Below are 144,179 nucleotides of genomic sequence, written 5' to 3' on the forward strand. Positions count from 1 at the left end.
CGCCCCCTCTTTCTCTCTCTGTCTCGCCCGTCCACCACTCGCTCTCGCCCCCCACTCTCTCTCTGACACCCCGCCTCTCTCTCTTTCCCCACCTGTGTTTCTCTCGCCCCTCGCGCTCTCGCTCTCTCACCCCCTTCCCTGTCTCTCTCGCCCCCTCCATCTCTCTCTCGCCCCTTCCCTCCCTCTTTCTCTCTTGCCCCCTCCCTCTCTCTCTATCACACCCTCTTTCTTTATCTTGCCCCCGTTCTTCTCTCTCATGCCCACCTCTCTCACGCCCCCTCCCTCTCTCTCTCCTTCCCCTCCCTCTGCCTCTCGTCCCCCTCTCTCTCTCGTCCCTTACCTCTCTCTATCTCACCCGCTCCCTCCCTCTCTCTCTCGCCCCCTCCCTCCCTCTCTCTCTTGCCCCCTCCCACCATCTCTCTTGCCCCCTCTCACTCGCTCTCGACATGCCTTTGTCTTTCTCTCTCGCCCCTCCCTCACTCTCTCTCGCCCCCTTCCCTCTCTCTCGCCCCACCTCTCGCCCCCTCTCTCTCGCCCCCTCCCTCTCTCGCCCCTCTTTCTCTCTCTCGCCCCCAACCCCACTCGTTCTCGCCCCCCACACCCTCTCTCACCCCCTCCCTCTCTCTTAACACCCCTGCGTCTCTCTCGCCCCCTCCCCCTCTCTCTCTCACCCCACTCCCTCTCACTCTCGCCCCCTCCATCACTCTCTCGCACCCCTCCCTCTCTCTCTCGCCCCCTCCGTCTGTCTCTCGACCTCTCCCTCTCACTCTGTCGCATCCCCCTTCTCTCTCTCTCTCTCTCTCTCTCTCTGACCCCCATCCCTCTCTATCTTGCCCCCTCCCTCCCTCTCTCTCTCACCCCCTCCGTTTCTCTCTCGCCCCCTCTCTCTCTCACACACCCCTCCTCCGTCTCTTTCCTGACCACCTCCTTCTCTCTCTCGCCCCTTTCCTCTCTCTCTCTCTCTCTCTCTCTCGCTCCCTCCCTCTCTCACATTTCCCTCCCTCTCTCTCATCCCCTCCCTCTCTTTATTCCCCCTCGCCCTCCCTCTCGACCCCTCCCGCTATCTCTCTTGCCCACCCTCCCCCTCTCTCTGTCGTCCACCTCCCTCTCTCTCTTGTTCCCCTCCCTCTACCTCACACACCTCTCTCTCTCGCTCTTACCCCCCCTACTCTCTCACCATCCTCCCTCTCTCTCACACCCCCCTCTCATCCCGCTCCCTCTCTATCTCTCGCCCCTGTCCCTCTCTCTCTTGCCCCCTCCCTCTCTCTCACCCCCTCCCTCTCTCTCTCGTCCCCTCCCTCTCCCTCGTCCCCTACCTCTCTCTATCTTGCCCACCTCCCTCTCTCTTGCCCCCTCCCACCCTCCCTCTTGCCCCCTTGCACTCTCCCTCACCCCCTTCTCTTTCTCTCTCACCATCCTCCCTCTCTCTCACACCCCCTCCCTCTCTCTCTCATCCCACTCCCTCTCTATCTCTCGCCCCTCTCCCTCTCTCTCTTGCCCCTTCCCTCTCTCTCGCCCCCTCTCTCTCGCCCCCTCTCTTTCTCTCTCGGTCCCCTCCCTCTCTTTTGAACCCCTCGCACTCCCTCTCGACCCCTCCCCCTCTCTCTCGCCCCCTCCCCCTCTCTCTTGTCCCACTCCCTCTCTCTCGTCCCATTCCCTCTCTCTCTATCTCTCTCACACACCCCCTCCCTCTGTGTCTCTCACCATTCTCCCTCTCTCTCACTCCCCCCTCCCTTTCTCTCCCTCTCGTCACCCTCCCTCACTCTCACACACACCCTCCCTCTCTCTCTCGTCCCTCTCCACCTCTCTCGCCCAACTCCCTCTCTCTCTCTCGCCCCTCCCTCTCTCTCACCCCCTCCCTCTGTCTCTCGTCCCCTCCCTGTCCCTCGTGCCTCTCCTTCTTTGTTGTGCCCCTCCATCTCTCGTCCCCCCCTCACGCCCCTCCCTCTCTCTATCTCCCCACCCTCCCTCTCTCTCTTGCCCCCTCCCACTGTCTCTCTCACCCCCTCCCACTCTCTCTCTGGCCCCCTTCCCTCTTTCTCTCCCTCTCTCACTCGCTACCTCCCTCTCTCTCTCGCTCTCCTCTTTCTCTCTCTCTCTCGCCCACACTTTCTCTCTCTCTCTCGCCCCCTCCCCACTCACTCTCACCCTCCACTCTCTCTCTCGCCATCCTCCCTCTCTCTCGCCCCCTGCATCTCTCTCACCCCTACCTCTGTCTGTCTGTCTCTCTCTCTCGCCCTTTCCCTCTCTGTCTCTCTCTCGCCCCCTCCCTCTCTCTGTCTCGCTACCCTCCCTCTCTCTCTTGCCTCCTCCCAACGTATCTCTCGTCCCCTCCCACTCTCTCTCTGCCCACCTTCCCTCTCTCTCGCCCCCACTCACTCGCTATCTCCCTCTCTCTCTCAACCCCCTCCCATCTCTCTCGCCCTCTCCCTCTCTCTCGCCCCCTTCCTCTCTCATTCTCGCCCTCTCTGTCTCTCTCGACTCCTCCATATCTCTCTCTCGCCCCCTCCCTCTCTCTCTCGCTCCCTCCCTCTCTATCTCTCGTCCCCTCTTTCTCGGTCTCTCTTGCCCGCTCCCCACTCGCTCTCACCCCCCACTCTCTCTCTCGCCACCCTCCCTCTCTCTCGCCCCCTGCATCTCTCTCGCCCCCTCCCTCTGTCTCTCTCTCTCAACCCCCTCCCTGTCTCTCTCGCCCTCTCCCTCACTCTCGCCCCCACCCTCTCTCTATCTCGCTACCCTCCCACTCTCTCTTGCCTCCTCCCACTGCATCTCTCGTCCCCTCCCACTCTCTCTCTGCCCACCTTCCCTCTCTCTCGCCCCCACTCACTCGCTATCTCCCTCTCTCTCTCGGTCCCCCTTTTCTCTCTCTCTCGCTCTCCCTCCCTCTCTCGCCCCTCGACCTCTCTCGCCCCCTCTTTCTCTCTCTCTCTTGCCCCCTCCCCACTCGCTCTCACCTCCCACTCTCTCTCTCGCCACCCTCCCTCTCTCTCGCCCCTGCATCTCTCTCGTCCCCTCCCTCTGTCTCTTTCTCTCAACCCCGTCCCTGTCTCTCTCACCCTCTCCCTCTCTCTCGCCCCCTTCCTCTCTCATTCTCGCCCTCTCTGTCTCTCTCGACTCCTCCATATCTCTCTCTCGCCCCCCTCCCTCTCTCTCTCGCTCCCTCCCTCTCTCTCTCTCACCCCCTCTTTCTCTCTCTCTCTTGCCCCCTCCCCACTCGCTCTCACCCCCCACTCTCTCTCTCGCCACCCTCCCTCTCTCTCGCCCCCTGCATCTCTCTCGCCCCCTCCCTCTGTCTCTCTCTCTCCCCCTCCCTCTCTCTCTCGCTCCCTCCCTCTCTCTCTCTCGCCCCCTCCCTCCCTCTCTCTCTCGCCCCCTCGGTCCCTCTCTCTTGCCCCCCTCCCTCGGTGCCTTGCCCCCTCCATCTCTCTCTCACCACCTCCCTCTCTCTCTCGCCCCCTAGGTCCCTCTCTCTTGCCCCACTCCCTCTGTCTCTCGCTCCCTCCCTCTCTCTCTCTTGCCTCCCCTCCCTCTCTCTCGGACCCCTCCCTCTCTCTCTCTCTTGCCTCTTCCCTCCCTCTCTCACTCTCGCCCTCTCTGTCTCTCTCTCGACCCCTCCCTATCTCTCTCTCGCCTCCTCTCCCTCTCTCTCTTTCGCCCCCTCCCTCTCTCTCTCTCGCCCCCTCCCTTTCTCTCTCTCTCGCCCCCTCCCTTTCTCTCTCTCTCGCCCCCTACCTTTCTCTCTCTCTCGCCCCCGTCTCTCTCTCTCTCTTTCTCCCCTCCCTTTCTCTCTCACCTCCTCCATCTTTCTCCCTCGTCCCCTCCCTCTCTCTCTCTCTTGCCCCTCCCTCTCTCTCGCCCCCTCCATGTTACTCTCTCGTCACCTCCCTCTATCTCTCTCGTCACCTCCCTCTCTCTCTCTCGTCACCTCCCCCTCTCTCCCTCTCTCTATCTCTCGCACCTTCTCTACCTCACTCTCTTTCTCGCACCCTCCCTCTCTCTCGACCCCCTCCCTCTCTCTCTCCCCTCCCTCTCTCTCTCACTCCCTCCCTCTCTCTCTCGCCCCCTCCCTCTGTCTCCTCGCCCCATCCCTCTCTCTCTCACCCCCTTTCCCCTCTCCCTCTCGCCCATCCCTCTCTCTCTCTCGACTTCTCCCTCTTTCTCTCTCGACCCCTCCCTCCCTCTCTCTCTGTCTCTCGCCCCCTCCATCTCTTTCTTGAACCCCTCCCTCTCTCTTTCACCCCTCCCTCTCTCTCTCGCCCATTCCCTCTATCTTTCTCCCCCTCCCTTACTCTCTCTTTTGCCCCTCCCTCTTTCTCTCGCCCAGCCCACTCCCTCTCTCTCTCTCGCCCACCGCCTCCCTGTCTCTCTCTCGCTCCTCTCCCTCCCTCTCACACTTCCTCTCTCTCAACCCCTCCCTCCCTCTCTCTCGCCCCTCCCTCGCTCTCTCGCCCTCTCACACACCCCTCTCTCATTTGTGCCCTTCCTCTCTCTAACCATCTCACTCTTCTCCCTCTCCCTCACCTCCCTCTCTCGCCCTCTCTTTCTTCGCACCTCTATCTCTCTCTCTTCACTCCTCTATCTCACTCTAGTCATCCCGCTTTCTCTTGCCTCCTCCTCCCTACCCCTGTTTCTCTCTCGCCCCCTGATTCTCGCTCTCTGCCCTGTCTTTTTCTCTCTCTCTCGCCTCCCCATTTCTCTTGCCCCCTTTCTCTCTCTCGTCGCCCCTCTCTCTTTCTCTCTCTTGCTCCCTCCCTTGCCCCTCTCTCAGTCTCACTCTCTCTCTCTCTCTCGCCCCTCTCTCTCATTGTATCATCCCGTGTGTGTGTGTGTCTCTCTCTTTCTCCCTCACCCTATTGCTCTCTCTCTCTCTCTCTATCTCTCTCTCTCCCCCTTCCCCTTTTCGTCCTCCACCTCCTTCGGTGTCTCTCTGTTCCCACCTCCCTCTCTTTTCCTCTGACTGAATCTCTCTCCCTCCTGTCCTTCCCTCCCTCCCTCTCTCTGACATAGTCTCCCTGGTCCTTCCCTCTCCCTCTGACCCAGAGACTGGGGTGTTTGGGGCTGAAGCTGCGTGTGGGTGGTGGGAGTGAGATGTGGGAGGTGGGGAAAATGGCTTAGAGATGGAATTGTGGGAGGGAGACAGAGATGGCATGAGAGAGAGAGAGAGAGAGAGAGAGAGAGAGAGAGAGAGAGGGGGTAGAGGGAAGGGTGGAGGCAGGTGGAGAAACCGGAGTTGGGGAGATGTGTGTGTGAGAGGGGGGATGAGGGAGAGGTTTGAGAAAGACAGGGTGTGCTGAGAGACAGAGAGAGAGAGAAAACTAACGAGAAAGAGTAGGGGAGAGGTAATGGGGAGGCCAGGTTGGAGTCGGGGGGACAGAGGAAGTTAAACCCAGCTCCTGAGCTCAGGGTGCGGTGCCCTCCCCTTCCCTGAGGACCAGGACTTGGTGCTGAGTCTGTCTCTCAAGCTCAGTTTCTCCAACACAAAGACACACAACAACATCGGTCACTCTGCTGCTCGGCACGCTTTAATCAGCATTTTTATTGGTTACAGATGGAAGTGATGGATACAGTCAGTGGGATGGTGCCTGTTCTCACGGGCCCCTGGGTTGTGAGAAACATTGAAATGTTTCCCTGTAACCCCCCTGTGGGATAAGGAGGGACAAACCAGCGCTACCCTCAGTCTGTTACCATAGCGACAGGCTGCTCCATCGCTGAAACACTGAACTGAAATGAGAAAATCCCGGATGGATTGATTAATGAGGGAATTTGATTGATGAATGGATTTGGGTGAAGGGATATTTCAGCACATTCTTCAGCTGCTGCCTGAACTTAGTCTGGGTCACGGCATAAATCGCGGTGTTTGTGCAGCAACTGAGGAGCTGCAGCATGAAGCCCAATTCCTTCACAAAGTGATGGAGATACACAGGGGAATACATTATATCTATCATGCGGTACCATATAGAATACAGCATTAATGTTGACCATAACAGGATGAAATTGGCCGAGATCACAAACAGTAAAATGATGGATTTTTTTCGGTTTCTCATTTCTGTGTCAGACTGAGCGTCCCCATTGGTGTGAGCGCGGAGTCTCCTGCGGGCTCTGCTGGTCACTAAAATGTGTCTGACGGTGAGAACATTAAGCAACAGAATCAGGAGAAATGGGACACACGGGGTTAGAATGTGGTGGAGGAACTCGATTGTGACCCAGACACTGGAGAATTGAACAGCCTCTGTTACCTCACAAAACCAGGGGATGTTCATCAGCCAATACCGAGCCGTGAGCATAAAATACCAGGAAATGTTCTTTGAACAGCTCAGCACAGTCACTGCTCCCAGAACCACAGCCGCCGTTTTCTCACTGCAATATTTACTTTGCAGCTTCTGGCAACAAATGGCCACAAACCGATCAAAGGTGAAAGTGACAGTGAACCAGACAGAGCAGTCAGTGGCTGCATAAAGCAGGACGGCGTGGATATTACACACGGGGATGGAGTCATTCAGGAAATAAAACTGTTCCCGATAAACAATGGGAATGTGTCTCAGGATCAGGTCGAGGATAATGACCAGGAGATCTGCTGCTGCCATGGCCTCCAGGTAACGTCTGACACATGGAGATAATCCACAATCTTTATAAAGCAGGACGTAGATGGTCATTACGTTAACTGTGAGGAAGGAAAACAAACCCATTATCCATCAGCCTGGAGGCAAAGGGACCCGTTTGATCGGGGACCCAGTGAGATTTTCTAATGTGTCCCTGTATTCAGGTATTTATTAAAATAATTGGAGCGGGAATAACAAATGGGAAGGTCTGAATTACTGACAAAAATTTGACATAAACCACAAGAAACCCTCCCTCCCCAAACACACAGAGACACATCCATAAGGACAGATGGTTTCTAGAAAATTCCCAGACACTCAATCACTCGAGAGCAGACACAGGTCACTCCTTCCCAGTTCCTAATACAGAGGGTGGAAACGTTGCTGTCCAGAAGGATTCTATCCCAGTTTCCTGAAGACAAACGGCGTTTGGGAATTTCTGTATTTTGGTCTAAACTTTGGTCGATCCTGTGTCGTGAAGAAATGTAAACACAGGGAAAATGCATTCACCAATTAAACTGCCCGAGGGGCCTTCGGAACAGTGTCTCCTTCTCCCTGGAACGGGATCTCTTCCCTCGGGATCATATCACTTGTTCAATTCACTGACGTCCGGCCGTTCACAAACAATGTCAGAGACAGAACGTTCCGGGGAATGTCGTTATAGAATGTCAGGGACAGAACGTTATTGGGAATGTCAGTTATAGAACGTCAAGGACAGAACTTTCCGGGGAATGTCAGTTGTAGAATGTCAGGGACAGAACGTTCCGGGGAGTATCAGTTATAGAATGTCAGGGACAGAATGTTTCGGGGATCTCCTTGACCTGTCCATCACCTTTCCCCCCTCCCCACCCCACCAAAATGATGTACTGTGCATAGGTTACATATCTGTCCATCACCAGGACCTGCACTGACCACAGTACTGCACTATCTATAAATCTTAACCAGATAATCTGACCAGCACAGAGACAGTGATTACCCATGAATTAATCTGTAAACCAGGAGCAGTTACCGCCCCAGCATGTAGGGCTGTGTACACCACCCCAGTGCATTGATCTGTAACACTATGTTAGATCAATGCAGAGCGCGGGGAAACTTGCAGCCCGTGCTGGAAGTCACAGGATGTGCAGCTCCTATCCATTTACAGCTCCATATCCCATTGTGCCATGACAAGGGAGTGCTGTGGGTGTGAACATCACTGCCAGAGAGAGATGGCAGGGGGAATCAGTTTAAATGTCACCACATGGGAGGAGTTTGGGAAATAGACAGAGAGGGGGAGACTGAGAGACAGTGTCATGGACGGATGTGTTCCCAGGTTTCAGAATGCTGAAGTGTAGACACTTCGATAATATCCTGTAACATGAGCCAGGCTTCCCAGCAAAGATGGAAAAAAAGATCTTGGTGTGAGGTCAGATGAGCATTCGTTCTGCATTTTTGTAACTGGAATTAGTTTCAACAGAATCTATGACTCATTGGTTAGATTCTAACAATAATTTATCTTTGAGTTTCCTTGAGTGTGACAGAGTGATTATCTGTACGAGACTGAGCTAGTTCCCTGGTGCTATCGTATCGAACTCATCTCATTAACTACGCACCACATAATGTCCCTCTCATTCAATGCCAACCTGATTCTCCCACCCATCATGGCTGGAGGTACTCACCATCGCCCAGATGCCCCTGGATATTCCGTGACCCCTGGCACTGGTGTCATCTTTAACAAGCCAATGGGCACATGTTTGAGCTTTCTCCATTAGGAGCTGCCCTGAACAGTTTACCCTGAGCATGGCAGATAAGGGGCAATTACACTACGGTTTATCGACAGGAGCATGGAGGTCCTGGTGGATGGGCTAGTACAGAGGGGGACCATTCTCTTCCCAGAGGGAGCCAAACCACCAGGTCTGAGCTCCCCATGGTCTGAGCTCCCCACCCAGATCCGTGCAGTATCTGTGATCTGAAGAAGTGTCCAACGATACAGGACAAGCATCAATAACCTTCCCTGCTCTGTCAGGATAAGGGTCACTGTATTCTCTCTGCTCCCTCACACTCACTGTATATCTGTTATAGCTCTGACCCCTGAACAAGGCTCATGCTTCACCACTCTCACTGCGGCATGCAGCACTTTCCTCTCCACCCCCATTTCTGTCTCTCTCTCTTTTCCCTCTACTTTACCAAACCCCACCCCCCCCCCGCCCCACCACCACCAATAACACTGCATGGATTCAACATTGTGGACTGACTCCCTCCAGTCACCTCACTATGTCCCCCACCTACATCAGCACTAACAGCTGGGCCACCCAGTCCCACCCTCCCTCCCTCCCTTTCTCCCATTCCAGGAGAAACTGCCTGGAATCGGACAGAAAGGGACAAGCCGGGTGGTGCAGTGCCCGATATCCGTTTGCTCATCCCCCTCCCCCCCGCTATGTGGGGAGGACCCTGGTAGGAGCTGGAGAGGACCGGGACACCTTGTGTGGGGATTCTGAAACATCCACATCCCACTGACCGAGTAAGGAGCAATGCTCACTAAAGGACAATTCTCACTTTAAACCCCCTGGCAGTTCCGTTTCCTCTAGGCACAACTTAGAAGCCGTGGCTCTAATGCCATCTCCCTTTTGTGTCGAGCTGGTACAAATGGAATCCCCACAGTCTCGGTGGGCAGGAGGGTGAGCTCACATCACATCATCACCACCACCTCCCAGGAAGGGAGCACGGAGGCTCCCTCCTACACCTCCCCCTGTAAACAGCTCAGATTCTGAAACTAATCTGTGATAGTTACTGCTCTCCCCACTTGTCCTGACATCTTCAACAATCTGTGCTCATATAGACACAGCGCCCTCTCCTCCTGCAGCCCCTTTATAATGGTACAGCCTGTTTTAAACTGTCTTTCCTTGCCTTTCCTACCAAAGTGCATCACCTCACACAGCTCTGCACTGATCCCCATCTACCATAAACCTGAACACTACACCAACGTGGTTTGGTACCATCTACAAACATTGACATTTTCATAGCATAACCATCCACATGAAACAACTGAAATCCTGCGACACTCACTAGTGTGAGCAAGTGAAATACTGATATATTCCCATGGATGGTGTCAAATAAAGACATACTGTCAATGGAGCAACAAAAATCCTGACACATACGAGACAGAGTGGATGAAATATTGACAAACCACAGAGCAAGAGAAATCCAGATAGGTTCCACTTATCTATATTTATCAGGGTATGATATGATGAAGTTGAAATCATATACTGTACCTTTAAGAGAGAGTGAATGCTGTTCTGAACTGAGAGCTTGCAACCACCTGTGATATGAGAGTATGGCAGACCCAGAAAGAGTATATTGCTATAGAGCTGGAATCGGTAATAAGCAGTTAAGAGAAAGGGGATCTCAGAGTTGTGAATAGTTGATTTAAAATGCTCATTTTCAGAGTTAAGAAATAAATAGATGTTTTTATTTAAACAGTGGAATTTGGGAGTTCTGTGTCACTCAGATTTTAACAATTTATGAGGCGAATTGAGTATTCCTTTATTTTTAGTTTAAATTACCAGATGAGCTCAATGTTGTGTCCTAACAATTGCTGTGTGTGTATCTGTGTGTCTATGTGTGGGGCAGGTCTGGCAGTCTCTGTGGTGCTTAAAGTGATGCAATGCCCCCTCTGCTGGCCTCCACACGCCACTGCACAGGCATTGGCAAAGGGTGAAAACCAACAGGGATTCATTCAGAGAGGGCGAGGGGGAGGGAGAGGGCAGCTGCTCACAGTACCATCCAAACTGATGTCTCATCCATGTACTGATCAAAATGTCCTTTAAACGTTGTAACTGTCTCTGCTTTCACCACTTCCTCTGGAAGTTCATTTCACACATAAGCCAGATTCTGTCTAACATAATTACCTCTCATGACTTTTGTAAATCATTTTCCTCGCACCTTAAAATATCCCTCAGTTTTGAATCCCCAACTCTAGGGAAAAGACAGCAACCCTTCAGTTTATCTGTACCATTCCTTATTTTATAAACCTCTGTAAAGTTACTGCTTAATCTCATGTTCTTCAGTGAAAAAAGTCCCAGCCTACCCAGCCTCTCGTTTTAGCTCAATCCCTCCTTTCTCAGCAACATCCAGGTTAATATCTTCTGAACCCTCTCCAGCTTAATAATATCAAGGTCAATAATATTAAACTGAAGAGTCAAAGTATTTTCTTATGGTACAGGGAGTCCAAACCTAGAGGACATGGTCTTAAGGTGAGAGAGGAAACATTTAAAAGTGACCTAAGGGGCTGCTGTTTCACCCAGAAGGTGGTGTGCCTATGGAATGAGCGAGGAAAAAGTGAGATGCTGGAGATCAGAGCTGAAAATGTGTTGCTGGTGAAAGCACAGCAAGTCAGCCAGCATCCTTTTAGGACAGGAAATTCGACGTTTCGGGCATAAGCCCAAAAGGATGCTGCCTGACCTGCTGCGCTTTAACCAGCAATACATTTTCGTCTATGGAATGAGCGGGCAGGGTGACCAGACTGGACACAGTATTCCAGAAGGGGCCTCAACAATACCCTATACAACCACAACATGACGTCCCAATTCCAATATTCAAAGGTCTGACCTATGAAGACAAGTGTGTTAAACACCTTCTTAACCACAATATCTATATGAGATTCGCATTTTAAAGAATTAAACCTGACGGCCTTGATCTCTGTTCTACAACACTGCCAAAGGCTCTACTTTTAATTGTATAGCTCCTGTTCTTGTTTGATTTACCAAATTCAATGCCTCGCATTAATCCAAACTAAACTCTATCTGCCACCCCTCAGCCCAGTGGGTGATATTACTGCCACCTCACCCTCCCCCTTCAATTTTAAAATGCTCATCCCTCTCCTGGATGCCTGCACACTCCGGCCTTGAGTTTCACAAAGACTCTGAGCTTGGTTTGCCTTGTGTGGTTAGGGGGAGGAGGGACAAATTGCAGACACAGTCAGTGGGGCGGAGAGGCTGGACAATAATCAGCGGCTTGGTATCATTTCATGGTTTTAGGAAGAGGGCAGTCGCCATTAGAGGTGGGTAAGAGTGAATGGTGTTTCGGAGTCAGAAATTAAGCTCTTCCTTCGTCTCTGGTGTTCAGTAATAAATATCTATTTCAGACCCTTCATTGGGCAGAGTGTGTCTGCAGGGTTTCTTTCCTTAATCTTGCAGACTACAGATAATAACAATTAAAGATAGTCATAGTTAATTTCGATAGCACAGCACGTACACTCAATATTCAACAGTAGAGACAAATACCTTGCATTTGTTTAATAATACAAAGTGTTGTTTGTAATTCAGTAATGGTAACCTGATTATAATAAATCCACACCAAGCTGAACGTGGGCACTAAAACATGACCCAAATTCTGGGTATGGTAATTGTCGTGGGTAGTGTCCCTGTCTCTGATCCAGAGCTCTCGATTTTATTCCAATTCCTGAATTTGTGTGGTAGTGTTCCTAGCCCTGGACTAGAAGGCCTGGATTCATGTCCTGCCTGTTGCAGAGGTATGTCACAGAATGTCAGGACAGTCTGATGAACAAACACACAGGAGAATACTGTTACAGCTTTATGGGTATTGCTGAGTGATCCTCGTGTCCCGACTTCTGGGCACAAAGGTCTAGGTGTAAAGCCCACAGAGGTGTCTCATGACACATTTGAACAAATTGATTAAAATGGATTTAGAATTGTGACTTGTTGGAGAAGGAAGAGGTGTCAGTATTGCATTTCAGAATTTAGGCCCAGGATGATTGAAAGTACAGCCATTCGTGTTGATTGGAGTCACATTTCTTAGCAGTAAAGGTTTATAAAATCAGAATGCTCATGGATAGTTTGAGTAGTCAGGTTTTTTCCCCAGGTTAGGGACTTCCAAAACTAGAGGGCATTGGTGGAAAGTGAGTAGGGAAATGTTTTGATGAGGCCAAAAGGGCACTTTTTCACACAGAGAGTGGTGTGTGTGTGGAATGAGCTGCCAGAGGAAGTGGTGGAGGCTGGTACAACTACAGCATGTAAAAGGCATCTGGATGCTGACAGACCTGCCGAGCTTTTCCAGCAATTTCTGTATTTCTTTAAAAAATGCATTCATTTTAACACAGATATTCTGAATAAATTAGGCATTTTTATTTTTTTAATGATGCAGGGACATATAAACGTATCTTCAAATCGACCAAGACCATTTTCTGCTGAGGGTATGGCTCTGTATATGTTAGCAGCAATGATGCACCTATATGGAACAGGGAATGTGACGGAGACATAGTTTGGACAATGTACAAGGAGACCTCACATGGTCCAGTTTGGGAGAGAATGACATTCCTGTATGATTCAGCTCAGAGAGGGGGAAAATGTAATCTGCTTGAGAAGGAACGGCCTATTGCACTCTCTCTCCTTCATTATTCCTCATTTCAACAATGTGTGCGAGCTAAAAAAAACTCTAAAGTCATCATTACCATTCTTATTTTTATGGAATCCCTGCAGTGTTGAAACAGGCCCTTCAGCCCAACAAGTCCATACCAATCTTCCCAATCCTATATTTAATCCTGACTAATGCATCTAACCTAGAAATCCCTGAACACAACAGAAAATTTAGCATGATCAATCCACCGAACCTACACATTTGGAGCTGTGGTAGGAAACTCGATCATCCATTTAGAAGCTCACACAGACAAGGGGAGAGTGTGCAAACTCCACACAGACAGTCACCCAAGGCTGGAATCGAACCCAAGTCCCTGGTGCTGTGAGGCAGCAGTGCTAAACACCGTGCTACCCTTCGGGTGATCCCTGACCAGAATTCACTGGAATCTCCTCACTGCCTAAAACAAAGGGAATTCAGCCAAATCCAGCTCTCCCAGGATGAAATCCCATTGCTAGCAGCTGTGTGAGTACAATATCTTCAGAAGCCGGTTAACGTTTTGAACAATCTTGCAATTTTCTTTGTCATGAGTTCCAATAATATCTGGACAATGTTCTTTCAAGTTACAATTGCAGAGAGAGAAAGAGAGAGAGAGAGAGAGAGAGAGAGAGAGAGGAGTGTGTGTGTGTGTGTGTGTGTGCGTGCGTGTGTGTGCGTGTGTGTGTGTGTGTGTTTAGAAAGGGAAATATTGATTATATATTTGCAATACCCAAACAGTTTGCCATTCATATTTCCATCATAGTTTGAGTAACATTGCTCGGAATCATAAACGTGTTGTTTTAGCAGATTAAAGAAACTAGCCTGACTTGTTCCTAAAACTGACCCTGACCCAGTCTGACACCGATTTCATCGGCCACATCACCAACCTGGTTACATTTAACATTTTTTGTGAGCAGTGGAGGAGTGGGACTAGAAAGGAAACAATGGCCCAAAAAGCCAGGGAACTATAGACCGGTGAGCCTGATGTCAGTGGTGGGTAAGTTGTTGGAGGGGATTCTGAGGGATAGCATTTACATACATTTGGGAAGGCAAGGGCTGATCGGGGTAGACAACGTATCTTTCTGCATGGGAAATCATGTCTCATTAATTTGATTGATTTTTTGAAGAGGTGACAAAGAAGATTGTTGAAGGCAGTTTGATAGACATTGTCTATCTGGACTTCAGCAAGATGTTCATTTAAAGAACAAAGAGCAAAGAAAATTTCCAGCCCTGGAACAGGCCCTTCGCCGTCCAAGCCTGAGCCGTCCAAATGTGTCTAAATCTGTCAGTAAATTTCTCAGCATCTGTCTCCTTCTGCTCCCCATCTCCTCATGCATCTGTCCGGATGCATCTTAAATGAATCTACAGTGCCTGCCTCTACCACTTCTGCTAGCAACGCGTTCCAAACGCCCACCCTCTGTGTGAAGTTCTTACCGTGTGTATCCCCCTTTAACGTTCCACCTCTCACCTTGAAAGCACGATCTCTCGTTTTTGAATTTTTCACCCTGGGAAAAAGCTTGTCTCCATCCACCCTGCCTATACCCTTCATGATTTTGAAAACCTCAATCAGGTTCCCCCTCAATGTCCTCTTTTCTAGTGAAAATAAACCTAACCTACCCAGCCTCTCTTCATAGCTAGTATTTCATTCTGATTGGTAGACAAATTAGTAAGTTTGGCTCACATGGGATACAGAAGAAGCTAGTCACAATTGGCTTGAAGGAAAAGGGGTATTTTTCAGACTGGAGGCTTGTGAGCAGCAGTGTGCTGTAAGAATCAGGACTGAGTTCACTGCATTTCATCATTTATAAAAAGGAGTTAGATGTGAATATCAGGACCATAGTTAGTAAGTTTTATTGCAATACACAAACAGTTTGCCATCCATCTTTTCATCATAGTTTGAGTAACATTGCTGTGGATCATAAACGTGTTGTTTTAGCAGATTAAAGAAACTAGCCTGACTTTTTCCTAAAACTGACGCTGACCCAGTCTGAGGCCGATATCACCAACCTGGTTACATTTAACATTTGTTGTGAGCAGTACAACTAGAACGCAATTAGATGGGATAAAGGGGCAAGGAGTGACAGATGAAGTTTAATTTAGATATATACGAGATCTTACATTTTGGGAAGGCAAATCAGGGCAGGAATTATACACTTAATTGGGGAGTGTTGTGAAACAAAGGGACCTAGGGCTGCAGACACATTGTTCCTTGAAAGTGGAGTCGCAGGTAGACAGAATGGTGCTGAACACATTTGGCACATTTGCCTTAGTCAAAGCATTGAGTATAGGAGTTGTGGTGGCATGTTGCATCTGTACAGGATGTTAGGGAGGCTACTTTAAGAATACTGCGTACAACTCGGTTGTCTGCAGAAACGACTTACACGGATGTTCCAGGACTGGAAGTTTGAGCTTTAGGGAGAGGTTAATTAGGTTTAGGTGCTTCCCCCCCCCCCCCCCCCCCCCCCGGAGTGTCAGAGGTTGAGGGATCACATTATAGAGGTTTATAAAACCAGCAGGGGCATGGATATTCTGAACAGCCATGTTCTGCTCCCCAGGATAGGGGAGTCCTGAACAATACAGCATAGGCTGAAGGCAAGAGGACGAATGATTTAGAAGGGACCTGAAGAGAAATGTTTCACACAGAGAGTGGTGTGTGTACGGAAAGTGCTGTCACAGGAAGTGCTGAAGTTGGTTACAATCGCACATTTAAAAACGAATCTGAAAGAGGAGGGATATTGGCCAAATGCTGGCAAATGGGACTAGATCAGATTTGATATCTGATCGGAGTGAACAGATTAGACAAACGGGTCTGTTTCCGTTCTGCATGAATCGCTGATTCTATAAGAAGGATGACGAATAATTCTGAAGGGACCTTTCAAGTGGGAATTTTCTTCACTGGAAGTTTATCATACTTCGATGTTCACATTGATTGAAAGCTGCATTAGTTAAATATTTGACAAAGAAGTGACTCATGCAAAATGGGATACAGATAGGAAAGTGCAGCTGAGACCCCAACCTGATCAGCCACAATCTTAGTACCTGGTGGAGAAGGCACAAAGTATCTAATGACCCACTCCTGCTCTTCAGTCCCATGTTTCTGTGTTCCATTCAGCCCCTAAAACCTGCTAGACAGTAGCAGTTGGAGGCTACTTACACCTATAACCTGGTGCACAGAAACAGAGGAGACCACTCAGTCCCTCAAGACTGTCACACACGGTTTGAAGTGATTTGGGAAATGTAATTGGAAAATCCAGGCACGGGTATGAAAGAGGCCTCTGATCTCTTTTTACAGAGCTTCCCCTCTCTGCAACTTGTGCTTCATTTGTTGGTCATATTGTAGACCCAGATTCACTGTGAATTCAGCCCATATACCTCACCCAGAGATGGCTCACAAAATCATCTGGTCTTCCTCACTGCAATATTCAAGAACATAACATTCATGAAAATAACACCCACTAACTTTCCAATAACAGATTGTGAGAACATCAGAAACAGGGGCAGGTCGTTCTCTCCCCAAGCCTGCCTTGCCCTTCACTAGATCGTGGCTGATCTGCTCTCGGTCTGAAATCCTCTTTAATACCCAATTCCTCATAGCCCTCACCTCTCTGACAGATCAATATCCATCGACCTCCTCTTCAAATACTTTCAGTCATCTAGCTCCCTGAACACCCTTGAGAAGAGAAATCCTGACATTCAATCCCACCTGTTTGAAGAAAACTCTTGCTGCTCCTATACCATGGCCTATTGATATGAATCAAAGAGATTGACACAAGGGGTCGGGTAATAATGACTGGCCCTGATATCAAGGCTTCTATTGACTTCTGTTGACATCAAGGAGCTGAACAAAACTGGACTTAATGGGAATCAGAGTAAACTCTCCAGTGTTTGGAGTCAAACATGGCACAAGGGAAGATGTTCATCATCTCAGTCCTGGGTAACCTCTGTGGGAGATCCTTAGGGTAGAGTTCTCTTCGCAAACATCTTCAGCTGCTTCATCAATGTCTCTGCGCCTTCACCCTCCGCAACATAAGATCAGATGTGGGGATGGTCACTGAAGATTCCACAATTCAGAACATTTTGTCCCCCCGTCAGCTCCTGAACTGGTCTGTGTCCATGTGCAGCAAGACCCAGACTCCATTGAGGCTTGTGCTGTTAAAGTGTCTGTAACATTCATGTAACAGCACTGCCTGGCACTGCACATTGCCACAGTAAAATAAGAATTCATTCAGCACCTCACACTGGTTTCACAGGAATATGAGGAAGTCATCCAACCCATTGACACTATTGGAGAAGAACAGGGACAGCCCATTCAGTGCCTCCAGACGATTACTCAGGAAGAGAAGGAGTCTAGTGTGATGGGCTACACCAGAGCGCCTTGAAAATATTTGAAGGCGGAAGTGTAGATTGTAATGTTTTCTTATTTTAAAGGAAATGTAAAGTGTCTGTCCCAGATGCAATGTGACTGGTCAAACTACTCAGTGTGAAGCAAAACGCCATCTATTTAAACACGGAAGATAAAATGAAACCAAAGAAAGAGGAATCTAGAATAACTTAATTCTATTGGACAAGTTAATAAAATAATAGATCTAGGTACTATTACTAATGAACTGTTCCAATGTAAAAATTCCCATAAACACAGCCCTTGGCAAAAAGAAATATTCAGGCACAGAATGTCAGAAACATTTCTCCAATCCAGGAATTAAAATCAGCATCAAGAGAAATTTCAGAGATGGTTGCAGCCAGGAGATAGTCACTGAAGCTTCCAACTCTGTGGAAACCCCAATAGTTTCTGATGTCACTGAGAAACCAAAACCCAGAGATCCTAATCTGTGAGAGCTGGCCACGCCCATTCAGTCTGCATTAAAATAAACCCAAGGTCTTCCTAGCTGTTACTCATGTAGTCTTAACTAGCCAGATTGGTAATTATCGTTCAATCTCTGAAAAGAAATCGGGACAAAATAACCTCTTAACGCTACAGCATTATCACACTTGTCAGTACATCGAGCTGTCAAACAGGAAGCAGGGGTAACCCAGTCAAGCCCTTGGCACTGTCCAATCAGACGAGGAAGAAGCCAGTCAGTCCCTTGAGTCACTTACATGGCAACAGGATGAGGCCATTCGGCCCCTTGCGTCACTTCCACAGGAACAATGGGAGGCCATTCATCCCCTTGAGCTACTTAGGCAGGAACAGGAGTAGGTCATTCCCTCCTGAATGCACTTACACAGGGACAGAATGTGGTAGTTGATGCTGATTCCTGATGAACTGCTTATGACCAAAACGTTGAATCTCCTGCTGCTCGGATGTTGCCTGACCTGCATTGCTTTTCCAGCAATTGACTGTCTTCTCTGGTCTCCAGCATTTGTAGTCTTAAGTGTCTCCTAACTGATGCTCTAACATGATGACCAAGTGGAGCAGAGGCTGCACAGACAGACTGCTCCACGTTGTTCCTCATTGCTCCATTGCTCATGATACACACGTGGGACTTTAACGTAGTTTTCCAACGGTGAGGAGGGAAGCCATATGTCTTGTGTGAAGTCTCAAAAAGGCATTCTTCATCTCCGAGAAGACAGCCTAGTGTTCTCTATGTAGGGCAGAAGTGGGTGGGACTGGCTACCTGTTTCAGATGGAACGTATTGTGGTGTGTATTGTGGATTGTGAGCAACATGACGTTCAGTACGGGTTCACACGCCGACTGCCCAATTATGTGGGGAGAGTTAATTTAGGCATATAAACTATTAGGACGGCCACGTTAGACTGATGAATGGACTCTCTAAGGTCAAATAATGCTGATCATGCTCATGTTGATCTTGTCTAGTGCACGTCCTGTTCAGTGGAACCTGTATGCCTTACTCTGTCCAAGTCTATTTCCACCCGATGATCTATCTGGCCATGCTTACTAAGATCTGCCTCCACTGCTCATAAATAAAGTGCTACTCTGTACTGAGGTACACGTGGCAATAAATCAAACCAATCAATCCTGGGTAAAGTATGGAATTTCTCACCCTATCAATGTCTCTTTTGGAAATAAAAGAGACATTGCTGCCACTCCTCGTGTTTCAGTGTCACCATTTCTTCGCCTCTCACAGCTCTACAGATTAAACACGCAGCTACTTTACTCTGTCCACATGTTACCATCACCCGTGTCTGTGTTAAGGAGATAATTCCTTACGAAGGAGATCAAATCTGTACAGAGTGCTCCGAATGTTCTCTCAACAAGGCTCTACAACAGCAGGAAGATGGCTTTACTTATGTACTCGAATCATCTTACACTGAAGGACAGCATACCATTGACTGCACCCATTACTTATGCAGCGTTTCATTCCGAGCAGTCAGCATAGACTTGTGAGTGGGAGATCATGCTTCCCAAATTTGTTAAGAGTTCTTTGATGAAGTGACCAGGAAGGTTGATGAAGGCCGAGCGGTAACAATAGTCTCCATGGATATCAGTAAGGCCTTTGACAAGGTCCCACATGGCAGGCTGCTCTGGAAGGCTACACCACGTGGAATGCTGGAGGAACTCGCCAATTGGATACATAGTTGGCTTGTTGGTAGGAAGCAGAGGGTTTAGTGGAAGGATACTTGTCAGACTGGAGCATGGGTCCATTGCTGTTTGTTATCTATGATTTGGTTGAGAATTACAAGGCATAATTAGTAAGTTTACAGATGACACTAAAGTAAGTGGGAGCGTGACCAGTGAGGAAGTTTATCAGAAATTGCAGCAGGACCTTAAGCAGGTGGTGAAGTTGACTGAGAAATGGCAAATGGAATTTAATATAGAAGTGTGAGATCTTGCATTTTGGAAACTCAAATCAAAGTAGGAGTTTCATGGTGAATGGTAGGGCCTTATGGTTTGCATTGGGCAGAGAGACCTTGGCATTCACGTGCACAGTTCTGTAAGAGTGGAGTCATAATTAGACAGGGCAGTGAAGAAGGCTTTTGGCACACTGGCCTTCATCAATCATGGCATTGAATATAGAAGTTGGGAATTTATGTTGCAGTTACACAGGACTTTGGTAAGGCCGCACTTGGAGTATTGTGTTCAGTTTTGTCACCTTTTCATAGGGAGGATGTTATTAAATTAGAAAGAATGCAGAAGAAATTTACAAGGACATTGCCAGGACCCAATGGTCTGAGTTATAGGGAGAGGGTGGAAAAGCTAGGACCTTTTCTTTAGCGTGTAAGAGACTGAGGGGGGTGAGGTGGGGTGCCATTATAGAGCTGTATAAGTTCATGAGGGGTATGGATAAGGTGAATGCGCTCAATTGGATTCCAAGGTGTAGAGAATCGAGGACTAGAGGGGACCAGTTTAAGTTTAGAGGGGAAGGAATAAAAGGGAAACTGAGGGGCCATTTCTTTACACAGAGGGATGGTACATGGATGAGCTGCCAGCAGACGTGGTTGAGGGGGATACATTAACAGCATTTCAAACGCATTTCAATAAATATGTGATAGGAAAGGACTTGAAGGATATGGGCCAACTGCAGGGAAATGGGGTTAGCGCGGACGGACATTTACAAAGTGTAGTAGAACCAAACAGGCAGAAAAGCTCGCCTCACCTCATAATCTGTTAAAATATGAGTGACACAGATCTCCTACATTCTACTATTTAAACAAAAATAACAAGTTAGCTTCTTAACTTTAATAGTGAACACTAAACAACAACTATTCACAAATACAAGTCCCTCTTTTCTTAATTATTTACTTACTGACTGCAACTCTGTCAAAATATGCTGTTCCACAACCCATATAATAAATATTACAATATCAAGACCACACAGTCTCCATCTTCCCCGCTGTATTCACTCTTCCAGCTGCTAATCTCCCTGGGTCATGTTTTGTTTACTGCAAGTAGGTTTGTCATGAACATCTATCTTTGATAGAAAGTGTTTGAGAAAGCCAGTTAGCACTTCTGCTCTACAGCAGTTACTCTGCTGTTGATGGTAGTGGCTCTCCCTCTAGTGTTCAAAATGCTGGGTTTATATACTTCCCATGATGCAATAATTCTCACAATGTGATTGATTTCCAGGTTTCCAAACAATAATATTCAAATTCCGTTGGCTTCTGGTATCCTAAGCGTTATTTAAACTCCTTGATTGCATTTAAATTGCTCTCAAAACAGCAACCAAAACTCACGTATCCATTTCCTAGCTAATTGTCGCATTTGGAACAGTCTGACATTTAGCTGGCATCTGTGGCTGTACTTTCTATTCAGCAAAACCCGTTCTGTCTTAAAGTGACCAGACATGCTTTCGGCTTCATAATATCTCCCCCCTTCAGGGAAAAAAATATGAACGATCAGAATGAAAAGATGGCTTTATTTCTTTTCCTCTAATTCTTAATCCCATTTTTATAAAATACAAACGCATTAATCTCAGTTATACCATTCATATTAATTCTGCACACATATATAACACTGGAATAAGTCAAATTTTATCTGCACTTCTTCCTTTAAATTCACGATAACACATCTGCTATAACATTTTTACGAACCACAGCATACGCATTTTGTAATTTTAAAATCGGTAACATCAGACTCCCATGAAAGAGTCTCATATTTTCTTCTTTAAATAACCCCAAAAATTACGTGAGCATTGTCGTTGTTGTCCACAACTGTCTCCGACAATTTGTCATGTAAACATTAAAATACTGTCAGGCCAGTACGAAACTCAATCATTCTTTTTCAATAATGGGGATGTTGTATTTATTTCTGGTGGATATTGAGCTTTTTAGACAAGTAGCCAATTAGCCATTCAATTCCATCATCATCTTTCTGTATCAATACATCTCCGACCCCTATATCCCGAGCATCAGACACAATGTTCAAAGGATTTCAAGCTATTTGGTGCAGCTAAAACTGATGCAGTGATTAAATCTGCTTTAAAATTCTCAAATGCCTTGTGTCATTGATCTGTCCACCACAATTCTGTATTCTTATTTAATAAATCAATCAGTGGTGCCAATACACTGCTGAAGTTTGCAACAAACTTCCGATTGAATCCACTCAGTTCAAATAACTGAAGCACCTTTTTCTTCGGGGATGGTCGTGGAAATTCCTCAGAGCCCTTCGTCCTTGTGTTCAATGGGGTCAACCTTCCATGTCCAATATAATGTCACAAGAACATCACCTCTGCCTTCGCGAATTCTGTTTTCTTTAAGATTATTACCAGGTTTGCTTCTTGTAATCGTTCAACATGCTCTGACAGCTGTAACATAGGAGCTTTCAAACACTTGCTAAATATCACTACATCATACAGATAAACTGCACAATTTGTTCATCTGGCCACAACTCTTCCTGAGTCTTAAATGTGGCTGGAGCATTATTCATTCACATCACATACTCGATAACGTTTTTGTCATATCTGGTATTTTTACCAAATAGTTTAATTGACTCAACATTTTTTTTAACTTGAAAGGGGCCACTAAACCTGGCTTTAAAGGGATTTCCTACCACTGCTGGCAATACTAATACGTCATCCCCACCTGCTTTACTCTATGCTGTGCCCTCTTCTGGTGCTGTTTAGCTAACTGACCTACTCAATTTAATCTCTCCCTCACCTGCAAAATGTGTTGCTGGAAAAGCGCAGCAGGCCAGGCAGCATCCAGGGAGCAGGAGAATTGACGTTTTAGGCATAAGCCCTACTTCTGAAGTCTTTCCTGAAGAAAGGCTTATGCCTGAAAAGTCGATTCTCCTGCTCCTTGGATGCTGCCTGACCTGCTGCGCTTTTCCAGCAACACATTTTTCAGCTCTGATTTCCAGCATCTGCAGTCCTCGCTTTCTCTCTCCCTCAACTCACATACATAATCCAAGTGTGAATCTCCGACTTTGGTCATGTCGGTTAAAATTTAATAAATTTCAAAAAACCTCTCACTTCATGTATGAATATTAACTGAAAGGAAGTAAACAGAGTAGATTTATTTGTGGCATCCTCGATGGTAAGCAATTTAATGGGACACCTTTATCCCAACCATTTGGCCAACCCTGACAGTACGCTGTTAACATCGTCTTCAGTGTCTGATGCTAACTTTTCAATGGTCCCTGGGATTCAGGATGGGACACCCTTGATTTGAAGTGCTGTATGCCTAAGCTGTCCATGACTTCCTTAAACCGCTGAGCGGTAAAATGAGACCCTTGGTCTGACTGAATCTCTCTGGGTAGGAAACAGCGAATAAAGAAAGCTACCAACCCCTCCACCTCCCGTTTTGCCTTAACACTCCATAATGGAATTGCCTCTGGAAACCTGGGAGCCACATACATTATGGTCAGCAAATGTTGGTTTCCACTTTTATTTTAGAAAGGGGAGCTACACAATTAATCATAACCTACGGGAAAGGTTCTTCGAATGCAGGAATTGGCAACAAAGTTGCGGTTTTATTACTGCCTATGACTTACCTACCCCTTGGCATGTATGACATGTACAACAAAAATTAACCACGTACTTGTGCACTCTAGGCCATTAGAAATGGTTCTGTACCTTAGCCTGAGTCTTCCGTACACCTAGGTGACCACCTGCAGTTAGTTCGTGTGCTACCTGTAACACTATCTGCTACCGGTAACACGATCTAGTGCACTTCGGCACATTTCCCTTCTGAACTAACCGACCGTTTCTCTCCACGTTCAGGTGTTTTCCTAGACCATTACATCAAACAGGGTGTCATGTCAGTTACCTGAACATCAACTCCTTTGTCTTTATTTTTTTTTTCACTACCTGCTGTAACTTATGACAGTGGCATCATGTTAGTACACAGTGTGGAAAAATTCCTGGATATATTTCTTTTAACTCCTCAGTTCCCTGGTTTTCATTTGACTTCTCCTCCACAAGGGGTGTCTCTGCCACCTTGGATCCTGCTAAACCATTCCCATGAATAAAGCGTATTCCTGGAACTGACAGTCTGTCACTCACTCTCACTTTTACTTCCCCAATCTTGATTTGGAACTCCACCTGATGCTTCTGTCCTCCAACTTTAATTTCTGTCCCCATTCCACAGATTATCACGCTCTTGAGTGACATGTCAGAAAGAGTGAAATTACTTCCATCTCTTACTATTAGGGGCTGCGAGAAAGTGGGGACCGCAGATGCTGGAGATCAGAGTTGAAAACTGTGGGGCTGGAAAAACACAGCAGGTCAGGCAGTGTCCCGGAGGCAGGAGGGTTGACGTTTCAGGCATAAGTCCTTCATCAGGAAAGTGGGGAGTAAGGGAGGGGGAAGGGGGCTGAGAAATAAATAAGAGGGTGAGGGTTGAGCTGGGTGGAAGGTAACATGGAAGGTGATGGGTAGATGCAGATGGGGTATGGTGATGATAGGTCGGAGACGGGAGTGAAGTGGATAGGTGGTAGGATAGCTGGACCCCTCAAACTATACAGCATCAACATCAACTTCACCAAATTCCAAATCTCCCCTCCTCAACCTCATCCCCTATCCAACCATTCAAATTAGCACCACCCTCTTGAACTGTCTTAATTGCCCACCTTCCTTCCCACCTACTCCTCCACACTCCCCTCCGACACATCACTATCACTCCCACCTACATCTTCCTATACACTTCCCAGTGACCCTCCAGCCAGTCCAGCCGCTACCCTCCTATTTATATTTCAGCTCCCTTGTCCCCAAGCCACATTCTTGACAATGGGTTTACGCCTGGTATGTCGATTGCCCTGCTCTTCAGATGCTGCCTGATCTGTTGTGTTTCTCTGGCACCTCACTTCTCAACTATTAGAGACTGAGCAGATCTCGTATCTCACAAAATTATAATTTATTGTCCTTCCCCTTTACCCGCACCCCCCCCCCCCTTTCTGAGTAAAGTTTATCCACAGAGGCAAATTCTTTACAGAGATCAGGTACAAACTCCCTACTCAGCCCTTGCCTCGGCTGTTCACTCTCCTGCATCTCCTTGGCTCCACTTGGGGTCTCCTTTACCAGTTTCACTAATGCCACTGGCTTAACCTCTTCTTCCACTTCTTTTCCCAGAATGTCTCCCTTCAATGCCCAGCACTGTGTCCCCCAGCTTACAGCAGTGAAAACACCTTTTTTCCCAGTACCCTTCTTAAACATTCTGCACTCTAATTTTAGGTGCTCCACTCCCTTATATTAAGAACACCTGAGACTTTTCACCTCCTTTCAACCCCCTTGGGCTTTCTTGTTTCATTTGTGCTAAACTATTGTTAGTGTGCTCTACTGTTCACTTTGCAGTGCAGGATCTTACCTTCTCCCAATTTCTATCCCTCACCGGATGAAAATCCTCCCAGAAACTACACTTCATCTCATGCGCCAATGCATTTTTACCTGCCATTTCTGCCGTACTTCTCACTTCTTGAACTTTCTCTTCATTCACATGAATGCTTACCATCTCTGGAAGTGAAACTTTAACCTCCTCCAGCAGAATAATCTCCCTTCGAGCCTCACATGTCTTATCCATTTTTAAGGCCAGCATCCATCTATCAAAATGATTGTGGTTAATTCTTTCAAACCAACAAAAGTCTGGCCTGGTTTATGTCTCTATATTTCTGAACCTCTGTCTATATTCTTCTAGTACCAATGCATAACCACACAAAATAGCCAGTTTGATATCAGTATCTCTTGACACTTCATCTGACAGCGCTGCACATAGCTCACGAGCTGTGCCCATCCGCTAAGTCTGAACTAGCATTACCCATAAGCTCACTGGACAGACCATCAGTCGAGCCAATTTTTTCAAACGAAATAAAAACAGATTTTGACATTTTTCTCACCGATGTATGGCAATGTAGTAACATAACTGTATACATCCCGATGTTCTCCCTTCATCACTATACTGTTAATTTAACTTCTTTATCTAATCCCCAATTTCTGAATTTCAAATTCTCTCTCTCTTTTTCCTCTCTTTCCCTTTCCCTCTGTTCTCTCTCTGTTTCCGTCCCTATTTTCACCTTCTAACTCCAGTTGCCAAATTTGCAATTTAAGTTTTTTCTAACTCTACTGCAGTTGCCTGTTTCTCTGACACACCAAAGTGCTTGACCAACTCCGTTACAAATTCAGCTTTCCTTTTATCCCTGGTTAAACTCAATTCCAACCTATTTGCTAATTCGAAAAAAAAAATGCCCTTCTGTTTTTCTAATCTTCCTTGGCAAATTTGACAACCTCTTTAGTATTGATAAAAGCCATTTCTCTCAGTTTTAATTAAACCAATCACAAGTTAACAGAATTAAATGAATTTTCCCAACGGTTTTATTTGAAGATCTAAATCACTAATTGCCACGTGTTGGAATCTGCTGGGATCTTTTGTACCACAAATCTGTTCAAGTCTGTCCAAATCCCATACGGCAAGGCCCCAACTTGTTATGGCATCAATGTCGAACCGCTCTGTTAATTAAAATCACACAACCAGAAAAGCTCACCTCACATCATAATCTGTTAAAACGTGGGTGACAAAGAACTCCCAAATTCCACTAATTAATGAAAAATAACAATTTATATGTATGTAAGTTAGCTCGCTGAGCTTGAAGGTTTGTTTTCAGACGTTTCGTCACCATGACTAAGTGACATCATCAGTGAGAGTTTTACTGAAGTGCTGGTGGTATGTTCTGCCTTTCTATTTATAGGCTTTGGTTTCTTAAGGTGGGTGATGTCATTTCCGTTTTTTCTATTACAAGAGAAGTTAGATGGGATGTAAATTGATGTGTTTATTGATGGACGTCTGGTTAGAATACCATTCCTCGAAGAACATCCTTGCGTGTCTTCACATGTGGGTGTGTTGTTCCAATCAAAGTGGTGCTCTTCTTTGTCTGTATTATGGAACGTAGTGATAGTGGGTCATGTCTTTTGGTGGCCAGTTGGTGTTCATGTACCCTGGTGACACGACAACAGGACCATTTCAATCACGTAAAAAATGATTTTATATACACTGTTTAATAAATGTGTGTGTGCAAATAAGTAACATTTTTCATGTGTGCACAACATATTCTAAATAAACAACGGAGACATAGTTAACGAAAAATAATGCATATGTTCTGTATAATTTATAAAAGATTAAAACATTATTCGATCCTCATCTAAAGTGATATGTTCCCCTTCTCTCAATGTTCTCTCCCTTTCTGGATTTCTCTATTCTTGTCTCTCATTCTTATCAGGATGTGTGTTATAAATTCTTGCTTCTGGTGTCCAACTTATTTCAGTTAATCCCCTTTCTACCAAGAATGAAATATATTGGCCTGTTGGGTTCTTTCTAAACCTAGTGTCTGTCATATTATTGGAGATAAAATTTCTGGCATCAGACCCAACATTTGAACATATTATTCTGTTGTACATGTACTGTACAAAGGACCACAGCACACAGGAGTTTCCAAAACATTGAGGGATATGCATCTACTTCTTTCAATCATCTAGTTTTCGCATTTTCACATTTCCTCATCTATATCCTCTCTCTCTCTTTCTCTCCTTGCAGCGAGTTAAGAAATTTACCAATTATTCTTCACATGCCTTCTCTTAATACATCTTCTTTCAGTTTATATCAATTGCTCTCTTCTCGATGTAATGCGATTATAATTGAGCAATTTAACTCCAAAGACATTCGGGAGGAGCTGGCCAGAGTTAATTGGTAGGGGGGCCGAGCAGGGCAGACCATGGAGCAGCAAAAGCAGTAGTTTCTGTGGAAAATTCAGAGGATATCAGAAATTTATCCCAAAGGAGATGAAGCATACTCATGGGAGGACAAGGCAGCCTTGAGTGATAAGGCAAGTCAGGGACAGCATCAAACCAAAAGAAGAAACATACAATGTGGTGAAGGTGATTGGGAATCCAGAGAATTCATTGACTCTGAAACTACATAAGGCTGGCACCACTGACACTACAGAGCTCTAGATCATGGTCAGGGAGAGAAACAGAGAAACACATTCACTTCAAACACAGAAGTTCGTATTGCTCAAGGAAGAAAAGATTCAGATGAATTAAACAATTGAATTAAAATTAGTTAATTGGTTCTGCGGAATGTGTCAGATTGGAAGCATGACCTGGGGAGAGACCCTCAGCAGAGTGAGAGTATGAAAATGGAAGTATTTCCATATTAGAAACCAGAGTAGGTCACTGAGGGCAGGGCTAATGGGTGAATGGGTCTCGATTTGAACTAAGGGACAGACAGCAGAATTGCATTGCAGATATTGCAGCTCAAAACTGCGTATTTATGTAGTGCTGTAGACCACAGCAGCAGGAGGAGCAGACCTGCATTCAACCACAGTCTGTAACATTTTGCACGGGATAAGCTCCTCAGTCTGCCATTACCATCAACACTATCTATGGCTCAGCGACGAGTGTGGGTGAACATGTCAGGTTCACAACCACGGGAGCCTAAACCTGATGCTAACACATTAAAGCTACCGCACTTGACCAACAGATCTGATTAAAGCTCTGCAGTCCTGCCACATTCCGTTATAAATGGTGATGGGCGATTAAACAAATGACTGGAGGAAAGGGCCTCACAAATATCCCCAACATAAATAATTGAACAGCCCTGCATCCTCAGTGTAAAAGACACGGGTGCACTCTCTGCACCATCCTCAGCCAGAAGTGTCGAGTTGATGATCCATCTCACCCTCGTCGTAATGCCCACAAAATCACAGATTCCCGTGTTCAAACAATTTGATTCGCTGCACGTGACATGAAGAAACAGTTGAACACAGTAGATACGACACAGACAATGGGTCCTGACCCCATTCCTGTAATAGTACTGAAGACTTGTGCTGCACAACAGGCCGAGTCGCTGGGGAAGCTGTTACATTCCAGCTCCCTGGCAATGTGGAAAATTACTCAGCTATGTCCCGTTCCCTAAGAGGGGAATAATTACAAAACTGACCAATTACCACGCCCTCAGTCCCATCACGATAGTCACGTTGGTAGGAGTTCTTTTTGACAGAGCTGTCAAGCAGCAAAGAAATAACCTGCTCAGTGTGGTTTCCGTTAGGTCCCCATGTGCAGATGGTGCTGCTGTGGAAATGGCACTGGATTGTATGGAATATAAAGAACATGAAAGCATGGGAAGAGTTAAAGCATGAAGGCCACTGACAATCTGTGGCGTGTGGAAGGCGACGTGCAATAAGAGTAGTGGAATGTTCTTTCACAAATTAGCAAAGTAAGGTTAAGGATGAAACGTCAATATGGCGAGATGAGATAACACAAGTAAAAAAGCAAGTTTCTCTATTACGTATTATTATGACAATATTGGGACAATAAATATTTGGGACATGACATTAAATATCTAATTACTAGTTTGTAGAATCAGCTTGAGACAGGAGACTATTGTAACAGATGGAATAGCAAAATATCTATTATGACAGGTTAGTCTGGAATTGAAGATCACTGTAGCAGAATTAGCAATAAATATCTAACCGTGACATGAGAATAACATTAAGTAGAATGTACAACTGAAGAGATAATGGGAACTAACATCACTGGTTTATTGTATAGCTAGAGTGAGGTACTTTGATTAATATAGCTGGACATGCTGATAAGCGAGCAGAAACATGATAAAACAAAGATATAAAAATCCACGGACGCTGAGGTTCGGGGGGCATTCGAGAATCTGCTTTCTCAGTATCACGGATTTTTGTTTGAAAATAAAAGACCTACTTCTTGAAGAACTCTCTGCGTCCCTGATGATTCTCTATATTTTCTCCACAACAATTGCCAATCCAGACCAGGCTAATGCTCTGGCAGATGGTGGAAGTTAAAAACAATTAATAAACTATCGAGATGTAAAAATCTGGTGTCAGTAACATTGACCTTGAACAAATGTCGATTTTAAACATCGATCTCCTTCTGCAATGCACGTTCAGGAAGTGAATCTCCGGTGCTTTCCTGATCTAGCCTAAAAGTGACTCCAGACACACGGGCATGTGATCAACTCTTCAATGGTCTGGGAAACGGCCAAGCAAGACACCCTATTGTATCAAACTGCTCCGAGGTCTTAAATAATAAAACTGGAAGAACGCCCGGCCCCAGCCTCGGTACGGAAAAAAGGGAAATGGAAACGCAGTCCTGTTGACCCAGCAGAGATCTCCTTCCTAACATCTCATAACTTGTGCCAATATTTACAGAGCTTTCCCACAGACTGCACATGAACATCGGGAAAGGAGGAGGTCATGCAATACATTACGCCTTCCCCATTCTAGTTCATGTTCAAATATCTCCTCAATTTACTTATCCCACACAATAAATATATCGGTTAATGTGATTAACCTTGGTAAGCTATGAAATAGGAAGTGCAGTAGTCCCTTTGATCCATCGAGTTTGCTACCCAATTCAATATAATGAAGGTTGGTCCTTTATGTCTACCCAATACTCCTGCTCTCCCATTATCCCTTTAGTGTCTCAAAATCCTTATTTATATTCTTGCTTTCCAGGTACGGAGACCAAAACTGCACACAATACTGCACAATGTTCGAGATGGGGTCTCATCAAAATCCTGTGCAGCTGCAATGAGACACCTTTACTCCTGGACTCAAATCCTCCTGAAATGAAGGTCAACACATCATTTACCTTCCTAACTCTTTCTGTTCCTGCAATATTGTTTTCAGTGACTGGTGTACAGGGCGATCCAGATCCTTTTCAATGTTACAGCTCCCCATTTGGGGGTCATGTGTACACTGGTCTGTGTGCCAATTCCATACCCAGTATTGACTTCTGGTTTCAGAACTCACTGTGGTGCAGGGACCTCTGAGGTTTTTGCGGAAGGAAACAACAAAAAGGAGCATACGTCGTTTTTTAGATCAACAGGTTTCAGCCAATCCCTTTTCAAACAATAGGCTGCCAATCTATTGTTCCCACCAAAGTACACACCGTCACCTCTACCCACCTTGCTCTCCATCTGCAACGTATTTGCCCATTCACTTCACTTGTCTCAGTCACCTTAGAGCTTTTTTACAACCTCCTCACCCACTCACAATCCCACAGCCTTTAGTGCTGTCAGCAGGTTGGGATAGATTGTACCTGATTCTCGCATATGTTATGGGTATTGTGAACAGCTGAGGCCCAAGCATCAATCCCTGCGTTATCAGCAACCTTCCTCTGTTAAAAAAAGTTTATTTTAAAATTATTTATTTCTTGAATCTGGGTGTCACTGGCTGGGCCAGCATTTGTTGCCTGTCCCTAGTTGCCCTTGAGAAGGTGGTGATGAGCTGCCTTGTTGCACCACTGTAGTCCACCTGCTATGGTTGACCCACAATACTATTAGGGAGGGAATTCCAGGATTCTGACCCAGTGACTGGAAAGGAACGGTGATATATTTCCAACTCAGGATGGTGAACGGCTTGAAGGGGAACTTGAAGACGATGGTGTTCCCATACATCTGCTGCCCTTGTCTTTCCAGATAGACGTGATCGTGAGTTAGGAAGATGGTGTCTGAGGATCTTTGGTGAATTATTTCAGTGCAGCTTGTAGATAGTAAGAAACTGCTGCTGCTGAGAGTTGAACGTGGTGGAGCGTTGAATGTGGAGCATTGTGGATGAAGTGACAGTCAAACCTGCTGCTTTCTCCTGGATGGTATTAAGCATCTGGATTGGATTTGTTCTGCTTTCTATGTATAGGAGATACTTGGGGTAATTTTCCACATAATCGGGTAAATGTTGGTGTAACTGTATTGGAACAACTTGGTTCAGGCAGTGGAAAGTTCTGGAGCACAAGTTTTCAGTACTTTTGCCAGAATATTGTCAGCATGTGTACCCTTTGGAGGATCCAGTGTCTCCAAATGTTTCTGGATATCGCATGGACTGAATCAAACTGGTTGATGACTGGTAACTGAATTACTGAGGGTCACTGGAGGAGGCTGAGATGGATCTTACCATCAGCACTTCTGACTGAAGATAGTTGCGAATGTATGAAACTTATCTTTAACACTGAAGTACTGGGACCTTCCATCATTAAGGATGGGGGTACTTGTGGAATCTCCTCCTCCAACGACCTGTTTAATTATCTATAACTATTCTCAATGGAAGTGGAAGGACTGCAGAGTCAAGATCTGACCTGTTCCTTAGGGGATCAATAAGCTCTATCACTTAGTGCTTATGCTGTTCAGCACACACGTGGTCCTGTTTGGTGGCTTCACCAGGCTGACACCGCATTTTCAGGTATGCCCAGTGCTGCTTCTGCCATCCTGCACACTCCATTGAACCAAGGTTGATCTTCTGGCTTGATGGTAATTGTTGCAAGGGGGATATGTCAGGCCATAAGTCTGCATTGGTGTATAATTCTGCTGCTATTTCTGAGCCACGGTACCTTATGGAAACCCAGACTTGAACTGCTAGATCTGTTTAAAGTCCGTTTTATTTAGCACGGTGGTAGTACCACCCAATATGATGGAGGTTATTCTCAATGTGAAGGTGGGATGCCAACAGATACTGGCATGGGTAGATATTTCAGCAACTGGTTGATTAGTAAGGGTGTGATCAAGTACGTTCTTTTCCTCTTGTTGCTTCCTTCACCACCTGCCGTGGACCCAGTCAAACAGTTATATCCTTTAGGATCAGACCAGCTCGATCAGTAATGCTGCAGCTGAGCTACTCTTGGTGGTGGACATTGAAATCCCCCACCCAGGGTATATCTTGCATCCTTGCCACCCTCAGTGCTTCCTCCAAGTGTTGGTCAGCATGGAGGAGTACTGATCCATCAGTTGAGAGAGGCTGGTACATGGTAATCAGCAGGAGGTTTCCTTTCCCATGAGTAAACTAACGCCATGAGACTTCATGAGATACGGAGCCACTGTTGAGGACTCCCAGAACAATTCCCTTCCATTTGTATCCCACTGTCTCACCACATCTGCTGTGCCCATCCTGTTAGTGAGACAGGAGATATCCAGGGATGATAATGGCGGTGTCTGGGAGATAGTCATATTCACAGAATCAAACCTTGCAGACAATGTCAGGCTCTTGCTTGACGAGTCTGTTTATTTCTATTCACTCTTTCATGCCAACTGTGCCATTCTAGAAACATGTCCATATATTCGCACCAATTCACTCAGAATTAATTTTGCAAACGAGGCTTGGAGCTTTACCAAAATGTTTATGAAAATCCAAATACATCTATTGTTTCTCTTTCATTTGTCTCCCAGTCTGTTTGTCAAACAGAATTCCCATTTCATAAATCTATGTTAGTGTTGTCTATGACCATTACTGCCATTCCCAATAATTTCTCCTCAACCATTTACTTATTATGTTCGACAATCCATTAACTAGATCCTTTTCCCACACCAGACTTGGTTTTCCTGGTATTGTTAGTACGTTCTGTGAAGACAGAGCTGAAGTAGCAGCTTCATAGTTCTGCCAGTTTCCTGTTCTCCATTCTCTGGTTTCATATTGTAAGGAAGCTGCACTTGTTTTCTCATATTTCTCTCATTGCCATGATATAACAAGCGATGATAATTCATTCTTATAACCCTTGTGAATATACTCTTCAGAAACCCATCAATTCCTGCCTTAAGCTGTCCTTTCACAGCCATACACTCAGGGGAGAATAGATTCTTTACTGTCAGAAATACAGCACCGTCTATATTAGTCCCACTTTTATACACCAGGCCCATAGTCAGGAATGTTATGACACTTCCAATTACTTGTCCAAGAAATTTTTAACGGTTGTGAGGTTAGCCATGATAAATCCCCTCTTGGGAAGATCCCATTACCCTCTGGGTGAAAAAAAATCTTTAAATCCTCTCAAAACCTTCGCTTTAAAAGTGTGATCCCCCTTGTTCTTGTCCCTCTGACTAAAAGGAACAGCTGCTGTCTATCTACCCTGACAATACTCCTTGTAATCTTATCCTTCTGAATCATATCCCCCTCAGCCTCCTCTGCTCCAAAGTAAACAACTGGAGCTTATCCAGCCTCTCTCCATAGCTCATATGATCCATCCCAGGTAATATCCTGGTAAATCTCCTCTCACACCATCCAGTATCATTATGTCTTTCTTGTAATGTGGCTCCCAGAAATACACACAGTACTCAAGGTTTGTGCGAAGATTTGTAGCTCGGGTGCTCGTTGTTGTTGTTCTGTTCGCCGAGCTGGAAGTTTTTGTTGCAAACGTTTCGTCCCCTGGCTAGGAGACATCATCAGATGATGTCTCCTAGCCAAGGGACGAAACGTTTGCAACAAAAACTTCCAGCTCGGCGAACAGAACTACACACAGTACTCCATCTTGGCCTAACCAAAGCCCTGTACAGCACTTATAATCTACGTCCGAATTAATAAATGCTATAGCCTTGTTTATATTTTTGTTTCATACATTCATAGAAGCTTTTTAGCAGGTTTTTTTTGTTGTATTTTGTTTGCATGCTTTTTTCTCTTCATGAATTTTTTCTCAGTTTCTTTGTTCTCCTTTGCTGGGTCCTACATTACTCTGAATCCACTGGATTACTACAATACTTGGCATTTTTCTACGCTGCTTCCTTTGATCCATTCGGTAGATGAGGGGTGTGTGTGTGTGAAAGTGATAGGTCGGAGAGGAGGGTGGAGAGAATAGGTGGGAAGGAAGATGGATACATCGGAACATTCAAGAGGGCGGTGCCGAGTTGGAAGGTTGGACAGGGATATGGTGGGAGGAGGGGAAATGGGGAAAATGGTGAAATCCACATTGATCCCCTGTGATTGGAGGGTCCCATGGCGGTCAATGATGTATTCTTTCTCCATTATTCAGGTGGTTAGGGTTTGACGATGGAGGAGGCCCAGGACCTGCATGGCCTTGGTGGAGTGGGAGGAGGAGTTAAAGTGTTCAGCCACAAGGCAGTGAGGTTGGCCAGTGTGGCTGCACCAGAGATGGCTTCTGAAATGATCCAGAAGTTGACGTCCTGTCTCGCCAATGTTGACTGGACCACATCGGGTTGAATGGATGCAGTAGATGAGTTGTTCTGTCTCCCTTCATCATCAATCACTTTCAACCCAATCTTCATCTACCTCTCACAGTCCAGGCTTCCTTCCCCGCCACATCCCCGTCACATTTGTCTCTCAGCCCTCTTGGCTCACAACACTCATTGCTGATGAAGGGCTTATGACTGAAACGTCGATTCTTGTGCTACTAATGTGCTGCCCGATCGGCTGTGCTTTTCCAGCACCGCATTCTTCGACTCTGAACTCCAACTTCTGCAGTCCTTACTTTCTTCTCACACTTTCATGGCTTGCATGCCTCAGATTCGTAATGGTTACTTCAAATAAAACATAAACTGTCACGTACGCAAACATCAGAAAACCAATAGAGGCAGCACAGTGTTTCATTGTCGAGCAGTGCAGCCTAACAACAGGGACCCCTATTTGATTCCAGTCTCGGTTGACTGCCTGTGTGGTGTTTGCAGATTCTCCCCGTGTCTGTGTGGGTTTCCTCCAGGTACTCTGGTTCCCTCCCACAGTCAAAAGATGTGCAGAACAAGTGAATTGGCCATATTGAACTGCAATAGCGGTAGGTGCATTAATCAGAGGGAATCTGGTCTCGGTGGATTACTCTTTGAAGGGCTGATGTGGACTTTCTGGCCCGAAGGGCCTGTGTCCATACTGTAGGGAATCAAATCTCAAATAAAAAGTTGCTGTCACTGTTCCCAAAAGGTCATTTACAGCAAAGTTTTTAATTCGCTCTTCTGATTATCCAACACCAATTCCTAAATAACCTGATCTTGACCTCAGTGCTCGAAATAATGGTAATGCAAGCCATCTCACGCAGGCTCATGAAATCCATTTTTCCCAGCATTAGCATTCAGTTGGGTTAACACAGCTTAGATATAATTTAAACAGTACGTTATTACTGCAGTACCCACAAACGTGTATATCCCACTTCCTGCTTTATAACACACCCAACATTTGGATTGCAGCTTTCACTTTAATGTATAACTACTATCAATGTTTGCTTCTCATTGCTGTTTCTGAGGTCCACCTTTCAGGATTCAGTGAAATCTCAGTGAAGTTGATTCTGGGGAGACTAATGGTAGAAATCATCTCACCACATCATTTATGATCTTTTCAAGCTTTATTCTGCGATTTTCTCCAGATATCCCATTATGCTAGTGGAGTAGAGAAGGACAATGATATTTCAACAATGATGTATATTCCCCGCAAGACACAGCTGAGATCGCTGTAACCTAGGTGGGAACCATACAGCAGGTTCGTAAAGTGTTGCTGCTGCTATTCAGTGTCTTAGTGAGATCACATCTGGAGTAGTGTGTACAGATTTAATCTCCTCACTGAGGAAAGATATTGTTACATTGGAACCAGTTCTGAGATAGTTCCCTCAACTGATTTGTGTAATGAAGCTGTTAGTTTATAAGCAAAGGATGGTCAGGTTGACCCAATACGCATTGGACTTTACAAGAATGAAAGATGATCTTATGTCAACAGAGATGACAAAAAGGAGTCAGCAATAGAAGCCAAATGCACAGATAATGGAGGAATGCATGCTATTCTCCAGCCTGTTACACAGGAACAACAGAAGAATATTCAGGCCTTCAACACTGTTACACCAGAACAGGACGAGTCTATTCAGCCCTTGGAGCCTGATATGCAGTTACAGGAGGAGGCCAATCAGCCCCTCGAGCCTGTAACACTGGATCCAGAGTAGACCACAACGGACCAGTATCCTATTACATTGCAACAGGATCAATCCATTCAGCCCTGTCAAAGTCTGTTACACAGGAACTGGAAGAGGCCACACAGTGACTGGAGATTGTTACACTGGGATAACAGGAGGCTATTCAGCCCCACTGAGCCTGTTGCAAGTGAATTGGATAAGGATACAATCTACCTGAGACATTATTTATGAGAAAGGAGGAGGTAATTCAGACGCATGTTTGTTGTAAGGGCACAGGAAAAGACCAATTCTCCCTCGGTCCCATCTCAGAGATGCATGAGGAGACCGTTCAGTTTCTCCAGCCTGTTACGGAGGAATATGAGAAGACCCATCATCCCTTCGAGTTGTTACACAGCAACAGGAAGCTTCCATAATCTCCAATCCTCTTACACTTCAAAAGGAGAAGGTCATTCTGGCCTTGGAGATGACAACATGGAACACCAAATAGACGTCAGTCGATCGAATTTGTACACCAGCAGGATGATGCGTCCATTCAGTCACACATGGCCCTTACACAGCAATTGGAGCAGATCTCTTAAAGCCTTGTGCCCATTAAAAAGGAATTCAAAGAAAACGTAAAGGTTTTCGAAAGGGAAGAACTTATAATAATAGTATACGTTAGGAACTAAATTGTAATAATAAACTATAGTAATTTAAGGCAAATTGTTAGAATCCATTGTTCAGGACATTTGCAAAGTTAAACCACAATCCATCAGAGTCAATGTGGTTTTACAAAGGATAAATCATGATTGAAGTGTTTGCATCAGTTACTTAAAGATGTGACAAACGAGATGAATAGTAGGATTCCTGGAGATGGAATGTATCTGGTCTTCGTGAAGGCACTGGATGTATCGCTTCTCCAAAGAGTAAGTGGTAAAATCAGACAACATCGATTTAGGAGTAATTTATTAGCTTGGATGGAGGATTGGTTAACCAACAAAATGCAGTCAGATGAATTAAATGTGTCATTTCCTTTTGGAAAATGCAATTTGTTGGGTGCCATAAATTTCAGTTCTCATGCCTCAACTATTTGCGGTCGATATTATTACTTGGTTGACGGGACAGAAAATACAACAGCTACATTTTCAGATGACACTAACATTGGTGGGAAATTACGTCGGAAGGATTATGCAAGAGATTTAAAAATGATATGGATAGGTTAGGGAATGGGCCAACATTTTGCAATGAAAATTAAAGTGGATAAATATGGCCAGCGTAACAGAAAGGCTAATTATTATCAAAATGAGAGAAACTTAAAAGTCCTTAGGTGCAGAGGGATCTGGGTGTCTGCTTGCATATCACAGAAAACTTGCATGCAGGTACTACAAGTATTGAGAAACGCAAGCATAATTTCAGTGTTTATTTGTAAATTAATAGAGTGGAAAGGTAGGGAGTGTTGGTGTAGCTATGCAAGGTATTAGTGAGGCTGCAACTGGAGTACAGTTTGGGTGTCCTGCAGAATGAGGTATTTCCATTGGAGGCAATTCAGAAGAGCTTCATTAGATTGATTCCATATTTGAAGTGTTTGTCTTGTGAAGAGTAATTGAGCAGTTTTGGCCTATACTGTCAAGTTTATAAGAATGAAAGGAGATCTCATTGAGGTCTGTAAAATGCTAAACATAATTGAAAGTGTAGATATGGAGTGGATATTTTTTTCATGTGGCGCAATCTACAACAAAAGACCAGAGTTTGAGGATGGACAGATGGCAAGAATGCAGAACAGAGGCCACGATGACATCAGCCATGATTTTATTCAATGGCGAAGCAGGTTTGAGGGGTTGGATTCCTGACTGATGCTTCTCGTTCTTATTCAGCCTTTTGACTGTGTTACACAGTAATGGGACTGGACTGTGTATCAAACGGGATAAAACAGTCTTAATCAGTTTGACAGAACGTCACCAGTGGAGTAACACAGTGACCAGTGCTGGGTCCTCAACTATTTACAATCGATATCAGTGATCAGGAGGATGGAACAGATATACAGATACTGAGTTTGGTGATGTCGCTGTGATAAGCAAGAGGTTAAATTATCAAGAGAGGGTGGAGAATCTTCAAATAGATGCAGAGAGGTAAAAGCAATGGATAATATTTTGGCAGGTACAATATAACATGATATAACCTGTCATTTCATTTACATGCTCCATCCTCAGGTCTCCCTGAATGTCTGAAGCAGCTCACAGCCCAACCTCCAGCAAACCATCCCCAGCCCCTCCACTAAACTTTCAAAATTAGGAGCCAGTCGGAAACCCCTCGGCTACAAGTGTTGTGGACCAGACCAGATCCCCCAAAGTATTTTAAGAAGGCTGCTTAGACCCAAACCTTTCCTTATTTTGAATATAGATGGGAAGTGTGTGTTCCAGATATTAGATTAGATTAGATTAGACTTACAGTGTGGAAACAGGCCCTTCGGCCCAACAAGTCCACACCGACCCGCCGAAGCGGCGGCTCACCCATACCCCTACATTTACCCCTTACCTAACACTACGGGCAATTTAGCTTGGTCAATTCACCTGACCCGCACATCTTTGGACTGTGGGAGGAAACCGGAGCACCCGGAGGAAACCCACGCAGACACGGGGAGAACGTGCAAACTCCACACAGTCAGTCGCCTGAGTCGGGAATTGAACCCGGGTCTACAGGCGCTGTGAGGCAGCAGTGCTAACCACTGTGCCACCGTGCCGCTATGTTGTGAATCGACAAACCACTCGACATTAAGCAAAATATAATCTATTCAAGTGCTTTAGATAAAATACAATCAAAGAGAAGAACATTTTGGGATAGCTTATATGTTGGAACACTTACACATACAATAGATTCCTACCTTCTTGGTATACACTGCTTGGCAAAAAGATATATTCAAATATAGATTCTTACATGCAATTTTATTATCCAGGAGGAAACAACATCAACAGAGATCTCAGAGAGAAAAGCAGCTCGGGAACATGGATTGAAACTTTCAACCCTTCTGGGATCCCCAGCAGCTTCTAATGCTGCTGCTAAAAACAAAACGAGAAAACCTGGTTTAGGAGAGCTGGCCACTGCCTTTCCGTTGTTACCACCGTTTTAATAAAACATAAAGGTCTCCTCAGTTATTTACTTAAACTGTTTTCAGAAAGCAGTTCTGCATCCCTGCCTTTAAAACGTCTCTTCAAAAAAACTAAGCGAAAATAACCTCTTTACAGTGATAGTATCCTCACAACTCCACCTTTAATATTATGATCCATCAATATGCAAAGATGGATTCATTTTAAACCTGTTAATCTTCCTCTGTTAATAGACTGAAATGTATATATATATATTACACTGACACTGAGCATAGAAATGTTCACAACTCGATTCGATTTCAGTCATTTTACTCCTGCCACGGAATGCCTTTGTCTTTCTTCATCCAAGTCTTCACAATGTGTCAAAACTTAAGTTTTCTCGCCCTGTCACCCGTATAGTTTCAAATTTAATGCCAGCAATAATAAGTTCAATCGAAACAGGCTGGTATTTCTCTCCCTAAATTTCTCCAAAAACTTTAAGGGGTCACGATACGTGATAAGGATTTGTCTCAGGTATGTTATTCGCAATTTAAATGCTGAAATGTTGTAACACCAACACCAAGCTCAATGCCTCCTTCCCCACTGTGAAATAAATCTTTTGAATGGAGCACTTCTCATCTCCCCAATAGTCCCTCTGAATGACATCTCCTCATGTCTCAACATAAACGAATTAATGCTTCTGTACCTCTCAATGCTGTAAGTTCTTTACCAGCTACTCCTAGCCTATGCTAATGAATCTTACTTTCACAGTTATATGCTTTAAGAAGATCTCGCACATTCTTCTCAGTCCCTCACAAAAACCAAACATTGATTTCTGAACCAAATCATCATCATCAGCCATTTCAGCTTCTAATCTTGCCATTGTGACTCTCTGCTCTTCCACACGAGTTCTCACGACTGCCAGAAGTGAATTGTTGAACTACTCCAAAGTAAGAATCTCTCTAAGAGTGTCATAGGTTTGCTCTGATTTTATTACCCTTACCCACCTTTCAAAATTACTTTGTTTTATTCTGTCAATTTCAATGCGATTTTACCCAGCAACACTATTTTAGATTCCTGAAACACTGGCTGTAGGCTTCTGGCACAAGCTCATATGCACTTCAGATGGCTTTCTGCACCTCCTCATACTGGCCAGATACCTCCTCGATAGGGATGCAAATACCTACCAGCTTTGTTTGGGTCAAGAAAATCCACGTGGTCACTAGGCACTGCATTTGTTTAGCCACTTTCTGAAATGAAATTAAAAAGTCTTCCCCATCCTTCTTATCAAATTTAGATAATGCCTAGGTGTATTTAAACAGAACCCCATCAGGCCATTGGCTACTATACGGTTGCTCATCCTCACTATCCTCCTCATCCAGCCTACCGTCTACCTTCATCTCTGCCTTCTATGTCAACTTTCCTCTCTAATTGCTAACTTTTGAAGTTGAAACTGTCTGCTTTTCTTCTCTCTTTTTCTCTCTTTCTTCTTCATTTCTTTTTCTTTTATTTCTACTTTTCATCATAATTCAAACTGTTTCAATTCTATCTCATGTTCAAAGTGCCTCATTTGAAATTGAATTCCAGCCCTTTCCAAAGAGTCTGATGGCGGTTCCACCAAATCTAATTGCCGAGCTATAGCTGTAATTATCTACCATTTTCTCACAGGCAATCGCAAACCCAAGTCCAGCTTGTCTGCCAATTCCTACAGCTTTGCCTTCATTACCTTTTGTAAAACCCCCAACTTTACTTCTTCCACGCCCAGAGAACACTTAATGAATGAAAGAATCTTTATACACAAAACACGGTTTAAACCAACCGAATTCAACACCCAGAACAAAAGACAGTAACAACTACCATACGTGACCTTTGAACCCAAAAGTCTCCCGGTGCATACTCTCCAGTGTCTGCATGAGCCGATTCTGAATGCTCTGGTTTCCTCCCACAATCCAAAGATGTGCATGTCAGGTGAATTGGCCATGCTAAATTGTTCATAGTTTTCAGGGATGTGTGGGTTAGGTGCCTTAGTCGGGGGAAATGTGTAAGAATTGGGTAGAGGAATGGGTCTGGGTAGGTTACTCCTCGGAGGGTGGGTGTGGACTTGTTGGGTCGAATAGCCTGTTTGCACACTGTAGGGATTGTAATTCTAAACCCCAATTTAGTATTATTGATTTAGAACCAGACAAGAGAACCCAGTTTGCTATAGACCAATCAGACTGTCTCAAACTATTTTCAGAACGTAGCTTGGATGCCAACCTTTCCTTATTTTAAAGGTAGATGTGAAGTGGGAGTTCCAGATGTGATACTACTAGTCAAACCACTCACCATTAAGCAAAACACACTATATTTAAACACTCTAATGATAATCCATGCAAAATGAAGAAAAATTTAGAATAACTTAACTATTGGAAACCTTAAGTGAATGATGTATATTTACCTTCTAAAAATGAACTGTTTCAATATACTCACATCACCTAAACACAAGGTGGCACCGTGGGCAACACGGTGGCACAGTGGTTAGCACTGCTGCCTCAAAGTTTCAGAGACCAAGGTTCAATTCCCACCTCAGTCGACTGACTGTGTGGAGTTTGCACATTCTCCCCATGTTCGCGTGGGTTTCCTCTGGGTGCTCCGGGTTCCTCCCACAGTCAAAAGATGTGCAGATTAGGTGAATTGGCCATGCTAAATTGCCCGTAGTGTTAGGTGAAGGGGTAAATGTGGGGGAATAGGCCTGGGTGGGTTGCGCTTCGGCGGGTTGGTGTGGACTTGTTGGGCCGAAGGGCTTGTTTCCACACTGTAAGTAATCTAATCTAAGTATCCCTTGGCAAAAAGGATCATTCAGACATGCATTCTTGCATACAGTTCTCCAATCCAGGAGGAAACATTATCAAATGAGGTTTCAGAGAGAATAGCATCGAGGGATAATTTACTAAAACTTCCAAACCTTCTGGGACCCCATGCAAGTTGACCGTTGTTACTACTATTTATTATAAAGCCTCATAAGTTATTTACTTGAGCCGTTTTCAGTAGGCAATTTTGTCTTTAAGATCTCTAACTATAAAAGAGGAGAAAATAATCATTTTTTAAAGAAAAGGTGACAGCATTGTCACACAATTTACATGCCTGGTCCTTTACTCAAGGGGCTTCCTCGTGTTACTGATAGCAAGATAACCTGAGAGGGGCAAACACAGGCACAGACCAAGTTACAACTTCTGAAACACGCCTGTCCATGGACCATCACATGGGACATACCGGGAAGTGAACAACAGCCTGACACACCCCATTTCATTATTTCTGAGCTACACAATGCCAGCACTCGATGCACGAGGGAGCTAACATCCAAGGCCAGGGAAAGATACAGACGGACAGGGAGATTCACGGCAAAGACACAAACAGATAATTAATTAATGGAAAAGATATTGTGGAAATATGGGAAAAAAGACAGAGCAGTGGCACTAACTGGAGAAGTGTGACCATCGAGAGTAAAATGACAAGAATGAGAACATTCAATAAAGGCACAGTCAGATCAGCTAAAATGGTTTGTTACATCAAAAGCTCAATCTGCTTCACAGAACAACACAAACAACATAAACTGGGACAAGATGACAGCCCAACATGGAGACCATGCTAGTGTGTTGCTCAGTAAACTGCACTATCTGCCCAGCATCGAGAGTATTGCAAACTTTACTCTTATATGCTAACTATACTTGCATCAGATTACTGCCTACAATGGGAAGGTTTGCTGTCTCTGCGTGTTTGTGTGTGTTCATGAGAGACCGAGAGAGAGACTGCGTGCACAATTGGCGTGTTTGAATGCGAAACTCATTGTTTGAGAAGGAACGCACATGGAGGAACCTATTTTAAATTCGAACAACTGGCAGGCTTTTTGTTAATCAACAGAGAGAGATTGAGGGAAGTTTCATGGACAGATACGGTAAAGTGTTTGAGAATGTTAAAATAAAGTCATTGCCAGACACAATAGCAATATACATCGACGTGCAAATGAAAGACAGATAGATGGGAGTTTTGTGTGAGTTCGAATCAGATTTGCTTCGGCAGGTTTGAAGCTAGGAGCGTCAGCAGCAGATTATTGGCTTCATTAAGACTGTACCTCACAGCTCAAGATTCAAACAGCAGATGGAATAAACCAGTGCAATATATTCTGGAGAGGTGAGTATTTCAAGTTTGAAATGGTCAGGGAATGGTGTCAAGAGTCAATGCATGGTCAAAGGGATCGCCCACAGATGTGAGTTGTGTGCTTCAGCCGCAGATATTGGCCAGGGATGGGATGGAAACAGTGGAAGGAAGTGAAATTTATAAACAGAACAGTAGAGAGTGACCTCCGTGCTCTTAATGTTTAATTAACAAAGGCAATGATACAATGCATTGTGGTCTCCGCTGAAACTGAGTAGGTCAACATAGAGACCCGTGAATAACACTGCCAGAGCAGAGAGGGAGACTGTAATTGAATACCTTCATTGATGTAGTTAGTAGTGGTCTGGAGAGTAAATACCTGGATTCAGAGTTACAACAGGAACAATAATAGTGGCAAAAGTGTAGACTATATGAAAGAACAATAGTACAGTCATAATTGGTTTAAACAAAACAAAATCTGGACAGTGACGCTTCCCAAGAACACCAACGATAGCCAGGAAAAGATAATAAAAATATTGAATAATGAGAAGAGCGTAATCAATCTGCAATGATAAGGACAACCAATCAAATGCAGAGAGATACCCAACATAATTGGTTAAGCGCCTGTCTATTGTTGGAATATTCCAGTCTAATATTCTCAGATTCTGATCCATTGCTGAAACATTCCAGTCTAATGTTCGCATATTCTGATCCATTGTTGGAATATTCTAGCCTACTCTTCTCAGATTCTGATCCATTGTTGGAACATTCCAGTCAAATGTTCTCAGATTCTGATCCATTGCTGGAATTTTCCAGTCTAATGTCCTCACATTTTGATCCATTGTTGGAACATTACACTCTAATGTTCTCAGATTCTGATCTCTCCTCCCTCTTTCTCTGGAGCTGGTGATCCCTGTCAGTGCTGTCTATGATACTCCCGCTCATGTTTGGGATAACACATTGAACGGAGACCATTTATCATTAAAAGATGGAGACCCTCCACTGGGATAATTAGAATCCATGGATACTGGCATTATTCACAGTCACTGAACAAATAGGCTCAGTTAACCAGTTACAGACATCACTTTCATAACCGTATAAAAGGGAACATTTACTGGGTTTGGATGGAATGAATGAGGGTTGCTGAGGGTTGGACGATAAACCTTTCAATCGTTTTAATCTTTTGTGCCTTGTATATGAGAGTATTAACAGAACATTGCAGGGGTCTATATATGTTCCACTCTGTTTATGAAAGGAAGCAGTTTTAAAATAACAGATCGGCTGCATAAAAAAAGTCGGGTGGGCAAGTTTCTAGATACCTTAACGCAAAGTACGGTACTTATTGACCAGTGTGAGGCTACTCCTGGTTTTAATGCCCTGTTATCAAATCATTTCATAACCTTGAGACAGAGCATTGTGACTGCTGCACAGGAACAGGCCGAAGCAATTCTGTCCCTCTGGACCCATTACAGAGGGATAAGAGAAGACAATTCAGCCCGTATTAGCCTGTTGCTACTTGAAAGGTGGTAAGCTGGAATATTGGCGCATTTTGTCAACAGAATCATTCAGAACAACGGGATGTGTCGGTGCAGCTATATGAAGTGTTACTGAGAGGGAACCTGGAGTACATTGTGTTGTTTCTGTTTCTGTAACTGAGACGGAATAGGCCGCCATTAGATACAGTTTACTGGCTGCTCATTATCCACGGGTTGCTGTGTCATTCAATGTCTCGGGTCTGTTTCACCAGGACAGGAGAAGACCATGAAGCTCTCGAGTGTGTTATAGAAGAACAGGAGGAGATAATTAAGCCTCTTGAGTCTATTACAGAGGGACAGGAGGAGGTCATTCAGCCTCCCCAGTCTATTAAAGAGGGGCAGGAAGTATCTAGTTAACATTTCAAGTCTGTTACACATAAATATTAGTTTTACACTAGTTGTGGAATTAGGAAAGAACTGATGTAAACATTAAAGTTCTAACTTTGAATAAGGGCAAATTTTGAAAGTGTTAGGCGAGCCCTGTAAAAGGCCGATTGGGATACCCTATTCACACGTAAAGAGATGGTTGGAAAATGCAAGGCCATCAAAACTTGGTTTCAGAGTGTCCAGAGCCAACGTGTTCCCATTCGTGAGATGGGCAAGGCTGGTGGGTGCAGGGAGTGCTGGATTGCTAGATATATTGATGCTCTGGTCAAGGTAGGGAAGGAGGCATATGTCAGGAAAACAGAGCTGAGATCAAGTGAATCCCGAGAAGAGTATAAAGGCAGTAAGTGTATGGTCAACAGGGAAATCGGGCCAGAATAATGTGGACATGAGATGGCTTTAGAAATAGGATTAACAAGGCATTGAAGAAATTCTCCAAATCCTTTAATGGCAAAATATTAACTAGTGAGAGAATAGGGCCCCTTAAAGATCAGTAAGGCTATCTATGTGTGGAAACACATGAGACTGGAGGGATACGAAACAAGTATTTCTCCTCAGTATTTAATGTCAAGGAGATTACAAGAGGGAGAGAATGAAGAAATATACTGATACCTTGAAAAGTATCGATATTAAAAGGGAATATAGGACATTTTAAAAATACAAATGTTAGCAAATTCCTGGGACCTGTTCAGTTGCATCCCAGAAGTATGTGGGAAGCTAGGAAAGAGGTTGCTCAGCATTTTGCTGGTATATCTGTATCGTTGATTTCCATCGGTGATGTGTCAAAAGACTTGGAAGGCTGCTAACATGGTGCCATTGTTTAAAAAAGTGAGGGAAAAAACAGGTAACTATAGATCGGTGAGCATGACGTCAATGGTGACTAAATTGATGGAGGGGGTTTTGAGGGAAAGGATGTATATGCATTTGGAAAGTCAAGGACTGAAGAGGGCTTTGTACATTGGAGATCACGTCTCACTGACTCGGTGGAATTTTTTGAGGAAGTGATGAAGATTATTGATGAAGGCAGGACAGTGTATTTTGTCTTTATAGAATTCAGTAAGAAATCCAAAGTGTTCTACATGGTAGACTGGTTAGCAAGGTCAGACTGCCTGGGATCCAGGGAGAGCTCACCATTTAGGTTCAAAGTTTTCTTGAATATTCGAGACAGGCCGTGACAGTGGATATTTGTTCATTAAACGTGGAGACCTGTGACTAGTGGCGTGCCGCAAAGATCAATAGTGAGTCCACTGCCTCTTGTCACTTATACAAATCATTTGCATTCGAGTATATGAAGTATTTCAGTAAATTTGTAGATAATTCCAAATTTGCTGGTGTAGTCGACAGCGAAGAATGATCTCTCAGAATATAATGGGACATTGATTAGGTGAGCCGAGGGGTGGCAGATGGAGTTTATTTTAGATAAATGTAAGGTGTTGCATTTTGGCAAGACAAATCAAGGCAAGACATATAGGTAGCATCCTTTCGAAAGTTGCTAATCATGGCGAACTCCATAGAAATGATCGAATCCCTACAGTTAGTCAACAGGCTTTTCGGCCCATCGAGGCCACACCGACCCTCTGAACAGTATCCCACTGGACCAATCCCTACCCTATCCCTCTGAGTCTGCATTTCCCATGGCTAATCCACCTCCCCTACACATCCCTGGGTAGGGTGCGCAATTTAGCATGGCCAATCTACCCTTACCTGTATATCCTTATACTGTCGGAGTAAAACATAGCATCCGCAGGAAACCCAAGCAGACACGGGGAGAATGTACAAACCCCACACAGCCAATCATTCAAGGATAGAATTAAACCCAAGTCGCTGCCCTGTGAGGCAGCAAAGCTAGCCTTGTGGTGCAGGTTCTCCGTTCCTTGAAAGTGCTATCACAGGTAGACAGCACAGTGAAGAATGCACTTGGTGATCTTCCCTTTGTTAGTGCGTGCTTTGAGTCGAAGCATTTGCATGACATGTTAAATCTGTACAGGACATTGGTTTGCCCACTTTTGTAATATTGCCTTTAATTCTGGTCTCCCTGCTGTCGGAAAGGCGTTGTCAAACTTGAAAGGGTGCAGAAGAGATTTAAAAGAATGTTGCAGGTGTTGGAGGGTCAGAGTTACAGTGACAGTTTGAATAGGCTGGAGCTATTTTCAAGTTGAAGCTGAGGGGGACCTTAAAGGGGTTTATAAAATCATGAGGGGCATAGATAAGGTAAACAGTCAATGTCTTTTCCCAGGATAGATGAGTCCAAAATTAGAAGACAAAGTTTTAAGGTGAGAGGAGAAAGATTTGAAAAGGGACATGAGGGACAACATTTTCACACAGAGACTGCTGTGTGTATGGATTGAACAGCCAAAAGAGGTGGTAGGGTCAGGTAAAGTCACACGATTTTAAAAAAAAACATTTGGATGGATATATGCATGGGACATGTGCAGAGGGAGATGGGCCAGTTGTTGGCTAGGGGAATGAGATTAATTTAAGATATTTGGCATTATGGTTGAACAGACGAAGGAACTTTTTCTGTGCTGTATATCTCTGAGAGTCTATTGACACTTGAGTGTTTAACATGGGAACAGGAGGAGGCTATTCAGCTTCTGAATTCTGTCAGTCAGCTTGTTTGCTCAATTACTGACAGTCAAATACAAAAATAAATCATTCAGATTTTGCTGGTGTTTTACAGAAACAGGCTTTTAGTCAAGAAAGCTGAAAATGTGTTGATGGAAAAGCTCAGCAGGTCAGGCAGCATCCAAGGAACAGAAGATTCGACGTTTCGGGCATAAGCCCTTCTTCAGGAGTCAAGAAAAGCTGTAAAGAATGTGAAGAGGCCATTCAATCCCTCAACTCCATTGCACAGGAGCAGCAGGTGAGCACAGAACTATTGGAGCCTGTTACTCTGGAGCAGGAGGAGGACATCTACTTTCACAAAACTTCGATTAGGAGGCAGTCACCCAGCTGCTGAAGACTGGGACACAGGAATAGGAGGCAGTCACTCAACTGCTCGAGACTAGGTCACAGGAACAGGAGGCAGTCACTCAACTGCTCGAGACTGGGACACAGGGACAGGAGGGAGTCAATCAACTGCTCGAGACTGGGTCACAGGAACAGGAAGCAGTCACTCAACTGCTCGGTACTGTCACAGGAACAGGAAGCAGTCACTCAACGGCTGGAGACTGGGACACAGGAATAGGAGGGAGTCATTGAACTACTCGAGACTGGGACGCAGGGACAGGAGAGAGTCATTCAACTGCTCGAGAGTGGGGACATAGGAACAGGAGGCAGTCACTCAACTGCTCTAGACTGTGACATAGGAACAGAAGGCGGTCATTCAACGGCTAAAGACTGGGACACAGGAACAGGAAGATCTGGAGGCTAGTGAGGCCCGAAGATCCTGCTGTGCAGGAACAGGAGGAGGTGCCTCACTTCCCACCAGTATGGGACACTGGAAGAGAAGGAGAGTTTGCTTGGAACAAACAGAAATATATGAATAAGTTGCATTAGTGGTCCATTCAATTCTGCCCCACCATTCACTAAGACCACGGCTGATCTGATTATGATTCCCTCATTCCATTTCTACGGAGACTCCCATCTCTGCAGCCTGTGCTCCATTTGTTGGTCATGTTGCAGACCCTGATGCTGTAACAACAGTCACCATGACTTACCCAGAGGGTTGGGTCTAACCGGATGAGTCAAGATTTGAAGGGTCCAATCACAAGAATGAAAACAAAAAATAAAGGTATTGCCAGTTGCTTAGTTCTCTCACATTCGCAATCCAACTCACATAACCTCCCCATCCATTATATATTCAGGATGGAGCACTGTTTAGATCCAGCTACTGTACTGCTGAATGCAACCCAGCAATATCCAGAATGGAACTCTGTGCAGCCCACACCAATGCTCGATCTATAGTCATGGGCTAAATATTCAGCATGGGGAGCTGTGCAGACCACACTGGTTCATTCATATATAAACCCAGGCTGTTGCATTGTTCAGTAACACTGTGTTAGATCACTGCTCAGTGTGGGGAAACATATAACCAATGCTGGAAGTGAGAGGATGTGCAGCTCCCATCCATTTACAGCTCCATATCTCGATTGAACCTTGACAACAGGTGCCATGATGTGAAAATCACTGCGATGGAGAGATGTAAATGGAAACAGTTTAAATACCAATAGTTCTGATTAAGGCGAGTATCACACCGGTATTTAAAGTTGAAATAACTGTGAAAATATCCAATGACATATCATGAATGGTGCAAAATAGTTAGAGGGGGATGGTAATGTTATAGTGGTTGCAGTATAAGCCTCCAAATCATCAATGGGATTAGAGGAGGAAATATGCAGGGAGACTGGGGAGACTTGCAGGAGCAATAGGGTTGTTATAATAAGTGATTTCAATTTTCCTAACATAGACTGGGACTTCCAGATGGTTAAGAACTTAGATGCAAATTAATTTGTTAAGTGTGTTCAGGAAAATTTCCACAATCAATATAAAGAATATCCTACTCGGGAAGGGAAAAACTCGACCTACTGTTGGTAAATAGGGCAGAATAGGTGAAGGAGATAAAGTGGGGGAGAATTGTGGGAAAAGTGATAAGAGTTGTATTAATTTTAAAATAGTTATGGGAGGGACAAAATTGGTCCACAGATTCAAGTTCTAAATTGGGGCAAGGCGTATGTTGTTGGAATTAGACAGGGGATTGCAGGGGATGATTGGAGGTGTTTGTTTCGAAGTAAAAGGATTTTGGGCAAGTGGGAGGGCTTTAAAAGTGAGAGAGCTCGAGTTCAAGGTTTCAATTTTCCTGTGAGGGTGAAGGCAAAGTGAGACTGGAAGAGAGAACCCTGGATGTCAAGAGATATTAAGGCTCTGACCAGGAAAAAGAGGAGGCGTGGTTCAGGTTCAGGCAGCTCGTATCAAGGGAATCCCTGGAGGTATACAGGGGATAGAGGAGTTTACTGAAGAAGGAAATCAGCAAGGCGAAAAGGGGGTATGGGATAGTCTTGGCTGAGAAATTTAGAGAGAATCCAAATTCAGTACAGTAAAGATAAAGAACAACTAGGGAAAGAATAGAATGCTTTAAAATCCAAAATAGGCATGCATGTGTAAAAACTCAAGAGATTGGTGAATTCCTCAATTTCCCCTCTATGTTTACCATGAAGAAACACATGAAGACCTGTGACCTTTAGGAAGTTAGTTGTCAAATCTTTGTACTGTCCATATCACAGTAGAGTTGCTGTTGGATATATTAGAATGCACAAAGTCAGACAAATCTCTTGGTCCTGACCAGATACATCCAAGTGCACTGCAAGAAGCGAGAGATAAAGCTTACACACCAAGATCCTGGAAGATTGGGCGGTAGCAAAAGTTGTGCCCTTTTTGAAGAATGGCTGCAAAGAAATGCCCAGGAAATATAGACCAGTAAGCTTCACACCTGTTTTCCCTAAACCACTTGAGAAGCTTCTGAAAGAAAAATGTGCATACATTTGGAAATACAGGGTTTGATTTGAAGCAGTCAGCATGGTTTTGTGCGTGGCGGATCATACCTTACAAAGTTTGTTAGAGATTTTTGAGCAAGTGACCAGGAACGTTGACGTGGGCAGGGTGGTAGACATCTTCTATTTGGATTTCAGTCAGACCTTTGATAAGGAACCACATAGTAGGCCTCTCTAGAAGATTATATCACATGGAATCCAAGGTGAACGGGCAAACTGGCGACAAAATTGGCTTAACATTATGAAGCAAACGGCTATGGTGGAGGTATGCTTGCCGGACTGGAAGCCTGTGACAATTGGCGTGCCTCAGCGGTCGGTCCTGTGCCCATTGCTGTTTGTTATCTATATCAATGATTTGGATCAGAGTGCACAACGCAAGGTTAGTAAGTTTGTGAGAAGATTTGTAGCTCGGGTGCTCGTTGTTGTGCACGACCAGCTATCCCTAGTAGCCATACACTCGGATGACAAACAACATGAATTCAATTGGGACAACACCACTATTATAGGGCAGGCCAAACAGAAAACAGCCAGGGAATTCCTAGAAGCATGGCACTCATCCACGAATTCTATCAACAGGCACATCGACCTAGACCCTATATACAGGCCACTGCAACGGACAACAACTGACAACCGGAAGCGGCAGATTCAAACCAGTATAAATGCCGGAGGAATCAGCACAGAAGCGCTTCACAGGAGGCTCCCAAGCACTGAAGATGTCACCTAAAAAGTGGACGAAACATTTGCAAGAAAAACTCCCAGCTCGGAGAACAGAACCACAACAAGGTTAGTAAGTTTGCAGATGACCCTAAAATTAGAGGCATTGTTTATAGCGAGGAACGTTATCAGAAATTGCAGCAGTACCTTGACCAGCTGGAAAAGTGGGCTGAGAATTATCAAATGGAGTTTAATATAGATAAGTGTGATGTCTTGAATTTTGGAAAGTCAAATCCAGGTAGGAGTTTAATGATGAATGAGAGGGACTTAGGGAGTGTAGTGGAACAAAACGACGTTGGAGATCAGATGCACGGTTATCTGAAATTTGGGTCACCGGTACACAGGACCATGAGGAAGGCTGTTGGCACACTGGCCTACATCAGGGCATTGAGTATAGAAGTTGGAACATTATGTTGCAGTTGTACAGAATATTGGTAAGGCTGCAGTTGGAGTATTGTGTTCAGTTTTGTTCACCTTGCTCTAGAAAGGATATTATTGAACAAAAAAGAATGTAGAAGGAATTTACAAAGATGTTTCCTGGGCTAAAGGGTTGAGTTATAGGGAAAGTTTAGACAGTTTAGAACTTATTTCTTTACAGAGTAGGAAACTGACGAGGTTCTTATGGAAGTATACATTTTATCAAATCATGAGAGGCGTGCATAGGGGTGAATACTTCAATTTTTTTGCAAGGTTGGGGAATAGAAGACGAGAGGACATCCATTCATGTTTGGAGAGGACAAAAATAAATCAGGAACCTGAGGGCCATCTTTTTTACACAGAGTGTGGAATGCATATGGACTGAGCTGCCAGAGGAAGTGATTGAAGTGGGTACAATAACAACATTGAAAAGACATTTGGACAAATACACAGACAGGAAAGGATTAGATGGATATAGAGCAAAGGCAGGGAAATGGCAGATTGGCAGATAAGGGGCAATTACAGCATGGTTTGTTGACAGAGCATGGCGGGTGTATTAGATGGGCTAGTACAGAGGGAGAACATTCTCTTCCCAGAAGGAGCCACACCACTAGACACACCGAGCATGTTCTGAGTTCACCCGCCAGCTCAGTGCAGGATCTGAGGTCTGAAGAAATACAGGACAAGCATCAATAACCTTTCCTGCTCTGTTCAGGATGAGTGTCACCATATTCTCTCTGCTCCCTCACACTCACTGTATATCTGTGATTGCACCTACCCCGGAACAAGGCCCATGGTCCCTCACTCTCACTTCTGCATGCAATGCTTAATCTCTCTCTCTCTCTCTCTCTCTCTCCATCTGTCTCTCCCCTTTGCAAAACATCCCACACAGTTATAGAATATTCTGGAGAATGCCGATTATGGAATGTTCCAGATAATGTTCCAAATAATTCCCAGTTTCAGGAAAATGGCAGTGTCCCAGTGTGTAACACATAAGAGGAAGGAGTAGAGAATTTTTTTTTTTCAAATCACACACAATTCAAACCATGCTGAGACCATTCAGCCCTTCAAACGTGGTCTAGCATTTAATACGGTCCCCGCTGAACTGATGGTCTTCTCAGCTCCATGTTACGTGCACTTTCAGTCATTCAACCCCCTGGGTCCTGTCCATGGCCAGGCAGCACTCCAGCACTTTTATTCCTGGTTTTTTCAAGCGCCTGTTTGAGGGCATTTCCCATGGGGAGAGCCACTCCTAACAATATATTCCATCATCTTTATACTTTCATGCAACGGTCAGCATGCTGTACACAGACCAAACAAAAATATACACTTATATTATGGTTATAGATATCCAATCACACTTAGTAATTCTGGTTAATTCACTTGACTCACCTGAATGATATTAAACCAAAAACAGCTTCTAAACAAGTCTTGTTATAAAACACATTTTCGAGTACAGAACGTTTTTATCCTCAGCCTTTATCTTGACCGTTATCTGAATTGTACAACCTGCCTTGTTATGAATGTTTCTCTTAGCCTTTGTCTGTAACTGTTTCTGTCTCTAACAGCTACATAGTTCTCCCACTCAGTTGGCTGGACGGCTGGTTTGTGATGCAGAGGGAGGCCAACAGTGCAGGTTCAGTTCCTCACACTGACAGAGGTTACAATAAACGGGACGCTCTCTCACCATCACCCCATCACCCGAGGTGTGGTGACCCTCAGGATAAACAACCATGAGTGGTCTCTATAACAAGCTTCCTTTGGGACACTATTCTATCAATGTTAGCATTTTAAATTAAAAATATTTTTATTGATAAAGAAATTTTTAATATTATAATAAACCAATAACAACACAACTCAAATAACTGAAAAATCGTCCAATTGCATTTACATACAAAACAAGTTAAAACACTACACAGACTGAAGAAATAAACAAAACTAAACAATAAATAATGAATTAATAATACAGCTCAGCATAACATAACGATAGCTCTCGTTCATCAAGAGCATTAATTGGTACATACTTTTATGTTCATAGTTCTTCATCTCTGGATACTAGATTCATTACACAATATCATCATGGCTGTATAAATGCCCTTCTTAGAGTGGCAGATAAGCCTGTATCACAGTAATCCAAAAAAGGCTGTCATGTCTTATATAAAGCTATGTTTTTTGGTGCACCATACTGGTGAGAAAGTCCAAAGGGATATTCTGCATGGAGAGCTTACGACAAACCAACAGGCACGGTTGGGTGGTTGAGTGGGTGGGTGGGGGCGGTGGGGGTTCAGACATTCAACACAACACATATTTTTCCTAGCACGGAAAGTAAATATATGATTTTTTTCACATGGGCATCTGTGTAAAGTACCCTGGGCAGGCCCAGGAAAGGAGAACGCAGGTCCATCTCCAATTGAGTCCCCAAGACCCATTCTATCACACCTGACACAGTGCTCCAATATAGATGAAGCCTGCAACAGGACCACAAGCAATGAGTAAGAGTGCCTGTAGTCATTCTGCATTTGGACATGATGAAGATAATCCTACTTTGCATTTTGAGAGACAATCTGGACTTAGATAGACCCTATGAAGAATTTTCAACTGCATGGAATAGGTTCTATTACAGATCAAAATCCTTCCAGCATTTTCACAAATATCCTCCCATCTCTCCGAGGTGTTCTGGACCCACAATTCTCTCTTGCAGACATCACAAAGCTGCAAAGTCTCGTCTGAGGGGACACTATCCAACCAATGATAAAGGGTACTGACAGTGAGTATATTCTAAGCAATAGGCATTCTCATCTCTCAATCGGATCTGTAAGAGTCTGTTAAAAGTGTGTGTTTTTTTTAAAAAAAAGCAATTCTCTGATCTGGAACAAAATACAGAAGAGGACTCTACTAGGTAGTCCATACTTACGAGTTATTTGATCAAATGGTATCATTCTTTCTCCCTCAAATAAAACGGGGTGGCTCAATAAATAGTACTGCGGCTTCGCAGCACCAGGATTCAAAGATGTGCTGGTTAAATGAATTGGCTATTGATAAATCACCCATAGTGTTTAGGGATGTGAAGGTTGGGGCATTAGTCAGGGTAAATATAGGATGGTAGGGGAGTGGTTCTGAGTGGGCTACTCTTCAAAGGGTCGAAGTGGACTTGCTGGACCCAAGGGCTTGTATCCACACTGTAGGGATTCTACTAATTCTAAATCACTCAAGCAAGGCACACCCCTGGCTGTCCACAGTTTAAACATGAAATCCATTATCCCCAGTTGACACTCGGTATACCAATCGTACGGGTAAGAAACATCGTTTTGGCTGTAGTGCCCTCGAACTGACGCATTGCCATTCATGCTTTAACTTTATTGATAATTATTGGGTTATGACAATACTCCGTAACTGTTGTCATTTTGTCTAAGAACAACAGATAATAAGGGTTCACTTTGTCTGAGAGGGTTCAATATCTAACCGTATTGATGCCGGGTCCTCAGCGGCCCAGCCACTAACATAGCATAATAAAAAGCTTAATTGATAGCTTTTAATCTGGGACATCTACTCCCCACAATCTGTGGGGTCGTTGCAATTTGGTTAGCTTGACAAAGAGTCGCTTGTGATGCCAAATAAAAGAGCTAAACTGGCCATTAATTCTCCTAAATATCTGCCTGGGAAACATCAAAGGAAGCATTCACACGGGGCATAGCAAATAAGGAAGGACATTCATTTTAAGAACAGCTATCTGACCTAGCCAGGATATTTGAAGTGCCTTCCAGCTTTGAAGTTCTTGTATAATTTTGTCAAACAAATGGACATAGTTCACGTTAAATAAATTTTCAAAAACAGATGTAATCAATATACTGAAATAGAGAAACCCTCCACTCCCGAGACCATTTAAAAGGAAACCAGGATTCGCCTTCAATATCAGATATTTCCCTAAGACCTCCCATAGGCATGGCCACAAATTTGGTAAAATTAATCTTATAGCCAGAAAAGGCGACAAGCAAATTAATGTTTTACATCACGTGAGCTGCCGAAATTGTGGGATTTGACAAAAACATAAAACCCTCATCTGCATAGAACATAATCTTATGTGACTTCTATCCCACTTATGGGGCAGGTAGGTTGGGGTAATATTCCCAATTGTAGCAGGATCCACCGTGTCGAAGATTGTTTCAGGGATGGGGAAGAGAAACCCTCGTGTGGCATTTGTGCGGGTTAAAGAAGAAAGTAAAATTGCTACTTGTGAGGTAGATCTGCCTCCAGACATCCCCCAGCTCTGGTTCTGCACACAAATCCACTAATTGCTTACATTATAACAAGGGTATTGGGGGATCTTTGGACACCCTGTCCACCGTGGGGCCATAAGACAGTTGAAATCTCCTTCGACAATATGTGCCACGATGCAAGATATCTTACTTTGGAAAATACATCGACCAGGATTTTAAGAGGGTGCGCTGGGAGTTGGGGAGGGGTGGGGGGCAAGAGTCATTCAAAATACAGTATTATTTCCCATAGTTCATGGAAGATTCCTCCTAACTAGCATGGCTTCTCCCCTACTCCTAATATTAAAAGATGAAAAATAAACCCTATCAAACATGCCCTGTTGTAACGTCAAATGTTCCTTGTCATCAAAGTGCATCTCCTGAAATAGGACAACATCTACCCTCTCTGTTTTAAGACTAGAAAGTATATTTTTCCTCTTGACTGGCAGATAGCTCTCCTTAATGTTCCAGGTACACCATTTAAGCACATCATTATCCATAACACATTGCAGCAACATTTCAACTCTAGAGTTGAATTACACATTTCAATTACACATCGCTGAACATTAGTGTAGAAGACTCATAGAGCCTAAAAACTGTACAAACTAAAACTACTACAACTAACAAGCTCTCAAAACTTTCCAAAGCTAAACACATAAAAAAAAAAACCAAAGAACAAAATAAAATCCAAAGTTCCAATAACACCTGAAAGGGGAATTTACCTCCCCCGCCAACTGGGGATGCTTACATATCTTAAAGCTTTATCTTCTGCCCGCTACCAATATGGAATCCAGGGCAATTATCACCAAAGATCGGGCTTGAACTGCCCTTCGGTCAGCACTTAGTCATCACAACTACCGTTATAACTCCCTCCAGTTTGAGCTGCACACCAGACACAAACAAAGAAAGAGAGAAAAAGTAGTCATTCTAATGAAGAAGTTAAAAATGAGTACTCAACCCAGTCCCGGCTATAATTTAATACTGGTTAATACCAGAAAAATCCAACAACATTTCTTTAAGAGAGAAACATGATTATCTAAATATCCAGCTTCCTTTAAAATGTCCATAAAGTTTTCGTTTTCTCTGGAGAGTCAGACGAGTTCGTGGATCCATTGAAAGCAGTACGGAACACCGCTGGGTACTGTAAGGAATACTGAATCCAGAGTTCCCTTGCTCTTCTCTTGATGTCATCAAAATATTTTCTTTCCTGAATCACTGCCGCTCAAAAATGTCCTGAAAGAACATAATCCTGGAGCTCTCGTGAATTAAACCCATCGGATCTTTCCCCTGGGTTACATAGAACATAGAACATAGAAGGATACAGCGCAGTACAGGCCCTTCGGCCCTCGATGTTGCGCCGACCGAATCCTACCTAACCTATACTAGCCCAATAACTTCCAAATGCCTATCCAGTGCCCGCTTAAATGACCATAAAGAAGGAGAGTTCACCACTGATACGGGCAGGGCATTCCATGAACTCACAACCCGCTGTGTGAAGAATCTACCCCTAACATCTGTCCTATACCTACCACCCCTTAATTTAAAGCTATGTCCCCTAGTAACACCTGACTCCATTAGCGGTAAAAGGTTCTTAGTATCTACCCTATCTAAACCCCTAATCATCTTATACACTTCTATCAGATCTCCCCTAAACCTTCTCTTCTCCAATGAGAACAGCCCCAAGTGCCTCAGCCTTTCCTCATAAGATTTTCCTACCATTCCAGGCAACATCCTGGTAAACCTCCTCTGCACTCGTTCTAAAGCTTCCACATCCTTCCTATAGTATGGTGACCAAAACTGCACACAATACTCCAGATGAGGCCGCACCAGAGTCTTATACAACTGCAACATGACCTCAGGACTCCGGAACTCAATTCCTCTGCCAATAAAGCCCAGTACACCATATGCCTTCCTCACAGCACTATTTACCTGGGTGGCAACTTTCAGAGATCTGTGTACATGGACACCAAGATCCCTCTGCTCATCCACACTACCAAGTAGCCTACCATTAGCCCAGTAATCCATCATCTTGTTATTCCTACCAAAGTGAACGACTTCGCACTTAGCTACATTGAATTCCATTTGCCACATTTCCGCCCAGCTCTGCAACTTATCTATATCCCGCTGTAACCTACCACTTCCTTCCTCACTATCCACAACTCCACCGACTTTTGTGTCATCCGCAAACTTGCTTACCCAGCTTTCAAGTCCTTCCTCTAGATCATTTATAAAGATAACAAAAAGCAATGGTCCCAAAACAGATCCTTGTGGTACACCGCTAGTAACTGCGCTCCAAGATGAACATAATCCATCAACTACTACCCTCTGTCTCCTTCCAGCCAGCCAATTCCTAATCCAAACCTCTAATGTATCCTCAATGCCATACCTCCGAAGTTTTAGCATTAGCCTACCATGGGGAACCTTATCGAACGCCTTACTAAAATCCATATACACAACATCTACTGCTTTACCCTCATCCACTTCCTTGGTCACCTTCTCAAAGAACTCAATAAGGTTTGTGAGGCACGACCTGCCCTTCACAAAACCATGCTGGCTATCCCTGATCACGTTATTCCTACCCAGATGTTCATAAATCTTATCCCTTACCATTCTCTCTAAGACTTTGCCCACCACTGAAGTCAGACTCACTGGCCTATAGTTGCTAGGTTCTGACAGCTTCCATCAGTCTTTGTTTGTCCCCATAACTACGTAATCGTGCAAGGACAGGATGAAGGCGTTGGTCTGAGTCTGACTTCCGCGCTGTAATCTGATGAACTATCTCAGCCTTCACCCGTCCCTCCTCAGTTTCGAAGTGAAATGATCACTGTGGCCAGTTCTTGAACAAACTCACCGGCTGACCACCTTCTGTCCGCTCCAGCAAACCGACGATGTGAATATTCTTCATCTTACCCCTGTTCTCGAGGTCGTCATCTTGTTCAGTGAAGGTGCAGACCTGTTTTTCAAGGACGAGGATCCTCTCCCAAGAGGAATCGATCACGGTCTCTGCCGCTGCAGTTCGGCCCTTGGCATCTTCTGTTCTGTTTCCAAGGCTGTCAAGTTGCTGCTCATGTTTCTGGAGCACGGCTGAGAGCGGCTCTTGCCATTGCTGAACTGTTCTTCAATCGTGCCTTCAATCATTTCACGTAACTTGGTGAACTCAGTGACCAAGGCCTGTTGAGTAACTGGGTCCATCGAACGAGCAGAGTGGAGTGTAGCTATGGCCTCAGGCATGCTCGATGCTTCTGACGGGTGCACCCACTTTTGGGACTTACTCGATCCTTTCCTGTGTTTTGTCATTGCCCTTTGACAAATCGGGATTAGTAAAGATTCTGTTGCTCTTTTAATGTTGAATTTTAAGTAAATGGCTGGGATGGGGTAGGTTAGAGAACTACTTGCCCGTGTGTTGATGCAGAGCCCAGCAAAGCAGACCTTCTGGATCGCCGCCATCTTGTATTCGCCCTTAACATTTTATCGTTATTATTATTTGATTTTGCATTATATTCCTGGAGGTTCTGAAGCCATGTTATTTGATATCACTGTTTACATTTCCCCTCACCCTGCACATGGCTGCCCATTCCTCGATAATTCTTAACTCTGTTGCTATTTATGAACCCTCCGTCTGTGCCTCAAAAATATTCAGTATCTCTGCCTCCAATGCTCTGTAGGGAAGAGTGTTTCAAAGCCTCACAGCACTTTGAGATAACAATTATAAACATTATGATCTGAGTGTGACATTAGTTTTTTGGATCTCCTTATATGAGACAGGATATAATTACATTGGAACCAGGTCAGAGATATTTCAATTCACGTAGTTCTGTGGTGAAGGGCTTTTATTATGAAGGCTTTAGAAGGTTACTCTTGGAATGAGAATGAAACAGAGAAGGCGTTGATAAGACTGGATTAGGTATGTATCCACTGGGTGTTTGTTTCGTCCAAATTTATTGTCATTGTCATAGAATCTCTACTGTGTGGAGGCAGGGCATTGCGTCCATTAAGTCCACACTAACCCACCAAACAGCACCCCACCTGGACGTGCCCTCTCCCCCGGCTTATCCATGTAACCCTGCATTTCCCATAACTAACTCACCTAACTTTCGCATCCCTGTGCACTATGGGCAATTCACTTTAAACTGCACATATTTGGACTGTGGCAGGAAACTGGAGCACTGGGAGGAAACCCACACAGGCATGGGGAGAATGTTCAAACTCCACATAGAGGGTCGCCCGAGGTTGGAATTGGACCTAGCTCCTTGGTGATGTGAGACAGCAGTGCTACCCATAGATCCAACACACTCCCCCATTAATTCTGTTAGTAACTTGTGGCTGATTAAAGAAATCTGCCTGACTTCTTCTTATCACTGAACCTAACCCAGTCTGAGACCTTTACCATCGGCAATATCACCAACCTGGTTATATTTAACATTTGTTGCGAGCAGTGGAGGAGTGGGACTAGAAAAGGAAAGAGTGACAACCTCCATCCTCAGTCACAACTGTAGTGAGAAAAAACAATCACAAAGTGGGAATTCATTCAAGTGCGAATTCTCTTTCCCAGAAGTATGGGATGGCTGAATCTTTATATTATAACGAGGCTGGCTTTGTCTGATTTGCCATAGACAGGTGAATCAGGGATAATGGCACATGGAGAGAAAAGTGCAGCTGGGACCACAATGAGATGAGCCATGACCTCATTTGCTGGTGGAGTAGTGTCAAAGGGCCGAAGAGCCCACTCGTGTCCCTCAACCTTATGTTCTGATGTTCCTTTCAGCCCTTCGGACCTGCTACACAGGGGCAGATCAAGGCCACTCCGATGGTTAGGTGTAGTTTTGGAAATATACTTGGAAAATCCAGGCTGCGTCAGGAAGTGACACTCACCCTCAATTTCTGTTTCCAGGCTTCCCCTCTCTGCAAAGTCTGCTCCAGATGTGGGTCGTGTTACAGACCCAGATTTACTGTGAATACAGCCCTCATACCCCATCCAGCGTTAACTCAAATAAATCATCTGCTCACCCGTATGTAGCATTACGCAACACAACCTCCGGGATAATAACCTATTACTTTTCAAAAGCATAACATGGGAAATTACTAAGTAGGAATAAGATTAGGCTATTCGGCCCCTCAAGCTAGCCCTGTCATTTAATACGAACACGGCTGATCTACTTCAGGTCTAATTCCACTTTCTTGCCGACTCCTTGTATCCCTCCACACCTCTCTTGGTTAAGAAAATTCCAGACATTAACTACCTTCTGAGAGAAGACATCACTTTGCATCTCAGATAGAAATCGATGTTCCATATTCGGTATCTATGTCCTCGAGTTCGAGACTCTACTCAGGAATGGTAACAACATCTCAGCATCTACCGTCTCAAGTCCCTTCTGTGTCTTGTAATTTTCAGCAGTATCATTCCTCATTTATTTAAACCCCAATGAATAATCGTCTCACCATTTTAGAGATTCTCAATAACACAGCCCTTTCATCCGTGGAAGCCGGCTAATGAACCAACCTAGCTATTTGCTGCATCAGCATGCTAACTTTATGTTTCATACATAGGAACACTCCAATCTCTTTGTACTGTTCAATTTCTGGAAGTTCTCTCCATTAAATAACAGCCTGCCTTTTGACTCTCAGTGTCATCCTCAAACTCAGATATATTTTGCACTCAGTTCCCTCCTTCAGACTATCAGTATAGAATGTAAATAACTGATGCCATCGGACTGATGGCTGTGGTCCTCCAGCCGATATACCTTTATCATGAAGATCCATTAATCCTGACTCTCCGATTTCTATATGTTATGCAATCATCATCCCATGTTAATACATTCTCCATCATCCTTCGAGCTTCTGTCTTGTGTAAGAACTTTTATTTTGCAATACCTTATGGAAAAACTCTGAAAAGCCTTGCGTCTAACAGATCACCTTTATCAAGTCCGCTTGTTACATTTTCAGGCATCTCCAGATATACTTTGCATGATTTTACAGGGCAAAGTATAATTTCCCTTTCACAAAACCATTGTGAACCTGCGTGAAGCTTTTCTAAATGTCCATGTAAGCCAGGTTTTCAAAATTAAGCTCATCCCATCTGCTTTCATTTGGCTCATATGCCTCTAAATGTTTACCATCCATATGTTTGTCCAAATGAGTTTTAAATGTTTTAGCTGTACATGCATCTACCACTCTTCCTCTGGCAGTTCATTCCATACCCACACCATCCTCTGTGTTAAAACACTGTCCCTGATTCCTTTGTAAATTTTCCCTCTTTCACGTTAAACCTATGCCTACTATGACTGAACTCCCCCATCCTGTGTAAAAGACCTTAGCAACTCACCCTATCCATACCTCTCATGATTTTAGAAACTTCTATAATGTCATCCCTCAACCTTCTACATCCATCAAATAATAACTTCAAGAACAAGCCTATAAAGATAAATACTGCAAATTTGAAGCTAGGGTAAACATGACAGGTAAGCAATACTCAGCCCAAACTTCATACTGTGATTTGTTTCTTTCCCCCTATTACAAAACTAAGGCAGCATGAAACTCTCACTGGTGCCAATAAGGGGTCAAGCACCTGATATCCTTTGGCTGAAGGAGATGATGATCTCGACAGTGAAAACGTATTTATGGCCAGATCTTCATAATGCCACATAGTCAACATTCTCCCTCCTCGCCTCCCTATGACCTTGTGTGATTGTGTCTTCTTTATCTTCAACTCAATAGACAGAACCCCTTTCCCCATTCACACTTTAATTTAAACCCACTTTATATCATCTTCTCGTTCACCATTGCTAAAAGCCTGTTTATCTTTGCCAAGCCCTCTTTTCCCTGTCACCTTCTCCCACCTTGGCAAGGTATTAAAAAGCCGAGTTTACAATGCTTTTCAGTCGTGAAGAAGTGTCATACTGGGCTTGAAATGCTGACGCTGTTTCTCTGTTTCTGCAGATGCTGAAAGACCTGCTAAGCTTCTCCCGACATGAATAAGCACAGAACAAATTTTCACAAAACAAATAACTATGGATACTGATAATAAAAATACCAAAATTGCTTGAGAAACTGAGAGTTTTGTAGAGGGTCACTGGACCTGAAAGTTTAACACTGCATTCATTCCAGAAGTTGCTGCAACATCTTCAGCAATTTCTTCAGTAATTTCTGTTTTTGGACAATTTCCAAAGAAGTATGTCAAAGATGCTCAAACATCCTGTCCAACATGGAGTGCCGTACACTGGGAACTGAACAATAACGCATGGTGCGCAAGTTCATTGACTCTGAAACTACATAAGCCTGGCATCACTGACACGACAGTGCTCTAAATAATCGTCAGGAAGAAAAACAGAGGGAAACACATTCACTTCAAATACAGAAGTTGACATTGTGGAAAAGAAACGATTTAGATTATTACTTTAAATGGATAGAGTTAAAGTATCAAATTAGAGGCGTGACACCAGGGAGAGGCCTTCAGCAGAATGAGAATATGAAAATGCAAGTGTTACTGCATCAGAAATCAGGTTAGGTAGAGAATACAGGGCTTTTGGGTGAATGGGTCTCGGTGTGAACTGGGGGACAGTCAGTAGAATTGAATTGTAGATATTGTAACTCAAACTGGGTTATCATTTGATGCTGTAGACCTCAGCAGCAACAGAAACAGAATTGTATTCAATGACAATCTGTAACATTTTCCCGAAGAAAATTCATCAGCCTACCATTACCATCAAGCCGATCCATGTTTCAGTGATGAATGTGGGTGAACATGCCAGGGTCGGAATCACGTGGACCTAAACCTGTTGACAACCCATTAAAGCTACCACACTTAACTGGTTACATTCCGACCAGCAGAACTAATGTCTGATGGAGAGGGGAAATGATCCCAAGACTATCAGATGAGATCTAAGTTCTGTCGCCCTGCCAAATGCAAACAAAAATGTCGATGGACTATTAAACAATTTACTGTAGCAGAGTACTCCACAAATATCCTCATCCTTAATATCGGAACAGCTCTGTACGCCAGTGAAAAAAGTCAAGGATGTGGTGTCTGCACTATCCTCAGCCAGACGTGTTGCGTGGATGATCCACCTCACATTCATCATGATTCCCACAGAATCGCAGATGGTAGTGTTCAAACAATTTGATTTTCTGCCCATGACATGAAGAAACAGCTGAACACAGCAGATACGACATAGTCAATTGGCCCTGACCCCATTCCTGCAATAGGACTGAAGACTTGTGCTGCACAACAAGCAGTATCCCTGTTGGAGCTGTTTCATTCCAGCTCCAACTCTGACATCTCCCTGGCAATGTGGAAAATTACTCAGCTATGTCCCGTCCCTGAAGAGGAGAATAATCACAATCTGACCAATTACCACACCCTCAGTCCAATCATGACAGCCAAATTGGTGGGAATGCTTTTTGACAGAGCTGTTAATTAGCAGCGAAGTAATCAGGTCAGTGTTGTTTCTGATAGGTCCCATGTGGGGATGGTGCTGTAGTGGACGTATCATTGGATTACAAGCCCAGACCAGGCCAATGCTCTGGCAGCTGGTGGAAGTTAAATATAATTAATAAAATATTGACACCTAAAATCTGGTGTCAGTAATACTGATCTTGTGTCCAATGTTGATTGTAAACATCGATTTCCTTCACCAATATACTTTCAGGAAGTGAATCTCCCGTGCTTTACTGGTCTGGCCTAAAAGTGATTCCAGACGCACAGACATGGTCTCTGAATCGGCCAAGTGAGACACTCAATTGTATCAACCTACTCTGAGGTCTTAAAGGATAAAACCTGACAGAACACCCGGCATCAACCTCGTTATCAGAAAAGGGAACGGGAAACACAGTCCTGTTGACCCTGCATAGACATCTTTCCTAACATCTGAGAGCTTGTGCCAACATTTACCGAGCTTTCCCACAGACTGCACAGAAACATCAGGAGAGGAGGAGGTTATTCAGCACATTGAGCTTACCCCATGCTATTTCTTGGCCGAGCATCTCCTCAATGCAGTTTTCCCCACACAATGTTCATATCCCAAAATATGTTTAAACATTATGAAATAATGCCTTCGGCCCATCAATATATAGGGAGTTCTCTGATAATGCGTGTTTATTAAGTGCGATTTGACTGCAATGCGATTCGTGAACCATTTTCTATAAAGTGAACTATCATCCCTGCTTCCAATCTGTCACACCCTGTCAGAGTTTTACATATCTCACTGAGATCTCCACTCATTTCCCAAAACCCATGGAATACAGGCCCAGTCACCTCAAACTCTGCTCCCACAACCAACTGTCATCACAGAGATCAGTCTGTCATCCTTCACTGCACTCCCTCAATGTCAGGTGCCCTTTATTAGGTAAGGACACTAAAACTGCATGCAATATTGCACAATGTTGGAGATGGGGTCCCACCAAGGCCCTGTATATTTGCAGTAAATGACGCTTACTCCTGTATTCTAAATCCCCCTGAAGTGAAGGTGAATAAACCATTTATCTTCCTATCTGCTTTCTGCTCAAGCAATATTGCTTTCAGTGACTGGTGTACAGGGAGATCCAGATTCCGTTCTATGTTACAGCTCCCACTTGCTGGGTCTATGTAGACTGTATACAGCATGCCAATGCCATTCCCAGCATTGACTTCCGTATTCAGAACTCACTGCCCTACATGGATTCGGAAGGCTGCGTAGAAATAAACAAAAATGCAGCTTAAGTTCATTTATAGATCAACAATTTTCAACCGATCCATTTTCAAATGATAGCCTGCCATTCAATTGATCCCATCAATGTACACAACCTCTCATTTCTGCCATTGCTCTCCATCTTCCAGGTATTTGCCCAATCACTCCACTTGTCTCAATCACCTTGGAGCCTTTTTTTACATTTTCCTCATCTACTCACACGCTAACATCATTTAGAGCTGTCAACAGTTTTGGGAATATTGCAATTGAGCCCCTCAACCAAAGATATGATGTGTATTGGGATTAACTGGATCCCAAAACCCGATCCTTGTTATATCCTCCAAGCCTTCCATTCAAAAATCATATTTTTGTTCATACTCACTGTTTCCTGCCAGCTCTCCCATTCTAAAACCATGACCATATATTAGCCCCAGTCCCATAGGATTTGAATTTGCACAATAGGCTTGGGGCTTTATCAAAAATCTTTCTGAAAATCCAATCGCATTGCGTTGATACCTTATCCATAATTTTGCTAAAAGTCATTTTCTCAGACATGATTCCTATTTCATAAACCTCTGTTGACTTTGTCTATGCCCATTAATTTCAGTCCAATATTTTCTCTAAAACGTTTTAGTTAATAATTTCATTCTATTCCCTTTTTCTCATCAGACTGAAGTTCCCTAGTATTGCGAGGAAATTTTATTCTTGTTTTTTTCTTCTTCTGTGAAGACATAACCAAAGTATTTGCTCCATTGATCTGTTATTTCCCTGTCCTCAATTGTCTGGTATCAGACTGTAAGAAAGCTGCACCTTTTTCTCTTAATTTTGCCATTGACGTATTTTCAGAAGATATTACAAGTTCACTCATATACACTGTGATAAGATATTCTTCAGAAACCCATCAGTTCCTATCTTGAGCTACTGAATGATTGACCTTTCACAGCCATACAATCACAGAAGCACAGACTCTGTGCTATCAGAAATACAGCACGGTCTACATTAGCCCCACTTTCTAACACAAAACTTGTCGCTGTGAATTTTATGGCGTTTCAAGTGCACAACCATGTATTTTCTAATGGTTTTGAGGTTACCATGACAATTGACCTCTCACGAAGTGCATCCCAGACCCAAACACACTTTGCTTGAAAAACAGTCCTCAAGTCCTCACTAAGCCTCAAACTGTTCACTTTAAAAGTGTGTCCCTTTGATTAAAAGGACCAGCTGCTGTCTATCCACTCCATCCATATCCCTCGTAATCTTATCCTCCTGATCCACCTCCCCCTTAGCCTTCTCTGCTCCAAACTAAACAACCCGAGCTTATCCAGTCTCTCTCCATAGCTGATATGCTCCATCCCAGGGAACATCCTGGTGAATCTCCTCTGCACCCCCTCCAGTACAATCACATCCTTCCTGTCATGTAGCTCCCAGAACTACACACAGTATTCCATCTTGGCTAATGAAAGTTCCACATAGCTCTTATAATCTATGCCTCGATGTGTGAAGGCTGTGTTTACACTCCCGTACTCTTTCTCAAATTGTGTGTTACCCTGTCCAGCCACATTCAGGGATGTGTGGAGAAGCACCCTCTCAGCTTCCTAGTGTACTGCCATTCATTGAGTCCTCCCCTGCCTGTTTCCTTCTTCCAAAGTGCATCACCTCATATTTATCAGGGTTACTTTCCATCTGCCATTGATCCACCCATCTGCCCATTTTCTCTGTATTGATGTGACCATCTGACCATTCCACCTGTATTTTCCTGTAACATAAGGCCTTCCTCCTCACTGTCATCTACCCGGCCAATCTTTGTATCAAACACAAACTTACTTATGACACTCCCCACCCCTCGTCTATAATCACTGCTGCATCCTTTATGATAAGGTTTAAAATCACAAAACATCAGCTTGTTGTCCAACAGGTTTATTCGGATGCACAAGCTTTCAAAACGCTGCTTCTTCACCAGGTTGTTGTGCGCTTTGATGAAGCAGTTTGAAAGCTAGTGCCGCCGAATAAACCTTTTGGAGTATAACCTGGTGTTATGCAATTTTTAGCTTTGTCCACCCCAGCCCAACACCAACATCTCCGAATCACAAATATTAAGAGACACAGCACTGATCCCTGTGGTACACCATTGGACACCAGCCGCTAATCACACGAACAGCCTTATAACACCATCCTCTGTCTCCTACAACTAAAGTTGATTTGGTTGCAACTTGGCAAGTCGCAAATGATTCCTACCTGTTTCCTGGTTATTCTGTTCTGCTGGAGACACTTGTAGATTATCTGGAGAATCTCCTGCATCTTGTCTGCCAGTAGGTTTCCTTGCCCCTGTGTTAGTCAGTCCCCTCCAAGTGAAGAATTTCCGTCTTACTGCAGTCTTAACTGGCCTGTCCCAGATTCTGTCATTATTTGCCTTAAATGTGGAATAGACAGCGAGGGAAGCATTCTGTTAATTTCCAACTTGTCATATGTTTTGTGAATTTTCTAAATTTCACTGTGACCCACCTCTCATTCTTTGAAACTCTGGAGAACACAGGCCGAGTTTCCTCATCACGCAATCTCACCATCTGAGGGATTAATCTGGAGAATGTCCATTGCACTTCCTCTGTGGTCAGTATATTCTTTCTGAGATTCGGTCACCAAAACTGTACACAATACTCCAGGTACAGTCCCATCAACACGCGTTGAAACTGCTTCAACATTCTTTACATCAATGTTCTGACTCTCTTAAATGAAGGCGAATCAAACTTTAAGTTTCCACTTACATATATCCCTCCAAATACCATTCACATTCATTGCATTTCCGAACTCCCTGAGATCTTATAGAAACCCTTCCGAAAATCCAATATATGCCACTTCTACTGTTTCCCCATTATCTGTGCTGTAAGAAACAACTTCAAACAATTCCAATGTTTGTCAAGTATGATGTCTCTTTCAGAAATGCATGCCGAATCTCTCCATTGTTGCTGCTAATTTCTAAATAGCAAAAATGTCACCCTGCGTAATAGATTCCAACAGTTTCCCGACATATGTCAAGTTAACTGGTCTACAGTTCTCCACATTATGTCTTTTTCCCTTTGTAGCTGTTTGGATCCCTTCCATTCATCTATAGTTTATCCACAATAGTTTCAGGTCTCTGCAGAATGTACAGGAAAATAAAACACAGTCATTGACAGTGCAATTGATACTACTATTGTTGGTTAATTTCCGACATTTTGATAGGAACTACATCTGTTTCGGCAGACTTAGCAATGCTCAATCCAGCTCCATGTTTAAGTACTACCTTGTTACTGATATGAATTGACTTTGTCTTTAGCTCCAGGAGTCCGATATGATCACTTGGTATTACTGGATGATTTTCTGGATCTTCCTCCATGAAGACAGATGCAAAGTAACTGGTTGTTTTCTTGGCCATTTCCCTGTTCTCCACAATGACCTCTCCTCTCCCGATTACAAATTTCCACATTTGACCTTGCTTTTATTTTGTTTCCTTTGAAATATAGATCGCAAATTGATGCAGTCTTTGTGGTCTTGTTTGTTAGCATGCATGTTCTCTTTTTGATTTCCTTTTCAGTTTCATGGCCTTTCTTTTCTGGATCATTAATTTCTGAGAATTCTCAGGTTTCCACAATAGGTGGAATTCTTCTGAAGTCACTTCCTACGATTAACATATTTTTAAATTTGTTATGTTAACCATCACTGAGTCACTTTCTCACTCTTTGGTGTTTTCACCTGAAATAAATAGATGTATGTTTCAGACTTTGCAGTATCTCTAAAAACTCCTGGCCCGGACCAGTTATATTCAGGAACACCGCAGGAGGCTAGGAGGATAGAGAAAAAAAGGCGGGAGCACTGCTTGGCGCTTTTCTATCATCACTAGCCAACGAGTGAGGTCCCGGACAACTGGAGTGTAGCGAAAACTGAGCCTGTGTTCAAGAAATGCTACAAAGATAAACCTGGGAACTAAAGACCAGTAAACCTAAAATCTACTGGGTAGTTACTTTAGAAGATTCGGAGAGATTGGATATACATGCATTTGGAAAGACAGGGCATGGTTCGGAGTAAGATTAGAATGGTGCTGGAAAAGCAGAGCAGGTCAGGCAGCATCCGAGGAGCAGGAAAATCGATGTTTCGGGTATAAACCCTTCATCAAATTCAGCACAGGAGTTTGTGCAAGGGAGATCATGACTCACAATTTTGGTGGAGTTCTTTGAGAAAGTGACCAGCAACGTTGAGGAGGTCCGGGTGGTATACGTAGTCTAGGTTGATTACAGTAAGGCCTTCAATAAGGTTCCACATGGTACGTTGCTCTGGAAAGTTAGATCGCATGCCTTAATTGTAGGAAGGAGAGATTAATACTGGAAACATGCTGGTCAGACTGGAGGCCTGTGAATAGTGGAAGGCTTCAGGGGTTGATGCTGGGATCACTACATCTTACATATATCTATGATTTGCATGAGAATGTACAGGCATGATTTGTAAGTTTAAAGACGGTACTAAAACAAGTGGCATCATGGAGACTGAGGAAGGTTATCAGAAATTACAGCAGTACTTTGATCAGCTGGAGAGGTGGGCTGAGAAATGACAAATGGATTTTAATATTGATCCGTGTAAGTTCTTGCATTTTAGAAAGTCAAATCAAGTTTGGAGTTTCATGGTGAATGGTTGGGTCTTAAGGAGTGTAGGGGAACAGAGGGACCTTGGAATTCAGGTACATGGTTCACTGAAAGTTGATTCTGAGGATGACAGTGAAGAAAGCTTTTGGAACACTGGCCTTAATTGGTTTATATCACTGAGTATCGAAATTAGAGAGTTATGATGCAGTTATACAGGATGCTAGTGAGGCCGTATTGGTAGCGTTATGTTCAGTTTTGTTCACTTTGTTATAGGAAGGATGTTATTAAACTGGAAAGAGTGCAGAAAACATTTACAAGGATGTTGCCAAGGTCTCAATGGTCTGAGTTACAGAAAGAGGTTGGACAAGCTAGGACTTTTTACTTTTGTGTGTATGAGGCTGAGAGAGGATCATTTTGAAGTTTATAAGATCATGTCAGGCATGGATAGAGTGAACGCACCTAGTCTTTTTTTCCCAGGGCTGGGCAATCACAGATTAGAGGGCATCAGTTTAAGGTCAGAGGGGACAGATTTAAAGGGAACTTGAGGAACAACTTTTTAACACAGGGGCTGATATGCATATGGAATGAGAAGTGGTTGAGGCGGATACATTAGCAAACTTTAAGAGGCATTTGAACAAAGACGTGGATAGTAAAGGATTAGAAAGATACCGGCAATGGCAGGGAAATGGGTTTCGCATGGATGGGAGTTTTGGTCGGAATGGACCAGTTTGGGCTGAAGGGCCTGTCTCCGTGCTGTCGGACTCTATGACTCGAACACCCATTGCTTATTTCCCACTGAATGGTATATTGTACTTTCCAAATTCACAGAAGATATCTTGACACTCTAGTCTCCAGTCTTCCATGATGTTTGTCTAGAATATTCAAGCATTCTATATTGTATGCAGACACTTTGTAAAATACACGTTAGAAATGCCATTATTCCTTAAAAGCTGCTTCAGACCAAGGTTATAATTCGTCCTTCTGACCACACAACATCAAATCCGAAATAACCTGCTCTCTAGTTTGCTTCACAACATACTCTTCAACCCACTTCATATACACTTACGGAACTTATTTTTCACAGCTTCATCAGTCACTTAGTTAACGCAGTTTAGCTACAACTTGAGAGCACCCAATAAGACTGCGGTATCCACAATACTTGCCTATCTAATTTCCAAAGCATGTGATGCTCAGATTTTCTGCTACGATTTTCGTTTCGATATATAACACACCAATATTTGCTTCTCCTTGCTATCTGTAAGCTCTAACTAAACTGATTCTGTGGAAGCTGAGGGACAGGTCCCTGTCATTATTAGTGATAGATGTGGACAAAACGTTCAGGAGGCTCACCTCGACGCTGAGATAATCTGAAGAAATGTCCCACAATACTGGACAACCAGCAATATCCTCCTCGCTCTGTTAGGATAAGAGTTACCGTATACTCTCTGCTCCCTCACACTCACTGTGTATCTGTTATGGCACCTAACCTCGAACAAGGTTCACACTCTGTCTCCAAATAAGGCCCAGGCAGTGCCATTCTCACTATTGATTTCAGCAACTAATAATACTATATGGATTCAAAACTTTCGACTTAGTCATTCCAGACACCTCACATCTCCTCCACCTACACCAGCACAAACAGCAGGGTCACCCATTCCAACTCTTCCTCCATCCCTTTCTCCCATTCCAGGAGAAACAGCCTGGAATAGGATCGAAAGGGCCAAGCTGGGTAGTGGAGTACCCGATATCCGTTCCCTCACTCCCTTGCCACCGCCATGAGGGAAGGATTCTTAAAGAGCTGGAGAGGACCAGGACGCCTCCTGTGGAATATCTGAAACATCCACGTCCTACTGACCAGTTAAGGAGCAATGTTCAGTGAAAGACAATTTTCAGTTTAAAACCACTGGCAGTTCCAACAACAGTCCTTTCACTTCCAAAAAAAAAACTCACAGATACCTCATTGCACAGAGACGCAGACACAGAAATACACAGATGAACAAACACAATACTTACAAGGAGATAGGTATACATACACGTATAAACACACAAATACATATACAGTCACATATAAATCGACATAGATACAGACAGAAACACAAGCCGAAACACAGACAGACGTAGACACGCAAACACACAGATAATAAGCACATGAACACACACACACACACACACACACACACACACACACACACACACACACACACACAGGCAAATGAACATGTACAGACACACACAGACACACGCACAAGCACTTAACTCGCATATAAATACACAGAGGCACAGACACTAGTGTCATTAAGACACAAATCGGTATGATTTTGATTTGTAAGGAGATCAAGGATTCTAGGGAGAAGGCAGAGGTACATATAAGAAATTACTGAACGGAATTTCAGACTCGATCGGCTGACTAGCCTCAATCTGGTAATTTCCTTAATGTTCCTGCGGTATTATGCTGTCAGGCATTCTCTTCCTGAGACAGCAGCAGAGACTGGGTGCGATACATATTTGAATGGAAAGGGTCAGTGGGAATGTGGTTATAGGTTTGGAGTCCGGAATGGATTATGTTCCTAGTTATTCCTAATTATTCTGTTCTTATGTCTGAAAAGAGGTGGTGGTTTGATGTTCAGTTAACGCAGTTTTAAAATAAGTCCCACAATGAAATAAGGACGTCCATTTCACTTTAGTGTTGTGCTACCTGTGGTGTCCTCATCCTCAGCGAACAGTGAAGACTCGGTTATTGAAGATATTCAAGGCTGAGCTCGACTGATCTTTACTGAACAAAAGGGTCAGTGTTTATTGGGAACAGACAGGAAATGGATGGTCAGGCACACACAGATCAGCCATGAACGTTCTGTATGGTGCAGCCGAATGGCCAACTTCTGCCCCATCCCATGTGTTGTTCCCTCAATCCACCCTCGATGCTGTAACAGGGTTGGGGACCACTCCATTCAGTCAGACAGGATCGTTACAATGACACAGGAGGAGACCATTCCGCCCCTCTAAGGAATTACACAGGAGGAAAGAATGAAGTAATTCAGCTCGTTCAGTACACTACACAGTCCAGGGGAGGACATTCAACCCACTTTAGCAGCTACACAGGAACAGGGAAGCTGTCACTAACAGGAAGTAAAGATTAGAGATTAATGTTTATTTTCAGGCTGCAAAGGGGTAACTGATGAAGTACCTCAGGGATCACTGTGGGGTCATCAATGATCAACAATCTGTGTCAAAGATTGGGAGGAAGGGGAGGGAATGGCTTGGATCTCAATTAGCTCGTACACCAAGATGGTCATTCAATGTGTCATCAAATGGAGGTAGTAAGTCTGCAATGTGATACAGGCAGGGAAGGCTAGTGAGCAAACCTTCAGCAGAAATAACATAAGGTAAGTTGTCTATTTTGGCATGAAATTTGAAACAATGGTTATCAATTTAAATGGAGAGAGATTGCCGAACTCTGTGATACAGGAGGTTTCCATGTTCTTGCGACATGAATCATATGAAGTCAGATGTAGCAAGTGATTTGGAAGGTAAGTGGAATGATGCTGTTTTTGCCAAAAGGTATCAGGTTTAATTGGAGGAATGATTTACTGCATCTGTACAGGGAATTGCTGAGATCACACCTGATGTACTGTGTGCAGGATTGACCCCCTAAACTAAAATAAAAAGATATAATTATTTTCGAAGATTTTCAAAGAGGTTTCCCTTTACTCATTCCTGGAATGCCGGCCTTTTGTTATGGGGGATTATCAGTTTGATCTTAGCTGAGAAATAGTATTGAACCATCCATGACTTTCTGAAAAGTGTATCAGCTGGGTGCATATTATCTCCTGTCAGGGAGACTAAAGCTAGAGAATAAACTTTAAGAAAAAGACGCATTGATATTAACACACAGACTATGAAGACACCTACCAATATTTACAAATTACACAGACACATGTAAGTATATCTTCAAATTATAAAGTGGGGACATTTTTTTTTGCGATTGGAAGGAATTGTGTACAACAAGAGCAATGATGCACCTGCATATAATCCATAATCAGTTTTTCCAGAGAATGTTCCATGAGATCGCACATGGCCCAGTTTGATGTTCAGTTGACAAGATTGTATCTTCCAACACAGAGAGGGAGAAAATTGTTCCCTGCCTGAGAAGTAGCAGCCGATTGATCCCTCTCTCTTACTTTGTTCCGCCCGATAGCAAAGTGTGAGATCATAAAATCCTTGTGTCACCTTCACCACGTGTGAAGGATTCCTGGTGAGGATTCATTGGAATCTCTCCACTGCCTGAGATGAAAGGAATTCAGCCAAATTCCACTGTTTCAGAAAGAAATCCCACTACCTGTAGCTTGTGTGTGCAGAATAACTTAAGAAGCAGAATGATATTTGGGCCACTCTATCATTTTACCATTTGTTTTGAGTTCAAATTTCTGTGTCTCACATTTTTCTGGAGAATGGCCTGGTCTGAGAACTAAATCATTGACCACAGCATTCAACTGGCTTCAATGAGATAGGTGTAACCAGTGGAGGAGTGGGACTGGAAAAGGACATAGTAACCATCGAACATTTGTTGGAACACAAATAAGAAATTCTCAAAGGTCTGTTCAAGTGGAAATTCCCTTCCCCAGAGAGTTGTGGTGCCTGGATGTTTGCATTTATTCAAAGCTGTTTTTGTTATGCAGTGAAATGGTATACAGACAGAAACGTGCTGCTGTGACCAAAAGCACATGGAGCGGTGACAAAGAATCTAATAGCCCACTCCTGCTGCTCAGTCGTGTGTCGCAATGTTCTATTCAACCCCTCACAGCTCCTACAAGGAGCAGATGGAGGCCACTTGCTCCAAATACCTGGTCAACAATAATACAGGATCTCATCAGTCCCTCAAGACTGTCACACATGGTTTGATGTCGGTTGGAAAATGTTATTTGGCTCAAAAGACGCCTCTGTTCTCTTTACAGAGTGTATCCTCTCTGCAACTTGTGGTTCATTTGTTGGTGATATTATAGATCCAGATTCAACGTCAATACAGTCCCCATACCTCAACCAGAGAAGACTCACAAAATACTTTACTCTCACTGATCGCAACGTTCAATAAAAGAACATTCAGGAAAATTACAGCCATTAACTTTGCAATTACTGAATATGAGAACAAAAGGAACATGATCAGGTAATTCGGATGATCAAGCCACTGCATAACATCATGGCTGATCTACTGTTGACATTAACTCCTCTTTAATGCCTAATTCTTCACCCCTTAGCTCTCTGACAGTTCAAAAATCCATCTATCTCCTCTTTAAATGCTTTCAGTGATGCAGCTCCCCTAGCTCTCTAGCCCAAATAATTCGTGACAGTGATTACCTTCTGTGAGAGGAAAGCCCTCCCTACACATACACCGTCACCTATTGATATGAACAAGAGGCGAACACAGGGGCTCAGGAAAGAGCGAATGGCTTTGATACCAAGGCATTATTTGACTGAGGATGGCATCGGGACCACCTACTTGTTTGATCTGAATGTGGATCTGGTGTAAACTTCTCACTGGACGAGGTCTTTCAGAACACAAATAAAGAGGTTTGGGGTCAGTCGCCAACAATCCTCTCAGTCCCGGGACATCTCTGCAGGAGATCCTCAGGTTAGCCCCCTCAGCACAAACATCTTCAGCTGGTCCATCAATGTATTTTCCCATCATAAGATCTGGAGTAGGTATGATGACTGAAGATCACAGAATGTTCAGAATATTTCATCCCCCATCAGCCCCTGAACCATTCTGTGTCCATGTGCAGCAAGAGCCGGACAGCATTCTGGTTTGTGCTGATAAAGTGTCGGCAACATTTAAGTAAGAGAACGGCCAGACCCTGCACATTTCCACAGTTAAAAGAGGAGCTGATTCAGCATCTAAAGCTGGTTGCTGACGGGTATGAGGTAGCATTCAGGAACAGGAAGAGTGACAGCAGATTCAATACTTCTGCCTGTTACACAGGAAGAAGAGTGGTCTGTTCATTGCATCGAGCTGTTAAACAGGAACAGGCAGAGCCCAATCAGACCCTTAAACCTGTTCCATGAGACCAGGAGGGGGCTATTCATCCCCACGAGACAGTTATGCAGGAACAAGAGGGGGTCATTGATATTCCAACATGACAAACCAATGAAACCGAGACGGCACTGGTAGAGTCCTCCATGATGTTAATCATGGTTCGATTGTTTGTAGAACGTGTGCTGCTTTAACATAGTTTGCTGGCAATGAGGAGGGAAGCTAAATTATTTGTGCCAAGTCTCAAGGACGTATTTTCCATCTCCGAGAAGACACACCCATGTTCTCCATGGAGATCAGAATCTGGTGGGAATAGTTAACTGTTTTAGTATGAAGGTATTGTGGCTACTGTAGGGATTGCGGATAACGAGACTTTCAGTGCAGGACTACACACCGAATGCACTGCATTAATGTGGGGAGAGTTTATTCAAAGGCTGGCTCTCTGTCTCTCTCATGCGAAATGGGGATTGGGTGTGGAGTGTGGGGAATATTCTCAGAGGCTCTCAAACTATCAACAATCATGCAACCCGAGTAAAAAAGAAGCCATGGAATATTTCACCGTATCAGTGTCTATTTAGATGGTGAGTGACTGTCCCTCCCCCTCAAGTTTCAATGCAATCGCCTCTCATTCTCTCACAACGCCAGAGATAAATCTTCACTGTCTCCTCATGGTACCATAATCCCAGGGATTAGTTTGGTGAAACTCCATTGCACTCTCTCTGTGGCAAGGCGATCATTCCTTATAAAGGAGAGAAAGTCTGTCCACAACTGTCCAAATACTGCCTCAACAACACTCTCAGCAATGATCACAATAACTCCTTTTCCTCTTCGACATCTCCGTTTCTTTCCTGTGGCGTAAAAAGACTTTCCTTCTCTCTACACTGCTGGAAAGAGTGAACGCTTTTATAATGAAGGTATAGTTGCTGCTGTCAGGAGTACGGATAATGTGACGTTCATGGCAGGATCACGCACCAATTGAACTGTATTAATGTTGCAAGAGTTTATTCAAAAGCCAGAGACTCTCTCTCTCTCTCTCTCTCTCTCTCTCTCTCTCTCTCTCTCTGTCGCTCTCTCTCTCCTCTCTCTTTCCTCTCTTTCTCTCTCTGGCTCAGTTGAAATAGGGAGTGGGGGTCATTCGGTGGAACGTCCTCAGAGGCTCTTAAACTATCGGGAATCATGCAATCTGAGTGAAGAAAAGCCATGGAACTTAGCACTGTATCATTGTCTGTTTAGAACATCATGTGTGATTGTCCATCCCCCTTAAGGTTCAATGCAATCACCTCTTATTCTTCTTATGAGCTTCACTCACTGCTCATGGTGCCATCATCCCAGGGATTAGTCAGGTGAAACTTGAGATAAATTCTATCCACAGTACCCCAAATACTGCCTCAACCACACTCTCAGAGATTGTCAAAAAACATCTTTTCTCTCACTTAGACATTGCCATTTCTTTCCTGTTCCACAAAAAGCCATTCCTTCTCTATGCCCTACGACTGACATGGAATTTATAAGTCCCTGACATCTGTACATCAGCATCAATAAAGCCAGCACCAGAGATACCTATGAAGATGTGCATCACTCTCAGGGAGAATTTCAATGAGATTGAATACACCTAAAACAGGGGATGATCACGTACCTGAATGGAAATGAGACTTAGAAATACAGAAAACAGGCAGAGAAAGGGAGTTATCTTTACCTTTATTCTTCTCTCACAGGATGTATGAAGCCCTGGTCAGGGTAGCATGTTATGCAGATCTTGAACTGAGTGGCTGGCTCAGCTGTTCCACAATACCGTAAAGAGTAAAACTATGGGTTCATAGTCTTACAACACAGGATAAATCTTCCTGATTAATTAAAACGAGAAACAGAGAAAAGATTTATCCCATGCAGTAATCTGTGATACTTCTAGAGTCCAATTGTATTTAAAATAAAAATTAACAACTTTATTTCTTAAAGTATAATAGAGAATAATAAACGAATGACTATTTACAACTTCTTCCTCTAACCTGTCTTTGACCTTCCCCCTCCACAATACTAGTCCGATAAGACTCCTAAATAAGATTTACAAAACAAAATTTCTTATCTCAAAACCAGGAAACTTTCGGTTCTTCTCCATATTCCTGTCTTCTTTTCTTTTTAGGGACTCTGCTTCGCCAGTTACTAATCAATAAAGGTACCTATAGGAGAGCTATTTTTCAGACAGTCTTTCCATGCTGGTAGCTTGGCAGTTCTCCTCTCAAGAGTCCAATTTTCCATGGTCTTGTACCGGCAAACTATTGGATTGTATCATTGGTTGTTACGATTGTCAATATAATAAATTAAAACCTGGTTGGAGGTGGGTATTTTGGGGTATAATTTAAAATTTGTTACAGTTGATTTGTTATTCGAGACAATGAGCTAATTGGGTTGTTCGAACAAATGTTACATTATATCTATTTTTCAGAACTCTTGGTGCTGTCAGTTAGTTATTGTTGGTTTTTCATTCTCTCGAAGGTACAGTACTCCCACGTGCTCATCACAGAAGTCACACGGAAACCTGACGAGGGAAGCATGACACATTGACTTCCCTAAAGGACTTCAGGCAAGTAGATTGATTTTTATAACAAATGATAATGGTTGCTTTTAAACTCCCGAATTATATTCATGAGATGTCAACAGACCATTATTCTGTGGCTCTAGATTTTGTGTTCATGACTTGACCACCATAAACTGTCTTCCCTTATGTGCAGAGAACAAGTTAAACATTCTCAATAGCAACTATTTAGTGACGTACATGTGATTACAAAGAACGTGAAACTGTTGCATCCGGATTGAACAAAGGCACAAATGGTTTATTCAGATATTGCACTGAGACTGAGGACGAGACTGGGTAGTATTCGACAGGATTAGTGAGTGGGGAGGACTTGGAGATGTAAATCTGTGAAGGACAAAATGGATTATGGAGTTTGAGAAGAGTCTGGTTCCTTCTCACGTATCAGTGAATAATGTAGAAATCGTAGTTTGATGGTTATAATATATAAGATTTTTTTTTTGTTTCGAACTGAAGATATTGACTTGCACTTTCCAAAATTTACATATTATGAGCAGAAATTCAGTTCAACCTGGTTTAGTAGACAAATATAAAGACTTACCATGAACACCAACTATCACGAGGATGGGAAGTAACTACCTTGAATAATCCAAAGGATATCCTGGATCAGATATGCTAATGATATCCAAGGCTGAGAAAGCCGGTAAAGACCCAAGGATAAACTCCTGTCAATTGTTTGAATATTCCAGTCTAATGTTCTCAGATTCTGATCCATTGTTGGAACATTCCAATCCATGGTCCTCAGATTATGAATCATTATTGTAACGTTCCTGTCCAATGTTCTAAGATTCTGATCTTTCCTCACCCTCTCTCTCGAGCTGCTGATCCCTGTTAGTGCTGTAATTGATGGTCCTACTCACACTATGGGATAGCACATTGAACAGAGCCCATTTATCTTTCAACAATGAAAACTTTCCACTGGGATAATTAGGATTCACGGAGATTGACATTAATCACAGTCACTGAACAAATAGCTCCATTTAACCCCTTTCAGTTCTGTATTGATTTTATTAAAAATCAAAAGAACGTTTAAAATTTACTCATTTAGCTTTGGATATGTGGGGGTGGCTGAGGGAAGGAATATTGGAGATGGTAGATTGATTGCGTGTACTCATTCAATCTGCCTTGGATATGGGAGTAATGTCAAAGGATTGTCAGAACATAAACAAGTTTCTCCGTTCATACATGGAAACATACAGTCTGTAACTACTGATCAGTGATTATAATGTCAGTAAAATATGGAGAGACCTTTTCTAGTCCATTATCTGACAGACAAATGTGCCTTCGACAACATGAGTTATAACAGGCAAATGGAATGTATATGTTAACAGAGATTATGATTTGACACACAATTCAGATGGTTAGTCGAGGACCAGAGAGGGCAGCTGAGGGTCATGCTTTTAATGTTGTCTACGTCAATCAACTGTGATTAAGTACCATGCATTGGTTTTCAATTTCAGTGTGAGTATGTTCTTGCGGAAATGGCTGCAGAGACTGGAGGGAGGGAACATGATATTTCCAAATCATCAGTATTGGAATGTTACTCTTTATAAATCATAAGAAAATCAAATTCCAGGATACATCTCCAATGAGGAATGAGGAAAGCCAATAGTAACCATACGACCAGAAGACATTGGAGCAGAAATTTGGTCATTCAGCCAATTGAGCCTGCTCCGCTATTCAATGATGGCTGTTAAGCTTCTCAACCCCATTCTTCCGATTTCTATCTGTCACCCTTCATCCCCTTTACAATCAAGAAACTATCCGTCTTACTCTGAAATATGCTCAATTACCTGGCCTCGACAGCCTCTTGTAGCAGTGAATTCCATAGATTTACCACTCTCTGGCTGAAGAGGTTCATCTTTATCTGTGTTTGAAAAGGTCTTCTCTTTACTCTGCCCCCTGGGTCCTAATCTCCCCTCCATTGGAAATATCTTCCAAAAATCCACCCTCTCCAGGTCATTCAATATTCTGTAAGTCTCAATTAAACCTCCTAACATTCTTTTGAACTCTATCAAATATAGACCCAGAGCCCTCAGATGTTCTTCATATGTTAAGCTTTTCATTCCTGGGACCACTTTCGTGAATCTTATCGAAAAATGCTCCAGGGCCAGTACATCCTTCCTGAGATATGGGACCCAAAACTGTGCACAATAATCCAACTGTAGCCTGGCCAAAATCTTATACAGCCTCAGAGGTACATCCCTGTATTTATATTCAAGCCTTCTTGAAATAAATGGAATCATTTTATTTGCCTTCCCAACTGCTGACATCCTGCAGGTTTACCTTTCAAGATCCTTGGACTAGCAACGCCCCCTCACACCCCCACCCCCAAAACCAAGTCTTCTGAACTTGCGCATTATTTAGAAAATAATCCATGCCTTTACTTTTCGTGGCAAACTGCATGACCTCAAACTTGCTCAAGTTATACTCCACCCGCCACTTCTTTGATCACTCCCCTGACCTGTGCAAATCCTTCAGCAGGAGAAAATGAGGACCGCAGATGCTGGAGATCAGAGTCAACAAGTGTGGTGCTAGAAGTGCACAGCCAGTCAGGTGGACTCTGAGGAACAGGATATTCGACGTTTCAGTCATAAAGCCTTTATCAGGAATGAAGTGGGTGGGTGGAAAGGGGTTTGAGAGATGAATGGGAGGGGGTGGGAGGAAGGTAGCTTGGAAGGCGATGGCTAAATCGAGGTGATTGGTGAGAGTGGAAGGTGGAGTGGATAGATGGGAAGGAAGATAGACGGATAGGACTGTTCAACAGGCAGTGCTCAGTTGGAGGGTTAGATCTGGGATAAGGTGGAGGGAGAGGAGATGAGAAAACTGGTGACATTGCGCTGGATGCCATGTGGTTGAAGGGTTCCAAGGTGGAAGACGAGGCGCTCTTCCTCCAGACGAATTGTGGCTAGAATGTGGCATTGGAGGAAGCCAAGAACTTGCATGTCCTTTGAAGAGTGGTAGGGGAAGGCGAAGTATTCAGCCACAGGGAAATGGGGTTGTTGAATATGTGGCAGAGAGTGTTTGCTGAACCGTTCTGCAAGTTGACGTCCTGTCTCCCCAGTGTAGAGGAGACCAGGAGCAATACACAGAGTAGATGACGTGTTTGGATGCACAGAATATTCTCTGCTTGATGTGGAAGGATCCTTTGGGGCCTTGGATTGAGGTGAGGAGGAAGTTGTTGGCACAGGTTTCATACTTCTTGCCATGGCAAGGGAAGGTGCCAGGAGTTGAAGGTGGCTTGTTAGGGTGTGGGAGGGGGGACGCGTGAACCTAACGAAGGAGTCGTGAAGGGAATGGTCTCTGCAGAATGCTGGTAGGGGTGGGGAAGGAAGTATATCTCTGGTGTTGTGGTCTGACTGTTGGTGGCAGAAATGGCGGAAGATGATGCGTTGTATCCTGAGGTTAGTGGTCTGGAAGGCTAGCATCAGAGGGGTGCTTGAGGGTGCTACTGCACCCTCCTGCAGCCGAACCACCTCTTCGATGATACCTATCCCTTTATTCCATCTTGGCACTGTTTGAAATCTTAGCCAGAATTCCCTCAGTACCTTCATGTAGACCATTAATACACAAAGCGACTTTTGTGATCCCAAGTCTGAATTTTGAGGAATACCACTTGCCACTGGATGCCATCCTGAGAAAGACACTTTTATCCCCACTCTCTGCTTTCTGTCAGACAGCTATGCATCTATCCAAGCTAGCGCATTGCCTGTAACACCTGGGACCCTAAGCTTTCTCAATAGCCTCCTGCGTGGCACCTTATGAAAGAAGTTTAGAGAAGCAGCTGGATAACATCTACTGGGTCTCCTTGGTCAAACATGCTCTTTAATCCCTCAAAGTATTCCAGCAGGTTTGTCAGGCATGACCTCCCATTTATGAAACAATGCTGACTTTGCACTATTTTGCTAAATACTTCCAAGTATTCAGAAATCCCATCCTTCACGATGGATTCCAGGATGTTACCCACAAACAAGATTAGGCTAATCAGTCTGTAGTTTTCCGTCTTCTGCCTAACTCGCTTATGAAAGGGAGTGTCACTTAAGCAATTTTCCAGCCATTCCTGATTGTAGTCATTCCTGAAAGATTACAACTTTCACTTTCACTACTTCTTCAGCTATCTCCCTTACAATGCTGGGGTGTAGTCCATGTGGTTCAGGTGATTTATCCAAATTCAGGCTGTTCTGTTTTCCAGCATGTTCTCCTTTGTGATGACCACCATACCAGCTCTGGTCTCTCACTCTCTTCAATTTTTGGGAAATTACTCGTGTCTTCCACGATGAACATTGATGCAAAGTTCCTCATTCGTTTCTTTGTTTTCCACAATTGTCTCTCCAGCATCATTTTCTAGTGGTTCATATTCACTTTTGCCTCTCTTTTGCACTTTATATAATCAAAGAATCTCTTACAGTCGCCGTTGTTTTACTGGTTAGCTTACCTCCATATCTAATCTTCTCTGTCCCTTTTTGCCTTCTGTTACTCTTTGTAAGTTTCCCAATTCTCTAGTTTCTCATTGCCCCTCACCACATTATTCTCTTACTCTTTTGCTTGTATGCAATCCCTGACTTCCGTCGTCAGCCCTGGCTGCCTCATTCTCCCTGTACCATGCCTCTATTCCTTGGCAAGAACCTCTGCTGTGTCTCCTGAATTATTCTTGGAATTTGCTGCCATTGCTGTTCCCCTGTCTTTCATGCTTGACCCCTTTCCCAGTCAATTCTACCCAGCTTCTCCCTTATGCCTCTGTAATTGCCTTAATTCAGCTGAAATACTGTTATCTCTGATTCTATCTTCTCTCTCTCAAATTGAGAAGAAATTCAACCATGTTCTGATCATTGCTTCTGAAGTTTACCTTCACCCTACTCTCCATTACGAATCCTGCATCATTAAATCCAGTATCATCTGTTCCCGAGTGGGGTCCATCAGAAGCTGCTCCAAAAAGCCATCTCATAAACATGCCTAAAATTCCTTTTCTTGCGAACCATTACCAATCTGATGTTACCAGTTCCCCGTATGCTGAAATCACCCATGATTACTGTACTTTGCTTTTCCTACACATCTTTTCTATCTCCTGGTGTATCTTGTGCCCCAGCTCCTGACTACTCTTTGGAGCCCTGTACAAGACTTCAACTGTGGTTCTCTTACCTTTGTGGTTCCTCAATTCTACCCACGCAGATTCTACACCATCTGACCTTACTTCCTTTCTAACTATTAGTTTAATGTCATTTCTTACTAATAATGCAAATCTTCTCCCTCTGCCCACCTGCCTATCTTTTTGATAGGATAAATATCCTTAAATATTCAGATTGCGTTGCAGCAACATCTCCGTAATGTCCATCGCTGCATACTTGCAGAGTTAATTCTGTGCCACAAGCTCATTTACCTTATCCATTATACAACATGCATTCAGTTGTAACCCCTTCAGTCCTGCATTAACCGTCCCTCTTCTCGTTGTCATTCATTTGTGCAGTGTGCTTGAAGTTTGATATGTTAAACATTTCCAGATTCTCTATCCTATTTGTGTCTGTGCAGAAGATTTTAATAATCTCTCCTGAGTTCTGTACTCTTACCTCCTCTTTTAATTCGGCATTTCTAATTAAACCCTATAACTGCACCCCCACCACACACACACACACACACACACACACACACACACACACCTAATCAGTTTAAAGCTCTGTCTCCAGCCCTGATTAGGATTCACTCGGATTCTGGTCCCAGCACAGTTTAGATGACGACTGTCCCATCGGAGCAGGTCATTTCTTCCTCAGTAATAAAATGCGTTTATTCAACACAAAATACAAGGATAAAAAACGCTTTTCTGTACGTACCAAAATATGGAAACTACAAAAAGATAATATTGTTAAAATACACTTACAATGTGGAGCTATATAAATTGTAATGTGAATTATCAAACCATGGAAGTGGTGTACAAACTTTATCAATCATTATTTAACCAAAGCTGACATCCTGATTTTCCCTCAGTGATTCACTTCACTGAGATTCCACCCTGCCTCTCACGCAGTTTCTAGAGAGGCTATAAGTTCTTGTTGGCCCAGAATATTTAAATTAATCCACCTTCTTCCTGGGACCAATGTTTTGGTCTATTGGATTGTGTTTAGCAGTCAGCAACTCAGATCTGGGATGTTATTGGAGATAAATGATCTGGGATGACAGCCAGTATAAACATGGTGCTTACAGGGTATGGCACCAGACAAAGGGCTTACAGTCTGTGAGAGTTTCTAAGAAAAGTTTATGTGTATTTCTCCTCATGCTATCTCCTGATCTAACTTCACATTCGTCTGACACCCCTTGCTGTCACTCACTCTGTCGCTCCATTTTTCACTCTGTTTATCTCACTTCACTGTCTTTCTCTCTGCTTATTACTCTCACTCTCAGTCTAGCTCCGATCATTACCTCTATTTTCAAGTTGTCAAGTTGGAGAGCTCATGGATGCATGGTTGGCTGAATGGCCTCATCCTGTGTTGTACTAATTCTGACGTTCACTGACCCACAGTAACAAGTTTTGGTACCTGGATAGACAAGCTGGTCCAGACAATTAACCATTATCTCTTCCTGTTTTCTGACATGCAGCAACATCGAAATATCTGTTCAAACAAACAGATTCCTCATATTAAAATCAGCACACTTCAGACTGCCAGGTCACTGTGTTCTGTACCCTCTGTTTTGTTTTGTTGGTCTTACTGGGATTAATCCTCCTCAGTCACTGTACCTGTGGACCTATTCTGTGTTTCCACACACCCCTCCACCACTGCCACCACACACTAGTTTAAACCCTCATAAAGGACAATAGCAAACCTGCCTGCCAGGAGACAGATTGCTGCCAGTTCAGGTCTGTCCCGTCCATCTTGTGTACATCCTACCAATCCAGGAATTCCAATGATCCACATATCAGAGATTGTTATCGGTTCATGTGCATCCCGTCCTTTTTGCGTGTATCCCATTGACCTGTGAATCCCAATAATCCACTATATCGTAAAAGTGCTGCCGGTTCAGGTTCATACCGTCCTTTTTGTGTATATCCTCCCGACTCGGGAATCCCAATGACCCACATATCGGAAATGCTGCCTCCCCACTCCCCGACCAGCACTTTGATAGTGTAATTAACTGCGCTACCTTACTATTCATCACCTCACTCGCACGTGACATATTTTAATGTCTCCAGAATTCAAATATCCTTTCAGCACAACTCCAGCAAGGCCTTTTCTTTAATCTGGATAGACTTGATAATAAAAAGTGTGACGTCAGGAAAGGGAGACCACTGAATCAGTCCAATGACCAGCAGATCTGATATCTATCCGCGCCACCAATCCTGTCTGACAAGGCATACATATGGACCTTCTATTTGCAGAGGGATGAGGATAAACAGACGATTAGAAAATGTCAGAGCAGTTGGATATAATTCAGTTGTTTACTCAGCTTTGCTTTTCAATTGGATTCTAATTATTCTGTTCCTTTCAATGGCAGGGTCTTTACACAGAATCCCCAGCAGGTCAGAAAGGTCTCATTGTCGTTGTGTGCACAGTCCTGCGAAGGATGTATCCAGTGCCAGGCAATGGGATGTGGGGAGTCCCAAGGGTGGCACAAGGAAAGGCTGCATGTAGTGACGATGGACTGAGTGAACCGAGAGAGATGGAATGGGCATCCAGGGACACTGTACTCAGACAAATGGACAGGCAAGATTCCTAAACACTCAGAGGAATCCCCGAACCACGGCTCTTTTACAAAAACCTGTCACATTTCCTGCATTTGTCCATCAAACAAAAGGACAAATGCTGTAGATGGTAGAAATCTGAAGCAAACACGGAGACGTACTGTGGAGAGAGAAAAGAGATAATGCTCCCAATGCAGACACCTGAAGAATGTACAAAGTCCACACAGACCGGGTCCAGAGATTGGAAATGAACCCAAGTCCCAAGCACTGTGAGGCAGCATTGCTGTGCCCCCATGCTGCCCAAAGACGGATAATTAGGGAAAAGCATAGATACCGTTCTCCGTGATCGGGATTAAGAGTTCTGAAGGTTGTGTTGCCTACATGGTGCTCGGGTTTGGGATATATCATCTGGATTACAGAACTTGGAAAGGGAGGGGAATGCTCCAATTTTCAGGGTCCGTGGAGGTACCAACAGCTGGGCAAACAAATGACAATGAGAAGAGCGACGGGTAATACAGGACTGAACTATTATATCAGAAAGCATGAAGTATAAGGAATAAGGTAAATGAGATTGTGACTCATCCATAAATTGGCAGGTATGACATAGTGGGCATTACATTGACATCGCTGCAAGAGGATCAGGATTTGGAGCTGAATATTCAAGGATATTCATCCTGTCGAAAAGATAGGCAGGTGGACAGAAAGATAGAGTTTTCTCAGTATTAAGAATGGAATTGAATCAATAATCAATATTAAGAAATGTAATAAGGTCAGATGGTATAGAATCTGTGTTGGTAGAATTGAGGAATCAAAAAGGTGAGAAAATGCAGTTGGAGTTATATACAGGGAGTTGGGGTGTAAGATACACCAGGAGCTAGAAAGATCTGCAGGAAAGGCAAAGTTACAGTGATCATGTGGGATTTTATTGTACAGATCGACTGGGAATTCAGATTGATACTGGTTGGCAGGACAAGAAATTTGTGGAATGTCTATGAGATGGCTTTTTGGAGCAGCTTGTGCAGGCAGACTAGATGAGGGGAGCTTAAGGTGACAGTGATCATAATATGATTGAATTTAGTCTGCAGCTTCAGACAGAGAAGTTAGAATCAGAAGTAACGGTATTACAGCTGAATAAAGGCAATTACACAGACATGAGTGAGGAACTGGGTAGAATTGACTGGAAGACGGGCCCAGCAGGAAAGACAGTGCAACAGCAATGGCAGGAGATTTTTGGAGTTATTCAGCATACAGCAGAGATTTATCCTGAGGAAAATGAGGCTTGTGTAGGGAGTATGGGACAACCATCGCTGACTAGGGAACTGAGGTATAGCATAAAAGCAAAAGAGAAATGATATAATGTGGCAAAGTGCAGTGGGAAACCTGAGGATTGGAAAGCTTACAAAGACAAAGCAGAGGGCAAACAACATAAAACAAAAAGGGAGATTATTACATATGGGGGTAAGCTAGCCAGTATTATAAAGGAATGCTGTAACAGTTTCCTTCTGTGAACATTGGACTGCTGGAAAATGATACTGGAGAGATGTTATTGGGAACGAGAAAATGGTCAAGGAACTGAATAATTACTTTGCATTAGCTTTCATGGTTGAAGGCACGAGTAATACCTTAAACATTCAAGAGATTGAGGAGCCAGGGCTGAGTATGATGGCCCCCACCATGGAGAACATGCTAGAGAAAAAAATTAATGGTCTGAAGGTGGTTAAATATCCTTAACCAGATGGACTACATCCCAGTGTGGTAAGGAAGATAGCTGAATAGGGAGTGGAGGCAATCGTGGTGATTTTTCAGGAATCACTAGAGTAAGGAACGACCCCAGAGCACAGGAAACCCACTAACGTGACACCCCTTTTTAACAAGAGAGTAAGGAAAAAGATTTTTAAAAAACACCATGAATAGTTTAACCTCTGTCGTGGGTAAGATCCTGGAATCCATTGTGAAGGATGAGATTTCTGAATACTTGAAAGTATTTGGTAAACTAGCGCAAAGTCAGCATGATTTCGTCAAGGCAAGTTAATGCCTGCCAAATCTATTGGTATTCTTTGAAGAGGAAATGAGCAGCTCGACCAAGCGCAGCCAATGGATGTTATCCACCTGGAATTCAACAAAGCCTTTGACAAGGTGTCACACAGGAGATTACTGTGTATGATAAAGGTCAGTGGTGTTAGAGGCAAGGTAGTGGCATGGATAGAAGCTTGTCTCTCAGGCAGAAAGCAGAGAGTAGGAATAAACGTGTACTTCTCAGGATGGCAGCCGGTGACAAGTGGTGATCCAGAAAGCTCAGTGTTGGAATCATAACTTTTTACTTGTTACATTGACAATCTAGATGAGGGAATTGAGGGTACTCTGGTTAGGTTTGCAGATGATACAAGGATAGGCAGATGGACAGGTCGCTCTGAGGAAATGGAGAGACTGAACAAGAACTTGGACAGGTAAAGAGATCGTCAGATGCATTCCATCGTTGGAAAGTGTGAAGTCATGCAGTTTTTCATGAAGAATAGAAGTATGGTCTATTTTCTAAATGGCAAGAAAATTCAGAAATCTGAAGTGCAAAGGGACCTGGGAGTTCTAGTGCAGGATTCTCTCAAGGTCAGCTTTCAGGTTGAGGCAGTAGTTAGGAGAGCAATTGCAATTATGATTGGGAGCATTTACTACGAGAGGAATTGAATATAGGAACTGACTGTACACGGCTCTGGTCAGACCACATTTGGAGTATTGTGCTCATTTTTGAGCGCCATCTCTCAGGAAGGACATACTGATCGTGGAGCGTGTTCAGAAGAGTTTCACGAAAATGTTCATAGGAATGATAAGGTTATTGCATGAGGAATGTTTGAGTACTCTATATCTATACTTGATGAAGTTTGAAAGGATGAGCGGGAATGTAATTGAAATAGACAGGATACTGAATGACCTGGAGAGAGTGGATGTTGATAAGATGTTTCCATTGGAGAAGGATCCGAGGGCACAGCCTTAGGTAAAAGTGCTCACTTTTGAGAACAGTGATGACGTGAAAGTTATTTAACCATAAAATGGTGAATCTTTGAAATTTATTGCCAGAAGGCTGTGAGGGCAAGTCATTGAGTATATTTGAGATGGAGATAGATAGTTTTTGATTATCCAGGGGATGAGGGGTTTTGGGGAGAAGGTCGGAGAATGGGTTTGAGAAACCTATCAGCGATGATTGACTGACGGAGAAGACCCGATGGGCTAACTGTCCTAATTTATGCTCCAATGCCTTATAGTCTTCTGGTCTAAACCTTAAGGAAGTACCTTGCATCTCTGAGAAGATAGATTCATGTTCTTCATGAAGGTCTGAAGCTTTTAGGAATAGTTAACTGTTTTAGAATGAATGCATTGTGGCTGCTGTCGGGGTGGTGGATAACATGACATTCAGTGAAAGATCACACACCAACTTGACTCTGTTAATGTGGGGAGAGTTTATTCAAAACTTGGACCTCTCCGTCTCTCTCAATGGGAAGTAAGGGATGGGGTGGGTAGGCGTAACATCTGCCCAAGCACTTAAACTATCCTGAATCATGCATTCTGAGTGAAATAGCAGTCATGGAATTTATCACATGGTCTGTTTAGAATATAAGGAGTGATTGTCCATCCCTCTCAATATAATCTCTTCTTATTCTCTCACAGCACTGGAGATCAACCTTCACTCACTCCTCACGGTGCCATCATCCCAGGGATTAATCTGGTGGGACTCCTCTTCACTCTCTCTGTGATAAGGAGATCAATCCATATAAAGGAAAGAAAATCTGTCCACAATATCCCAAACACTGCCTCAATAACACTCTCAGGTTTGATCACAATAATTCCTTTCCCTCATTTAGCTGGCTCCATTTCTTTCGTGTGGCACAGGAAACTATTCATTTACAACGCACTGCCACTGACGTAGAATTTAAAATCATCCTTATATCTGTAGGTTAACATTAATAAAGCCAGCACCAGAGGTGCCCATGGAGATGGGCATCACTCTTGGGAGAGACTCAATCACAGAGAGTACATCTAAAACAGTGAATGGCTACCGACCTGAATGGAAATGAGCCGTTGGAATATGGGATGCAGGCAGAGGAAGGGAGCTACCTTTCCTGTTGTTCTGCCCTCACGGGATGTGTGCAGCCATGGTCAGGCCAGCTTGTTATGCCGATCTTGAACTGAGTGGCTGGTTCAGCTGTTCCATAGGACGATAAATAGTAAATCACATTGCCGGGGGTTTGCAGTTAAACAGAGATTTTACCAGAGAAGGATGACCCACTGCCTTCTCTAATGGGCACAAGGCAAGCCGATATCAACAGAGCATCATTCTGTGGCTCTAGAATACGAGCCAATGACGTGACCCACCATACACTGTTCTCCCATCTTTCAGATTTTGTGCAGAGAACAAGTTAAACATCTCAAATGCAATTATTTTCCTTAGGACACGTGGCTTGAAGGGACTTGAAAAAGATGTATCTGGAATTAAAAAAGGAACAAACAATTGTTTATTCCGTAATTGAACTGAGGCCGAGGAGGAGACTGGACGTCTTAATGATGGTACTGGACAGAATTGGCATGTGGGGAGGATATGGAGATGTACACTTTGCAGGAAAAAATGAATCAAAGAGGTTGAGAACAGTGTGTTTTATCCAGGCGTATTGGTGAATAATTTATAAATAATAATTTGCTAGTTCTAATTTCTAAGGAATGGAAATTTGATTGGAGCTGAAAACGTCGGCTTGCACCTTTACAAAATCTGCATATCACGAGCATCGATTCAGTTCAGACCATTTCACTAAACAGACAGAGTGACTTACCAGGAACACCAACTATAGCAAGGATAGGATAGTAACCAGCTTGAATAACCATCTGTACATCTTCAATCCGATATGCTAATGATATCCAAGGCTGGGAAAGCCAGTAAAGACCATAGGATAAACTCCTATCCATTTTTGGAACATTCCAGTCTAAAGTTCCCCGGGTCTGATCCATTGTTGGAACATTCCAGTCTAATGTTCCCAGATTTCCATCTCTCCTGCCCTTCTCTCTGAAGATGCTAATCCCTCTTATTGCTGTTGGACATGCTCCCGCTCACACTGTGGAGTAAAACACTGAAAGCATTCTCTTATTGATAGAAGAGAGACACTCTCTAGGGACGCATACGATCCATGGAGACTGACAGTATTACAATCGCTGAACAAATAGCTCCAGTTAACCCCTTTGAATTCAATGCCACTTTATTAAAATTCAAAATAATGTTGAATATTTATGCATTCTGAGTGTGATATGCGAGTGTGACTGAAGGAAGGAACTTTGAAGATGCCAGATTGATTGTGTGTAATTATTCAGTCAGTCTTGGATATGGAAGTAATGCCAGAAGTTTAACGGAAGTTTTGTGGGCGGCACGGTGGCACAGTGGTTAGCACTGCTGCCTCACAGCGCTTGAAGACCCAGGTTCAATTCCCGTCTCAGGACTTTGCACGTTCTCCCCGTGTCAGCGTGGGTTTCCTCCGGGTGCTCCGGTTTCCTCCCACAGTCACAAAGATGTGCGGGTCAGGTGAATTGGCCATGCTAAATTGCCCGTAGTGTTAGGTAAGGGGTAAATGTAGGGGAATGGGTGGGTTTCACTTCGGCGGGTCGGTGTGGACTTGTTGGGCCGAAGGGCCTGTTTCCACACTGTAAATCTAATCTAATCTAATCTCACCTGTGGAACATAAACATGCTTCTCTGTTCATAAATACAGAAATAAATCCCATAACTACTGATCATTCATTGCAATATCTGCAAAACATTGAGAAAACAACTATCATCGATGATCTGATAGCAAAATGTGCCAAAAACATCGTGGGTTACAACAAACAAACAGCATGGATACGTTAACAGAGAATTGCACTTGACAAACACAGGTCAGATTGTTATTCCAGGATCAGAGAGGGCAGGTGTGGGTCATGATGTTGATGTTATTGATGTTAAGGAACTGTCATGAAGTGTCATTTAATGGACTTCAATTGCATTGCGATTATGATATTGGGGAAAAGACAAAAGACGGAGACGGCTGGGCCACATGGCTGTTTAGATTGGGCGGAGGGACAGTGATGTTCCCCAGTTACCAGAATTGCAATGTAACTCCTTATAACTCATATGAAGTACAGATTCAAGAGTACACCTACAATGAGGAATGAGCAGAGATAATGTTAATGAAATGCGTTTATGCAATATAAAATACAGAAACAAAATGATTTTCTGCACACACCAACGTACAAAGAGATAAGGTTGTTAAAATACACTCCTGATATTGAGCTATATAAAGTGAAATGTGAATTACATAACTAGGAAAAAGGTATGCAAACTTTATCAATCATTATTTGACCCACAGCTAAGATCATGATTTCACCTCTGTTAGTGAGTCCCCCCACTGAGATTCTCTGGCCTAGTCTCTCATACAGTATCGGTGTGGGCGGGGGAGTCGTGAAGGCGGGGTAGTGGTTCTCATTTCCTGCTGCTCTTGGCACAATCTATTTAAAAACTATGCTTTCTCCATGGAACCGATCTATTGGCCTAATGGGTTCTGTTTAGCTGTCAGTAACCCAGCTCTGTGATATTGTTGGAAACACATAATCTGGGATGACAGCCAGTATCAGCACAGTGCTCACAGTGTATGGCGCCCAGGCAAAGGGCTTGCCATCCAGAGGAATTTCTAACTTCTGTCTGTCCATACTTATCTACCGTAATGCAGTCTTCTGATCTTTCTAACTTCACACTCATCTAACATCTCTTCCTCTCGCACTCAGTCAGTCACTCCCCTTTCAATCCTCTCTCAGTTTATCTCCCTTCACTTGCTTTCTCTCTGTTTATTTCTCTCTCACACATTCTCTCTTCACACACTCTCTCGATCTCCAATTGTGCAGTTGGAGAACTTGTGATTCCACATTGAGCTGAATGGCCTCCATCCACTCCATAATTATTGAGGTTCTCTGACCCATAATAAATACTTCCTGGATAGACATGCTGGCCCGATGACAGGTACAGTGCACGATCACCTATTATCTTTTCCTGCTCTTCTCTGGTGTACAGCTGCCTTGAAATGTGTGTTCAAACAAAACAGACTGAATGAAATCCGAGCAGTCGAGAAGACGTTCATGACTGTGCATTTTAATCAGGATATAATGAAGGATGAGATTCCAGAATAACATAAGCAATGAATGAAAAACAGGGCAACACAAGGAATGGCAGCTGAGTACAACATGTGGTTCCAAGTAGGTCTAATGGTATGACCAATAGATTTTCTATCCCGAAAAATCAGCTCCTGTTCTGTGGATCCAGGTTGAATCCCGCCACTGCAGATGGTGGAAATTCATTTCAACAATGTAAAAAATATCCCTGGAATTAATAATCTACTGCTGAGAATGAAATCATTGCTGATTGTCAGAAAGATCCATCTGGTTCACTAATATCCTGCGATGAAGGAATCTTCCATCCTCACCTGGTCTGGCTGACATGCAACTCCAGACCCAAAGCAATGTCATTGACTCCCAATCGCCCCCTGAAAAGGTCTAATGAGTCATTCAGTTGTACCAATCGCTACAAAGTTACAAACAAATGAAACCGGATGGACCACCTGGCATTGAAATGGGCACCGGAAAAGTCAACATTACAAGCATCACTGTAGAACCTGCAAAGTCTTCCTTACTAACATCTGAAGTCTAGTGCCAACATTGGAACAACTGCCTTACAGACTAGGTAAGCAACAGCCCGACATAGCCATACTCACGGAATCATACCTTCCAGAAATAACAGAAATTAACATGGACAAAGGAGTCTCTTACTGATTACCACGTAACGTCGTTCCTCAGCTGAATCAGTCCTCCTCCATGTTAAACAACACTTGGAGAAAACACTGACTCTGGCAAGGGAACATAGTTTATTCTGGCTGGGGGATTTCAAAGTCGACTGTCAAGAGTGGTTTGGCAGCAGTATGACTGATCATGCTGGTCGGGTCCTAAGGACATAGCTACTAGATTGGGTCTGCAGAAGGTGATGAGGCAATGAACTTGAGGGTAAAAAGCATACTTGACCTCATCCTTACCAATCTACCAACCGCAAATATATATGTCCATGACAGTATCGGTAAAAGTGACCACCATACAAAAAGTTTTTGTCTCCATAAACTCTACTGTGTTGTGTGGCACTATCACCATGCTAAATGGCACAGACTTTTAGCAGATCGAGCAACTCAAGACTGAGCGTCCATAAGACACTGTGGACCATCAATAGCAGCAGAACTATACTCCAGAACAACCTGCAACGTCACGGCCCAGCATGTCCCCCACTGAATCATTACCATCAATCCAGAGGATTAACCCTGGCTCAATGGAGAATGCAGGAGGGCATGCCAGGAGCAGAACCAGGAATATATAAAGATAAAATGTTCATCTGCTGAAGCTTCCAAGCAGAAATACTTGCATGCCAGATAGCATAAACAGCAAGGGACAGACAGAGATTAGCGATCACAGAACCAATGCATCAGAATTAAGCTCTGCAGTCCAGCTAATCTGATCATGAAGGGTGGCGGACGATTAAACAACTCACCAGAGTAGGAGTCTCCACAAATATCCCCATCCTCAGTGATGGAAAAGCCCAACACATCAGTGCAAAATATAAGGCTGAAGCTTTCGTTGCAATCTTCAGTCAGAAGTTTCGAGTGGATGATCCATTTCGGCCTCCTCCGGTGGGCCCCATCGTTACAGATAGCAGTCTGCAGCAAATTCGATTAACTGATATCAAGAAACGGTTGAAGGCACTGGATACTGCAAAGGTTATAGGCCCTGATAACATGCCGACAATAGTCCTAAAGACTTGTGATTCAGAACATCCCGCTCTCCTAGCCAAGCTGTTCCAGTATGTTGACAAACCGACAATAGGGAAAAACTGTTCAAGGATGTTCTGTACATAAAACGCAGGACAAATTCGACCCGTCCAAATCCCGCCTTATCAGGCTATTCCCTATCATCAGTAAAATGATGGAAAGTGTCATCAACAGTGCTATCAAGCTGAACCTGCTCAGCAATAACCTGCTCAGTGACGCCCAGTTTAGGTTTTGCCAGGATCACTCAGTTCCTGACCTCGTCACAGCCTTGGTTCAAACAGAAAAAGGAACTGAATTCGAATTGAATTGACATCAAGGCGTCATTCTGCCAAATGTGACATCAAGGAGCCCAAGCAAAAACGTAGTCGCGGGCCAACACTCCATTATTGGAGTCATGCCTGACAGATAGGAAGATGGTCATTATTGTTGGAGGTCAGTCATCTCAGCTCCAGAACATCTCTGCAGTAGTCCCTTAGGATAATGTTCTCGGTCCAAACATCTTCAGCTGCTTGAACAATGACCTTCCTTCCATCATAAGGTAGAATTGGGGGTATTTGATGATGACTGCACAATGTTTATTTCGATTCGCAAATGTTCAGATATGGAAGCAGTCCATTCCCAAACAATATCCAGGCTTGGGCTGGCAAATGGCAAGCAACATTTGCGCCACATAAATTCAGACAATGACTGTCATCAGTAAGAAACAATACAACCACTTTGTATTCAGCAGCATTATCATCATTAAACTCCCCCAATATCAATATTCTGGTGGTGGTGGTGGGGGTGGTGGTGTGGGGTGGTGGGGGGGGGTCATTGACCAGAACATCAACTGGACTCGCCACATGAATCTAAGAGCAGATCAGAGGCTAGGAATACTGCACGAGTGACTCACCTCCTGACTACCCAAAGCCTGTCCATCATCTACAAGGCACAAGTCAGGAAAGAGATGGAATATCCTCACTTGCCTGAATGGGTACAGCCCCAACAACACTAAAGAAGCTTGACACAATCCAGGACAAAACAGCCCATTTGATTTGCACCACATCCACAAGCATTCACTCCCTTCTCCATAGTCACTCAGGAGCAGCAGTGTGTACTGCCTACAAGACACAATGGAGGAATTCCCCAAAGATCCTCAGACAGCTCCTTGCAATCTCACGAACACTTCCATCTGAAATGATGAGGGCAGGAGATTTTTGGGAACACCACCACCTTCAAATTCCTCTCCAAGGCAGTCAATATCCTGATTTGGATATGCATTGCCGTTCCTTCACTGTTGCTGCGTGAAAACCCTGGAATTCCCTCTTTAGTCATTAGTGGGTCACTGCACAGCAGGTAGGTTGCAGCAGTTGGAGAAGGCAGTTCACCACCACCGTCTCAAGGGCAACTGCGGACTGGCAAGAAATGTTGGGCACATCCAGCGATGCCCACATCTAAAAAATCTTTTTTTAAAAATAGTTCCAAGTTGAGCATCTCGATGGGACAGGTTATCTGATTTGAACACGAACAGGAAAGCAGTGTTTCTAATATTGAACATTTTAGACTTTTCTGTTATTAAAGGGTGTTCAGTATTCGATGACATATTGTTGCTGAATGCTGTGATAAATTGCATCTGGTCTGTTTAAATCAACAATACTGGTGTAACAGGATCTATCCTTCAAAAATACCAGACAGAAAATGGCAATCATCGTACAGAGAATGTACTCCCGCCAGATGAGACTCACTGATAGCAGCTCATATTCAAAATATTAATGGAATATTGGCTGACACTGAATCCTCCCACCGTCCATATTACAGGGGTTACCATTGACCAGAACCTGAAGTTAAATCAACATGCAAATACAATGGTTACAAGAGCAAGTTAGACATTTACAAGTCTATACTGAATAATAGACCCTGAGTCTTAAAAGGCATGAGATATAGCAATAGACTTAGGCCATTCAGCCCATTTCTTCATTCTGTTACATTGCCTTTTTGTCATTGTCTCTATGAAAAGTAGAAATATCTTCTACATACTGCCTGTATCATTTTTTTCAGTAATCCATTAGTTTCTGTCAGACCCCCACCCCCACCCCCACCCCCCACAATTCTGAATTCAATCGAGTGCACACACTGCCGCTCATATGACAAGCCATCATCCCCAGGATGGATCACCTCCAACACCAGCAGATCTTTCTCCAGAGATAGTGTCTAAAACAGCTCACAATTGGCCAAATGCTGTCTGTCCATTGCCTATTACATTCTCAACAGAATGTCTCCCGTCTTGCATTCTTGCTCTCTTGAAATGAATGCGAACATTGCTTTTGCTTTCCTAACTGCCAACTGAACATGCACGTTAACCATAAGAGAGGACGAGTGCTTCAAAATCCTTTTGTGCTTCAGATTTAATGGATCCTATTAGAATATAGTATCTCCCCTATTCCGTCTACCAAAGTGCATATTCTCACACGTTCCCATATTGTGTTCCATCAGCCATGTGTTTTCCCACAGTCCTAAACTGTTCAAGCCTTTCTGCAGCTTCCCCACTTCCTCAATATCATCTGCATACTTAGCAAAACTGCCCTCAAGTCCTTTGTTCAGATTGTTCATATTGTTCATATTTAATACATTTCCTGGCTCCCTAAGGACCGTCCACAATCTATAAGGCACAACAGTCAAGGTGCTTGACTCCATTCAGGTTGAAGCAGTGGCTTGACTTGAATTACACCTGTAAGTCTACACTCCCTGCACCACTTACTCTCAGTAGAAGCACACCCTACCCCCTTTTGTTGTGAGTTTACTTCATTACGGCGCACAATCCCAGTCTCAACACTAACTGAGTAGTGGTCACACCAACCATGTCACTGTGTATTGATGACGATGGAGGGAGATCGGCGAGGGGATGTCTATGATGAATAACTGTGTGACTGCCAGGCTGAAAGCTGCCCCGACAGACTCGGATGTACCTGTGCTCCCTGTCACCGCTGCAGGCATGATCAGTCTTCCTGCAGGTCAAATCAAGGAAAGCGAAGGACCTGGATAGTGTTCCCGGCTGAGCACTCAGATCCTGTGAGGACCAACTGACAGAGGTATTCACATACAATTTCAGCCTTTCCCTCCCACAAGCTGAAGTCTCAATCTGCTTCAAGAAGACCAACATCAACCTTCATCATTGTGCTTCCAATTAAACCAGTTGGAGTATAACCTGGTGTTGTGTGATTTTTAACTTTGTGCACTCCAAAACAACACCAGCATCTCCAAATCATAACATCAACCTCGTAAGTGAGAAAGCTCATGCCTTAATGATTGATGATTGCCGCCCAGTGGCTCTAAACTCAATAAACATGGAGTGATTTGAAAGGCTGGTTATGGCCCACAACATCTCCAATCTCCCAGCCTGAATTGATCCTCTATAATATGCCGACTGATGTAACGGGTCCACAACAGATCCCATATCCCGAGCCTTGCACTCATCCCGAGGACATCTGGACAACAAAGACACCTACACCGGACTCCTGTTCATTGATGACAGCTCCACCTTAAATATCATTATCCCCTCCAGACTGATCTCAAAATTCCGTTACCTGAGTTGCGGCTCCACCCACAGCAACTGGATCCCCAGGTTTCTGACCAACAGACCACAATTAATGAAGATAGGTATCTGCAGTACTGCCACAACAACATTCAACAATGGAGCTTCTGGAGGATGTGTCCTCAGTCCCCTACTGTACTCACTAGACACACACGGCTGTGCACTCAGCCCCATACTGTACTCCCTGTACACACACGGCCGTGTCGCTCAACCCCCCTACTGTACTCCCTGTACACACACGGCTGTGGCCTCAGCCCCCTACTGTACTCCCTGTACACACACGGCTTTGTGCTCAGCCAACTACTGCACTCCCTGTACACACACAGCAATGTCCCTCAGCCCCCTACTGTGCTCCCTGAACACACAGGGATGCGTCCTCTGTCCCCTACTGTACTCCCTGTACACACACAGCTGTATCCTCAGCCCCTACTGAACTCCCTGTACCCACATGACGGTGCCCTCAGCCAACTACTGCACTCCCTGTACACACACAGCTAGGTCCCTCAGCCCTCTACTGTGCTCCCTGAACACAGAGGGATGTGTCCTCAGTCCCCTACTGTACTCCCTGTACACACACGGCTGTATCCTCAGCCCCCTACTGAACTCCCTGTAGACACACATGGCTGTGTCCCTCAGCCCCCTACTGCACTCCCTGTACACACACAGCCGCGTCCTTCAGACCCAGACTGCACTCCCTGCACACACACAGCTGTGTACCTCAACCTCCACTGCACTCCCTGTACACACATGGCTGTGTCCCTCAGCCCCTGACTGTACTCCCTGTCCAAACACAGCTGTGTCGCTCAGCCCCGTACTATACCCACTGTACACCCACGGCTGTGCTCCCTGAACACAGAGGGATGTGTCCTCAGTCCCCTACTGTACTCCCTGTATACACACGGCTGTGTCCCTCAGTCCCCTTCTGTACTCCCACTACACACACGGCTGTCTCCTCAGCCCCCTACTGTATTCCCTGTACACACACAGCTGTGCCCCTCAACCTCCACTGCACTCCCTGTACACACATGGCTGTGTCCCTCAGCCCCTGACTGTACTCCCTGTCCAAACACAGCTGTGTCGCTCAGCCCCGTACTATACCCACTGTACACCCACGGCTGTGCTCCCTGAACACAGAGGGATGTGTCCTCAGTCCCCTACTGTACTCCCTGTACCCACACGGCCGCGTCCTTCAGACCCAGACTACACTCCCTGTACACACACATCTGTGTCCCTCAACCTCCACTGCACTCCCTGTACACACAGCTTTGTCCTCAGCCCCCTACTTACTCCCTGTACACATATGGCTGTGTCCCTCAGCCCCCTACTGTACTCCCTGTGCATACACGGCTGTGTCCTCAGCCCCAACTGTACTCCCTGTACACCGACGGCTGTGTCTCCGAGCCCCCTACTGTACTCCCTGTGCACACACAGCTGTGTCCTCAGCCCCCTACTGTACTCCCTGTACACGTAGGGCTGTGTCCTCAGCCCCCCAATGTACTCCCTGTGCTCACACGGCTGTATCCTCAGTCCCTTACTGTACTGTACACACATGGCTGTGTCCTAAGTACTCTACTGTATTCCCTGTCCACACACAACTGTGTCCTCAGTCCCCTACTGTACTCCCTGTATACACACGGCTGTGTCCCTCAGTCCCCTACTGTACTCCCGGTCCACACACAGCTGTGTCCTCAGTCCCCTACTGTACTCCCTGTATACACACGGCTGTGTCCCTCAGTCCCCTTCTGTACTCCCACTACACACACGGCTGTCTCCTCAGCCCCCTACTGCATTCCCTGTACACACATGGCTGTGTCCTCAGCGCCATACTGTACTCCCTGTACACACACGGCTGTGTCATCAGTCCCCTACTGTACTCCCTGTGCACACACGGCTGTGTCCCTCAGCACCTTACTGCACTCCCTGTACACATACGGCTGTGTCCTCAGTCCCTATTGTACTCCCTGCACGCACATAGTTGTTTCCTTAGACCCCTACTGTACTCGCTATACACACACGGCTGTGTCCTCGGCGCCCTACTGTTTTCCCAGTGCACACATCGCTGTGTCCCCAGCCGCCAGACGGTACTCCCTGTAGACAAACGGCTATGTGCTCAGCCCTCTACTGTATAGCTGTATACGCATGGCTTCGTCATCAGCCCCCTACTGTACTCCCTGTAGACACACGGAGATTTCTACAGCCCCCTACTGTACTCCTTGGACACAAATGGCTGTGTCGCTCAGCTCGCAACTGTACTCCTTGCACTCATATGGCTGTGCCCTCAGTCCCCTACGGTACTCCCTGTACAGACACGGCTGTGTCCTCAGCCAGTAAAAAATGAGGTCTGCAGATGCTGGAGATCACAGCTGCAAATGTGTTGCTGGTCAAAGCACAGCAGGCCAGGCAGCATCTCAGGAATAGAGAATTCGACGTTTCGAGCATAAGCCCTTCATCAGGAATAAGAGAGAGAGCCAAGCAGGCTAAGATAAAAGGTAGGGAGGAGGGACTTGGGGGAGGGGCGATGGAGGTGGGATAGGTGGAAGGAGGTCAAGGTGAGGGTGATAGGCCGGAGTGGGGTGGGGGCGGAGAGGTCAGGAAGAGGATTGCAGGTTAGGAGGGCGGTGCTGAGTTGAGGGAACCGACTGAGACAAGGTGGGGGGAGGGGAAATGAGGAAACTGGAGAAATCTGAATTCATACCTTGTGGTTGGAGGGTTCCCAGGCGGAAGATGAGGCGCTCCTCCTCCAGCCGTCGTGTTGTTGTGTTCTGCTGGTGGAGGAGTCCAAGGACCTGCATGTCCTCGGTGGAGTGGGAGGAGAGCCCACGACTGTACTCCATGTACACCCACGGCTGTGTCCCTTCGCCCCCTTCTCCCTGTACGCACACAGCTGTGTCCTCAGTCCACTACTGTACTCCCTGTGCATACATGGCTGTGTCCTCAGCGTACTACTGTACTCCCTGTGCACACCTGGCTGTGGCCTCAGCCCCCTAACGGAACTCCAGTACAGAGACAGCTGTGTCCTCTGCCCCTTACTGTACTCCGGTACAGACACGGAGGTGTCCCTCAGCCCCCTACTGTACTCCCTGTACACACATGACTATGTCCTCAGTCCCTATTGACTCCTGTACACACACACGGCTGTGACCTCAGCCCCCACTGTACTCTGTCAAACATTCGGCTGTGTTCTCAGTCCCTACTGTATTCCTGTACACACACCGCTGTGTCCTCAGTCCCCTACTGTACTCCCTGTACACACAAGGCTGTGTCCTCAGCGAACTACTGTACTCCCTGTACACACACGGCTGTGTCCACAGCCCCCCTACTGAATTCCCTGTAGACACACGGATATGTCCTCAGCCCTCAACTGTATTCGCAGTACGTGCATGGCTTTGTCATCAGCCCCCTACTGTACTCCTTGTACAGACATGGCTGTGTCCTCAGCCCCGTACTGTACTCCCTGTACACTCACGACTATGTCCCTCAGCTCACTACTGTGCTCCCTGTACACACACGGCTGTGTCCTCAGCCCGATACTCTAATACCTGTCCTCAGTCCCCTACAGTACTCCCTGTACACACAAGGCTGTGTCATCAGTCCCCTACTGCAAACCCTGCACACACAGGTCTGTGTCCCTCAGTCCACTACTGTTCTGCCTGTACATACATGGCTGTGTCCTCAGCTCCCTACTGTACTCCCTGTACACATACGGCTGTGTCATCAGCCCCCTACTGTACTCCCTGTACACACACGGCTGTGCCCCTCATCCCCCTACTGTACTCCCTGTACACAAATGGCTGTCCTCAGCCCCCTACTGTACTCCCTGTACACACACGGCTGTGTTTTCAGCCCCCTACTGTTATCCCTGTACACACACGGCTGTGTGCTCAGCCCCCTATTGTACTCCCTGTACACATACTGCTGTGTAACTCAGCCACCTACTGTACGCCCTGTACACACACCGCTGCGTCATAAGCCACCTACTGTGCTTCGGTAGACAGAGGGCTGTGTCCTCAGCCCCCTACTCGACTTTGGTACACACACGGCTGTGTCCTCAATCCCTACATGTACTCCCTGTACTCAACGAGCTGTGTCCTCAGCCCCCGACTGTACATCCTGTTCACCTACGGCTGTGTCTTCAGGCCCCTACTGTACTCCCTGTACACACACGACAGTGTCAACAGTCCCCGACTGTACTCCCTGTACATACCCGGCTGTGTCCTCAGCTCCCTCCTGTACTCCCTGTACACACACGGCTGTGTCATCAGCGCCCTACTGTACTCCCTGTACACACATGGCTGTGTGCCCCAGTCCCCTTCTGTAGTCCCTGTACACACACAGCTGTGTCCCTCATCCCCCTACTGTACTCCCTGTACACACAGAGCTGTGTTCTCAACCCCTGACTGTACTCACTGTACACACACGTCTGTGTGCTCAGCCCCCTACTGTACTCCCTGTACACACATGGCTGTGTCCCTCAGCCCTCTACTGTACTCCCTGTGCACACACGGCTGTGTCATAAGCCCCCAGCTGTGCTACGGTACACACACGGCTGTGTCCTCAGTTCCTACTGTACTCACAGAGCTGGGTCTTCAGCCCCCCGACGTACTCCCTGTACACCACGGCTGTGTCCTCAGGCCCCTACTGTACTCCCTGAACACACTCGGCTGTGTCCCTCTTCCCCCTGCTGTACTCCCTGTACACACATGGCTGTGTTCTCAGTCACCTACTGTACTCCCTGTACACACATGGCTGTGTCCTCAGCGCCGTTCTGTACTCACTCTACACACACGTCTGTATGCTCAACCCTCTACTGCACTCCCTGTACACACATGGCTGTGTCCCTCAGCCCTCTACTGTACTCCCTGTACACACACGGCTGTGTCATAAGCCCCCTACTGTGCTACGGTACACACACGGCTGTGTCCTCAGTCCCCTACTCTACATTGGTACACACACGGCTGTGTCCTCAGTTCCGATTGTACTCACAGAGCTGGGTCCTCAGACTCCCGACGTACTCCCTGTACACCATGGCTGTGTCCTCAGGCCCCTACTGTACTCCCTGTACACACTCGGCTGTGTCCCTCTTCCCCCTGCTGTACTCCCTGTACACACACGGCTGTGTCCTCAGTCACCTACTGTACTCCCTGTACACACATGGCTGTGTCCTCAGCGCACTACTGTACACCTTGTACACACACGGCTGGGTCCTCAGCCCGCTTCTGTACCCCTGTACAGACACAGCTGTGTCCTCAGCCCCCTATTGTACTCTGGTACACACACGGCTGTGTCCCTCAGCCCCTACTGCACTCCCTGTACGCACACGGCAGTGTACTCAGTCCCTACAGTACTCCGGTGCACACGAGGCTGTGTCCTCAGACCCCTACTGTTATCCCTGTACACACATAGAAGTGCTCCGTTACACTCTGGGCTATGTTCTCTGTCCCTACTGTTCTCCTGTACACACACGGCTGTGTCCTCAGACCCCTACTGTTATCCCTGTACACACATAGAAGTGTCCTCAGCCCCCTACTGTACTCCTTGTGCACACAACACTGTGTCCCCAGACCACTACTGTACTCCCTGTACAAACACGGCTATGTCCTCAGCCCTCTGCTGTACTCGCTGTACACGCATGGCTTTGTCATCAGACCCCTACTGTACTCCCTGTACACACACAGCTGTGTCCTCAGTCCCCTACTCTACTCCCTGTACACAAACGGCTTTGTCCCTCAGCCTGCTACTGTACTCCAAGTTCACACGCGGCTGTGTCCTCAGCCCCCTGCTGTACTCCCTGTACACACACGGCTGAGACCTCATCCCACTACTCTGCTCCCTGTACACTCATGGCTGTGTCCCTCAGACTCCTACTGTACTCCGTGTACATACACGACTGTGTCCTCAGCGCCCAACTGTACTCCCTGTGCACACACCGCTGTGTCCCCAGCCCCCCTACAGTACTCCCTGTACACACACGGCTGTGTCAACAGTCCCCTACTATACTCCCTGTACATACCCGGCTGTGTCCTCAGCTCCCTCCTGTACTCCCTGTACTCACATGGCTGTGTGGCTCAGTCCCCTACTGTACTCCCTGTACACATACGGCTGTGTCCCTCATCCCCCTACTGTACTCCCTGTACACACATGGCTGTGTCCTCAGCCCACTGCTGTACTCACTGTACACACACTACGGTGCCCTCAGCCCCCTACTGTACTTCCTGTGCATACATGGCTATGTCCCTCAGCTCACTACTGTACTCCCTGTACACACATGGCTGTGTCCCTCACACCCCTACTGTACTCCCTGCCCATCCACGGCAGTTTTGTCAGCCAACCACTGTACTCCCTGTACACCCACTTCTGTGTCCTTAGTCCCCTATACTACTCCCTGTACGTCCACGCCTTTTTCTGTCAGCCCACCCATTGGACTCCCTTTACACCCTTTTGTGTAATCTGTCCCCTACTGTACTCCTGCCCACACAGTGCTGTGTCCCTCAGCCTCCTACTGTACTCCCTGTACAAACATGGCTGTGTCCTCAGTACACTACTGTACTCCCTGTACACACGCGGCTGTGTCCCTCGTCCCCCTACTATACTCCCTGTACACACACGGCTGTCTCTTCAGTCCCCTACTGTAAACCCTGTGCACACACGGTTGTGTCCTCAGCCCTCTACTGTATTCACTGTACAATCACGGCTGTGTCACTCAGCACCCTACTGAACTACCTGGGAACACACGACTGAGTCCTCAGGTGCCGACTCTACTCCGCTGCACAAACGATTGTGTCCTCACTCCCTACTGTACACTGGTACACACATGGCTGTGTCCATAGCCACCTACTGCACTCCGTTACACACACAGCTGCGTCCTCAGTCCCTATAGTACTCTCTGAACACACATGGCTGTGTCCTTAGCCACCTACTATACTTCCTGTACAGCCACGGCTGTGTCCTCAAGCCCCTACTGTACTCCCTGTACACATACGGCTGTGTCCCTCATCCCCCTATTGTACTTCCTGTACACACACAGCTGTGCCCTCTGCCACCTACTGTAATCCCTGTACACACACTGCTGTGTCCTCAGTCCCCTACTGTACTCCTGTACACACAGGGCTGTGTCCTCAGTCCGCTCCTGTACACCCTGTACACACACAGCTGTGTCCTCAGCCCCCTACTGTACTCCCTGTACACACACGGCTGTGTCCCTCAGCCCCATAAGTACTCCCAGTACACACACGGCTGTGTCCTCAGTCCGCTCCTGTACACCCTGTACACACACAGCTGTGTCCTCAGCCCCCTACTGTACTCCCTGTACACACACGGCTGTGTCCCTCAGCTCACTATTGTGCTCCCTTTACAGCCACGGCTGGGACCTCAGCCCCCTAAAGTATTCCCTGTACAAACACAGCTGTGTACCTTCACCCACCACTGCACTCACTGTACACACACAGCTGTCCCTCAGCCCCCGACTGTACACCCTGTACAAACATGGCTGTGTGCATCAGCCCCCTACTTTACTCACTGTACACCCACGGCTGTGTCTCAGCCCCTACTGTACTCCCTGTACACACAACGGAGTCCTCAGCCCCCAACTGTACTCCCTGTACGCTCAGGGCTGTGTCCACAGCCCCTTACTGCCCTCCCTGTATACCGACTGCTGTACCCTCAGCAAGCGACCGTATTCCCTGTGCACGCAAGGCTGTGTTATCACCCCCGACTGTACTCTCTGTGCACCAAGAGATGTGCCCTCAGACCCCAACTCTAATCCCTGTGCATACACGGCTGTGCCCTCAGCCACCTACTGTTCTCCCTGTACATACACATCTCTGCCCTCAGCCCACTACTCTACTGCTTGTACACACACAGCTGTGTCCCTCAGCTCGCTACTGTACTCCCTGTACACACACGGCTGTGTCCCTCAGCCCCCTACTGTACTCCTTGTACACGCATGACTCTTTCCTTAGCCCCCCTACTGAAAACACTGTACACACACGGCTGTGCCCTCAGCCCACTACTGTACTCGCTGTATACACACACGACTATGTCCCTCATCCCCCTACTGTACTCCTTGTAAACACACGCTGTGTCCTCAGTCCCTGACTGTACACCATGTACACACACGACTGTGTCCCTCAGCCCCCCTACTGTACTCCCTGTACACACAAGGCCGTGCCCCTTAGCCCCCTACTGTACTCCCTGTACACACAGGGCTGTGTCCTCAGCATCCTATTGCCCTCCCTGCATACCGACTGCTGTACCCTCAGCCAGCTAACGTTTTCCCTGTGCACGCAAGGCTGAGTTATCACCCCCGACTGTACTCTCTATGCACCAAGAGATGTGCCCTCAGCACCCAACTGTACTCCTGGTACATACACAGCTGTGCCCTCATCCCCCTACTGTACTCCCTGCACACACACGGCTGTGTCTTCAGTCCCCTACTGTACTCCCTGTACACATATGGCTGTGTCCACAGCGCCCTACTGTACTCTCTGTACACACACAGCTGTGTCCCTCATCCCCCTATTGTACTCCCTGTATACACACACGGCTGTGGCCTCAGTACCCTACAGTACTCAGTGTACACACACGGCTGTGTACTCAGCCCCCTACTGTACTCTGTGTATACACATGGCTGTGACCCTCAGCCCACTACTGTACTCCCTGGGAACACACGACTGTGTCCTCAGCCACCGATTGTATTCCCTGTACAAACACGGTTGTGTCCATCAGCTCAGTACTGTATTCCATGTACACCCACGGCTGTGTCTCTCAGCCCCCTACTGTACTCCCTGTACACACATAGGTGTGTTCTCAGCCCCCTACTGTACTCCCTGTACACACATGTCAGTGCCCTCAGCCCCCAACTGGAGTCCCTGTACATACACAGCTGTGCCCTCAGCCCGCTACTGTACTGCCTGTACACATGTGACTCTGTCCACAGCCCTCTACTGTACTCCCTGTACACACATATGTGTGTCCTCAGCCGCCTACTGTACACCCTGCACACACAAGGCTGTGCCCTCAGCCCCTACTGTACTCTCTGTACACACACGACTATGTCCCCCAGCTCGCTACTGTACTCCCTGTACACACATGGCTGTGTCCTCAGTCTCCTACTGTACTCGCTGTACACACACGGCTGTGTCATCAGTCCCAACCTGTACTCTGTGTAGACACACGGCCATTTCCTTTAGCCCCCTACTGTACTCCCTGTACACACACAGCTGTGTCCCTCCACCCTCCACTGCACTCCCTGTACACACCCAGCTGTGTGCTAAGCCCTCTACTGTACTCCCTGTACACACACAGCTGTGTTATCAGACCCCTACTGTACTCCCTGTGCACACAGGGATGTGTGCACAACCCCCGGCTGTTCTCCCTGTACACACATGGCTGTGTCCTCAGCCCCTTATTGCCCTCCCTGTATACCGACTTCTGTACACATAGCCAGCTACCGTATTCCCTGTGCACTCAAGGCTGTGTTATCACCCCCGACTGTACTCTCTGTGCACCAAGAGGTGTGCCCTCAGCACCCAACTGTACTCCCTGTACATACACAGCTGTGTCCCTAAGCTCGCTACTGTACTCCCTGTACACACGTGACTCTGTCCTCAAACCCCTACTGTACTCCCTTTACACACATGGCTGTGCCCTCAGCCACCTACTGTACTCCCTGTAAACACACGACTATGTCCGTCAGCACCCAACTGTACTCCCTGTACATACACAGCTGTGCCCTCAGCCCACTACTCTACTCCTTGTTCACACACAGCTGTGTCCCTCAGCTCGCTACTGTACTCCCTGTAAACACGTGACTCTGTCCTCAGCACCGTACGGTACTCCCTGTACACACACGGCTGTGCCCTCAGCCACCTACTGTACTCCCTGTACACATGCGGCTGCGTCCTCAGTCCCCTACTGTACTCCCTGTACACTCACAGCTGTGTCGTCAGTCCCCTACTGTACTCCTGTATATATTGGGCTGTGGCCTCAGTCTGGTACTGTACTCCCTGTACACACATGGCTGTGTCCTCAGTCCGCTACTGTACTCCCTGTTCACACACAGCTGAGTCCTCAGCCCCCTTCTGCACTCCCTGTGCACACACGACTGTGTCCTCAGCCTCCGACTGTACTCCCTATACACACACAGCTGTGTCCCTCAGCTCTCTACTGTACTCCCTGTACACGCGTGACTCTTTCCTCAACCCCCGACTGTACTCCCTGTACACACACGGCTGTATGCTCAGCCCGCTACTCTACTCCCTGTACAAACATGGCTGCGTCTTCAGTCCCCTACAGTACTTCATTTTAAAACACGGCTGTATTATCAGCCCTCTAACTTACTCCCTGTAAACACATGGCTGAGTCTCTCAATCCCCCAATGCACTGCCTGTACACACACGGCTGTGTCCCTCATCCCCCCAATGTACTCCCTGTACACACATAGCTGTGTCCCTCAGACCCCTACATGTAATCCCTGCGCACACACGGCTGTGTCCTCAGCCCCCTACTGTACTCCCTGCACACACACGGCGGTGTCCCTGATCCCCCTACTGTACACCCTGTACACACACAGCTGTGTCCCTCAGCCCCCCTACAGTACTCCCTGTACACACACGGCAATGTCCCTCAGCCCCCTACTGTACTCCCTTTACACACACTGCTGTGACCCTCCACCCTCCACTGCACTCGCTGTACACACACAGCTGTGTCCTCAGCCCCCTACTGTACTCCCTGTGCACACAAGGCTGTGCCCTCAGCCCCCTACTGTACTCCCTGTACACACACGACTATGTCCCTCAGCTCACTATTGTCCTCCCTGTACAGCCCCCTACTGTATTCCCTGTACACACACAGCTGTGTACCTTCACCCGCCACTGCACTCCCTCACACACACAGCTGTGTCCCTCAGCACCCTACTGTACACCCTGTACAAACATGGCTGTGTGCATCAGCCCCCTACTTTACTCACTGTACACCCACGGCTGTGTCTCTCAGCCCCCTACTGTACTCCCTGTGCACACACAACGGTGTCCTCAGCCCCCTACTGTACTCCCTGCACACACAGGGCTGTGTCCACAGCCCCCTACTGACCACCCTGTATACCGACTGCTGTACCCTCGGCAGGCAAACGTATTCCCTGTGCACGCAAGCCTGTGTTATCACCACCGACTGTACTCTCTGTGCACCAAGAGATGTGACCTCAGCCCCCAACTGTACTCGCTGTACATACACAGCTGTGCCCTCATCCCACTACTCTAATTCTTGTACACACACAGCTGTGTCCCTCAGCTTGCTACTCTACTCCCTGTACACACGGGACTCTGTCCTTAGCCCCCTACTGAAAATACTGTACACACACGGCTGTCCCTCAGCTCGCTGCTGTACTCCCTGTACACACATGGCTGCGTCCTCAGTCCCCTACTGTACACCTGTACGCACACGGCTGCATCCTCAGTCCTCTACTGTACACCTGTACGCACACGGCTGCATGCTCAGTCCCCTACTGTACTCCCTGTACACACACGGCTGTATCCTCAGTCCCCTACTGTACTCCTGCACGCATACAGCTGCGTCCTCAGTCCCCTACTGTACTCCCTGTACACGCACGGCTGTGTCATCAGCCCCCTACTGTATTCCGTGTACATACACGCTGCGTCCTCCGCGCCATACTGGACTCCCTGTACACACACGGCTGTGCCCTCAGCCTCCTACTCTACTATGCTACACAAACGACTGTGTCCTCACTCCCTACTGTACACTGGTACACACATGGCTCTGTCCAGTGCCACCTACTGCACACCGTTACACACTCGGCTGTGTCCTCAGTCCCTACAGTACTCCCTGTACACACATGGCTGCGTCCTCAGCCACCTACAATACTTCCTGTGCACACACGGCTGTGTCCTCAGGCCCCTACTGTACTACCTGTACACACACAGCTGTCTCCCTCATCCCCCTACTGTACTCCCTGTACACACACAGCTGTGTCCTCAGTCTCCTACTGCACTCCCTGTACACACATGGCTGTGTCCACAGCGCCCTACTGTACTCCCTGTACACATACGGCTGTGTCCCTCATCCCTCTATTGTACTCCCTGTACACACACGGCTGTGTACTCAGCCCCCTACTGTACTCTGTGTACACACATGGCTGTGACCTCAGCCCACTACTGTACTCCCTGGGAACACACGACTGGGTCCTCAGCCACCAACTGTATTCCCTGTACAAACACGGTTGTGTCCATCAGCTCAATACTGTATTCCATGTACACCAACGGCTGTGTCTCTCAGCCCCCTACTGTACTCCCTGTACACACATAGGTGTGTCCTCAGCCGCCTACTGTACTCCCTGTACACACATGTCTGTGCCCTCAGCCACCTACTGTACTCCCTGTAAACACACGACTATGTCCGTCAGCACCCAACTGTACTCCCTGTACATACACAGCTGTGCCCTCAGCCCACTACTCTACTCCTTGTTCACGCACAGTTGTGTCCCTCAGCTCGCTACTGTACTCCCTGTACACACGTGACTCTGTCCTCAGCCCCCTACGGTACTCCCTGTACTCACACAGCTGTATCCTCAGCCACCTACTCTACTGCTTGTACACACACGGCTGTGTCCCTCAACCCACTACTGTACTCCCTGTACACACATGGCTCTGTCCTCAGCACACTACTGTTCTCCCTGTACACATGCGGCTGTGTCCTCAGTCCCCTACTGTACACCCTGTACACACACAGCAGTGTCCTCAGTCCCCTATTGTACTCCTGTATAGAAAGGGCTGTGGCCTCAGTCCGCTACTGCACTCACTGTACACACACAGCTGAGTCCTCAGCCCCCTTCTGCACTCCCTGTGCACACACGACTGTGTCCTCAGCCTCCGACTGTACTCCCTGTACAAACACGGCTGTGTCCAACAGCCCCCTGCTGTACTCCATGTACACATGCGGCTGTGTCTCTCAGACCCCTACTGTACTCCCTGTACGCACACAGCTGTGTCCTCAGCTCTCTACTGTACTCCCTGTACACGCGTGACTCTTTCCTCAAACCCCGATTGAACTCCCTGTACACACACGGCTGTGCCCTCAGCTCTCTACTGTACTCCCTGTACACACACACGTCCATGTCCCTCAGCTCGCTGCTGTACTCCCTGTACATACACGGCTGTGTCCTCAGTCCGCAACTCTACTCCCTGTACAAACATGGCTGCGTCCTCAGTCCCCTACAGTAGTTCATTTTAACACACGGCTGTATTATCAGCTCTCTACCTTACTCCCTGTAAACACATGGCTGAGTCCCCAAATCCCCCACTGTACTGCCTGTACACACAAGGCTGTGTCCCTCATCCCCCAATGTACTCCCTGTACACACACGGCTGTGTCCCTCAGACCCCTACATGTAATCCCTGCACACACAAGGCTGTGTCCTCAGACCCCTACATGTAATCCCTGCACACACACGGCTGTGTCCTCAGACCCCTACTGTACACCCTGTACGCACACAGCTGTGTCCCTCAGCCCCCCTACAATACTCCCTGTACACACACGGCAATGTCCCTCAGCCCCTACTGTACTCCCTTTACACACACAGCTGTGACCCTCCACACTCCACTGCACTCGCTGTACACACGCAGCTGTGTCCTCAGCCCCCTACTATACTCCCGGTACACACACGGCTGTATCCTCAGACCCCTACTGCCCACCCTGTATACCGACTGCTGTACCCTCGGCAGGCAAACGTATTCCCTGTGCACGCAAGCCTGTGTTATCACCACCGACTGTACTCTCTGTGCACCAAGAGATGTGACCTCAGCCCCCAACTGTTCTCCCTGTACATACACAGCTGTGCTTTCAGCCCCCTACTCTACTCCTTGTACACACACAGCTGTGTTCCTCAGCTTGCTACTGTACTCCCTGTACACACGGGACTCTGTCCTTAACTCCCTTATGTAAACACTGTACAACACACGGCTGCCCCTCAGCTCGCTGCTGTACTCGCTGTACACACATGGCTGTGTCCTCAGTCCCCTACTGTACACCTGTACGCACACGGCTGCATCCTCAGTCACCTACTGTACTCCCTGTACACACACGGCTGTGTCCCACAGCCCCCTACTGTGCTCCCAGTACACACACGGCTGAGTCATCAGCCCCCTACTGTACACCTGTACGCACACGGCTGCATCCTCAGTCACCTACTGTACTCCCTGTACACACACAGCTGTGTCCCTCCACTGCACTCGCTGTACACACACAGCTGTGTCCTCAGCCCCCTACTGTACTCCTTGTACACACAGGGCTGTGTGCTCAGCCCCCTACTGTACTGCCTGTACACACACGGCTGTGTCCTCAGCATCCTATTGCCCTCCCTGCATACCGACTGCTGTACCCTCAGCCAGCAACGCATTCCCTGTGAACGCAAGCCTGTGTTCTCACCCCCGACTGTACTCTCTGTGCACCAAGAGATGTGCCCTCAGCACCCAATTGTACTCCCTGTACATACACAGCTGTGCCCTCAGCCCAATACTCTACTCCTTGTACACACATAGCTGTGTCCCTCAGCTCGCTACTGTACTCCCTGTACACACGGGACTCTGTCCTCAGCCCCCTATGGTGCTCCCGGTACACACACGTCTGTGCCCTCTACCACCTACTGTAATCCCTGTATACACACACGACTATGTCCCTCAGCTCGCTACTGTACTCCCGGTTCACACAGGGCTGTGTCCTCAGTCTCCTACTGTACACCGTGCACAGACACGGCTGTGTCCCTCAACCCCCTACTGTACTCCCAGTACACACGCGGCTGCATCCTCAGCCCCCTACTGTCTTCTGTGTAGACACATGGCTGTATCCTGATCGCCCTACTTGACTCCCTGCACACACAAGGATGTGTCATCAGCCCCCTCCTGTACTCCAGTACACACACGGCTGTGTCCTCAGCCCCCTACGGTACTCCCTGCACACACATGGCCGTGTCCCTCATCCCCCTACTGTATTCCCTGAACACACACAGCAATGTCCCTCCACACTCCACTGCACTCGCTGTACACACACAGCTGTGTCCTTAGCCCCTACTGTACTCACTGTACACACAGGGCTGTGTGCTCAGCCCCCTACTATACTCCCTGTACACATATGGCTGTGTCCTCCGCCACCTATTGCCCTCCCTGCATACCGACTGCTGTCCCCTCAGCCGGCTAACGTATTCCTTGTGCACGCAAGGCTGTGTTATCCCCCCCGACTGTACTCTCTGTGCACCAAGAGATGTGCCCTCCGCACCCAACTGTACTCCCTGTACATACACAGCTGTGCCCACAGCCCACTACTCTACTCCTTGTACACACACAGCTGTGTCCCTTAGCTCGCTACTGTACTCCCTGTACACACGTGACTCTGTCCTCAGCACCCTACGGTGCTCCCTATACACACACGGCTGTGCCCTCTGCCACCTACTGTAATCCCTGTACACACACTGCTGTGTCCTCAGTCCTCTACTTTACTCCCTGTACACACAGGGCTGTGTCCTCAGTCCGCAACTCTACTCCCTGTACAAACATGGCTGCGTCCTCAGTCCCCTACAGTAGTTCATTTTAAAACACGGCTGTATTATCAGCTCTCTAACTTACTCCCTGTAAACACATGGCTGAGTCTCTCAATCCCCCAATGCACTGCCTGTACACACACGGCTGTGTCCCTCATCCCCCCAATGTACTCCCTGTACACGCATAGCTGTGTCCCTCAGACCCCTACATGTAATCCCTGCGCACACACGGCTGTGTCCTCAGCCCCCTACTGTACTCCCTGCACACACACGGCGGTGTCCCTGATCCCCCTACTGTACTCCCTTTACACACACTGCTGTGACCCTCCACCCTCCACTGCACTCGCTGTACACACACAGCTGTGTCCTCAGCCCCCTACTGTACTCCCTGTGCACACAAGGCTGTGCCCTCAGCCCCCTACTGTACTCCCTGTACACACACGACTATGTCCCTCAGCTCACTATTGTCCTCCCTGTACAGCCCCCTACTGTATTCCCTGTACACACACAGCTGTGTACCTTCACCCGCCACTGCACTCCCTCACACACACAGCTGTGTCCCTCAGCACCCTACTGTACACCCTGTACAAACATGGCTGTGTGCATCAGCCCCCTACTTTACTCACTGTACACCCACGGCTGTGTCTCTCAGCCCCCTACTGTACTCCCTGTGCACACACAACGGTGTCCTCAGCCCCCTACTGTACTCCCTGCACACACAGGGCTGTGTCCACAGCCCCCTACTGACCACCCTGTATACCGACTGCTGTACCCTCGGCAGGCAAACGTATTCCCTGTGCACGCAAGCCTGTGTTATCACCACCGACTGTACTCTCTGTGCACCAAGAGATGTGACCTCAGCCCCCAACTGTACTCGCTGTACATACACAGCTGTGCCCTCATCCCACTACTCTAATTCTTGTACACACACAGCTGTGTCCCTCAGCTTGCTACTCTACTCCCTGTACACACGGGACTCTGTCCTTAGCCCCCTACTGAAAATACTGTACACACACGGCTGTCCCTCAGCTCGCTGCTGTACTCCCTGTACACACATGGCTGCGTCCTCAGTCCCCTACTGTACACCTGTACGCACACGGCTGCATCCTCAGTCCTCTACTGTACACCTGTACGCACACGGCTGCATGCTCAGTCCCCTACTGTACTCCCTGTACACACACGGCTGTATCCTCAGTCCCCTACTGTACTCCTGCACGCATACAGCTGCGTCCTCAGTCCCCTACTGTGCTCCCAGTACACGCACGGCTGTGTCATCAGCCCCCTACTGTATTCCGTGTACATACACGCTGCGTCCTCCGCGCCATACTGGACTCCCTGTACACACACGGCTGTGCCCTCAGCCTCCTACTCTACTATGCTACACAAACGACTGTGTCCTCACTCCCTACTGTACACTGGTACACACATGGCTCTGTCCAGTGCCACCTACTGCACACCGTTACACACTCGGCTGTGTCCTCAGTCCCTACAGTACTCCCTGTACACACATGGCTGCGTCCTCAGCCACCTACAATACTTCCTGTGCACACACGGCTGTGTCCTCAGGCCCCTACTGTACTACCTGTACACACACAGCTGTCTCCCTCATCCCCCTACTGTACTCCCTGTACACACACAGCTGTGTCCTCAGTCTCCTACTGCACTCCCTGTACACACATGGCTGTGTCCACAGCGCCCTACTGTACTCCCTGTACACATACGGCTGTGTCCCTCATCCCTCTATTGTACTCCCTGTACACACACGGCTGTGTACTCAGCCCCCTACTGTACTCTGTGTACACACATGGCTGTGACCTCAGCCCACTACTGTACTCCCTGGGAACACACGACTGGGTCCTCAGCCACCAACTGTATTCCCTGTACAAACACGGTTGTGTCCATCAGCTCAATACTGTATTCCATGTACACCAACGGCTGTGTCTCTCAGCCCCCTACTGTACTCCCTGTACACACATAGGTGTGTCCTCAGCCGCCTACTGTACTCCCTGTACACACATGTCTGTGCCCTCAGCCACCTACTGTACTCCCTGTAAACACACGACTATGTCCGTCAGCACCCAACTGTACTCCCTGTACATACACAGCTGTGCCCTCAGCCCACTACTCTACTCCTTGTTCACGCACAGTTGTGTCTCTCAGCTCGCTACTGTACTCCCTGTACACACGTGACTCTGTCCTCAGCCCCCTACGGTACTCCCTGTACTCACACAGCTGTATCCTCAGCCACCTACTCTACTGCTTGTACACACACGGCTGTGTCCCTCAACCCACTACTGTACTCCCTGTACACACATGGCTCTGTCCTCAGCACACTACTGTTCTCCCTGTACACATGCGGCTGTGTCCTCAGTCCCCTACTGTACACCCTGTACACACACAGCAGTGTCCTCAGTCCCCTATTGTACTCCTGTATAGAAAGGGCTGTGGCCTCAGTCCGCTACTGCACTCACTGTACACACACAGCTGAGTCCTCAGCCCCCTTCTGCACTCCCTGTGCACACACGACTGTGTCCTCAGCCTCCGACTGTACTCCCTGTACAAACACGGCTGTGTCCAACAGCCCCCTGCTGTACTCCATGTACACATGCGGCTGTGTCTCTCAGACCCCTACTGTACTCCCTGTACGCACACAGCTGTGTCCTCAGCTCTCTACTGTACTCCCTGTACACGCGTGACTCTTTCCTCAAACCCCGATTGAACTCCCTGTACACACACGGCTGTGCCCTCAGCTCTCTACTGTACTCCCTGTACACACACACGTCCATGTCCCTCAGCTCGCTGCTGTACTCCCTGTACATACACGGCTGTGTCCTCAGTCCGCAACTCTACTCCCTGTACAAACATGGCTGCGTCCTCAGTCCCCTACAGTAGTTCATTTTAACACACGGCTGTATTATCAGCTCTCTACCTTACTCCCTGTAAACACATGGCTGAGTCCCCAAATCCCCCACTGTACTGCCTGTACACACAAGGCTGTGTCCCTCATCCCCCCAATGTACTCCCTGTACACACACGGCTGTGTCCCTCAGACCCCTACATGTAATCCCTGCACACACAAGGCTGTGTCCTCAGACCCCTACATGTAATCCCTGCACACACACGGCTGTGTCCTCAGACCCCTACTGTACACCCTGTACGCACACAGCTGTGTCCCTCAGCCCCCCTACAATACTCCCTGTACACACACGGCAATGTCCCTCAGCCCCCTACTGTACTCCCTTTACACACACAGCTGTGACCCTCCACATTCCACTGCACTCGCTGTACACACGCAGCTGTGTCCTCAGCCCCCTACTATACTCCCGGTACACACACGGCTGTATCCTCAGACCCCTACTGCCCACCCTGTATACCGACTGCTGTACCCTCGGCAGGCAAACGTATTCCCTGTGCACGCAAGCCTGTGTTATCACCACCGACTGTACTCTCTGTGCACCAAGAGATGTGACCTCAGCCCCCAACTGTTCTCCCTGTACATACACAGCTGTGCTTTCAGCCCCCTACTCTACTCCTTGTACACACACAGCTGTGTTCCTCAGCTTGCTACTGTACTCCCTGTACACACGGGACTCTGTCCTTAACTCCCTTATGTAAACACTGTACAACACACGGCTGCCCCTCAGCTCGCTGCTGTACTCGCTGTACACACATGGCTGTGTCCTCAGTCCCCTACTGTACACCTGTACGCACACGGCTGCATCCTCAGTCACCTACTGTACTCCCTGTACACACACGGCTGTGTCCCACAGCCCCCTACTGTGCTCCCAGTACACACACGGCTGAGTCATCAGCCCCCTACTGTACACCTGTACGCACACGGCTGCATCCTCAGTCACCTACTGTACTCCCTGTACACACACAGCTGTGTCCCTCCACTGCACTCGCTGTACACACACAGCTGTGTCCTCAGCCCCCTACTGTACTCCTTGTACACACAGGGCTGTGTGCTCAGCCCCCTACTGTACTGCCTGTACACACACGGCTGTGTCCTCAGCATCCTATTGCCCTCCCTGCATACCGACTGCTGTACCCTCAGCCAGCAACGCATTCCCTGTGAACGCAAGCCTGTGTTCTCACCCCCGACTGTACTCTCTGTGCACCAAGAGATGTGCCCTCAGCACCCAATTGTACTCCCTGTACATACACAGCTGTGCCCTCAGCCCAATACTCTACTCCTTGTACACACATAGCTGTGTCCCTCAGCTCGCTACTGTACTCCCTGTACACACGTGACTCTGTCCTCAGCCCCCTATGGTGCTCCCGGTACACACACGTCTGTGCCCTCTACCACCTACTGTAATCCCTGTATACACACACGACTATGTCCCTCAGCTCGCTACTGTACTCCCGGTTCACACAGGGCTGTGTCCTCAGTCTCCTACTGTACACCGTGCACAGACACGGCTGTGTCCCTCAACCCCCTACTGTACTCCCAGTACACACGCGGCTGCGTCCTCAGCCCCCTACTGTCTTCTGTGTAGACACATGGCTGTATCCTGATCGCCCTACTTGACTCCCTGCACACACAAGGATGTGTCATCAGCCCCCTCCTGTACTCCGGTACACACACGGCTGTGTCCTCAGCCCCCTACGGTACTCCCTGCACACACATGGCGGTGTCCCTCATCCCCCTACTGTATTCCCTGAACACACACAGCAATGTCCCTCCACACTCCACTGCACTCGCTGTACACACACAGCTGTGTCCTTAGCCCCTACTGTACTCACTGTACACACAGGGCTGTGTGCTCAGCCCCCTACTATACTCCCTGTACACATATGGCTGTGTCCTCCGCCACCTATTGCCCTCCCTGCATACCGACTGCTGTCCCCTCAGCCGGCTAACGTATTCCTTGTGCACGCAAGGCTGTGTTATCCCCCCCGACTGTACTCTCTGTGCACCAAGAGATGTGCCCTCCGCACCCAACTGTACTCCCTGTACATACACAGCTGTGCCCACAGCCCACTACTCTACTCCTTGTACACACACAGCTGTGTCCCTTAGCTCGCTACTGTACTCCCTGTACACACGTGACTCTGTCCTCAGCACCCTACGGTGCTCCCTATACACACACGGCTGTGCCCTCTGCCACCTACTGTAATCCCTGTACACACACTGCTGTGTCCTCAGTCCTCTACTGTACTCCCTGTACACACAGGGCTGTGTCCTCAGTCCGGAACTCTACTCCCTGTACAAACATGGCTGCGTCCTCAGTCCCCTACAGTAGTTCATTTTAAAACACGGCTGTATTATCAGCTCTCTAACTTACTCCCTGTAAACACATGGCTGAGTCTCTCAATCCCCCAATGCACTGCCTGTACACACACGGCTGTGTCCCTCATCCCCCCAATGTACTCCCTGTACACGCATAGCTGTGTCCCTCAGACCCCTACATGTAATCCCTGCGCACACACGGCTGTGTCTCTCAGCCCCCTACTGTACTCCCTGTGCACACACAACGGTGTCCTCAGCCCCCTACTGTACTCCCTGCACACACAGGGCTGTGTCCACAGCCCCCTACTGACCACCCTGTATACCGACTGCTGTACCCTCGGCAGGCAAACGTATTCCCTGTGCACGCAAGCCTGTGTTATCACCACCGACTGTACTCTCTGTGCACCAAGAGATGTGACCTCAGCCCCCAACTGTACTCGCTGTACATACACAGCTGTGCCCTCATCCCACTACTCTAATTCTTGTACACACACAGCTGTGTCCCTCAGCTTGCTACTCTACTCCCTGTACACACGGGACTCTGTCCTTAGCCCCCTACTGAAAATACTGTACACACACGGCTGTCCCTCAGCTCGCTGCTGTACTCCCTGTACACACATGGCTGCGTCCTCAGTCCCCTACTGTACACCTGTACGCACACGGCTGCATCCTCAGTCCTCTACTGTACACCTGTACGCACACGGCTGCATGCTCAGTCCCCTACTGTACTCCCTGTACACACACGGCTGTATCCTCAGTCCCCTACTGTACTCCTGCACGCATACAGCTGCGTCCTCAGTCCCCTACTGTACTCCCTGTACACACACGGCTGTGTCCCACAGCCCCCTGCTGTGCTCCCAGTACACGCACGGCTGTGTCATCAGCCCCCTACTGTATTCCGTGTACATACACGCTGCGTCCTCCGCGCCATACTGGACTCCCTGTACACACACGGCTGTGCCCTCAGCCTCCTACTCTACTATGCTACACAAACGACTGTGTCCTCACTCCCTACTGTACACTGGTACACACATGGCTCTGTCCAGTGCCACCTACTGCACACCGTTACACACTCGGCTGTGTCCTCAGTCCCTACAGTACTCCCTGTACACACATGGCTGCGTCCTCAGCCACCTACAATACTTCCTGTGCACACACGGCTGTGTCCTCAGGCCCCTACTGTACTACCTGTACACACACAGCTGTCTCCCTCATCCCCCTACTGTACTCCCTGTACACACACAGCTGTGTCCTCAGTCTCCAACTGCACTCCCTGTACACACATGGCTGTGTCCACAGCGCCCTACTGTACTCCCTGTACACATACGGCTGTGTCCCTCATCCCTCTATTGTACTCCCTGTACACACACGGCTGTGTACTCAGCCCCCTACTGTACTCTGTGTACACACATGGCTGTGACCTCAGCCCACTACTGTACTCCCTGGGAACACACGACTGGGTCCTCAGCCACCAACTGTATTCCCTGTACAAACACGGTTGTGTCCATCAGCTCAATACTGTATTCCATGTACACCAACGGCTGTGTCTCTCAGCCCCCTACTGTACTCCCTGTACACACATGTCTGTGCCCTCAGCCACCTACTGTACTCCCTGTAAACACACGACTATGTCCGTCAGCACCCAACTGTACTCCCTGTACATACACAGCTGTGCCCTCAGCCCACTACTCTACTCCTTGTTCACGCACAGTTGTGTCCCTCAGCTCGCTACTGTACTCCCTGTACACACGTGACTCTGTCCTCAGCCCCCTACGGTACTCCCTGTACTCACACAGCTGTATCCTCAGCCACCTACTCTACTGCTTGTACACACACGGCTGTGTCCCTCAACCCACTACTGTACTCCCTGTACACACATGGCTCTGTCCTCAGCACACTACTGTTCTCCCTGTACACATGCGGCTGTGTCCTCAGTCCCCTACTGTACACCCTGTACACACACAGCAGTGTCCTCAGTCCCCTATTGTACTCCTGTATAGAAAGGGCTGTGGCCTCAGTCCGCTACTGCACTCACTGTACACACACAGCTGAGTCCTCAGCCCCCTTCTGCACTCCCTGTGCACACACGACTGTGTCCTCAGCCTCCGACTGTACTCCCTGTACAAACACGGCTGTGTCCAACAGCCCCCTGCTGTACTCCATGTACACATGCGGCTGTGTCTCTCAGACCCCTACTGTACTCCCTGTACGCACACAGCTGTGTCCTCAGCTCTCTACTGTACTCCCTGTACACGCGTGACTCTTTCCTCAAACCCCGATTGAACTCCCTGTACACACACGGCTGTGCCCTCAGCTCTCTACTGTACTCCCTGTACACACACACGTCCATGTCCCTCAGCTCGCTGCTGTACTCCCTGTACATACACGGCTGTGTCCTCAGTCCGCAACTCTACTCCCTGTACAAACATGGCTGCGTCCTCAGTCCCCTACAGTAGTTCATTTTAACACACGGCTGTATTATCAGCTCTCTACCTTACTCCCTGTAAACACATGGCTGAGTCCCCAAATCCCCCACTGTACTGCCTGTACACACAAGGCTGTGTCCCTCATCCCCCCAATGTACTCCCTGTACACACACGGCTGTGTCCCTCAGACCCCTACATGTAATCCCTGCACACACAAGGCTGTGTCCTCAGACCCCTACATGTAATCCCTGCACACACACGGCTGTGTCCTCAGACCCCTACTGTACACCCTGTACGCACACAGCTGTGTCCCTCAGCCCCCCTACAATACTCCCTGTACACACACGGCAATGTCCCTCAGCCCCCTACTGTACTCCCTTTACACACACAGCTGTGACCCTCCACACTCCACTGCACTCGCTGTACACACGCAGCTGTGTCCTCAGCCCCCTACTATACTCCGGTACACACACGGCTGTATCCTCAGACCCCTACTGCCCACCCTGTATACCGACTGCTGTACCCTCGGCAGGCAAACGTATTCCCTGTGCACGCAAGCCTGTGTTATCACCACCGACTGTACTCTCTGTGCACCAAGAGATGTGACCTCAGCCCCCAACTGTTCTCCCTGTACATACACAGCTGTGCTTTCAGCCCCCTACTCTACTCCTTGTACACACACAGCTGTGTCCCTTAGCTCGCTACTGTACTCCCTGTACACACGTGACTCTGTCCTCAGCACCCTACGGTGCTCCCTATACACACACGGCTGTGCCCTCTGCCACCTACTGTAATCCCTGTACACACACTGCTGTGTCCTCAGTCCCCTACTGTACTCCTGTACACACAGGGCTGTGTCCTCTGTCCCCTACCGTACACCGTGTACACATACGGCTGTGTCACTCCGCCCCCTACTGTACTCCCTTTACGCACACGGCTGTGTCCTCAGTCCGCTTCTGTACACCCTGTACACACACAGCTGTGTCCTCAGCCCCTACTGTACTCCCTGTACACACACAGCTGTGTCCTCAGCTCTCTACTGTACACTCTGTACACAATTGACTCTTTCCTCAGCCCCAGCCTGTACTCCCTGTACACACACGGCTGTGCCCTCAGCCCCCTACTGTACTCCCTGCATACACACACGTCCATGTCCCACAGCTCGCTGCTGTACTCCCTGTGCACACACGGCTGTGTCCCTCAGCCCGCTACTCTACTCCATGTACAAACATGGCTGCGTCCTCAGCCCCCTACAGTACTTCATTTTACACACACGGCTGTATTATCAGCCCTATACTTTACTCCCTGTAAACACATGGCTGAGTCCCTCAATCCCCTACTGTACTGCCTGTACACACACGGCTGTGTCCCTCAGACTCCTACATGTAATCCCTGCACAAACAAGGCTGTGTCATCAGACCCCTACTGTACTCCGGTACACATACGGCTGTGTCCTCAGCCCCTACTGTACTCCCTGCACACACACGGCGGTGTCCCCCATCCCCCTACTGTACACCCTGTACACACACAGCTCTGTCCCTCAGCCCCCCTACAGTACTTCCTGTAAACACACGGCCATGTTCCTCAGCCCACTACAGTACTCCCTGTACACACGCAGCTGTGTCCCTCTACCCTCCACTGCACTCGCTGTACACACACAGCTGTGTCCTCAGCCCCCTACTGTACTCCCTGTGCACACAGAGCTGTGTGCTCAGCGCACTACTGTACTCCCTGTACACACACGGCTGTGTCCTCAGCACCCTATTGCCCTCCCTGCATACCGACTGCTGCACCCTCAGCCGGCTAACGTACTCCCTGTGCATGCAAGGCTGTGTTACCACACCTGATTGTACTCTCTGTGCACCAAGAGATGTGCCCTCAGCACCCAACAGTACTCCCTGTACATACACAGCTGTGTCCCTCAGCTCGCTACTGTACTCCCTGTACACACACGGCTATGTCCCTCAGCTCGCTACTGTACTCCCTGTACACACATGCCTCTGTCCTCAGTCCCCTACTGTACTCCATGTACACACACGGCTGTGTCCTCTGACCCTACTGTACTCCTGTACACACAGGGCTGTGTCCTCAGTCTCCTACTGTACACCGTGTACAGACACGGCTGTGTCCCTCAACCCCTTACTGTACTCCCAGTACACACGCGGCTGCGTCCTCAGCCCCCTACTGTCTTCCGTGTAGATGCATAGCTGTGTCCTGATCGCCCTCCTTTACACACTGCACACACACAGCTGTGTCCTCGGTCCCCGACTGTACTCCCTGTACACACACGGATGTGTCCTCAGCCCCCTACTGTACTCCCTGTACACACACGGCTGTGCGTTCAGCCCCCTACTGTACTCCATGTACACACATGACTATGTCCCTCAGCTCACTATTGTGCTCCCTGTACAGCCACGGCTGTGGCCTCAGCCCCCTACTGTATTCCCTGTGCACACACAGCTGTGTCCTCAGCCCCCTACTATACTCCCTGTACACACACGGCTGTATCCTCAGCCCCCTATGGCCCACCCTGTATACCGACTGCTGTACCCTCGGCAGGCAAACGTATTGCCTGTGCACGCAAGCCTGTGTTATCACCACCGACTATACTCTCTGTTCACCAAGAGATGTGACCTGAGCCCACAACTGTACTCCCTGTACATACACAGATGTGCTCTCAGCCCACTACTCTACTCCTTGTACACACACAGCTGTGTCCCTCAGCTCGCTACTGTACTCCCTGTACACACGGGACTCTGTCCTTAACCCCCTTATGTAAACACTGTACACACACGGCTGTCCCTCAGCTCGCTGCTGTACTCCCTGTACAAACATGGCTGTGTCCTCAGTCCCCTACTGTACACCTGTACGCACACGGCTGCGTCCTCAGTCCCCTACTGTACTCTCTGTACACACACGGCTGTATCCTCAGTCCCCTACTGTACTCCTGCACGCACATGGTTGAGTCGTCAGTCCCCTACTGTACTCCCTGTACACACACGGCTGTGTCCCACAGCCCCCTACTGTGCTCCCAGTACACACACGGCTGTGTCCCACAGCCCCCTACTGTATTCCGTGTACATACACACTGTGTCGTCCGCGCCATACTGGACTCCCTGTACACACACGACTATGTCCCTCATCCCCCTACTGTACTCCCTGTACACACACGGCTGTGTCCTCAGTCCCCGACTGTACACCGTGTACACACACAACTGTGTCCGTCAGCCCCCCTACTGTGCTCCCTGTACACACACGGCCGTGCCCTCAGCCCCCTACTGTACGCCCTGTGCACACACAGCTGTGTCCCTCCCCCCTCCACTACACTCGCTCTACACACACAGTTGTGTCCTCACCCCCTACTGTACTCCCTGTACACACAGGGCTGTGTGCTGAGCCCCCTACTGTACTCCCTGTACACACACGGCTGTGTCCTCAGCACCCTATTGCCCTCCCTGCATACCGACTGCTGTACCCTCAGCCAGCTAACGTATTCCCTGTGAACGCAAGGCTGTGTTATCACCCCCGACTGTACTCTCTGTGCACCAAGAGATGTGCCCTCAGAACCCAACAGTACTCCCTGGACATACACAGCAGTGTCCTCAGCCCACTACTCTACTCCTTGTACACACATAGCTGTGTCCCTCATCTCGCTACTGTACCCCCTGTACACACGTGACTCTGTCCTCAGCCCCCTACGGTGCTCCCGGTACACACAGGGCTGTGCCCTCTGCCACCTACTGTAATCCCTGTATACACACACGACTATGTCCCTCAGCTCGCTACTGTACTCCCTGTACACACACTGCTGTGACCTCAGACCCTACTGTACTCCTGTACACCCAGGGCTGTGTCCTCAGTCCCCTACTGTACACCGTGTACAGACACGGCTGTGTCCCTCAACCCCCTACTGTACTCCCAGGACACACGCGGCTGCGTCCTCGGTCCCCGACTGTACTCCCTTTAGACGCACGGCTGTGTCCTCAGTCCGCTCCTGTACACACTGTACACACACAGCTGTGTCCTCAGCCCCCTACTGTACTCCCTGTACACACATGGCTGTGCGCTCAGCCCCCTACTGTACTCCCTGTACACACACGACTATGTCCCTCAGCTCACTATTGTGCTCCCTGTACAGCCACGGCTGTGGCCTCAGCCCCCTACTGTATTCCCTGTACACACACAGCTGTGTACCTTCACCCGCCTCTGCACTCCCTGTACACACACAGCTGTGTACTCAGCACCCTACTGTACTCTTTGTACACACATGGCTGTGTCCCTCAGCCCCCTACTGTACTCCCTGTGCACATATGACTGTGTCCTCAGCCCACGACTGTACTCCCTGTACACACACAGCTGTCTCCTCAGTCCCTTATTGCCCTCCCTGTATACCGACTTCTGTACACACAGCCAGCTACCTTATTCCCTGTGCACGCAAGGCTGTGTTATCACCCCCGACTGTACTCTCTGAGCACCAAGAAGTGTGCCCGCAGCACTCAACTGTACTCCCTGTACATGCACAGCTGTGTCCCTAAGCTCGCTACTGTACTCCCTGTACACACGTGACTCTGTCCTCAGCCCCCTACGGTACTCCCTGTACTGACACAGCAGTGCCCTCAGCCAACCACTCTACTGCTTGTACACACACGGCTGTGTCCCTCAGCCCCCTACTGTACTCGCTGTACACACAAGGCTATGTCCTCAGCACCCTACTGTTCTCCCTGTACACATGCGGCTGTGTCCTCAGTCCCCTACTGTACTCCCTGTACACACACAGCAGTGTCCTCAGTCCATTACTGTACTCCTGTATATACAGGGCTGAGGCCTCAGTCCCCTACTGTACTCCCTGTACACACACAGATGTGTATCTCCACCCGCCACTGCACTCCCTGTACACACACAGCTGAGTCCTCAGCTCCCTTTTGTACTCCCTGTGCACGCACGACTGTGTCCTCAGCCTCCGACTGTACTCCGTGTACACATGCGGCTGTGTCTATCAGCCCCCTACTGTACTCCCTATACAGACACAGCTGTGTCCTCAGCTCTCTACTGTACTCCCTGTACATACGTGACTCTTTCCTCCACCCCTGACTGTACTCCCTGTACACACACGGCTGTGCCCTCAGGCCCCTACTGTACTCCCTGTATACACACACGTCCAGGTCCCTCAGCTCGCTGCTGTACTCCCTATACACACACACGGCTGCGTCCTCAGCCCCCTACAGTACTTCCTTTTACACACAAGGCTGTATTATCAGCCCTCTACCTTACTCCCTGTAAACACATGGCTGAGGCCCTCAATCCCCTACTGTCCTGCCTGTACACACACGGCTGTGTCCCTCATCCCCCCAATGTACTCCCTGTACACACACGGCTGTGTCCCTCAGACCCCTACATATAATCCCTGCACACACAAGGCTGTGTCATCAGCCCCCTACTGTACTCCGGTACACACACGGCTGTGTCCTCAGCCCCCTACTGTACTCCCTGCACACACACGGCGGTGTCCCTCATCCCCCTACTGTACACCCTGTACACACACAGCTGTGGCCCTCAGCCCCCTACAGTACTCCCTGTACACACACGGCAATGTCCCTCAACCCCCTACTGTACTCCCTTTACACACACAGCTGTGACCCTCCACCCTCCACTGCACTCGCTGTACACACACAGCTGTGTCCTCAGCCCTCTACTGTACTCCCTGTGCACACACGACTATTTCCCTCGGCTCACTATTGTCCTCCCTGTACAGCCAAGGCTGGGACCTCAGCCCCCGACTGCATTCCCTGTACACACACAGCTATGTACCTTCACCCGCCACTGCACTCCCTTACACACACAGCTGTGTCCCTCAGCCCCCGACTGTACTCCTTGTACAAACATGGCTGTGTGCATCAGCCCCCTACTTTACTCACTGTACACCAACGGCTGTGTCTCTCAGCCCCCTACTGTACTCCCTGTACAGACACAATGGTGTCCTCAGCCCCCTACTGTACTCCCTGGACACTCAGGTCTGTGTCCACAGCCCTCTACTGCCCTCCCTGTATACAGACTGCTCTACCCTCAGCAAGCTACCGTATTCCCTGTGCACGCAAGCCTGTGTTATCACCACCGACTGTAAGCTCTGTGCACCAAGAGATGTGCCCTCAGCCCCCTACTGAACTCCCTGCACAAACACGGCTGTGTTCTCAGCGCACTTCTGTACTCCCTGTACACACACAGCTGTGTCCTCAGCCCCCTACTGTACTCCCTGTGCACACCCGGCTGTGCGCTCAGCCCACTACTCTACTCCTTGTACACACACAGCTGTGTCCTCAGCCCCCTACTGTACTCCCTGTGCACACCCGGCTGTGCGCTCAGCCCACTACTCTACTCCTTGTACACACACAGCTGTGACCCTCAGCTCGCTACTGTACTCCCTGTACACAAATGGCTGTGTCCTCAGCCCCCTTCTGCAAACACTGTAGACACACGGCTGTGCCCTCAGCCCACTACTGTACTCCCTATACACACACGGCTGTATCCTCAGTCCCCGACTGTACACTGTGTACACACACAACTGTGTCCGTCAGCCCCCCTACTGTACTCCCTGTACACACACGGCCGTGACCCTCAGCCCCCTACTGTACGCCCTGTGCACACACAGCTGTGTCCCTCCTCCCTCCACTGCACTCGCTGTACACACACAGCTGTGTCCTCAGCCCCCTACTGCACTCCCTGTACACACAGGGCTGTGTGCTGAGCCCCCTACTGTACTCCCTGTACACACACGGCTGTGTCCTCAGCATCCTATTGCCTTCCCTGCATACCGACTGCTGTACCCTCAGCCAGCTAACTGTACTCGCTGTACACACACGGCTGTGTCCCTCAGCTCGCTACTGTACTCCCTGTACACACACGCCTGTGTCCTCAGTCCCCTACTGTACTCCATGTACACACACGGCTGTGTCCTCAGACCCTACTGTACTCCTGTACACACAGGGCTGTGTCCTCAGTCTCCTACTGTACACCGTGTACAGACACGGCTGTGTCCCTCAACCCCTTACTGTACTCCCAGTACACATGCGGTTGCGTCCTCAGCCCCCTACTGTTTTCCGTGTAGAGGCATAGCTGTGTCCTGTTCGCCCTACTTTACTCACTGCACACACACAGCTGTGTCCTCGGTCCCCGACTGTACTCCCTGTACACACACGGATGTGTCCTCAGCCCTCTACTGTACTCCCTGTACACACACGGCTGTGCGTTCAGCCCCCTACTGTACTCCATGTACACACATGACTATGTCCCTCAGCTCACTATTGTTTTCCCTGTACAGCCACGGCTGTGGCCTCAGCCCCCTACTGTATTCCCTGTACACACACAGCTGTGTCCTCATCCCCCTACTGCACTCCCTGTACACACAGGGCTGTGTGCTGAGCCCCCTACTGTACTCCCTGTACACACACGGCTGTGTCCTTAGCATCCTATTGCCCTCCCTGCATACCGACTGCTGTCCCCTCAGCCAGCTAACTGTACTCGCTGTACACACAAGGCTGTGTCCTCAGCACACTACTGTACTCCCTGTACACACACGACTCTGTCCTCAGCACCCTACTGTTCTCCCTGTACACATGCGGCTGTGTCGTCAGTCCCCTACTGTACTCCCTGTACACACACAGCAGTGTCCTCAGTCCCCTACGGTACTCTTGTATATACAGGGCTGTGGCCTCAGTCCGGTACTGTACTCCCTGTACACACAGAGCAGTGTCCTCAGTCCCCTACTGTACTCCTGTATATACAGGGCTGTGGCCTCAGTCCGGTACTGTACTCCCTGTACACACACAGCTGTGTATCTCCACCCGCCACTGCACTCCCTGTACACACACAGCTGAGTCCTCAGCCCCCTTTTGTACTCCCTGTGCACACACGACTGTGTCCTCAGCCTCCGACTGTACTCCCTGTACAAACACGGCTGTGTCCATCAGCCCCCTGCTGTACTCCCTATACACATGCGGCTGTGTCTCTCAGCCCCCTACTGTACTCCCTATACAGACACAGCTGTGTCCTCAGCTCTCTACTGTACTCCCTGTACATACGTGACTCTTTCCTCAACACCTGACTGTACTCCCTGTACACACACGGCTGTGCCCTCAGCCCCCTACTGTACTCCCTGTATACACACACGGCTGCGTCCTCAGCCCCCTACAGTACTTCCTTTTACACACACGGCTGTATTATCAGCCCGCTACCTTACTCCGTGTAAACACATTGCTGAGTCCCTCAATCCCCTACTGTACTGCCTGTACACACACAGCTGTGTCCCGCATTCCCCCAATGTACTCCCTGTACACACACGGCTGTGTCCCTCAGACCCCTACATATAATCCCTGCACACACAAGGCTGTGTCATCAGCCCCCTTCTGTACTCCGGTACACACACGGCTGTGTCCTCAGCCCCCTACTGTACTCCCTGCACACACACGGTGGTGTCCCTCATCCCCCTACTGTACACCCTGTGCTCACACAGCTGTGTCCCTCAGCCCCCCTACAGTACTCCCTGTACACACGCGGCCGTGTCCCTCAGCCCCCTACTGTACTCCCTTTACACACACAGCTGTGACCCTCCACCATCCACTGCACTCGCTGTACACACAGGGCTGTGTGCTCAGCCTACTACTGTACTCCCTGTACACACACAGACAGTCCTCAGCACCCTATTGCCCTCCCTGCATACTGACTGCTGCACCCTCAGCCAGCTAACGTATTCCCTGTGCACGCAAGGCTGTGTTATCACCATCGACTGTACTCTCTGTGCACCAAGAGATGTGCCCTCAGCACCCCCACTGTACTCCCTGTACATACACAGCTGTGCGATCAGCCCACTACTCCTTGTACACACACAGCTGTGTCCCTCAGCTCGCTACTGTACTCCCTGTACACACGTGACTCTGTCCTCAGCCCCCTATGGTGCTCCCGGTACACACATGGCTGTGCCCTCTGCCACCTACTGTAATCCCTGTATACACACACGACTATGTCCCTCAGCTCGCTACTGTACTCCCAGTACACACGCGGCTGCGTCCTCAGCCCCCTACTGTCTTCCGTGTAGACACATGGCTGTATCCTGATCGCCCTACTTTACTCCCTGAACACACACAGCTGTGTCCTCGGTCCCCGACTGTACTCCCTTTACACACACGGCTGTGTCCTCAGTCCCTATTGTGCTCCCTGTGCGCACACGGCTGTGCGCTCAGCCCCCTACTGTACTCCCTGTACACACACGACTATGTCCCTCAGCTCACTATTGTGTTCCCTGTACAGCCACGGCTGTGGCCTCTGCCCCCTACTGTATTCCCTGTACACACACAGCTGTGTACCTTCACCCGCCACTGCACTCCCTGTACACACACGGCTGTGTCCCTCAGACCCCTACATGTAATCCCTGCACACACAAGGCTGTGTCATCAGCCCCCTACTGTACTCCCTGCACACACACGGCGGTGTCCCTCATCCCCCTACCGTACTCCCTGTACACACACGGCCGTGTCCCTCAGCCCCCGACTGTACTCCCTGTGCACACACAGCTGTGTCCCTCCACCCTCCACTGCACTCGCTGTACACACACAGCTGTGTCCTCAGCCCCCTACTGTACTCCCTGTACACACAGGGCTGTGTGCTCAGCCCCCTACTGTACTCCCTGTACACACACGGCTGTATCCTCAGCCCCCTATTGCCCTCCCTGCATACCGACTGCTGTACCCTCAGCCGGCTAACGTATTCCCTGTGCACGCAAGGCTGTGTTATCACACCCGACTGTACTCTCTGTGCACCAAGAGATGTGTCCTCAGCACCCAACTGTACTCCCTGTACATACACAGCTGTGTCCCTCAGCCCCCTACTGAACTCCCTGCACACACACGGCTGTGTTCTCAGCGCACCTCTGTACTACCTTTACACTCACGGCTGTGTCCTCAGTCCGCTCCTGTACACCCTGTACACACACAGCTGTGTCCTCAGCCCCCTACCGTACTCCCTGTGCACACCCGGCTGTGCCCTCAGCCCCCTACTGTACTCCCTATACACACACGACTATGTCCATCAGCTCACTATTGCCCTCCCTGTACAGCCACGGCTGGGACCTCAGCCCCCTACTGTATTCCCTGTACACACAGAGCTGTGTACCTTCACCCGCCATTGCACTCACTGTACACACACAGCTGTGTCCCTCAGTCCCCGACTGTACTCCCTGTACACACACGGCGCTGTCCTCAGTCCCCGACTGTACACTATGTACACACACAACTGTGTCCGTCAGCCCCCCTACTGTACTCCCTGTACACACACGGCCGTGACCCTCAGCCCCCTACTGTACGCCCTGTGCACACACGGCTGTGTCCCTCCTCCCTCCACTGCACTCGCTGTACACACACAGCTGTGTACTCAGCCCCCTACTGCACTCCCTGTACACACAGGGCTGTGTGCTGAGCCCCCTACTGTACTCCCTGTACACACACGGCTGTGTTCTCAGCATCCTATTGCCCTCCCTGCATACCGACTGCTGTACCCTCAGCCAACTAACTGTACTCGCTGTACACACAAGGCTGTGTCCTCAGCACACTACTGTACTCCCAGTACACACGCGGCTGCGTCCTCAGCCCCCTACTGTCTTCCGTGTAGACACATGGCTGTATCCTGATCGCCCTACTTTACTCCCTGAACACACACAGCTGTGTCCTCGGTCCCCGACTGTACTCCCTTTACACACACGGCTGTGTCCTCAGTCCCTATTGTGCTCCCTGTGCGCACACGGCTGTGCGCTCAGCCCCCTACTGTACTCCCTGTACACACACGACTATGTCCCTCAGCTCACTATTGTGTTCCCTGTACAGCCACGGCTGTGGCCTCTGCCCCCTACTGTATTCCCTGTACACACACAGCTGTGTACCTTCAACCGCCACTGCACTCCCTGTACACACACGGCTGTGTCCCTCAGACCCCTACATGTAATCCCTGCACACACAAGGCTGTGTCATCAGCCCCCTACTGTACTCCGGTACACACACGGCTGTGTCCTCAGCCCCCGACTGTACTCCCTGCACACACACGGCGGTGTCCCCCATCCCCCTACCGTACTCCCTGTACACACACGGCCGTGTCCCTCAGCCCCCGACTGTACTCCCTGTGCACACACAGCTGTGTCCCTCCACCCTCCACTGCACTCGCTGTACACACACAGCTGTGTCCTCAGCCCCCTACTGTACTCCCTGTACACACAGGGCTGTGTGCTCAGCCCCCTACTGTACTCCCTGTACACACACGGCTGTATCCTCAGCCCCCTATTGCCCTCCCTGCATACCGACTGCTGTACCCTCAGCCGGCTAACGTATTCCCTGTGCACGCAAGGCTGTGTTATCACACCCGACTGTACTCTCTGTGCACCAAGAGATGTGTCCTCAGCACCCAACTGTACTCCCTGTACATACACAGCTGTGTCCCTCAGCCCCCTACTGAACTCCCTGCACACACACGGCTGTGTTCTCAGCGCACCTCTGTACTACCTTTACACTCACGGCTGTGTCCTCAGTCCGCTCCTGTACACCCTGTACACACACAGCTGTGTCCTCAGCCCCCTACCGTACTCCCTGTGCACACCCGGCTGTGCCCTCAGCCCCCTACTGTACTCCCTATACACACACGACTATGTCCATCAGCTCACTATTGCCCTCCCTGTACAGCCACGGCTGGGACCTCAGCCCCCTACTGTATTCCCTGTACACACAGAGCTGTGTACCTTCACCCGCCATTGCACTCACTGTACACACACAGCTGTGTCCCTCAGTCCCCGACTGTACTCCCTGTACACACACGGCGCTGTCCTCAGTCCCCGACTGTACACTATGTACACACACAACTGTGTCCGTCAGCCCCCCTACTGTACTCCCTGTACACACACGGCCGTGACCCTCAGCCCCCTACTGTACGCCCTGTGCACACACGGCTGTGTCCCTCCTCCCTCCACTGCACTCGCTGTACACACACAGCTGTGTACTCAGCCCCCTACTGCACTCCCTGTACACACAGGGCTGTGTGCTGAGCCCCCTACTGTACTCCCTGTACACACACGGCTGTGTCCTCAGCATCCTATTGCCCTCCCTGCATACCGACTGCTGTACCCTCAGCCAACTAACTGTACTCGCTGTACACACAAGGCTGTGTCCTCAGCACACTACTGTACTCCCTGTACACACACGGCTGTGTCCTCAGCCCCCTATTGCCCTCCCTGCATACCGACTGCTGTACCCTCAGCCAGCTAACTGTACTCGCTGTACACACAAGGCTGTGTCCCTCATCCCCCTACTGTACACCCTGTACACACAAGGCTGTGTCCCTCAGCCCCCTACAGTACTTCCTGTACACACACGACCGTGTCCCTCAACCCCTTACTGCACTCCCTTTACACACACAGCTGTGTCCCTCCACCCTCCACTGCACTCGCTGTACACACACAGCTGTGTCCTCAGCCCCCTATTGTACTCCCTGTACACACACGGCTGTGTCCTCAGCCCCCTATTGCCCTCCCTGCATACCGACTGCTGTACCCTCAGCCAGCTAACGTATTCCCTGTGCACACACAGCTGTATTCCTTCACTCGCCACTGCACTCACTGTACACACACAGCTGTGTCCCTCAGCCCCCGACTGTACTCCCTGTGCACACACGACTGTGTCCTCAGCCCCCGACTGAACTCCCTGTACAAACATGGCTTTGTGCATCAGCCCCCTACTTTACTCCGGTACACACATGGCTGTGTCCTCAGCCCCCTACTGTACTCCCTATACACACACAACGGTGTCCTCAGCCCCCTACTGTACTCCCTGTACACACACGGCTGTGCGCTCAGCCCCCTTCTGTATGCCCTGTACACGCACAGCTGTGTACCTTCACCCGCCTCTGCACACCCTGTACACACACATCTGTGTCCTCAGCACCCTACAGTACTCCTTGTACACATGCGGCTGTGTCTCTCAGCCCCCTACTGTACTCCCTATACACACACAGCTGTGTCCTCAGCTCACTACTGTACTCTCTATACACAATTGACTCTTTCCTCAGCCCCCGACTGTACTCCCTGTACACACACGGCTGTGCCCTCAGCCCCCTACTGTTCTCCCTGTATACACACACGTCCATGTCCCTCAGCTCGCTGCTGCACTCCCTGTACACACATGGCTGCGTCCTCAGCCCCCTACAGTACTTCATTTTACACACACGGCTGTATTATCAGCCCTATACGTTACTCCCTGTAAACACATGGCTGAGTCTCCCAATCCCCTACTGTACTGCCTGTACACACACGGCTGTGTCCCTCAGACCCCTACATGTAATCCCTGCACACACAAGGCTGTGTCGTTAGCCCCCTCCTGTACTCCAGTATACACACGGCTGTGTCCTCAGCCCCCTACTGTACTCCCTGTACACACACGGCGGTGTCACTCATCCCCCTACTGTACACCCTGTACACACACAGCTGTGTCCCTCAGCCCCCCTACAGTACTTCCTGTACACACACGGCCGTGTCCCTCAACCCCCTACTGTACTCCCTTTGCACACACAGCTGTGTCACTCCACCCTCCACTGCACTCGCTGTACACACACAGCTGTGTCCTCAGGCCCCTACTCTACTCCCTGTACACACACGGCTGTGTCCTCAGCCCCCTATTGCCCTCCCTGCATACCGACTGCTTTACCCTCAGCCAGCTAACGTATTCCCTGTGCACGCAAGGCTGTGTTATCACCCCCGACTATACTCTCTGTGCACCAAGAGATGTGCCCTCAGCACCCAACTGTACTCCCTGTACATACACAGCTGTGTCCCTCAGCCCACTACTCCTTGTACACACACAGCTGTGTCCCTCAGCTCGCTACTGTACACCCTGTACACATCCGTCTGTGTCCTCTGCACCCTACGGTGCTCCCTGTACACACACGGCTGTGCCCTCTGCCACCTACTGTAATCCCTGTACACACACTGCTGTGTCCTCAGTCCCCTACTGTACTCCCTTTACACACACGGCTGTGTCCTCAGTCCGCTCCTGTACACCCTGTACACACACAACTGTGTCCTCAGTCCCCTACTGTACTCCCTGTACACACACGGCTGTGTGCTCCGCCCCCTACTTGACTCCCTGTACACACACGGCTGTGTCCCTCATCCCACTACTGTACTCCGTATACACATACGCCTGTGTCCTCAGTCCCCTACTGTACTCCCAGTACACACACGGCTATGTCCTCAGGCCCCTACTGTATTCCCTGTACACACACGGCTGTGTCCTCAGCCGCTTATTATACTCTCTGTACACACATGGCTGTGTCCCTCATCCCCCTACTGTACTCCCTGTACACACATGGCTATGGCCTTAGTGCCCTACTGTACTCCCAGTACACACTCGGCTGTGTCCTCAGGCCCCTTCTCTACTCCGGTACACAACCGGCTGTGTCCTCAGCCCCCTATTGCCCTCCCTGCATACCGACTGCTGTACCCTCAGCCAGCTAACGTATTCCCTGTGCACGCAAGGCTGTGTTATCACCCCCGACTGTACTCTCTGTGCACCAAGAGATGTGCCCTCAGCACCCAACTGTACTCCCTGTACATACACAGCTGTGTCCCTCAGCCCACTACTCCTTGTACACACACAGCTGTGACCCTCAGCTCGCTACTGTACACCCTGTACACATCCGTCTGTGTCCTCTGCCCCCTACGGTGCTCCCTGTACACACACGGCTGTGCCCTCTGCCACCTACTGTAATCCCTGTACACACACTGCTGTGTCCTCAGTCCCCTACTGTACTCCCTTTACACACACGGCTGTGTCCTCAGTCCGCTCCTGTACACCCTGTACACACACAACTGTGTCCTCAGTCCCCTACTGTACTCCCTGTACACACACGGCTGTGTCCTCAGTCCCCTACTGTACTTCCTGTACACACACGGCTGTGTCCCACAGCCCCCAACTCTACTCCCAGTACACACAGGGATGTGTCATCAGCCCCCTACTGTATTCCGTGTACACACACGGCTGTTCCCTCTGCACTCTACTGTGCTCCCTGTACACACACGGCTGTGTGCTCCGCCCCCTACTTGACTCCCTGTACACACACGGCTGTGTCCCTCATCCCACTACTGTACTCCGTGTACACATACGCCTGTGTCCTCAGTCCCCTACTGTACTCCCAGTACACACACGGCTATGTTCTCAGGCCCCTACTGTACTCCCTGTACACACACGGCTGTGTCCCTCATCCCCCTACTGTATTCCCTGTACACACACAGCTGTGTCCTCAGCCGCTTATTGTACTCTCTGTACACACATGGCTGTGTCCCTCATCCCCCTACTGTACTCCCTGTACACACATGGCTATGGACTCAGTGCCCTACTGTACTCCCAGTACACACTCGGCTGTGTCCTCAGGCCCCTACTCTACTCCGGTACACAACCAGCTGTGTCCTCAGACCCCTACTGTACTTCCTTTTACACCCATGGCTGTATCATCAGCCCTCTACTGTACTCCCTGTACACACATGGCAGTATCCCTCAGCCACTACTGTACTCCCTGTTCACACACGACTATGTCCCTCAGCTCACTATTGTCCTCCCTGTACAGCCACGGCAGTGTCATCAACAACCTGCTGTACTCCCTGTACGCAAACAACTGTGTCTTCAGTCCACTACTGTATTCCCTGTACACACACAGCTGCGTACCTCCACCCGCCACTTCACTCCCTGTACACACACAGCTGTGTCCTCAGCCCCCTACTGTACTCCCTGTACACACATCGCTGTGTCCCTCAGCCCCTCACTGTACTCCCTGTACACCCACGGCTGTGTCTCTCAGCCCCCTACTGTACTCCCTGTACACAAGTGACTCTGTCCTCAGCCCCCTACTGTACTCCCTGTACACACAGGGCTGTGCACTCAGCCCCCTCCTGTATTCCCTGTATACACACACGACTATGTCCCTCAGCTCGCTGCTGTACTACCGGTACACACACGGCTGTGTCCTCAGCCCGCTACTCTACTCCCTGTACAAACATGGCTGTGTTCTCAGTCCCTTACTGTACTCCCTGTACACACAGGGCTGTGTCCTCAGTCCCCTACCGTACTCCCTGTACACACACGGCTGTGTCCCACAGCCCCCTACTGTACTACCAGTACACACACGGCTGTGTCATCAGCCCCTACTGTATTCCGTGTACACACATGTCTGTGTCCTCTGCACCCTACTGTACTCCCTGTACACACACGGCTGTGTGCTCTGCCCCCTACTGTACTCCCTGTGCACACACGGCTGTGTCCCTCATCTCCCTACTGTACTCCGTGTACATATACAGCTTTGCCCTCAGTCCACTACTGTACTCTCTGTATACACATGGCTGTGTCTCTCATCCCTCTACTGTACTCTCTGTACACACATGGCTGTGGCTTCAGTGCCCTACTGTACTACCTGTACACACACGGCTGTGTCCTTATCCCCTACTCTACTCCGGTACACAAACGGCTGTGTCCTCAGCCCCCTACTGTACTTCCTTTTACACACGCGGCTGTGTCATCAGCCCCCTACTGTATTCCATGTACAAACACGGTTGTGTCCCCTGCGCCCTACTGGACTCCCTGTACACACACCTCTGTGCCCTCAGCCCCTTATTGTACTCCCTGTACACACCTGGCTGTGTCCCTCAGCCCCCCACTGTACTACCTGTACACACACGGCTGTGTCCCTCATCCCCCTACTGTACTCCCTGTTCACACACGACTATGTCCCTCAGCTCACTATTGTCCACCTATACAGCCACGGTAGTGTCCTCAACCCTCTGCTGTATTCCCTGTACACACACAGCTGTACCCTCAGCCCCTTACTGTACTCCCTGTACACCCACGGCTGTGTCTCTTTGCCCCCTACTGTACTCCCTGTACACACATGGCTGTGTCCTCAGCCCCCTACTGTACTCCCTGTACACAAACTGCTGTGTCGTCAGACCCCTACTGTACTCCGATACACAAACGGCTGTGTCCTCACGCCCTACTGTACTCTGGTACACACTTTGCTGTGTCCATAGCCACCTACTGCACTCCGTTTCACACACGGCTGTGTCCTGAGTCCCTACAGTACTCCCTGTACACACATGGCTGTGTCCTCAGCCAACTACTGTACACCCTGTACACCCACAGCAGTGTCCTCAGGCCCCTACTGTACTACCTATACACACATGTCTATGTCCCTCATCCCCCTACTGAACTCCCTGTACACACATGGCTGTGTCCTCAGCCCTCTACTGTACTCCCTGTGCACACACGGCTGTGTCCCTCATCCCCTTATTGTACTCCCTGCTCACACACGGCTGTGGCCTCAGTGGCCTCCCGTACTCACTGTACACACACAGCTCTGTATTCAGCCCCCTACTGTACTCCCTGTACAAACACAGCTGTGTCCCTCAGCTCCTTACTGTAATCCCTGTACACCCACGGCTGTTTCCTCAGTCCCCTACTGTACTCCCTCCACACACACGTCCTTGTGCTCAGCCGCAACTGTGCTCGCTGTGGATACACGGCTGTGTCCCTCATCGCCCTATTGTACACCCTGTACACACACGGCTGTATCCTCACTCCCTACTGTACTCTGGTACACACATGGCTGTGTCCCTCAGCCCCCTACTGTACACCCTGGAAACACACGACTATGTCCCTCAGCTCGCTACTGTACTCGCTGTACACAATCGCCTGCGTCCTCAGCCCGCTATTCTACTCCCTGTACACACATGGTTGTGTCCTCAGTCCCCTACTGTACTTCCTGTACACACACAGCTGTGTCATCATTCCCCTACTGTACTCCTGTACACACACGGCTGTGTCATCAGTTCCCTACTGTACTTCCTGTACACACAGCTGCGTCCTCAGTATCCTACTGTACTCGCTGTGCACACACGACTGTGTCCTCAGCACCCTACTGTACTCTCTGTACACACTCGGCTGTGTCCTCATCACCCTACTGTTCGCCCTGTACACATGCGGCTGTGTCCGCAGGCCCCTGCTGTACTCTCTGTATACTCATGGCTGTGCCCTCAGCCCCCTACTGTACTCCCTGTTCACACACGACTATGTCCCTCAGCTCACTATTGTCCTCCCTGTACAGCCACGGCAGTGTCATCAACAACCTGCTGTACTCCCTGTACGCAAACAACTGTGTCTTCAGTCCACTACTGTATTCCCTGTACACACACAGCTGCGTACCTCCACCCGCCACTTCACTCCCTGTACACACACAGCTGTGTCCTCAGCCCCCTACTGTACTCCCTGTACACACATCGCTGTGTCCCTCAGCCCCTCACTGTACTCTCTGTACACCCACGGCTGTGTCTCTCAGCCCCCTACTGTACTCCCTGTACACAAGTGACTCTGTCCTCAGCCCCCTACTGTACTCCCTGTACACACAGGGCTGTGCACTCAGCCCCCTCCTGTATTCCCTGTATACACACACGACTATGTCCCTCAGCTCGCTGCTGTACTACCGGTACACACACGGCTGTGTCCTCAGCCCGCTACTCTACTCCCTGTACAAACATGGCTGTGTTCTCAGTCCCTTACTGTACTCCCTGTACACACAGGGCTGTGTCCTCAGTCCCCTACCGTACTCCCTGTACACACACGGCTGTGTCCCACAGCCCCCTACTGTACTACCAGTACACACACGGCTGTGTCATCAGCCCCCTACTGTATTCCGTGTACACACATGTCTGTGTCCTCTGCACCCTACTGTACTCCCTGTGCACACACGGCTGTGTCCCTCATCTCCCTACTGTACTCCGTGTACATATACAGCTTTGCCCTCAGTCCACTACTGTACTCTCTGTATACACATGGCTGTGTCTCTCATCCCTCTACTGTACTCTCTGTACACACATGGCTGTGGCTTCAGTGCCCTACTGTACTACCTGTACACACACGGCTGTGTCCTTATCCCCTACTCTACTCCGGTACACAAACGGCTGTGTCCTCAGCCCCCTACTGTACTTCCTTTTACACACGCGGCTGTGTCATCAGCCCCCTACTGTATTCCATGTACAAACACGGTTGTGTCCCCTGCGCCCTACTGGACTCCCTGTACACACACCTCTGTGCCCTCAGCCCCCTACTGTACGCCCTGTACACACACGGCTGTGTCCCTCATCCCCCTACTGTACTCCCTGTTCACACACGACTATGTCCCTCAGCTCACTATTGTCCAACCTATACAGCCACGGCAGTGTCCTCAACCCTCTGCTCTATTCCCTGTACACACACAGCTGTATCCTCAGCCCCTTATTGTACTCCCTGTACACACCTGGCTGTGTCCCTCAGCCCCCCACTGTACTACCTGTACACACACGGCTGTGTCCCTCATCCCCCTACTGTACTCCCTGTTCACACACGACTATGTCCCTCAGCTCACTATTGTCCACCTATACAGCCACGGTAGTGTCCTCAACCCTCTGCTGTATTCCCTGTACACACACAGCTGTACCCTCAGCCCCTTACTGTACTCCCTGTACACCCACGGCTGTGTCTCTTTGCCCCCTACTGTACTCCCTGTACACACATGGCTGTGTCCTCAGCCCCCTACTGTACTCCCTGTACACAAACTGCTGTGTCGTCAGACCCCTACTGTACTCCGATACACAAACGGCTGTGTCCTCACGCCCTACTGTACTCTGGTACACACTTTGCTGTGTCCATAGCCACCTACTGCACTCCGTTTCACACACGGCTGTGTCCTGAGTCCCTACAGTACTCCCTGTACACACATGGCTGTGTCCTCAGCCAACTACTGTACACCCTGTACACCCACAGCAGTGTCCTCAGGCCCCTACTGTACTACCTATACACACATGTCTATGTCCCTCATCCCCCTACTGAACTCCCTGTACACACATGGCTGTGTCCTCAGCCCTCTACTGTACTCCCTGTGCACACACGGCTGTGTCCCTCATCCCCTTATTGTACTCCCTGCTCACACACGGCTGTGGCCTCAGTGGCCTCCCGTACTCACTGTACACACACAGCTCTGTATTCAGCCCCCTACTGTACTCCCTGTACAAACACAGCTGTGTCCCTCAGCTCCTTACTGTAATCCCTGTACACCCACGGCTGTTTCCTCAGTCCCCTACTGTACTCCCTCCACACACACGTCCTTGTGCTCAGCCGCAACTGTGCTCGCTGTGGATACACGGCTGTGTCCCTCATCGCCCTATTGTACACCCTGTACACACACGGCTGTATCCTCACTCCCTACTGTACTCTGGTACACACATGGCTGTGTCCCTCAGCCCCCTACTGTACACCCTGGAAACACACGACTATGTCCCTCAGCTCGCTACTGTACTCGCTGTACACAATCGCCTGCGTCCTCAGCCCGCTATTCTACTCCCTGTACACACATGGTTGTGTCCTCAGTCCCCTACTGTACTTCCTGTACACACACAGCTGTGTCATCATTCCCCTACTGTACTCCTGTACACACACGGCTGTGTCATCAGTTCCCTACTGTACTTCCTGTACACACAGCTGCGTCCTCAGTATCCTACTGTACTCGCTGTGCACACACGACTGTGTCCTCAGCACCCTACTGTACTCTCTGTACACACTCGGCTGTGTCCTCATCACCCTACTGTTCGCCCTGTACACATGCGGCTGTGTCCGCAGGCCCCTGCTGTACTCTCTGTATACTCATGGCTGTGCCCTCAGCCCCCTACTGTACTCCCTGTTCACACACGACTATGTCCCTCAGCTCACTATTGTCCTCCCTGTACAGCCACGGCAGTGTCATCAACAACCTGCTGTACTCCCTGTACGCAAACAACTGTGTCTTCAGTCCACTACTGTATTCCCTGTACACACACAGCTGCGTACCTCCACCCGCCACTTCACTCCCTGTACACACACAGCTGTGTCCTCAGCCCCCTACTGTACTCCCTGTACACACATCGCTGTGTCCCTCAGCCCCTCACTGTACTCTCTGTACACCCACGGCTGTGTCTCTCAGCCCCCTACTGTACTCCCTGTACACAAGTGACTCTGTCCTCAGCCCCCTACTGTACTCCCTGTACACACAGGGCTGTGCACTCAGCCCCCTCCTGTATTCCCTGTATACACACACGACTATGTCCCTCAGCTCGCTGCTGTACTACCGGTACACACACGGCTGTGTCCTCAGCCCGCTACTCTACTCCCTGTACAAACATGGCTGTGTTCTCAGTCCCTTACTGTACTCCCTGTACACACAGGGCTGTGTCCTCAGTCCCCTACCGTACTCCCTGTACACACACGGCTGTGTCCCACAGCCCCCTACTGTACTACCAGTACACACACGGCTGTGTCATCAGCCCCCTACTGTATTCCGTGTACACACATGTCTGTGTCCTCTGCACCCTACTGTACTCCCTGTACACACACGGCTGTGTGCTCTGCC

The sequence above is a fragment of the Hemiscyllium ocellatum genome, chromosome 28 (genome assembly GCF_020745735.1).
Source record: "Hemiscyllium ocellatum isolate sHemOce1 chromosome 28, sHemOce1.pat.X.cur, whole genome shotgun sequence".
In the NCBI taxonomy this organism is placed as follows: Eukaryota; Metazoa; Chordata; class Chondrichthyes; order Orectolobiformes; family Hemiscylliidae; genus Hemiscyllium; species Hemiscyllium ocellatum.